We start from the raw sequence: 144,179 nt of genomic DNA, 5'->3' as shown, positions 1-144,179 counted from the left end.
AACTAAGCTCTGATATCCAATGAACTTCAATATTTTATTCGAAACAATTTATTTGCCCGCGGTCTAGACATCAGGTCTGCACTATCTAAGCAAGGGAATTTCATTTGTAGCCGAAATTTTCCCCTGCAGTCTATACACCGGGTGCATACTATAGTCCGGAAATGACGGTAACTTCGCGGACGCACTCAAAAGCATGGTCAATGACTAACACAGCCATATTTGAACGGTATGTCTAAAAATTAGTGCAGAAAATGCAATTTTCGAGAGCATCGGAAGGAAATATTTTTACCATGTACAGCTTGGCGCTAGAAGTAGTTAGCTAATAGATCTACTTAGGAGATGTAGGGACCATAATCCGTGTTATCACAATGAAATAATTACAAAATTAAGACTGGGGTGCAGCGTATTTTTCAGAGACTCGTTAAATCACGAGTGGCATTTTGAAATACGCCTCAAGAGGCAAATATACCAGCGGTATCGTATTGCTGCTAACCTATATGACAGAAATGGTTTGGTTTGGTTTATGGGGTTTAACGTCCCAAAGCGACTAAGGCTATGAGAGACGCCGTAGTGGAGGGCTCCGGAAATTTCGACCACTGTTCTCTAACGTGCACTGACATCGCACAGTACACGGGCCTCTAGAATTTCGCCTCCATCGAAATTCGGCCGCCGCGGCCGGGATCGAACCCGCGTCTTTCGGGTCAGCAGCCGAGCACCATAACCACTGAGCCACCGCGGCGGCTCAGAAATGAGAAGGCTAATAAACAGGGTTCAACAGATACTGAGGACAAGGCAGCGATATGCAGAATAGCGGCAAACTGTAATGTTAAGAGACTACAAGAGAGCAGAGTGCGGCAGGGAACAAGCGAGGGTTGATTTCTTAGTCGCAACCAGGAAGAAGAAATAGGATTAGGATCGAAATGTAATGCCAATGCAAGACAACAAATGGTCGCTAAAGGTAACACACTATACAGAGCGAAGGCAAGCGTAGCAGGGACAGGTGGTCATTACATGAGCAGATTAGATTAGGAAATTTGCGGGATTTAAGTGGTCACTTCCGGTAAAGGACCGTACTTACACAGTCGGCTTAGACAGAGAGCTGCTGATGATGACGAGTTCTACGGGAGATTTTCTGATGGTCACGGGGGAGAGAGAGCGAAGGGCGGTGAAGAATTTGAGAACGGCCCCCACACAGAGTTACCAAGGTTGTGTGCTGACTGGGAGGAGATCAGAAAGAGCAGGTAAATATCGTCTGATGCACGCAAGACAGAAAGTGAGAGACATGTATGTCCGGTGGCTAGTCTGCAGCTAAAGTTCTTTGTTCTCCTCGACAGCGGGCCCAAGGCACAATCATTTCCTGGAGATGTTCTATTGATGCGGTCTGCAGTGTAGATGTTCCCGTGATTGGTATGGCTTTGCGTTTCTGGGTCGGAGAAATCATGCGATATATTTCCTCAAGTTTCAAGCCGTCTTGGCCAGAATAGGGCGCTCGAAAAACAGTGCCTCGAATCAAGAAATTTCTACTGGTGATCCGGCATTCCTGCATCATTACCTTATGACCTGCCCGAATACAGTCGTGCCGACTATGAGCGGATAAATCATCTGCAGATGAGATGCCTTTAGAACGTTGATCACATTTCTTTAGTCTGAGCCACGGGACCATTTTGCTCGGCTTCATTCCAATTTAATCATGTACTCTAATTCGTAGTATCCGCAGAAAACTTTTTTTTAATGTGGCACACGCCAAATTGCTCTACATCGCATGCCAAGCTTTCCCGTCAGTAAACGTTAACTTTATCTCATCTTCCGAAAAAATTTTGCGCAGGCGAAATGTATCCCCTCAGAATATTGTGTCTAATGCCGGGTGAAATAAATCTGAGTTGCATACAATAGCGTCTTAAGCTAGAAACGAAACGTTGGTGAAAGCCTCGAAAAAGTTGTTTCTTCGATATTTCTGTAGCAAGGTGTCAAAAAAAATTAAAGCTGCAAACAGCAATGCCTCGGGTTGTGACTGTGAGGTATGTTTTCAGGATAGTTTGCAGGATATACCGCTAAGAACCCTCCAAGAACTCTATAAAGGCTGTTATGAGAAAACACTCATATGCTACTGCTCAAAAAAGCTCTACGTAGCAATATTGTTCACTCACAATCCCTTGTTCGCGTCTTTTCGCACTAGTTTATTATTCGTAGTCTGATAGACTGAAACTGAGGCCCTGAGCTGTGTTGTCTGCTATAGAAATGCCCTTTGCACCATAGTTGTGCATAACCAGGGCAAACAATTAAGAGAGCAAGCATGAGATAAAGATTTTCAAAAAGGGGTACGAAATGCAACTTTGGCAGGAAGAATAAAATAATATGTATGCAAATATCTCGCAATACAAGCTACAAGGACGCGGTGCATGAATAGTGGCTAATATGACTGCAGTACGGGGACACTGACGGAAAATGGAGAGCAAATATTGTTTTCCTTACACTGAAGCTCGGCCTCTGGACGTCAATGTCTCTTAAAATGCCTAGCAATGTTGTTCAAAAGGCCAGCAGATTTGTCATACTTGGCATAAAAACAAGCGAATATGAGCGCAATTGTCTGTGGTCGACCGTGCATTAAGTGTCTTCTTTTTCACAGACAAGTGTAAACATCACGACAGCAGTAAAAAATGCGTATGCAACCGCGCGCACACATCCGTGACGCATGAGGCGGCTTCTACAACATCAATATTTTTTCTATATTCACGTTTCTGGCCAACGATATATAAGAGGAGTTCCACACTTAGGACTGCCAGCAGTTTTTTAAAATAGGCTTTTAGAATTAGAAGAACCCTCATTTGGTTATAGCAGTGTGAGCGCTATATTGGACAATACAGTGAAAGCGCACGACCAGAATTGCTACACACGCCTACGAGCACCAGTCATACAAAAGCGCGCTTTTCACATGTTTAGTCCGCAGCGCCGGAAAGGGGGCGCTCCCATTCGAAAGCTGGACTCATGAGCTTGCGGCCAGCTAGCACTTGACAAACACACCGATATATGAAGAGCCCTCGTAGGTGTGGCAAGCGCTCGTACTGGTATCGCAGTCTTGGTTTCGGAACTGGGAAGAGCCAAAATTGCTCGCGCTGCCTTGGTGATGGGAATGCAAATTTCGAAGATTTAATGACTGACGTGGTAACAGTAGTTACTCAGGCAATTATTCAGTAAAGTAAACAAGTCTGCGAGTTCGAAAAAAGCGCTCGTCTAACCAAAAAGAGCTTCTATCAACCTTAGGTTAAACATCCTCCATATGGTAGTAGAACGATTTTCTTAATACGATGCAGATATTCGGTGACGACTGCAATTGAGAGAGGTTAGAGTCAAGTGTGATTTGGACTTTTTTACACTGTATGGTGATAGGACGAGAACGGGAAAAATGTCAGGTATTTCACGTCGTTACACCGAGTGGGACGTGAGAAAGCACTTGAGGCAGCACATTTTCGAAGGCAACGGCATGCAGGATATTGTAGTCAGCCGCTATAGGCAGCGGCGCGCACGGAGGGGGTAGGGGGCTGCCGGTTCGCCGCTTCGGCCTCCGCTTGTTGAGGATCTTTTCAAAACAGCGTATTGTGACCCTGAAGACATCTCGCATATCATCAAGATTAAACGACTGCAAACACATTTCTCTTAACCCGGAAATCATGCGTGTATGAATTCTTTATGAAAGTTTTGTTTAAAAGCTGAGTCGTCACCTTTTAAAAGGGACACCTGAGCTAAGGGTAGATTTTTGAAAAACAGCCCGCATATGCTCTACCGCGAGAGCAGAAGAACATTGTTGAAAAAGGCATCGAAATGGCAAATCGGGGAAAGGGTGTTCCGAACGCAAAAGTAAATGTCTACATTCCACTTTTATGAAGGAAGTCCTTAACCCTCCACGGATGCTCAGTAGTTGAAAAATTCCCTGTAGAGAGCCAGAGAAATTTACCAAATTTTCAGTATTTAGTAATAATGGGTCATGTGCTCGCTACATGATGCCGCTGTTCTTTTCGCTTTGTTTACTTCTTTTTCATCCGGCTAGCACGTAGAGGCATCAATACATGCCTGAGATCCTTTAGCCATTGCTTCAAGATGAAAGGCATCGCCGCCTGCTCTTACTATCCTGCGACCACAGGCTAGGGCATATGCGTCCTCGAATACCTGGAAGCATTCTGACCTTCAAAGGTGCAGCCATAGAGGCTCCTAGCACCCCTGCTATAGGCGCCGCTGGTGGCTCTTGCACGTTAGAGCCGCTGCAAATATTTGAAAGTACTGAATTCTTAACTCTACCAGCCATTGCATTTGTAAAGAATACGGCTGCGTTTCCAAACGTTCCCAGCAGAACTAGCAGAAATAGACCTACCTTAGCAACGTCATTATTACCAGCAATGACATATGCCTCTGCCCTGTTTAGCAGCCGTGCATGTAGCTTCTACTCCCGGCGGCATGAGCAGGGATGCGGCATTGTAAAATTGTTCCCGATGAGGCTGTTCGCAGCCAGTAGTTCCAGCTGGCTTCCTTTCGGTCCGCGGGTTAGCCATCGGGAGCAGTGAGTCGCACCATGGTCTGCTTGAGAGACTCATACATTGGTAGTCTAGCTACAAGTCGTCCGCGGGCATTTTGTATAGTTTCATGGCTGCCTATAACTCATCTTGTAACGTCGCACAGTGAAAGGCCATATTTTCGTGCGAGATCATTATTTCTTGCAAACGCAAACCCCGTAGGCGCTTTCAATTTATGCAAAAGGGGTGCAATCAAACTGGGCTTGAGAGATACTTCATCTTGGGAGCCACGCTGAACGAATGCGCTCGAAATGAATCGCTGTAAACTACTTGAGCGGAAGCGTTACCTGGTAAGTGCAAGAGTTTGTGCAGAACATGAATATATTCTGAATGTACAAAACCAAAATCTTCTCTTAGGTTAAAGCAAAGCAATATGGGACTTCACTTGAATTCAAGATTATTTCCTGCATGAATACAAAGCAATTACAAACCGCTGCTTGGACCCACAGCCGGTGGCCAGTTGGTGGTCCAAAAATTAAAAGTGCATTGTTACTGGCAGTGGTCATGAGAATTATTAAAAACGCAAAGTTATTTTAATAAAATATAGGTATAATATATGGATACAGAGCACTGATTACACAAGGTGGAATTGCCTGCAGAATTAGCAGTGAAGTAAAACGTTGCGGTTTTTCACAGATGGCACATCGTAACACTCAGTGTTGGGGATCCAAAGTTTAAGCACAGCCAGTACAAAGGACAATCTTAGGCATTTAATAAGAGAATGTTTTTTCTTTTATTTTTCACAAATATTTTGATAAAGTCTCAGATCACCAAAAATTGTATTTAAAACTATCGCACCAACATATCCAATAAGCCGTTCACTATATACCTTTTACTTAAGGGGAAAACTGGAATTTTTGGTGGTGAATTTTCTTTGTATCGCAATACTATTAAATACGAAGACAGGAAATGAATGATCTTCTGATTTTCCTCTTTGTGCAACGCGCCGTTTCTGCTTCTTGCATGTGATGAAAGCTTAATAAATTACGCTGGTGTAACAGAGGCTTGCTGTATTCATTGTGTTTTGCCTGTTTTATTATTCAAATCCCAAGCTTCTGCAGCCGTCTGATAGGATTAAGATAAGTGCTGTAAGTCCCGCCCCACAATTCTAAACAATACGACTTGTCGTTACTGGTGATAAATGCAAAATATATGATGCGTAAAATGTTAGTGCCAAAGCAATCGCGAGCTTGTAAACCGGCGTAACAACCGGATGATAGCTTAGAGCTGACAGCAGTAGTTTGTTTCTTGCAATGTAAGTTGTAAAATGTGATACTTAGCTATGTGAAGGACTTAGTATGCAAAAGTGCATTATCGTAGTAACCGCTGTAATTACAGCGTAGTCCAGGGCTTTTTTTGGTGGCTGAAATGCCATGTATTTAGTTTTCTTAGTATTAATAATGAATTTGTTTATATGTGATGATAATATGCTATTTTAGCTAATTCCATGTCCAATACATATTGCAATTACATCTCTTTTTCAGCACTGAATATAATGGCAGATGGCAGCGTCGCAGCGCAAATCAGCATTTGAGGACTAAACACCTCACGAAAGTCGTTAACATAAACAATAACGTGAAAAGCAAGGGCCTAACCACTGACCCCTGTCGCAAACCTGTTAGTGCGCTTTGTAGGGGAGAGGTTCTGTTGCTAATGGATACTATTTGCTGGCGCCTAGCCCAGTGTCCTTCAGGACCCCTACTATGGGAAATAAAGTTTTACCACCACCACCATCGGTAAAGAAACTATGGAATAAATGAAAGGTTTGCCCCGCAAGTCTTATTTATATAGTTTATTAAACATAATATCATTGCCAAATCTATCAAAGCCTTTCTGTGGGTCCAAGAATACCGCTGCAATAAGTTTATTATTATGCAAGACGGTATACAATAATTTGGCGCAAATCTGCGAACTTAGATATCCGAAGTTGAACGTCACGACCTGGTGCGTTACATGATATTAGCAAGAACTGCATGGTGCACTGATGAAAGGACATCTTGAGTGCGTGAGTGACGCCACTGTGCGGTGATGGATATTGAACTTGCCATTCGGTGACGAGAAAAACGTTGTGACTGCAGTCAACACAGCCTACGACGAGCCCAGGGATTCAGCGTGTTGTTCAAGGTGGCAAACAAAGATGGAACCCTAAGGTTGTCTACGTACGGACGGCTCAACAAACTCTCCAAAAAACGACGTTTATCCTGTGCCACTGGTTGCTGATTTTCTGGAGCGGCAGCGCCTTCGCCTGAATTACACAGCGGCTATTGGTAAATCGAGGTGGACGAACGCGACCAGGGGAAGACTGAGTTTTTTAAGCTCGTGCGATCTTTTAGAGGATGATAGACTTCGTGCTCGTGTACCTCCTGCCTCGTGCATCTGGATTATTTTTCATTTTCTCCGACAGATTCGAAAAGCACCTGAGAGCACCTCGTTCAGCCGGTCGTTCCGTGAAGCCGAAAAGTGTCACTTCACTTTGCAACAGTTGAAACTTGCGGTCCAAATGATGACCGCTCAGTGGGTTAGCTAGGACCCCGATGAGACAGCCGCCATCGCTGTTTTTCCCATCCCACCCCTTCAGCTAAGTGCGCGCTGCTGTCTGTGACTGCACCTATTACGGAATTTTATGAAGAGCTTCTTCCCGATATTCAGCTCCTAAACAGCCTCGCGAAAGATGCAGCAGAGTTCTTGAGGGGCTAGGAGGAACAATAGACCTTCTACGATCTCCGACCTCGTCTCAAGAGTACACCCATATTTGAACGTTTCGAAGAGTCAGCCTACACAAGCAATGCCGTGCTCGGTGCAGTCCTTGGGGAGTGGTAGGACTGTCTGGAACGCCGAATCGCATGTGCAAGTCGCACCTTGTCACGATCCGAGACCCTCCGCCACTTAATGCCTAGCCATTGTGGGGGCAGTTAAGAAATTTTAGCAGCATTTGTATAGCCGCCGTTTCCAAGCCATCAGCTGCTACACCTCGTTATATTGGCTGGCGAACATCAAAATTTCTCAGGGTGGCTTGCGTGCTGGAGCTTTCGACTGCAAGAAATCGATGTCTCCTTCGTGTAGAAGTCAGTGAACCATCAGGAATGCCGAATGTATGTCTCGTGCTGCTATCCTGAACAACCGAGCTGTGTCCGAAGGCTAATATGTTTTCTTGGCGCTATCTGTAAGTCTATTCTCACTCAACAACAAAGAGACGACAGTGTACTCCGCCCCCTACGAGAGTATCTTGAAGGGAGCTTTTAGTCTGCCCTCCGAGTCTTCTTGCACGCAGTCTCGTTATGTTTACAATACGGCGTCCAGTAGAACTACGGCCTGACGGAAGCTGTCTATCTGCTCGACGTACCTACACCCTTTCGCGAATATGACCTGCAGGCGTCCCATGACGACCCATCTTCTGCTCACCTCTGTTTTTTACCGAACATTGGTACAGATATGCAAAAAATTACTACTGGCACAATCTAGCAGCAGTAGTCAAGCGTTACGTCCGAACTTGCCGCGAGCGCCAACGTCTCAAAGCGCCGCCTACTAAGCCAACAGAATTACTGCATGGACTCGGCCCATTTCTGTAATCCTCGCTGGTTAGCCATTAACTGTCCTTGCCACTCACTGGCTTAGCCGATGCTATGAGACCAAAGCTCATAGACCAAGGCTCAAGGTGCCGCTGCTGAAATTGCGAGCATCGTAATTCAAAATATTGTGCTTCGTCACGGTGTACCCACGATTGTTTCAACTGACAAGGGAACAGGGTTCACCTCGCCAACTGCAAAGGAGGTTATGCCACTAAGCGGCAGATATCACAGCAAAAAACCGCTTACAACTCTCAAACGGACTCACCCAACTGCTCAACAAGATGACTGCCGATAGGATTTCGATGTATGTCGACGCGGGCCATCAGAACAGAGGCGCAGTAATACCATAGGCCACCTTCGCGTGTCACACTGAGTTCCAAGAAAGGACGCGCTTCATTCTATTTCGTCAAGTGCATGATCGCGAAGCCAGCACCATGCTGGACGCAATTCTGCTTCAAGATAGCGCTAGCTCCCCTGTTGCGGGTGCTCGCCGAGGTTGCCCGCTAATTTGCCCGTCAGCGAATCCGCCTCCAGTGAGCAAACGATGCTCACAGCTATAACCACCGCCACAGGGAAGTAAGTTACCAGCGTAAGGAACAAATCTGAGTGTATAGCCCAATCTTCATGCGAGAGTGCTTTGAAAGGCTTCATAGCCGGTACTTTGCCAATACGGGATGCTCCTCCAACTCAGTGAGGTAAACTGCGAAGTTCTCCCCCAAGGAACTGTTCGCTCCTGTATACAGCCTACCTCAGAAGTTGTCTACGTCATCAGGGAGACGCCGTTGGCACCCGTTAGCCCCTCAAGCGTGTCTACACCAGACGGCAGAAACTTACGACATCCTTTCTCGTTCTGTTTAACATTTCTCTGACTCTAATCGCGCCACCGAGTCAGTGCCCTTCTTAGGAAGAGATGCCACACTACTATCCATCTTGGGGCGTCGTAAAGCGGCCTAACACTATAATATCCACTTGGCAAGCTATGGGCAAGCTAGCGGGCCAGCAAGTTGTCGTCTTCCCTGTTCGAGCTCCCTGCTGCGTGGCGTGTCGAGCACGTCTAAGTAAACCTTCTCTGCGTACTTCCACCGTTCGGCGATTACATTATGCGACGCATTCGTGCATCACCTGATTGATATGGTGCATACGGTCAGTGGTCAAGTAGCCTCTAAGGGGAGACGCGCCAAATAAAATGGCCAGAAGAGATTTCTCGATTCCTGCATATGTATTTATTCTTCAACCCTATGGCCTTCACCTATCTCGTGAAAAAAAGGTATAGCAAAATATGCATAACAAAGGTAGAAAATGACTATTTTTAATCAAGGTTACAGCGATCATCATCATCCTGGCCCCGCACCCTTTGCTCTGCGAATGTGGCCTTAGAACGCTGAATTCTGGCAAGCATTGAACACATAGAGAATGTGAGCACCTCCCACCCTTGGCTTCTCTGCAGGCAAGGCGTCGCCGCGCCCGCGCCCGTCGTCAAGTGCAGTAATTGTAGCCTCGCGGCCCATCGCGAAATGCACGGATTTCTGATGACGGAGTAGCGCCATCTTACTATGGCAATGATGAGGACAGGTCACAAGATAAGAACATTTGCTTGTTTCTATGTAGCATCCTCTGAACAAAGGCATGCGAAGCGATAAACTGGGCAAACGATGAAATAAAATTTACAGTTTATTTTCACAGGCTTTCCTTTTTTCACGATTGCTATCACTCAACCTCAGGCGTTTCGTAACAAATGGCAGTAGAATGAGTACAACGATGCATGTTTTCGTGTTTTCTCATTTTTTTTCTAGGAATTAATTCATGGTGAATAAATCTGACGCTGTCATGATGTTTGTTGCAAGAGACATGCGTTAGTGAACTTTTCTTGACTTTGAAATGACGACTACATGGCGGTCAGTGACATTGCAAAGAGCATTTGCTTTCGTTCTGCGTGCACTTTACGGAACGAATGCATTTACTACTCCCTCCCCCCCTTTTTTTTTTGCAAAGACGTCACTGCTTCATCTCCCACCTATGAACTTTATAATACTGAACGTCATATGCAGTCTTATCAAAAGGTTGTCGTGTATGTGTTGGCAGAACAGCCTAGAAAACATTTTTTCCATGCACACCCAGTCGCGTGTCAGTTTAAAGTTATGGGACACATCTAGTTAGCTGTTTCAGGGCTAAAACTAGAGAGAGACCGTAAAAGAAAAAAGCGCACTGAAAATTCAGCACGTTACAGTAGCGCTCCTTTCACGCCAGCGATCCATTATTCCACTATGCATGCTAGGGAACACTGCCTGCTCTTCATATTTCCCGACCACGAGGCGCTAAACTACCGAGGGCAGTAAGTGAGACAGATGTAGGCATTTGTCCTGCAGCTGCCTTAGGGATACAGCTGATTATAAGTTACGACAGATTTTCTGATGGTAACGGGGGAGGGGAAGTCAACCGAAGTAAAGTATTTAACTGCCTCACATATAGTTACCAATGTTGACCGCTGACACGGGGTCGATAAAGCCGTTGAATCTCATCTGTTGCAGGCAAGACAGAGAGTGGGAAATAAATGTGTGTGGTGGCCGGTGGGCAACTAATGATCTGTGCTCTCGACGAGTGGCGCAAGGTACAGATAATTTCTTGCGATGTTCTTATGATGTGTTCTGCTCTGTAGAAGTTCTGGTTATGGATGTGGCTATACATTTCTTGTTTTGAGGAGTCACATGATATATCCCCTCGTGTTTTAAGTTGGCTCGGCTAGAATAGGGCGAGCGGTATTGGTGAGCCGCAACAAGAAATTTACTCTCGTGTTCTGGCATAGCTGCATGATTACATTTTGATCTGAGTGAATGAAGTTATGCACATTATGATGCATAGATAAATCATCTGCGGATAAAGTGCCCTTGTAGTCTTGATCACATTTCTTTTCTCTCAGCCACGGCTTCGTATTCCTTTAGATTTAATCATGTCCTCCTGTTCGTACTGTCCAAAGACTTCTTTTAATGTGACACACCTCATGCTTTTCCGCAGCACTTACCACGTGTTCCTTTCAGTAAATGTCAACCTTTCCTGCCTCCTAAAAGTTTTCCAATAGTCTTAATGCTCCCATCAGGGTAATATATATTTCAATGACGGTTGAAATAAATGTGAGTCCTAAAAAATAACCTTAAGCCAGGAATGACACGTTGCTGAATACCTCGAGAAAGTATGTTGTTGGAGAGTGCAGTTTCGACGCGTCAGAAAGCATTTCGAGCTGCAAAAATTAATGCCTCGGGTCGCGATTGACGCATGTGTGAATACTTTGGTAAATACTGGTCTAAGGATAGTTCACATGCGGCACCGCTAAGAACCAGGAATTTTTTAAAGAATACTCTTAGAAAAACTTGATACGCTGCTGCTCTGTAGAAAAATGCTGCACTTCAGAAAAAAAAATTTCTAAAAGGCAGAAACTGGAGAGAGGTCAGTGCATGGAGTGTAGATAGCAAGGTTCTTCTTCTCTCTCTCCTGTTTTTACAAACGAAAGTCCTTAACATAACACGGATATTCAAAGGTGAAGTATTCTGTGAACATTCCCAAAGAAGCTCTGCGTAGGCATAGTGTTTTTCAATATTTGTCGTTGAACTCACTTAACCTACACGGTTATTTCATTATGCGTTATCCAGCTAGCACATTCAGACTGGAAAAAAGGGCTCAGATTCCTTTTTGCTTGAACCTGAAGTGCAACGGCACATGACATGGCTGTCCAGCTACATCCATCTGCGTCACTGCGCGCTTGCTAGCACGCTGATCTTAACAGCCCCCAGAGAGGCTGTTAGAAAAACTTTTACAGTTGCCACCACTGACTCTGGCGGATGCGCTCCTCTGGGGTGCAGTCAAAAGTTGAGGCTTCACACATCCCTCGGGTTTTTTAGCTTTGCTAGCGAAATAGTGTTTTCGCATTAAAAATGGAAAGGGAAACTCACCGGTAACAAGCAGACGAGATCAAGCTGAAGACATGCGATGTTAAAAATTGGCTGTGGTTTAGCTCTGGTTGAACCTGGAGGATTTCGAAAGCAACATCTGCCCGTAACCATATATCGTTGTGTGAGCCACATTGCCCACAGCAAAATACCCGAATGCGCTTCGTGACAGCCTGAATGCTTGTGGTTACGCTCCATGAACCTAGTCAAATCTTTTCAATTAGACGGAGTTTTGTAAGAAGACATTTCAATCTACATCGTACTCCTACTTAGCACTGGCCTACTTTAGCACTGGTCCTTTAAAGCGTAGGCTCAAAGAAATTGTAATTTATCCAAATCCTAGGCTTCCGGTTCTACAGGAGGCTTTCCCATGCAGGTTTCTTGCCGCGGCATGTTTTTCCATATTCTTCATTCCACTACCGCAAAGAATTTTGCCTATTGAAATTTTGAGCACCTTCAGCAGATAGAACTCAGGGGCAGCTAACAAAGAAATTAGAACCTATTGTGCGCGCTCCACTTCGTCCGACACTACGTTTTTAATTGGGACTCAGCTTTCAGATGGCAGGAAATATGAAAAAATCGGCTCTTCTATAATTCGAAGCGTCTGCTTGTCTTAATAGACGATATGCGAAATGCGCAGCGCCATCTCTCGGCGCTCCGAGAACTAAGTCCTCCATGTTGGTTCGGTACAGAAAACCAAACCACGGCCCAGCGTTTTGTTAAAACGGCTGCGCTTCGTTTGAAACGGGAACGCCGATGCACTCTTGCGCTACGCTGCCCACTATGCAAAGACACTACGGTGAGTGCCAGAACCAGGTGCGTTCCAACTTTTCATTTTTCTATTTTTTTTTTTACTCTGTCCCAACATTCGCCAAATGCCATGCGATTGAGGTGTCATGTATCAGCACGCCGATCAGTGCACAGGTGTCGCTTTCTGCGCTGATATTTCAGAACGCTTTCTGGGTGATTTGCGTTTTGAATTCAGATAGGGACCACCGCCATTGTTGTCTCTGATCAAAATTAGAAAAGCCGATTTCGTGCATTTATGAACTCTCTCATAGCGCATAGTCGGTCGGACGAGAATTATGCAAAGTTTTAGCGGCCTCCGCCTGTGTTCCTCGAGCCTGTGTTCCATTCGCGAGAAAGCGCATTCATTAATGTGCAGGCAAATCGTGGCCATGGGCACTCAGTGCGCTCCATCTACATTCCTCGATAGTTTGTGCCGTGGCGAACTAAGTGCACTCGAAGAACCACACGCCGATTACTGCTTAGCTTGCAACGTGTTCAGTTACCTTTTCCCCTGTTCAGTTAGTTATAGAGGGCTAGCAACCTCTCTGGATAATGCAGTTGTTGCAGGATCCCACACACTCTTTTCTTATAATGTTGTGCGATCGCGCCCGCATGTATCTTATGCGCGTTTATTCATCTTTGTGCAGCAATACACCCTACCCCCACGTATAAAAACTCAGGTGCAAGTACTTTACTTTTTGAGGATCCCTACATTCGATATCTGCGGCGATGAAAGTCTGTGAAAAAAAAAAGGGATAATGTTGCTACTTTATTGTGAAGGAGGGACGCCTTTCCAAACTAGCAAGTACGCGCGACAGTGTTCTAAAAACGCTTCCCGCCGTCTTATTTTATTATCGTTGTGTCAAGCTCCAGTAGCTTGCTCCGCAAGAAAGCCATATGTCCAGGTTTGGGAGCAAGCAAATTAAGTGTCAGAACCAACCGAACATGCAAATTTCACCCCTGCACACACAGCTTGACCAGCGTATCGAGTCCGTGCATGCACCTATACAGCTATATCATCGTTCTCTAATAAAGCCGCCCCGGTGCATCAGTGGCTATGGCGCTCGGCTGCTGGCCCGAAAGACGCGGGTTCGATCCCGGCCGCGGCGGCAGCATTTCAATGGGGGTGAGATTGTAGAGGCCCGTGTGCTGTGGGATGTCAGTGCACGTTGAAGAACTGGTCGAAATTTCCGGAGCCCTTTAATATGGCTCCCTTATAGTCTCAGTCGCTTTGGCACATTAAACCCATAAACCAAACCATATAATCAAGCGCGCATTTCATAGCAGCGGGCAATAAAGATCCGTGCTACCGTCAGTGCTGTTATTTAAACAGGGTGCAAGATTGCGATTTCCTCTTTGCGCAACTTTTTTCCTGGCTTTTCTCGCAACGTATTGATGCAAAATATGGATATCGTTCGATTCAATATCTCAAGTACGAAATCTAAAAAAAGACTGCTTCTTTCATAACAATATTTTATTTTATTTATTTGTACCTCCGAGGCCCTGAAGAGCACTGGGTGAGGGGGGCATATCGAAAAAGGAATATGCGGAAATAATAAGACATAATAACTGTACAACGGACGCGGTACAAGGCAAATACACAATAGGAACACGAAGTTGGTAGAAAACGGAGTTAAAATATAACCGTGCCTACTTTCCTTTTCTTAATATCGACTGATAACATCGCAATACTCGCGCCAACTGCGTCTTAAGCAAGACGCGGTTTCAACGAATTGTGGCGAAAATCAACCGGCGCCGGGTTCTGAAACGGTGACGTTGAAACCCGCGGATGTGCATTACACATTGTAGCAAAGAAATGGCATTACACAGCTGGTCGAGGGTCTTGTGTGATTATACTGCAATGCACGAAGCTCCTGTCATCGGCGCGAACGAAAATTAGTACTGTCACAGTATGTCAACACATGTCCGCACTCAGCGCAAAATAACCGCCCGCTACCCTACCAGATGAATTCGTGTCCAGCTGAAAATAAAATAGCCACGATAATGCGCGTTGCTTGAACCGGTACTTTAATGCGCGCATTGAAACGACTACGGCACAGGGTTCGACTGTCGAACGCACTTTCGAGTGCCGATTATTGCGATCATCAGCGCCAGACTTCAAGCGAAGCGCAGGACGCGGCAGGAGTAAGCTGGCGCCTACTGAAAACACCTACATTTGGTAAAAGATGAGCAGTGCAAGCAGCGCAGCAGCTGAAGCTCGCCTTTTGAAATTTCACTCGCAAGATTCATGACAGCTATACCGGTGTCAGGAAAGTACGCACAGAAAACGATGCACCAGCTCGACGAGCGTGACCGGACCAAAATGGAAACCAGAAGCTGTGGGCACGGTGTTGCCAGACCACCAAGCAATTTCGCATATCGTCGATTGTTTTCCTTTTTATGCGAAGCATACTACTTTAGCTACCACTTCAGCCCTTCACCGTGGTTATGCGCCTCCAAATCACGTGATACATGACGTCACACCACGTGATACGATGACGTCACGACAGTAGAGAAACGGGGGCCCACCTCGCGCCGTCGCTGTTGTTGTGCGCCTCCAAATCACGTGATACATGACGTCACACCACGTGACACGATGATGTCACGACAGTGGAGAAACGGGGGCCCACCACGCGCCGTCGCTGTGGTTGTGCGCCTCCAAATCACGTGACACGATGATGCCACACCACGTGACACGATGACGTCACGACAGTGGAGAAACGGGGGCCCACCACGCGCGGTCGCTGTGGTTGTGCGCCTCCAAATCACGTGACACGATGATGCCACACCACGTGACACGATGACGTCACAGCAGTGGAGAAACGGGGGCCCACCTCGCGCCGTCGCTGTGGTATTGCGCCTCCAAATTACGCGACACGATGATGCTTCGCATTCTCCAGGCTTAACCAAGTTAAGCCTCAGCCATTTTTTTTTAGTTAATGAAATCTACCATTAGGAAACGTACCGGGCGGCGTAATTTTTACCTAAGTGGAAAGCTTGTTTCTTCGTCATCAGAAATGGAGCCTCATTTTGGTTCCACACGCAGAGGTAACCACAACTCAAAGTGCTTCTTAAGCTGTTGACACAGTCGATGTTGTCAAGCTGAACTAAATGTCACTAACACAATAGCGCGCATGGCCGGCGTAAGATTTCCTTTTCCATTCTAGCAGTATGTGGGTGTCACCTCACTACCATCGGTTCTGATGGATGCGCGGTATCAACATTTTCTCATCTCTATCTTTCTGAGAATTGACGTCATCAGGCGAGTGGTCGTTGCTCCAAAGGAATAGCAAGGCATAACTCAGGCGCAGCTGTCACTTAGCGGCCTTCGCCACAAGCACTGCAGCTGTCGTCGACTTGCACTTTGGCATTACGCCTGAACTACCAGCAGTTGTCGCATTAAAGAAGTTCGGAACGCAAGAGGTCTACACGGTATACTACTGTCAAAATTTTTCGTCCAAAATGTGCGGAACATCTAGCAATAGTTGTTATAACTGAACCCGCCACAAAACACATACCTTCAACGTCCACTCGGCTGCTGAACCAAAATACACGGGTTCAATCCCGGCCGCGCCGGTCGAATTTCTATGGAGGTTAAATTCTAGAAGCCCTTGTTCTGTGCGATCTCAGTGCACGATAAAGAACCACAGGTGGTCGAAATTTCTGGAGCCCTTCACTACGGCGTTTCTTATAGTCTAACTCGTTTTGGAACTTAGATGCCATAAACCATAAACCATACCCTTCGGTTCAGTGCGGTTCAGTGAACGTACCCCAGTTCACGCATCTTGCAGTTACTCCTACACTTACTCGGGCAGAGGGTGGATCCACTGCACATGTATAATGCCTTTACAGCATGAGAACCGTAATCCCTTGCCATATAATTACAGTGAAAATCACGCTGCATTCGCACAAAATTGCTTCGTCGAATAACTAAGTGCCAGTTGTAAAGTGGTACTGTACCTGAAGATCACAACGTATAGCACTGCACACCACGCATTTGATGAGAACCCCTGTAATGGCACATCAACCTGCGTATGTTTCTAGCTTGGAGGCACACATGAATGAAGCAGCAGTAATATAAACACTCTTTATCACCACCAGAGCAATGCGTTGTCCTATGCAGTAAATTGCTTTAGGGAATATGTGGAGCAAAGTACGGGCATCAAGTTAGCGTAAGCTGCACCGTTTGTTTTATATCTGCCCTTATGAATCTAAAGAGATTCGGAAAAGCTGATCGTTGCCATTTGGTGCATGCAGCTCAATCATTGCAATTTGGTTGGAACATATTGAATGGGGGCGTTTAAACGCCGGTGCTGCAATCTGGTCTATTAATAGCACTGTAGTGGAGGGCTCCGAGTTAATATTTCCGCGTCCTGCGTTTCATGCACTGGGAAGTAAGCGCAGATTTCAAAAGTGCTTCAATTCACTTGAACCAGTATGCAGCGTCCGGTCTGAGCTAAACTAATGAGCCCCAGAACGCCATCGTCTCAAGTGCGTGAGAAGAGACCTATAAAAAATGGGCAAAATTTTTGCGCTACTAGTTGGCATTCTAAACCCGACTATTCTTGCGCTCTTCGTTGCAATGTTTTCTGCTACCAACTTTCACATACTTAGAGCATTCTTCACACACTCTTAAACGAGTATCATGACTGCACCAAATTGGTTAAAAAACACAACCATGGCAGAACTTTTGCTTCAGCAGGTATCCAACTGAAGCCCATAAAGTTTGAAAGTTACCAAAATCGCGGGGACAGTCTCTGAGCAGCTATCATCGTTATGGTCAAGACGGCCATTATTTCGTCCTTGAATAAGAGGCCATAGGCTTAAGAATAAGAATAGCATTGCAGGCATTGGGAAGGGTTAACATAATATTGAACTTCTAGTAGTTAAGGCGCACCTACGCTTAAAAACGTTTTTGGGACTAGAAACATCAGAAACGTTGTGACGTAATTAAACACTATGCAATACACCGCACGCTCTTTATTCTACTTGCTTTACTAAGAAATATTATTTTCTGCTGAGGCATATTGCGGATTTATAGCTCGCCAGCTGCAGGACCCATTCGAAATTACATATTAAGTTCTGCTCCGTAGCGGCAACTCCTGGCAACAGCATGAAATATAGTTTCCTTGTAAATGATCTCCTAGATAAGATGCGTTTTAGAGAGGACTTTAACGGGGTTGCGGGGCTCTTCTCAGTGACTTTAGTACTGGTATCAGTGACGTTAAACCTCGCATGTAAAGCGCTCCCCAATGATGCTCCCGTCGCTGCTTTCAGCTGTGAACACGGACGCTTCTGGTAGGCGCGGCTTGAGAGAAGGCCCAAACTATGAACGATAGGTCCCCGGATAGGTACCGGGGTCGGAAATCAAAGTTAAACTGAGCCACTCATTGTCGCAAGCAAATCAACGCAGGTTTTTACCCTCTCACATCTTCTCGTGGGTCACAGTAAAAACAGTATATGCACGCTCAGTTTATCGCGATACAAGGAATAAGAACGCAGTCGCTGGCTCTTGCGGAGTTCCGTGATTCGTGCGGACGATAGGATTTCTCTGACGATGACATTTTCCGAGTACTCTGAAGAAGACAGAGTAGCATCGCCTAAAGAAAATATCAGACCTATGCGTTGCTCCTTCGCACTGCGGGGCCCCAGAATGAAACCATTCTCGTTGATGAACAAGCGTGACAGCACACGAAGCAACCACGAAGAAAGGGCATAATGTGGCACTGAATTACAACTTATTCTTTATTGTAATTGCAAGACGCTGCTCTGTCTTCAATATTCTGGCATGTACATGTGTACACGTCTGCGTCTCCCAACAAAACCGGAAAAAATCATAGAAAGACAACGGAAACTTGACCATGAGGGGCACATAGGCACAGAAAATCGACCAAAAAGCATAGCTATTAAGACGTAGCTAGGTCATTCAAAATTGGGACAGACAGAAGCACTAATGAAATTCATTTTTGCGAGTGCGGCCCACCGATAATTAGTCTTTTGAGCTTCTTTTCATCTTTGTATATATATTTCCAATTTTAGAACACGGATAGCATGGGCTAGGGAAACGTTCATAAGAACTTGTCTACCCTTTATTAAAATAAGCAAACTACATGATCGGAGAAAATGGCAAGCGAAAAAAGCACGTGAGGATGGTATGCAATCTTAGTAGTGGCGGTCTCCCGTAAGATCTGGCTACTGTTCTCACTAAATGCTTCGATAACACAATTCTCTCTGTAAGCATGCGCACATTTGCTATCTGCGCCTTCTTCGGTGCTCGCAAAAAGTTGTTGCGTCCAGCAAGCGAATATTGCCATCTGCCCTCGCTAGCTCTATAGCTACCAAAAGTAAATTCAGCTACCAGGTCGCGTGCACAATATTTCTTGAAATGGATGTCCTTCAACATGGTACTTAATCGAACGGCTTAACGATACCCAGCAGCACTTACTAATCGTTCGGTAGGTAAAGCACTTCTAAGCAAGCAAGTTTTTATTACATAATTTGCCTGTAACTACATGCGCGAAAAGTGCCAGTTTCGTGTGAGCCGGCTTGTGGATGTATTTCAGAGGTCCAGTACTGTAACTATCAGCAGCGTTTCAAACCATGCAGTAAACCGAATATTAACAAGGAACAGCACTTGGGCTATTTCCAATCTGTATATTGTGGTTTTCAGCATGTATGCTGGGAGGAACATGATGAAAGGGACAAGAGTGGGCATGGGAACAACGCTACAATGCAGCCGACCATTTGTTCCGCTTCTGCCTGTTCCAGATCGTGACCATCTCCAGCACAAGCACCGACGCGACGCCTTATCGGTGTTGCGATGGTTTTCTGCCACACGTGCTGCAGCAAGACAAGCCAGCGCGAAGTGACGTGTGTTCCGCCAATCTTCTGGATACCACGCCAGCGCCAGTTACCGCGGCTCTTCCTGGACTGTTGACCGAAACTGCATCGACATCATCAAGCCCGCTCTACTTAAGCAACAGGCGACGCCCGCAACAGTTTAGTGGGCATGGGAACAACGCTACAATGCAGCCGACCAATTTGTTCCGCTTCTGCCTGTTCCAGATCGTGACCATCTCCAGCACAAGCACCGACGCGACGCCTTATCGGTGTTGCGATGGTTTTCTGCCACACGTGCTGCAGCAAGACAAGCCAGCGCGAAGTGACGTGTGTTCCGCCCATCTTCTGGATACCACGCCGGCGCCAGTTACCGCGGCTCTTCCTGGACTGTTGACCGCAACTGCATCGACATCATCAAGCCCGCTCTACTTAAGCAACAGGCGACACCCGCAACAGTTTAGTGGGCATGGGAACAACGCTACAATGCAGCCGACCAATTTGTTCCGCTTCTGCCTGTTCCAGGTTAGTTACACATCTTCTAAGCGCTCCAGTAATGCATTCCTTGTTGTGTTCCCGTGCCCACAACTGCTTTTGAATCATGTGCATGAGTGTTTCTGCGTAATGAAATTGCTGCTGTGTGGGGATGTCGAGCTGAATCCTGGGCCGAACAAAACTGGTGCCGCGAGGAATGCCCAGTCGGTTCAAGACGCTCCGGACAGCGGAAGCGAAGCGGTTTTAGCATTGCTTCATGACCTTAGGGACCGTTCTGCTAAAATTGAGGAAGGACAGGAGCGTATATTCAGTTCCTTGCAAGACCTCACAGCCAATCAGAAAGAATTGAGCGGACAGATTGCAGACCTTTCGATACGCCTTAATTCGGTTGAAGATAAACTGGAGCTTCTAGATGAAGTTCGTGAAGATTTGGCGACGGTGAAAGAAAATGCTGAAAGGGCACTGGACGAAAATGAGAACCTTAAAATCCGTTTAAACGATTTAGAGGATAGGTCTCGAAGGGAAAATCTGGTGTTTTTCAATGTTCCAGACGTATCGACTGAATCATGGGCTGAATCTGAGAAAAAGGTACGGGAAATTATTGAAGACGAAATGACTGTAACCTTAGCTGAAATGGACATTGAGCGTGCCCATAGAATTGTTACGGCTGGACCAGAGAAAACTCGACCAATACTGGTCAAATTTTCGCATCACAAAATCAGGGAGAGAGTTTTCGGTGCAAAGACAAAATTGAAGGATTCAGCCGTCTCGATTAGCGAAGATTTTTCTAAGGCCACCAGGCATGCGCGGAAGAAACTTGTTCAATTCGCAAAGCAAACTGAGCCCGAAGAATCATTTAGCCTCCGCTACAACAAGCTTATTCTTAAGAAAAGATGTTACGTGTACTGCCCTATAACTGATAGTGTCCGGGAAAACAATTCAACACGTGTTGTAACCAACTCAAGCCCTTCAAGCCATTCTTCTCCAAGATAACTAGATAAGGATCAGCATCGACCTGCGCAAACACTTAGAAACATTTCTATCCTTTTCACTAATATACGCAGTGTTTTTTGTCATCGTGACAGCTTATCCTGCACCGCCGATACCATGGGGGCTGATATTATCGTACTAACAGAGACTTGTCTCAATGAATCCGTGCGCAATAGCGAAGTATTTTCCTCACAAAAGTGTTACCATATATTTCGTTGTGACCGCCCTTCTGGCCGCGGCGGCGGCACTTTAATCGCTGTATCTGAGGATATAGAATGCTTTGAAGTTAACCTTGATACTACTCTGGAGTTCATTTGTGTCCAGATCAAAATTAACAACAAAGCTCTCCTCTTTTGTGCATGTTACCGTCCACCATCTACTGCCGTTGGCTTCTGTAATGACCTCCATGACATTCTTAACAGAATTCAAACAAGGTTTCCTAATCGGCCTATTTTTCTTTTTGGTGACTTTAACTTTCCTGCCATTAATTGGTCAGACACTCATTTAGGCAACGATGGATCATCAGAATCAACAAGTTTTTCAGCACTTTGCTCCACCTTTTCATTAACACAGGTAGTCACACAACCTACAAGGGTGACATCTACAAGCTCAAGCATATTAGACCTTTTGCTAACTAGTTCTCCAGACCTTGTTTCCGACGTAAGCTACTTGCCAGGTTTAAGCGATCATTGCCTACTCCTTATCGAATTAATCTTGCCGTCTAACAAATCGCGAAATAAAACAAACCATTTACGACTATGCTAAGGCAAATTTTACGTCAATTAATGATGGCCTGAAGCTATTTTTTGATGACTTTCTCATAAAGTCTGACCAAAGGTCTGTTAATGAAAATTGGTGTTTATTTAAGAACAAACTACATGAGCTAACTGAATTGCATGTTCCTCGAAGAATCATCACTACTAATGGCAGGTCACCATGGTTCCCCCGGTCATTAAAACGCCTTGGTAACAAAAAAAGACGGTTATATTCCAAGGCAAAGTCATCGGGAAAACCTCAACATTGGACAGCACTCAGAGGTGTGGTTGAGGAGTACAAAAATGCGTTAAAAATAGCCAAGGAGCGATATTTTAACGTTACTCTGCCATCACTTTTACTAACTGATCCAAAAAAGTTCTGAAACGCTGTCAACGGTTCAGATCAGCCATCAGTATCTCTTCTCGATGCACAATCAAATCCCATCCCTATTAGCGACAGTGCTAATGTACTTAATGAAACTTTTGCTAAGGCATTTTATCTCTCCTCAAGCACATCACTACCGGATTATAATGGTCACATCACATTCCCAATGGAACCCATTCATTTTGATTTTGAAGGCATCATAACTATCATAGATCACATGAAACTATCCTCTTCTTGCGGTCCAGATAATATCAGCAGTAAAATTCTGAAAAACACTAAAGTATATTCTGCTATAATACTGTCAAAAATTATTTCAGCAATCCCTACAAGACGGTGAACTCCCAGATGACTGGAAATTGGGTAAGGTGGTTCCACTCCACAAATCAGGCGACAAACACCTTTCACTCAACTATCGACCAATATCATTAACCAGCATTCCTTGCAAGATAATGGAGCATGTCATCCTGTCTCACCTAGCTAACTTTCTTGAGTCATCTTCGTTCTTCAACTGTGCACTACATGGTTTTAGAAAATACTTCTCTTGCGAAACACAATTAATAAGTCTTACGAGCAATATTAACTTCATACTTGATCATGGCAATGAGGCTGACTGTATTTATTTAGACTTTCGCAAAGCATTTGACACAGTGTCGCACAACTTACTTCTTTACAAACTAAGTAAACTTAATATTGACCATAATGTACTAAGGTGGATTGAGTGCTTTTTGTCTAACCGATTGCAGTATGTACACGCTAATGGCTTTAACTCGTCATCCATTCCTGTGACCTCCGGCGTCCCACAAGGTTCTGTCATAGGTCCTTTGCTGTTCCTTGTATATATTAATGACCTGCCTAACAATGTAACATCTTCAGTAGGACTCTTTGCGGACGATTGTGTCGTTTACCGCGAAATAAAAAATACGAATGACGTTGAATTACTTCAGGCAGACCTAACCACTATCTCTAACTGGTGTTCACAATGGCAAATGACTCTTAATACGACTAAATGCAAAGTAATGCGCTTTTCCCGTCGCGAAAATTCAAGTCCCGTTGCCTACACTATTTCTTCTTCCTTGCTAACACCCGTGGAATCTTATAAATATCTCGGCGTCATTCTAACATCAGATCTAACTTGGAAAGCACACGTCAGCTCTATCATAGCTTCCGCTAACCGCATGCTTGGATACCTTAAGCGCAATTTTTACTTAGCACCAAGCCCTGTCAAGCTTCTTCTGTATAAGTCACTTGTGCGCTCAAAATTAGAATACGCTAACTCTGTATGGGACCCTTTCAGTAACACACTCATCGACGCCCTAGAAGCTGTGCAGAATAGAGCAGCGCGTTTCATTGTGCGCAACTATGATCGTGCTTCCAGTGTCACAGAAATAAAAAATAGTTTATTGCTAACCCCTCTTGCTCTGCGCAGAAAAGTGTCCCGTCTGTGTCTGTTTTTTAAAATTTACAGCATGAACTCTACTCTGAAAGAAGCATTGATCACATTACCAACATATGTTTCATCCCGCATCGATCACTCACGGAAAGTTGGCGTTCCTCGTTGCCGGACAACATCCTGCATAAATTCCTTTATCCCAAAAACATCGTCGGAGTGGAACCACCTACCACCACATATTGTAGCTGCAAAGGACCTTGATGAGTTTAGGGCACTGTTGTCATTACAATATGGTTTACCATAGCCTCAGTTGGTTCACTTCGTTTTGTATATTGTGTATTTAGCCCTGTTCCTTTTTTTTCGCATGCACTTTGTTCTCTTAAAAGCCTTCTGCCATCGTACCCGTTCAATGTTTCTACGAAGGGTGATGTTCTAGTTCATATCTTTGTGTTTCCATGAAATGTTTTTTGACTTTTTGTGAATTTATTCGTTTTGGTGTTGGTATTCCTAATCATTGTATTGTTTCGCTTTTTTGAATCATGTATTTTCTTGCAGCTAGTTTTTTATTTTTGCAATCATGCATATCATTTTTTCTAGGCATGCCTATGTATGCGTTAACCCCTTTTTGTAACAGTTTCATTTTATATCTATGTACCACTCCCCTCAATAATGCCCTGTGGGTCATGAGGGTATCAGAAATAAATAAATAAATAAATAAATAAATAAACGGAAGCACACATAGATTTTTATTAGCACCCAAGAACCACCCTGCTGAAAAAATTGTATGATGCAATAAACTCATACAGTTTATCATAAAAATATGATAGACGTATAATACAAATCATACAAAATTACCATAAAATGTCATACATTTCTGTAAAATCATACAGTCATCATCGAGATGTCATAGAATATCATACAAATTGTATGATATATCATTCAGATTGTATGATGTTCTATGATGAAGCCTCTATGAGGCTATTGCATCATATAGCTTTTTTCAGCAGGGCAATTTGTAGACATTACTCCGACTGCTTCTTTCTTGTTAGTGTAACTGGGAAGAATTATTTTGTCGCTTCTTTCACGGATGGATTGAATGTACATAGGGAAGCAATGAAGCAAGACTTAATTGCCAGTCAATTATTTTCTGCTCTCTTTCAATACCACTGAGTAACAGAACATTCTAAAATACCCTTCAATAGAGAACTACTGCAGTGCCAAATACATCTTGTTTTTCGAGTTGAGCACCAGATATTTTGTGCTGTTTGCTTTTACTTGAGATGAGACATCAGGCTGCAATTTTAGAGCATACAATCTAGCACAAGATCACGATAAAAAGTCTTTCTGCACTGTCGACAAAGCAGGACCGGTGACGTTAACAGAAGCGATGTTCACCATGTGTATGCATTGTATAGCATTAGGTAGGCGTTTACGACACTGCTTTTAAAATTCGCAGGTCATTGTTCTAATCTAGAAATAAAAACCCTGCATTGGTTCAGACAAAGCGCTCCCGCTATTCCGGCGAGGAGCTAGAGAAAATTTTCTAAAATGAAATTAGCCTGAAACACTGGTTTTATTGTTTCCTTCGGCATGCAAGAAAAATGTTCAGAGATTCATTTATTTATTTTTAAAGCAAGAAGCTATAGATTCTCGAAAATACCGAAGACAGAAGCGAGACTTGGATGCGAATGCCTATTTCCAAAGCTTCTGCCCAGTTCATCAATGCATTGGGCAGTATGCCTTGAAGCTGGAAAACTACAGTTCATTTTGCGTTTATTTTGTCGTTCTTATACACTGCGGCGAATCTGAGCCGCTTCTACGAACAGTGCTGCATAGAAGCTAGTTGGCAAAAGCCGTCGCTGCCCCCGTGACATGCTAGCTGAAATGAGGCACATATTTTGTTTGGGTGGGGTCCACGGTTGATTTTTGTCGACATTGTGGGTTGCAGTGACTCTCAAACTGCTGTCTTATCATCTGGACATATTTCAGAGAACGAATAATTCCCGAGCAACCAGCCCAGAACATTGTTAGCAGAGTCTCGGTCAGTCTCGTTGGAAGGTGTTAGTCGACTAAGCGGTCGTTTAGCGAAATGGCATTGCGGTTGCCCACACCGTCGCATATAGAAAGTGTTGACATCATTTTCGCAGGATGTGATACCACACGCACATCGAAAGATTCGCTGGGCCGTTTCGCTTACTGAGACGCCCAACTACAGGATCGAATATTCTTTTGATAACAGAAAAAGAAGCTGCAGAAGGCATAACTTTGATTCATTTAGGTGTAATTGCCATACACCAGGAATACGCTTTAGCTACTCTAAAATTTCTATTTTTTTTCTTTTGCAGGAAGCATATCATTTTAAGTTTTGCACAAATATTCTCTGAAAAAGCTTATTTTCTGAACTTCTCGGAGGTGGAGTGACTATGGCAATAACTGTACTGGAACTGAAGCGCATTGTTAAATTAAGCGCCCGATTTCATGTTCAGTGCAAGCGAGTGTGCATAATGCGGGTTGAGAGGGTCCCTCGACCATATAATCTGATAATGCTCCAATTCTCCTTGGAAGGCTCTAAATAGCGATTCTAAATTATCCTGGGTGACCCTGCTGTGTAGTTCGAACCCTGGGCTTCAGCTCCGCCACGTCCGACTGGCTGAAGAGGCCACCGCAACACAATACTTGCCGGCCAGCATTTAAAGCGGTGCCTCCCCGGCCCCCAGTGCCGAGGGGGGGGGGGGGGGTGGAAGAAGGGGGGGAAGTGGAATGCCGTTTATTTTGCAATATAAAAGTTCCTTCCCCCTCCTGCTCTTTTCTTAGATACGGCCGTCGATAACACGTTCAATGTGCGCTGAAATAAGTGTTCAGTTCCTTACTTACGGGCCACCCGGCCAAGTCCAGTTTTATTGTTTTTCTTCCAGGTCTCGGGAAAAGATAGGGAAAAACTGTTGTTTTCCGAAATTTCAGTTCTTTTATTGCGAGAGCAGTACTACTTTCACTTTCAGCTCCTCGCGTGGTGAGGCTGCGGTAGCTACCATTGACCTTTAGCTTGACCTCTGCTACGACGTCATACCATCTGCCGCAAGAACTAGGGGCCCAACTTGTGCCGTCGAGAGGCCAGGCCGTGCTTGGTAGCTGCTGCCTAACTCCTGCGCCCGCGGCGCGTGGCGCGCCTAGCGGTGTGACGTCACAGCCGCAAGAGCAGGGCTCCAACTTGTGCCGTCGGGAGGCGAGGCCGCGCGTGGTTGCTGTTGCCTAATTCCTGCGCCCGCCGCGCGCGGCGCGCCTAGCGGTGTGGGTGGATTGGATTGGAATGGATTGGATTGAATTGCATTGGATTCGATTGGATTGGATTGGATTGGATTGGATTGCATTGCATTGCATTGCATTGGATTGTATAACCGATGCATCATCACAAGTCTAACCACAAGCACCACCACCAGCTACACTACCAGCTGAACCATGGCGTAGCTACGGATATTGCTTTCGCAATTACCGGGCTTAACCAAGCTGAGCCACAGCCATTTTTTTTCGAGCCCTCCCATGACTGTCATACTCTTGTTCTTGTGAACACTACACTTGATGGAGGCGATACTACTGTTGACGCAGTAAAGTTGCATTGTACACTACTGCAGTGCCGAGGCATGACGCGCCCAGATCTCTGTACTCGCTTCTACACATTCACAAGAATAAAGAGCAAAGCCCAATCACATGCCGCTCCTGTGTACACAGATCGGAGCTAATAATGAAATAAGCAAGCAGAAAACAAAGTAGCTGCTACTTTCTTGATACGCACTAGCCATGCTATATATCAGCTTCACTCTAGACGTTCCCGCACTGGCTAGGCCTCACTTACCGCAGTCTCTTGATGAGGTGGCGGGTTCAGACAGCTATATTTGCGTTGCTTGTGCATCAATTTCATCAATATCAATATCAATATCAATTTCGGCTTCAAGAAGCACCTTACGAAGCCTCCGATTCCGGGCCGGAGCATTCACTTAATTCACAGTGGTTCTTGCGGACGCTAACTTTGGAAGACAGGAAAGAAACAGTCCCCGTTTCTTGCGCTGGCGCGGCCCATTACAGAATGACGCAATTTCGTTCGTTTTCCTCGAGTCAAGCAGGCAGCATCCGATGTCGCGGACCCGCACAGCATTTCACACACACTACACTGAGTCAACAGAAGAAATTGAGTATCACTGCGTGCCGATGCCAGTGCGTCATATCAATGTCAATGGCGGGCGCCTTCTTGGCTTGCCCCAACGCAACCACTAGCACCAGGGCATGGCCATTCGCGGCAGCGCACAATACTCTCTCAGTGTTGTGCTCAAGCTTCATGACCAGAACGCTTTTGAGGGGTTCTGGCATTGCTAAGAAATCGTGTCGCTTAGTAAAGACGGGTTTTCTATATCATCCTCCAGGGAATGAAGAGAGATGGCCGGCTGCGTGCGCACTTAGCTTTGTCAGCTTCCATCCACACCGAGAAAGAGTAGTCTTTGTCAAAAGTAACCAGGCTCTATGGTTTGCTTCTAATTCGTATAACAGACCACGCACATCTTCCCTAGATATCAAAAAGGTCTTTGAAGGTGAGAAGAGGGCTTCTTCTTACCATACAGAGATTTAGAGCTTGAGGGCTGGCATAATAGCTTTAAAATACGACTGAGAAGAAAAACGTGCAGCCTGGTTACTTTTGACAAAGACTGTACATATAAAGTGAAGAGTGCCAGACCTTCGTAAGAGCGAAGGAAATGACAACCCATTAAGCGGTTTCAGGCGGCCTTGAGGTGTCGACTCTTATACAGGAGGTGGGTGTTTCTTAGGACTAGAACAGGGCCGAAATTTATTTTGGGCGCGGTCAGTGAGATCCGCTTCTTAGGTGATTTCCTACGGGAGCTTCTGGTGAGCGCTAAAACACCCTTTTGGAATACTAATGACTCGCGTGTTACAGCTTAGCGCCTTGCCTTGCTCTCAGTGGCGCTCCTGCAACTGCATCCACGGAACGATGTGCCTACCATTACGCAGGGTGCCCTCAGACATGTTGGTTGGAGGGCACATAGCTAGCTGCCGCAACTTATGGCGGTGCTGCTTAACGAAGCTGTGGAGCTAGACAGTGCGCTCCGCTTTGGTAGCTTTGGTAGTAGCGAAAAAAATGCGTATACCTTTGCTACTTTCTTTCACTAGTGAATGAGTTCTGCTCTTTACATTGAAACCACTTTTATATTTTTTTCACACTTAGGCCCCGATTGCATTACAGAGGAGAATGGGTAACATTGCATAAGAAGTCACGAACAACAAAACTATATTAATGTATTTATAAATGAGGCTCACGAACATTAGAGTAGGTAAAGTCAACAGGGAAAAAGAACTAAACAGTAAAAGCTGCAAAGCAATACAAAGTAATAAACGAGGTAAATATCATAACTAACAAAGCATTGAAACTAAATTGGCAAACAGCTCAAAAAAGGAAACTGAAAGCAATTAAGGCTCAAAAAAGAAGCACAGTGCTCTACCCATACAGCAGGAAGAAGAGGAAAAAAATCCAAAAAATTTGCTTCCAACACCAAACGAACATCGAAAATAAAACATTAGCCGCATGTAAAGTACCAATACTTTAGGTGTTTTATGAAGTAGCCTCTGAATATGGAGCTTTGAACATGAAACAATTTCAAGCAAGTTGCCAGCCATAAACAGTCAGCTGGCTCCAATAGGAAGACTGCCAGTTTTTTCTTCTTTCTCTATCACCTAAGAATATGGGCCGTTTATTTTCAATACAAAACTGTTCAATAAATTTCCCGCTACGAAGCCCTTTTTATAATTTGGCTAACGTCACTATTCGCTCAAAAATTCAAATCTCTTTAAGCTTATGTGGTGATGCTTCAGTGAGTTACTCTAATCTGTACTCAACGATCACAACTTGGAAAAAGACTATGAAAAATCGACCTTCGTTACCATGTAAGGGCATCTGCTCTGAAGTAAGGAGTTTTAGTAAATATTTATTCATCTCGCAACATCACTACCAGTAATGCCACTGCCGCTAGCCGCCCATCAATACCTCTTCCGCGGCACTTCGGTGATTCGCTTTCTTACGTCCCCGATGATGTCAAGGCATAATTTTTGAGCGCCTAAAGCCATTCGTTACGTTGTGGCAGTGATGAGAACAAGAAGCCGTTTCCCCAAATTCCTAGAAATGATGCAAGAACCGACATTGATACAATGTAAATATTATTACTTGGGGTAGCCAAACTAGTGTGAGCTAAAAAAAGCGCATTTTACTGTGCGCGCAGTTGCACACATGACGCCTGCAACTGTCTCCACATGAAGCCTACAAGACACGTACTAAAGCCGCTCATTGCCTCTTCTCAAATCGGAGCGACTTAATAAGTGCGCTGCGACTGAGCAACATAAGACAAACAACACGCTGCTCGTTGCTTTACTGGCGCCCCTTCTTCGCACTGTTTCGTTGTGACGTTGAAACAGGCAACAAAGTCTGGAAACGAATTCGAGAGCTACGACTTACGCTTTCCGATGTTTCTATTCTTCCTCTCTGAGGAGTCTCAGAGTTATCACACTAAGTTCATTTTTAATAGATGTTTATTTTTTCTATGCCTATGTACTACAACTTTCCCTGCAGGACCTGGCATACAGATAAGCCTTCATAATTAGTTGCGCGATTGACAACGACTAACGCTTGTAATATACACCTTATTCAAGTTAAAAATGTGTCACGAAGGACATAAAAAAGGCAGTATTACTCTGATCGACAAAGGAGGAAGCGGAGGCATTATGAAGAAAAGTTCAAAGCTCCTGTGCTGTAGCTACAGAGTACATTTGACGATGAGGGCGAATACTTTCAGCCGTTTTACTACCGTTTTCATTACACACAGCTGCCACAGAGCAGAAGCACTAGGATCTCTTCGCAGATGCAGCTCCTGGACCTTGCGAGCTGCTGGTTCTCTTTCGTGAAGTGGACGGCTGGCTGGCTGTTAGGTCCTCGAGAAGTTTTCGCGAAGCTTCTTTTAACTCTGCAGGCAACATGTTCTTGTCAAAATCTGCAATTTGTGCCAATAATGAAAGGCAGTCTCCCTCCAAGTCAATAATTTTTTTGCTTTTTTGAGTGTTTGGCGCCTCCGAGCGGTGCTCTACGTAAGCGATGTACTTATTCTTTAATACGTTGAAGCGCCCATTGCACTGACTTGCTGTTTTCTTCACGCCCAATTTTCTTCCGAGCTCCGAAGCAATTCCTTCAAACATTTTTGTTTTGGATGAATAATCTCCGGTAGGACCAACTTGCGGTAAATGTTCACAGATAGCTTTGAGTAGCTCAACAGTCTCAGCCTGCGCCCAGTGCTGTTTACCCGTGTCACTCGACATTTTCTCCACGTCCGTTTTTCCACCTGCATGGAATACATAACAATAAGTATCCAAAATTTTCCACCTCGATTTCTACAGGTAACAAGCAAGACGTCAACAGCCCCACAAGGGTAACGAACGAATAGACACAAGCTTCGAATTTAAGTGCCGATATATACATATGAAAAACAATTTGTTTTACAATCCAGTGCTGTTGCTCACTAGTAGTTTCGACGCCGGCGACAACGGCAGCATTCAAATATAGCATAATGCACAAGTACAAGTCAGATTGCTAGGTGAACGATGTTCCTCTGGCACCTACAACTAGGGCGTCTGTAATGGCCCGTTAACTGCTTCGTGACGTTGAAAGTGCATGAGCATACATTGCAGGAACGTTGAACATGATTTGATCTAAATATAAGCCTGCTGTCAAACAGAAGGATTTGCATAGAAACGCTATGGCACCAACCATTTATGGTATTATTTACCGCATTAACAGCAATTAACTGATCATAACAGGAATAAGTTAAATATCTGTTCAAAGCACTTCATGAACCATACAAGAAATGTGTAACTAATGCCCATGATCAACGAACAATTTATTCCAAAGAACACCGAACTTGTGCCGAGTGCTCAGAAATTCCCGCAAGAAAACAAAACTGCACTGCTCCTTCTTGAGAAAATTCTAGGAGCACGGAAACCGAATGTGGGAAAAAATATATGTGATCCTTTCATGCCCTTGCTTTGTGATTGATGCGTTCTGATAGGGACATTAACTGGGGTCTCGTGGATGTATTTTAATTCATTTAACTATTCGTATATGGCGGGGTAAAACGCCGATGGCTTTAAACTTAGTTACTAAAGAAGCGCTATTCTTTTCTTGAAAAAATCTGACATGAGAACTGTCGGAATACAACTCTTTTTACTTTATGGCAAAGTTGAGCCATTCGATGTTTTCTGTTTTAAAAAAAACTGTTATTGAATCTGGATCTTGTTGTGGTGTTGTTTGAACAGAAAAAACCTTTTTTTTTTAATGCGAAAGCACATTATGGCTCGTCAGCAACGCAACCCGGCGTCGGTGTTGAAAACAGCTGTGGTCCCAAAAATCCCCCAGGATGTCACTGTGGTATCAAAGACAAAAAAAAACTGCGAGGACACTTTGGCTACTAAAGTGTTGAGAGGCGAAAGCCGAGGACACTATGCCGCGACGACTTCCGATGGATGTGACGTCACACCGCTCCCATGGCTGTATTGATACCCAAATTATACATCTTTCGGGGATCTTAAGTGTTAATTACGCTTAATTAAACATTTTACTATCTAATTTCACACAAATCAGACGTTTTTCCGACCATTTTGTAATAATTTTCACTATGCCGTCAGGACTTCCGGTGGATGCTACGTCACACTGTTCCCGTGGCTATATCGACGTCCGCACTATTTCGACACAATTTCGACATTTTTGACTATAATTAATAACGTAATTAATCTTCAGTCATCGAACTTGGGTTTTAAATTTATTATTCCTCTTCTATCTAAAGCAACCATTAGGTTTCTTCTTTCTTTTTTAGTTCCTGAGTGCAACGAGTGCAACACGCTTTGTTAACGGATGACAGAATGAGCCATTAAAGGTTTTTGCCTTAATAACCCAGGAATGAGCCAAAACCATGATTTGCTGGCTCCAGCAGCTTCTGCTAGGCGTTGCTACTGATAGCCTGAATTTTTCCACATTTGTCAGATATTTATAGTTAATTTGGTTTTGGATTCAGTACCCTCCTTAGACTCCTTTCTTAATCATGACCGTTTTAATGAAACACTGATGAAACGTGCACAAAATTTCAGTTCAGCGTTCAGATTGCGTTAGCTGAAATCTCCATAAAATAACCTTATTCCCAAAATTGCGCATAGTTTTCGCGCAAATCACACAAAAGGTTTAAAATAGAAGCGACCATACGGTATTAATGGCAGCTAGGGAACCGGAAATAAGAATGAAAACCTCTCTCCTCATCATTACCATAATCTCTTTATTTGAACCGACATTCATTATTATCTAGTCACGAGAAATTTGGCATACGCCTTGTTCTGAATGCAGATGTGCCTTTCACTTGGGTTTATCTTCTTACATAAGTAAAAAATTATGGAATTGCGAACGACATGCTTGTAAGAGATCTTTGATGCGGGTCTATCGCTGGAAAAAGTCCGAGAAGGCTACCCGGAGAGACCAAACCTATAATGCTCCCTAGCCGCTAACCTAGCTAAACTATTCGCTCGTAATCCTCTAAAATAGAATATTCACTTCTCCCTCGTGCGCAGTTCTCGTCGGAAATATTTTAATGATTTTAAAGGTCGTCTCTAACGCAGGAATAAGTGACAGAGAACCGAAACCTGTTGACGAAATAAAAAAAAAACACCGACTTTTACAGTGAACTGCAGTATACATACAAAGGCAGACATAGGTAACCTGTAAAGGCGTAGCTATTGCTTCAAGACTCAATTGCGCAGCCTTCCTGAAGATAAAAACTATAACTTGCAAGGAAAATCAATCAATTGGACTCTAAACTTCTCATTCGGCCCCTGACGCTGCAACTCATAACAGCATTGCATCGAATTCCTGCAATAAATAAAATCTCCAAGGCAGTCGTGTCAACTTAAATGAATTATTGTCGTGTAGCAGCTAGATACAAGAGACGCTCATTTCATTGCAGTATAAGTACATGCCCATATGTATGCGTTCTGTATTCACCAAACAATCGAAGATTTTACCAGCGAAAGGACTGTTTACTTATTGGGCTTGATAATTGTAATTGTCAGGTAGAATTTTGGCGTTTCTCATTTCAAGTCGCTTGAAGCAGCGATACTTAGAAAAGAAAGAAATTCTCCACAATATAGAAAACAAGGTATTTATAACAAATATTAACCTCGAATCAAAAAGCGGCAGTCACGCACAGTCACGCAAGCACACAGCCGAACCCTGATGTCCTAGTTTTTTTTTAAATACCAAGGGGATATGAATGAATCTTCAAAGCACTACGTTAAAAGTGATTGAAACTATGGTGGTTAAAATCATGGCCGTGACGTCAAAACATAAGATCACGATTAAAATTGATCTGCTGTAAGAAAGGATAGAGATTGTAGTTAAAATAAATGAGGAATTTCTATGTAGCAGCCAGATGTTTGATTAGGTAGAAATATTTACACAAAAATTTGTCGAGATTTGTGGCGCCTGCCACCACTACGTCTTATAGGAGACCCTCCTGACATCCATCCGGCCTTGAGGCGCGAATTAGAGTAATCGTTTAGTGAGCTTTGTCCTCGCAAATGACAAAGGTACAACAGTGTTACAACAGCGTTACTGCAAATCGTGGCAAAGACACTTACCAGAACAATTAAGATTCCCTTTGTACCATTTGACAAGTTCTTTGCCCTCTGCTGGGTATGCTTTCAAGACAGTGTACTCGCACGTCCTCAGCCTTTTTTCTGAAAAAAAAAACAAGGGCAATAATGAACTTTCGCGAATGAGCCAACACGTCGTGCCATTTAGTCTGATACCTCTTTTAGCAGCTTCGTCCTCAGGGCCTTGCGAGTATTTCGTAGGCGAGGACGTGGTACAGTTAGCTTTGCCGCCCTTGCTCACAGAAAAAAGGTTTATTTCCTTTGATTCGGAATCTAGAAAACATGGTGCCTAACCTTCACTGCGTGTTGAACGAACGTTCTTAGCACCCACCGTTCTTCCGGCTCCTTTTCTGCGGCTTGTCTGTGCATTATTTCTCACCGTGCTGGTTTCAAGCCATTTAGTAAACTTTCTAGTCGAGTGAAGCTTATGATATTGTACGGTCCCGTGCAGCCCTCGATAACTGGCATGAGACAATTATAGACCGAAGTATTAGGCAATATCACTGTCGCCTTAAGGAACCCTTAGGTAGAACGCGAGAAGGAAATAAAATAGCAAATATGAAAAGCATATCAAGCACCTCTGCTAACGCGCTTACGAAGGAAATCTACCACCTTATCCTGTAGCTTCAATGTTTGCTTTCTTAGGCTAATTCTTGAATGAACCTTGTTGACACACCCTGGCAGGTTGTCTACAGGGATTACATTTGTTTCAGATCCGAGTTTACGCTTTTCTTTCGTCGTCATCACATGTTTTTCACTTTGATCGTTTTGGTTAACTGCGGCTGTTACACCTTCCTACACAACATCTGCAGCTTTTTACCTCTTGTTTGTTTGTTTTTTTGCACCTCTTAGACACAACTTTACAGGACCTCATACCCACTTCGCCTCTCGCAAGCATTTTCTGACCTAGCATGTCTACTGGTAGACAGGCTGTTTGAGCAAAGGTGGAGCAGAATTTTTTAAAGGTAAGGTTTTTTATGTATAATTATGGCCTATAAGAAATTGCGTTACGAGTGTATTCAGAAATAAAAAAATAGGTGTAACGTACGCAGGCTATACCGGAATGCTAGTACGCAACTTTTTACCTTTTAGAGGTGGGCGCAAAGATTAGGTAAAAGATTTGTGCAGGAAGTTTGGTTAGTTAATGATTTACCACATTTCAGAGTTTCTAGAAAGTATTACACTCATAGCTGTGGCTCAAAAAGTTTTGGTCTTCATGTGCATGTTGGAAACAAAATCAATTTCTTCCCACTAGCTAAAACACTGGCAGTTCACGTCACTCTGCAGCGCACGTGTAACTTTCGTTGTTTGAAAAAACCTGAATATATTTATTTCGGTTGTGCTTAGAAAGAAATTCCTTTTCTGTTCGTAATGCATGATCCGTCATTATGTCCCATCTTTGTATTGCCCTCAGCGCGCTCAGTTTAACCTCCTGAAGCGGCACCTGCGCTATGAGGAAGTGCGTTTTATTCTTTGTTCAGCCAGTAATATTTTTATGTCAGCTGTTAGCAGCACGCACAAGCAGACAGAAATCAACCACAAACGGTTCTCATCCCTGTCTAACTTCTTTTTTTTTTACGCTCAAGGGTAGCGAAAAGGAAGCCTTATTTTTGTTTATGCACAAGAGTTCCTTACAATCGCTTAATCCTGCAATGGTTACTCATCGATTATACACTGCAGGATTCAAGGGTAACGCACAAGAGTACTAGCGTTCAAATTAAAGTAGAACTCGTAATGCATGTTTGGCTGCTCGATGTGAAATCGCTCGGAAATTTTATTTGTTTATTTAACAATACCAGTGCATTCGCCCAAGCAGGATCAATATAGCAAGTGGACTTAAAATTAAACTGGCTATACAAAAATCGGGCATAGATCGAGACCACAATATCAACTCTAGACAGCTCAGCAAAAAAAGCACACGTACACAGAAAAATAAAAATCAAACCACCTTTACTTAAAAAAAAAAGAACAGTTGTGTATTAACTCCTTCGATTCAAAAACAATCGCTTGTATATCACTCCATTCTTTCACTGTTTTAGGAAAACAAAATTGGAGGCGGCAATTAAGCTCCGCCTTAAGTGCATGAGGCGATGGCGCAGTGGGTTAGGCTTTCCATTCTGATCAGTTTGACACGTTTGAAAGCAGTTTTCATTTTTAATTATTTGAATTATAATTGATCACTTACACCCTATAAATTCTCTTAATTAGCATCACCAATCATTGGTTTTTCATTCTGAGAATTTTGACACGTTTGAAACCCCTTTTTACAATTTTTCATTTCTTTGATTAATCAGTTACAATGACTTCATTAACTCGTCAGCCCCTACCACCCAACACTCAATCATCAATGACTAGAACCACAAATTAGCCTGGTACGATTTTTTTTATAGTCACCGATTATAGGCACCGATACCCACGGTGCCGACTACTACTGCGCCGAAAGCTTTTTCACCGAGCGAGCTGTTACGCTACCGTTTAAAAGCTGTTTTTACAGGAGTTTGTTTTCGAAAAACTCGGAGCCGGTGTGTGTTGTGTAGCATGCCTTGCTTGATTAGTAGCAGCTTGGAAAATGTCGTTTGGGGGTTTTTAATATTTTTCCTGAAAAAAAAAATTATGAATGAGCAGAAGTCGTCTGATTGTCCTTCGTACTTATAACGTCGAAATCTGATGTTCTTGCAACAGCAATGAATCTATTCTTCAACATTTTTCATGAGTAAACCCCAGCGCCTTTCTCTAAACCTGTTCGAGTTTTTCCAAGCCCTTCTTGGTGCAACAATCCCACAACTGCGACACACATTCCAACTGGAAGCTTAAACATGAATTATATGCTAAATGCTTACTACTTACAGGAGCATTTTAAGACTTCTATTCAGCACGCAAGAATTCTGAATAATAGGAGCACAAATATCTGAAATGTGGGTGGATGACGACAGGTTATTCGTTAGGTAAAACTTTGGTACTTATAGTTATCAACTTCTGAACTCACACTGCTGTCAAGGAAACTAGAAAAATTGTTCGGACCTTTCTCCCTTGTGATGTGTAGAGGAATGCTTTTTTCGTGTTTAGTTCTGTGCCCCGTTGTTTACAGCAGCTATCAATTTCCTGAAGAACTACCTCTTGATGAGGATGGTCCTCCGTGCCTGAGACCTTTCACAAAACTGCAGGATTACCTTCCAATATTTGCATTGAAATATCAACACGTAATATACCTTTTCAATCACTTATATCAATCAAAAATAACAAAGGCCACAGCATACTTGCCTGCGGAAGTGCAGAAGTAACAGAAATCATGCTATATGAATTTAACTCTGAACAAGTTGTCCATCTTTAAGATATGGAGAAACCAACGCCCTTTCATGTCTTAGGGAAGAGCAAAGCACTGCAACTTGAGCAATAATTTAGCACGACATACCCTTTTGAAAGGGGTTAGAAGGACCCCGAAACAAAACATCCAGCTGGCCAGACAGGTCAGTACTACTTAGCATTCATAAACTTTTTACACTAAGTCAGAGCAAAGAACTTTTCTAGAACCATGATCGTAGACCGATGGTGCTTTATGTTCAACCAAAGATTTCTGGAGGTAAGGTGATATAACACGCTCTAACAACTTACAACTGACAGGTTATAGAAGCTGGGCGATAGTAACTCATAGGCGACTCCCGCTTTTATGCACGGGTACGCAACGTGCTTTTCACCGGTGACCTGATATCTGCCATGATCTGAGTGACAAGTTAGAAATATAGGACGAAATCCAGAAAGCTTTCCAGACTAGCGCCTCAAGAATAAATTAGAAATCCCATCTTATCCGACAGTTTATCTTTACTTATATTCGAAACCATCGCCAGGCGCTTGCATACCCTCCCGTTGTATGTCAATGTTGTATCAATAACAGTCGGAGGAAATGAAGAAACGCAGTTTGGAACGACGAATATTGGCCAGCGTTCTCGCTACGCTGCGTAAAGAGCGGATCAGCGATACCTGTTACTCCTTGGCCGCGTGTAAATGGGCATGCACTCGCTATCCTTGCTACATCTTTCCCACTCACCGCTAATTCTGGTGGCGTTTCATATGTGGTTTCTTTTTGCGACGCTGTGCCTTTGGCAGTGCTTCGCACTCCTTCGCTCTGCTGTATGTGAACATTTCCGAAAGCTACAGCACTTAAGTATGTGCTATTTTAGTTATGCTGTAAAATTTCCGGGTGTGAGGTTAAAAAGCCACGAGCTACGGCAGTGCGTCCTCTCTGTTTTAGGAACTCGCAGCGAGTAGTCACTCTTCGTCGGGAGGATATTATTTATCCTGAGTGATCCACGGAAGAAATAAAAAATAATCTAAAATACACACCAGTGTCTCCGTCAGTGCAGGCGTACAGCAGTGCTAGAACGGGCCTCTTATCGCCGATGAAGTGACGTGCCTGAAATTTGAAAGCAGCGTTGTGAAGTCTGTGGTGACGAGGAATTTATACAAGAAATTTGCCTTCATCATCAGAAGTAGCGCTGCAGTCCATTCGCAGGAAAAACGCCTCTCCCGTAGGCCTGTGATGAATCCTATTTTGAGCCAGCTGAAGCAAACGTATCCCTGCAAGCATTCTGGTCTTATGCACCCCCCTGGACATTTGCGCCCCCGGCCATCGCTAGCTTTAATTTGGCATCCATTACTTTTCATCAAAAAACCTTTGGTTGCCTTACCATCATATATTAGCAGCCGTGTCCATGCCTTTTTTGTTTTATTTCGGTTAGAATGCAACTACCTTGCGCTACTTCTCTTTGACATATGAATGTAGTACTTGTCAATCACTGTACTTTATATGATTGTATATAGTGTATATGATTGTATATTTTTATGATTTACATGTGATTGTACACACCGCGTGTCTTGATTAGGTCCACAGGTTATGTCTTCCTTTGTGCTGTTCACCATGCGGCCCATCCTGGACATTTTCAGTAGCGCCGAAGAAACGACGGGTACGCCGCACTTTCCCGCCACCTTTTTCAAGCCATGGGAAAAGTGCATGTAGGGTGCAGACACAGGACGTCCCTGGGGACCATCACTGCCTAGGACGCCCATGTCCATGCCTTACCTCTTTGACAAGGCTCTCAGCAACAGACGTGAGAGTTCTGTCTCGGAAGACAGCGCTGCTCAGGCGGAGAGCCTGTCGATGAACACAGAAGTTCACCTTGTGTTCGCATGAATTCTGAAGGGCGGCTCTTGACCAGTTCAAGGCTTTTTCCCTCTTAACAATTTTTCAATGGGCCGCCGAATTATGACTTAGAATTGCCTTTGTGACCGAGAACAATATGTCCAACACTCCGAATGTCCCCAAAAGCTGATGTTTAGACCAGCGTACTGAAGGAAACCCTGGACCGGTTCCCACAAGTAAATTTCAGTCCCTTTGCACATTCTTTAAAAACACGAGAAACGGTAAGGCATAGGCGTAAGTCAGCATGCCTCAGCAGTATGGTCCCCAGGGGCGTCCTGTGTCTGTGCCCTACATACACAAACTGTCCCATCGCCTGAAAAATGTGGCTGGAAAGTGCGGCCTAGGATCCATTTTTTCGGCGTCGCTGAAAATGTCCAGGGTGTGCCGCATAGTGAAAAGCACAAAGGAAGACATAGCCCGTGGAACCGAGCACGCCACGCGGCTTGTAAACTGCATCATTGAAGTGGTCTACCTTATACCACTGTCTTGTGGCAAGTGCTATATAGGCCAGACGGGCCAGTGCCTCAAAGAAAGATTGAGGAAACACCGAATAACAGTCGCAGCTCTGATAAGAGGTGGCCACTTTGTGGCCCAATGTTGCAAGTGCAAAATAAAGAAAGATGGCGAAATTAAGGCGAACGAGTGCACCTCTCGTTTTCGCATCACTCGCATGCTTTAGTGGTTCGATAAGAAGGTGGATAGGGAAATATTAGGTGTTTTCTTTATTCCTAAAGCCGCAGAGAAATCCGTGAGCACCCCTTCAATAGCCGTCATGAGTGAACAAATTGCAAACTTGGCAAAAAACACGTGATTTAACCTATTGCGAATTTTTCTCTTTTATACTCTTTTTCGGCGATAAATGCAATTGCGTTAACCAAAGAATATCCATGTGTGTCGAGCATGCGCAGATGTGCATAGTGATTACTTCACCTGAGTGTGCAATAAATGGTAATGATCTAGTCTCTGTCCTGTGTGTTTTTGGTCGCTGCCTTTTGTGTGTTTTGTAGCGCTACTAATATGTCGAAGTCAGTGAACCAAAAGCATCCACTAGCCGGACTTGCATCTATCTTTCATCAGCGGAATCAAACGAGAAAGAATGCAGGGCAGATATACAAGGCAGTGTTTCAGACTGTAGAGGGGAACGTGAGAGGGCACCAGCATCTGCGTGTTTACGGTCGAAACGATAGAAAATGTTAACCACGTACTCTTGGAGTCGCTAAGCCCAACGCGCCAGTCGACCGGAGGGATCTTTTAAAGAGGACAGCCAGCGTGCTGCTATGCGTCAACGTCAAAATGGCTCCCGTACAAGCACGGATGAAATTTGACGTTTGTCCAAAGGATGCCTAACAGTCCTTCTCGGTTGCGAAATAGTTATCTCCAGCCTTTTTCATTGTCTGGCTGCCGTAATAAGAGACAAGTATTCTTCAAAGTCAGACTTGTGCTAAACGAGTACTGCCCCGAAGCTGACGCTGCTGGCAGCGGTATGTATTTCCGTAGAAGAACGAGGGTCGGAATGACGCAGGACTAGCGCAGTCGTCAAAAGGCAACGGAGTGTCGTAAAGGGTCCATCACAGACTGGCGACCCGGCCGAAAGGTCGTGGCTGGTGAGGAGCTTAGTCAGGGGGTCGATGATAGTGGCGAAATTGCGGACGAAGCGGGGGAAGTAGGAGCAGAGGCCAACGAAGCTGCGGTGTGCATTCACGCAAGAAAGCTTTGGAAATTCTGCCAGAGCTTCACACTTTGCCGTGTCCGGGAGAATGCCATCCTTTGCCAAGACATGTCAGAGATTAGTGAGGTGGCGAGCTCCAAATGGGCAGTTTTTAAAATTGAATTGGAGGCCAGCGTTGGCCAGGCATCGAAGGACTCTCAATGCGCTTGAAGTGAGACGAAAAATCCGGGAAAAAGATGAAAACGTCGTCGAGGTAAAAAAAGGCATGTGTGCCATTTGAGCCCTCTGAGTAGGTTGCCCATCACGTGCTTAAATGGGGCAGGTGCATTCCAGACGCCGAAGGGCATGACAGTAAATTCTCAGAGACCGTCGGGTGTGAATAATGTGGTTTTTGGGATATCGGCCTTTGCCGCCAGCACCTGCCAGTAAACGGAGCGCACATCCAATGAAGAAAAGAACTCAGTGTCATGCAGGGAGTCGAAGGCGTCGTTGATACGAGAGAGAGGGTAAACGTCATTGCGTGTAATCTTGTTCAAATGGCGGTAGTCTACGCAGAACCCGATGGAACCGTCTTTTTTCGTGACCATCCCCATCAGAGATGCCCACGGGCTATGCCACGGCTGGATCACGTGGCGGTTAAGCATGTCGGTGACCTGTTAGTCAATGATGCGGACTTTGGTGCAAAGGGCCATGGATGCCAGTGTCAACTCAGGGGGTAATGGTGGCTGCGCGACATAAGGAAGTTTGCTAGTAGCAAACTATGCTTCAAAACGGTGTAGGACGGCGACAAGTTGGGCTCGTTGTGTAGGCGGCAGGACGGCGTCCACAGATCGGTGAAGATTATCGAGAGAAGACACAGTGACGATGGGAATAGGCCTAATGGCACTCATGTTAAGGCCGGCTGTGCTATCGTCGAGGGGGTCTCTTGCGGCGAGATCGACCAAGGCAACACTAGCGAGCGATTGGGCATTGAGGAAAGTGCAAAAATTTTAAAACGAGGTCAATCTAAAAAGATCGGGGCTTCTTTCCTGTTGGAAGCTCTAAAAAATTTCCAATAAAATAGGTGCTTGGTTAGGTTGGTTTTATAGGGTTTAAAGTCCCAAAGCGACTCAGGCTATGAGAGGCACCGTAGTGGAGGGTTCCCGAAATTTCGACCAAGTGGGGTTCTTTAACGTGCACTGACATCGCACAGTACACGGGCCTCTAGAATTTCTCCTCCAAAGAAATTCAACCACCGCGGCCGGGATCGAAACCGCGTCTTTCGGGTCAGCCGCCGAGCGCCATAACCACTGAGCCACCGCGGTGGCAATAAAATAGGTGCGACACAGGACCTAATACATATATCTTTTCTGTGCAGCATAATGACATCATATATATTAGCCGTTTGTTGCAAATGATGCTCTAGTAGTAGTAGTAGTAGTAGTAGTAGTAGTAGTAGTAGTAGTATAGTAGTAGTAGTAGTAGTAGAAGAAGAAGAAGAAGGAGAAGACCTTTATTCGACCATGATTTACAGGTCGAGCATGTCGACGGCCTGGGCGACCAGAAGTCGCAGTTCTTCCTCCCCTTCAGCGCCAAGCCAGTCGAAGCAGGTGATGATTGATAGAGAAGGCGGGAGGTAGGAACCCGACTATTGAGCAGCCGGGCAATAGAAGAGGCCAAGGGTCATGTCCGCATATATACAGGGGCAGTTGTGATAGGAAGGGTCCAATCAATAGCGAGAGAGACAGAGGTCGGACGGGGTAATCACTGCATTCAGTAGGAAGGGCCGAAGAAGGCGAGCCTCCGGCACCGTGAGGGCTGGATGAAGGGGAAGGTAAAGGCGTTTGTCGAGGCGGAGCTCGAGGCAGACTTCTTTTATGGTGCGGCGAAGGGTGAGTCTCCCACCGTCCTGCGAGGGCTTGGGCCGGGGGATTAACGGTGCCCTGAAAAAGGTGTCGCGGGGAGCTGATAGGCCAGCTCATTGCCGTCAATCCCCGAATGCCCAGGGACCCAGCGGAGGAAAGCGGTGGAAGGCTGCAGTGCGGAGACCGCTCGTTCGACCTCCTGTTGGAAACAAGGGGCTGAGGAGCGGTTCTGCATTAAGTGTATAGCGGCTTGTGAGTCTGAATAGACTGCGTACTTTTGGAGAGAGGGAAGGAGGGCAAATGACAGGAGGGCATTCGCAATGGCGAGGACCCAGAGGGACAAATTCGTCCGGAGGGCGTAGATACAGCTCGCTGGTGTTGGTTTCAGGAGCGGGGAGGTGTGGATGGTACAGGGCGTAGCCGCAGGAACCTCGAGAAGCCACAAAGGAGGCATCCATGTAGGCTACACCCTGGGTATCAAAGAGATGGGAATGGTGCTGCGCAGCCGCATGACGACGGCCGACGTGCAGGTCGGGGGACATGTTGGTCGAGAGGGGGAGGATACGAATATTGGGAGCCGGGGGGCAAATAGGAGAGGCAAACGGGGAGATTGGAATGGGCGAGATACCCGCTTGAGTCAATAACCACTGGCCCTGACGGGTAAGGGAAAGCCGGGCAAGCTGTGAGTCACGATGGAGAGTGAGAAGAGAACGGAAAGGATGAAAGAGGTCTGCGGCGATGAGCTTAGCGATAGAGGTAGTGATATGGAGTTTGAGAGCTGCCTTGTAGAGGCCCACAAGGGCAGTCTTGAGAGCGATAAGTTGAGTCTGAATGAAGGAAGCGTAGCGTGCAAAGTACAAGAACTTGTTGATGGCCCACGCGTGGGCAAATCAGCAGGCATGAGCCTCGTGGAGAGCTGAGCACCGAGTGACTACGCGCCGCAGGTGGTGGTTTACCGAGTGGCAGGTGGTGACAGCGTGGTGGAGGGCTTGCACATTCTTGACCGCATGCAAAGGTAAGCCAAGAGCTTTGCACTGCGTGACGATAGGGAAGGGAGAGCCAGATAGGTGCATAGAACGAAACAGTTGTGGGAGCGCAGGTATTAGGATTGACAAGGAAGAAATTCCGATTTATCAGGAGCAGGAGGCCAGCGGTGGTGAGGAAGGAGTCGATGAGGTCTAGGCCACGTTGCAGAGTGTCCTGTACTTGACCGGGAGAGCCAGACGAACACCAGAGAGTGATTTCATCGGCGTTAAATATATGATGCAGGTCGGGAATTTAACTATCTGGGAGGCGAAAGGGACCATAGCGAGATTGAAAAGGGTAGGAGAGAGAACAGCACCTTGAGGAGTGCCACGGGTGAGGTGGTGTGGGTCGGGCAGATGGTTGTGTGCTCGAAAGCGAGCCCAAAAGAGAAAGAGAGGAATGAGTGGATATAAGAGTACATGCGGAAGCAGTCCAAGAAGACGAGGTGTGAAAGGATGTGGTCATGGCTAACACCAACGAAGGCCCCTGCAAACATCGACGATCACAAGTGCGTGAATTTGAGTGGGGTAGGAGACAGGAAGGTGTGTTGGAGAATCAAACACATGTCCTGTGTATAGAAGCGGCGTCGGAAGCCGATGAGAGAAGAGGGAAAAAACTCTCGCCTCGAGAAAATTAGAGAGGCGAGTCAGGGCTTTCGCTCAAGGGTCTTACCAACGCACGACGCCAAGGAGATTGGGCGGAGGTTAACGAAAGAGGAGGGTTTGCCCGTATTTGGAATCATAAAAATGAGGGAGGAGGCCCAGAAGCTCGGCAGGCAGCCGCTGTCCCAGGCCTCACGGTAGGCTTGAAGGAGGAATTCTTTGGTGCAGTCAGGAAGGCTACGAAGTGTGGTGTATGTAATGGCATCTTCACCAGTGGCATCTTCACCAGGAGCCCTCTGGCACCCTCGGGTAGGAGGGTGCCAGAGGGGGCGGGTGGTAGCGAGAGGCGAGCTGATCAAAAGAATCGGCGGGAGTCTCCTGAGTGAGGGCTTTAGCTAGAGTGGGAGCAAGGGCAGGCTTAGCGCCAAGGAGGGATCTAAAAAGAGATCATGCGGATCGCGAGTGCAATGCAGAGCGAAGGCCATTACAAAGAGCACTCCAACGAGAGTGCTCGAGGGAGGCTCAGTGGGCGACGATCTCGACCCACAGAGCAGTGATCGGGAAGGAAAGTTAGCCACTGTGGCGTTGGGAGCGAAAGGAGCGTTGAAGATGTTTACTGCGACGCCATAAAAGGAGAAGGTGACGATCACCCAATCCCAGACCCATGTCCTGAATTCTTAAAAACACATCAAGAAATAAGATTTGATTTTTCGGTGGACATAGAAGATTTGTTTTATTCCGTGCCGAATGCTGCTCTGCCGGGATCGGTACAGGTGCCGAATGCTGCTCTGCCGGGATCGGTACAGGTGCCGAATGCTGCTCTGCCGGGATCGGTACAGAAGAAATGAAGAAATTACAGGAAAAACAGGCTTCCAGAATGTCGCCGGTACATCTTTGGGAAACTTTTTGAAGGTATTGGAGCAGCATCTCAAGGTCACTTTTATTGTTTTTAAGCAACAACATTATCTCCAGAGAAAATGTACATGTATTGGATCCTGCGAGTAAGGCTTAGCGCTAGTGGTGCCGAGCCAAAGGAACAGGGGGTAGGTCGGCTCATCTAAATCAGCTTGGTGAGATGCATCTAAACTCTGTCGTCAAGACATGTGCTTAGCACGTGCGCAGAGGACAAATGGCGATCTGCTCTCAATTGGTGGTGTCGCGCCTCGATGAAAGGCGCAGCGCACTGCCATATGGGACGCCGCCTTTGCACACTTGAAATCACTGAGTTTGTGTAGAGCTTTACTCCCTCGTTTCAGGTAGAATGAAAACTTGCAGTCAATAAGCTTACGTAACATTACTGAGCCCGAAGGCTGAGTTTGCACACTCTTCTCGGGCTCATGAAAAAATACTCCCGACAACTTTCAAGATGTGAGTTGGAGCCGACAGGACCAATTTCGCACTTGTTGCTGTTTAAAATGAACGCGCTTTGTGGGTGCTTTGTTAGCGATGTAGTTGGGGTACAGAAACTCAATTCTTGCCCTTTACACTGTCCATTCCTGGCCACGATACACTGGTGGGACATCGCATTGCTCCGAATTAAAATCAGAAGGATGGGAGGACATCGGCACGCAACGCTATACTGTGGTGATTGGCGTATGTCGTAAAGGCTTCTCTTGTGTGGGCAAAAACAGAATGAAGAAACACCACTTACCCCTAAGTATGGAAAAAGCAGGGACAACGGAATATGGCACCTCCGAATAAATTCATTGCAGACGAATGCAACTGTTCTTTTTTTGAAAACCATGGTGTCATAAAGAGTTTATAGCTTAACTTACCTTGAACATTTACTGCCTTCTGCGGGAGAGTGCACATACAGCCGTACTGATCGAGAGTCATTGCTTTCAGAATCATCATCGTCGACAGTTATCATAAAGGCGGAATTTCCTCTCTCCTGCAGGTCTGGCTGTTAAAATTCCACCGTTAAAATCTTCAGTCACAATTCGTGCTGAAAGCTTTTCAGCAGTGAATATAAATTCCGAAATCTACTACCGCAAATCACGGATAGGGGCGTGCCAGTGAACAACATTACTCGCATCATGTTCAAGGTGAGGGATAAGGCACGCTCAACCGCAGACTGCGTGACTTGAGAAGCGGCACGGGTTACGATTCTTTCGCTTTACTAATAGGCCAAGACGAAGCAGTGGTCAACAATACCAGGTGGTGCGAAGACACACCGTACATAGATACTCTTGAGCCGCCGCGGTGGCTAAGTGGTTATGGCACTCGGCTGCTGACCCGGAAGACGCGGGCTCGATCCCGGCCGCGGCTTTCGAATTTCGATGGAGGCGAAATTCTAGAGAGCTGTGTACTGTGCGATGTCAGTGTACGTTACAGAACCCTAGGTGATCGAAATTTCCGGAGCCCTTCACTACGGCATCCCTCATAGCCTAAGTCGCTTTGGCACGTTAAACCCAATAAACATAAATAAACATAGATAATGTTTCCATTATCGAACATTACATGCGGTTCACACAGGCGGAGTGATGCTCGTGATGCAAATACGCTTAAAGCTAGCAGAATGCGCCTTCCTATCACATTCCACAAAAGTCTGGGTGGGAAAGATGCTTTGAGTAAACAATAGCTTTTAACAGTCTTGGCTAGGCTTATGGGATTATCCTTAGCACTTTCAGTAAGAGCTAGTGATGGACGTCGCCGCTTGCGTCGCTAGGAGTATCTCGGTGCTTAGATGGGTGCCATATTACAATTTGTGCACGCCAGGCAGAAAGACGCTACCGCATGGGACAAAGGTGTAATCTAAAAGCCGCAAAAACCAAATCGTTGTGTTTATATAACCGCATTCCACCTGAGTAAATAGAAAGCTAATCATTCATCCGGCTGCGCCGGCTACCAGTACCTCGTGCATCGAAAGCTCAAAAACTGCTCTCGCGCCGCTGTCGTCCACAAGCTCGAACTCTGTTGTCGTAGGCGTCTGCGGAACCTCAACGAGACCGATGACATCTGCAAAGAAAAGAAAAACGCTTTTGTTTCTTTTCAAGGTTTTATCTCTGCTGTAACCATCACTAGTTTCAAGGACGCGTGCAACCACAACTGGTCCAGCGCGAGCCGCCAAGCAGAGGTGGCACATCACATGTGACCGAGTGCGCCCATAGCGGCCCTGCCGCTGAATAAGCCTGTAACAAAACTAGAGTACGGCAGGAAAGGCCCAACGCTCCGCAAACCCTAGTCTGCTACGCACGCCAGCGGGCATTCGACAAAGCCCATGTGAACTCTTATTGCTGGATTTTAATCTTTTATACGGACGCGGGAATGAGAGCGTGTTACTAAAAAAAGCTCCATTCAAGCCAGGGAAAGGAAACTGCTGTTTACGCCATTGTCCAGAAAATACAGACGTCAGCGGAAATTCCTCCCATAGCGGCCAGAGCGGAGTAAAATAGAGCGTTGTATTAGTCAAATGTTTAAGACGATCCCCCAAGGTGGAGTAGATTTGTAATAATAGAGTAATTACTCATTGGCATCCACCGAAACACGGCCATACAGTAAACAGGAAAGTTATACAGCTTTCTCAGACACTTCGCAGTTAGAAAAAACTTCGTCCTGGCCCAGGGCTCGAAACTGGGACCACCGCTTCATAGCAGTCGTCCTGCCAACTGAGCTAACAGGGACGGCGAGCTTATGTTAGGGCGAGAGCAAAGTGATCAATACCTCTAAGTGGAAAGAGTGTTAGGCAACTGTTTAGAGCATCGTCATGACAACAGTCCAGCAGAAAAAAAAATCAATCCTCGAGCGAAATTCGAACCATCGCCACCGAAAAAAGAGCAGCTTCGCATCCCAGTCACCATTCGGCCACTGCCGCAGCCTTATCGCAATACGAGCGTTGGCACGAATCATATAGTTTTAAGCATCAGTTCACCTCCAGTGACCCGGTGAGCTGGAGTAGTTGACACCAAGAATAACCCGACTTTACTACCCTACTCTAAGCGACCTCACAGTGTGTGAGTGGTAGCGAGTATGTTCAGCCACGAGCCCACTGTAGAAGGGAACGTGCGCTTAATCGTACCATCTTCCTAATAAGGGATGTTTCATTCTCCCGCCGCTTCTGGGTGGTGTTATCAGTGTTGAAAAATGCACCCCCCCCCCCCCCGTTCTCAGGCTCTTAAAGCCTTCATAATCTGGAATTGCCAGGTGCTGATAGTTTAGCCTTTATGTTTTCTAAAAAGGCCGTGTAATTGGCCTCTGCAATTTTTCATCCAAGACGTCTAACGCAAGCGTTAAATTTCTCTGCGCACTCTGCTTCAGTCCGGTTGTGCGTGCACGCCCGACTGTAACTTCTTGTACTTCGCATAAGTAATTTCTACCTATTAGATTCTGAACACCTTCAAAGAGAAGCCTCCCTTGTCTGCCTCCTGAGCGATCTAATTACAGGTATAATATTACGCTAGATGAAAGCGCATGCGTGACATGTTTCTGATAGTGATGATTACAGTTAAACGTAGCATAACTGATCTTGTTGTGTGCCGCCAGTGGATCAGGGCGGGGGTTCGGCGTTCTGGGGTCAGAACGGAGTTTTTTTCTGCGGGAATGCTTGCTTTCTCCACACGTATGCGTGAAAGGCCTTGGCGCTAGGGCGTGCGTTCGAACCACGTAGCTTTCCATCGACGGCCTTAGCAAGAACCAAAAAAAGTTAGGTGCAGAAATCAAAAAGACGTTATTCCCCTTTAAACGCGCGCTGTTCAATACAGTGCCCTATTTTAGTTTTTCTTAATTACTTTCCGCTGAACATATCAGTGGTTTGAAAAACTGCAGCCTAAATTTTGTCGACTAACCTAGAGATCAGAATGGTTTTGGCAGTCGAAAAAAATTTGAATGAATCACTTGGCAAAATCAACACGGGCAGGAATCGTGTTGCATTATTAACAAAGCCTGCAATCAACATTCGTTCTAATCCTAAATTGGTCATTAATTAGACGGTTTGCGCAAAAGAGTAATAGGCTTTTACTCCGAAGCGGAAGGACGATATATTGCACTGACTAATACCCTTGGCGGCACACGAAAATGTGACGGGACTACGTCTGTTCTAACCCTCAAACACGGTAACAACCTGCCTGTCTCGTCTATTAATGTCCCGGTGAAATTCCTAGCGCATTTGGAAAGAACGTTGAACAGCGTGTCAATAAGCAAAGCCATAGTCACCAACCCTCTGAAAAGGCACGACTTGCCGAAATAGAGATTCCCTATTTTCTCACCCTCCCTCGGGTGTAAGTGAATTTAAACACTATCTCAATGCGATGTAGGGAGCAGTAAGATGCGAGGCTAAATATTTAGAAAACGGGGCTTAAGTAGTGACTACACTTTCAGAAACCGGGGAGTGCAAATGTCGCATAATGTATTTCCCTGAGTTTCTGAAATGTTTTGACAACTTTTTAATCATCTCGAGGCGCATGTTTCTCACATCATTCACAGAACTAAATCACCAGGAAAAATAAACCTTTTCACTGCCTAACAATTAGCTGTAAGGCTCCTAACGATTGGCCGCTCAGTGGTTTTGTCTGTGGTGTAAATAACAATGAGGGGGACGTGCTTAAGCTTCGCTTGAAGAGTAGATGGAAGAGCGCCTTTTCCTACTTTTTTCTCTCTATATCTCTTTTGTTTCTCAGTTCTCACCGAGTATCAATCTATAATGGCATTACTGATCACATTCATCGATTGGACTCACAATTGCCTGTCGCGTTACTAATCACCAATCAAATTATCGATTGCCCATGACCAATCACTGTCAAGTTTACACTAATCCACATACTATGCTACTAGCGCCCGCTACTAGTGACATACTAGCGCCCGTGTTCGTCTTGTCTTTCTGTCGTCCCGTCTTTTGCGCCAAAATATGCCTGTGAAGTCTCAACACCAACTATAGCTCAACATTTAACCCTTATGAAGTATATGCTACTGCATTCTCATATACACATACAACATTTGTTTCAGTATAGTGAAGCAGCACAATACCGCCTTTTCATTCCGCACAGTTTCTGATGCCTAATTAACATATTCTTAATTAATTTTATTTTTTTAGTTACTGTAACATCACTACAAATCCCCAACACACTTTGCTGTCATACACACCACACCGCTTTCGCTGCCGCGGTGGCTCAGTGGTTATGGTGCTCGGCTGCTGACCCGAAAGACGCGGGTTCGATCCCGGGCAGCGGCGGTTGAATTTCTTTGGAGGAGAAATTCTAGAGGCCCGTGTGCTGTGCGATGTCAGCGCACGTTAAAGAACCCCAGGTGGTCGAAATTTCCGGAGCCCTCCACTACGGCGTCTCTCATAGCCTTAGTCGCTTTTTGACGTTAAACCCCATAAACCAAACCAAACACCGCTTTCACATTGATGGCCCTGTAACACACATAAACCAGCGACCGTATGAAATACCATGTTTGGGAAAAAAAAACTTGTGCCATATGCATTACGTGCCCACCTGGCACGCATACGGCCTGGGCTCGAACTCCAATGCAGGAGGACTTCTTTTTCATTTGAAACCTCCGAGAATGTTGTCGTTACGTTTCTGAGTCCTTTATGTAAATCCTAGGTCACTGCGATTGCTATTCGACCGAATGAGCTGGATTCGCTATCGCGTAAATGCCATGTGGTCTTTCACGTTGCTCGCATTTCAACGAATGTCTCGGAGTCTGAGAGAAGACGAGAACATGGGATGCTCTAAGCTTGGCGGTCAACCGTAATCATATGCAAACTCAATACCTCATCGACAGCACATCTCAAATACGCTAAAAATCAAGGAATGTTCTAATAAATAACTGCTATATCTCTCATCTCCCGTTAACCGCTACCAAAAAGTAAAGATTCAATATAGTAACCCTTTCATTCCTTACAAAAACTAATAAAAATATTGGAATAATTTACCCGCATCACTCACTAGTAGGACTGGCAATGATCGTTTTAAAACGGTGATTGAATATTTGATTTCAAACTTTACCGCAACGATTTACATTTTATGTGTTATAACTGTTTGTTATCCACAGCATTTTTGTATTATCATTTTTCTTCAGGCTATCATGCAACACTTTCGAGGCAATAATTGTTTGTACGCATTATTTTGTAAGTTTGCTTTCATTGCGCTTCGAATGTTCTTGTTTTTATGTTGTATATGCTCTATTTTAGATGAATTTTGTGTCATTTCACTTTTTTGGCTCACCCCTCTCTAATGTTTGCTGAAACTTAGGGCACAACAAAAACATAAATAAATAAACAACCCCACTGCAACCTATTTTAGGAAGTATAAAAACTTGTATGAATTAACGCCTATCTCTTCGAGCAGGCCAAAGTTATAGTTTCGTTTTGTTTTAATTTCGGGTGTTCTTCAATGTAAAATTGATAGGGTTATTATTTAAAGATAGTTAATTAGAAATCTGAGAAAAAACGACCACATTCCTCCGGCAGGATCCGACCCACGACCTCACAATTTGAAGGCAAACTAACACGAAGCAAACGCGCCCGCGTTGGTTGTGTTCTTTCTTCTTCAGAAAATTTTAAAACTTCATTATGCATGGGTAACTAATAAAAGCAGGTGTAATTGATTCAAGAGCAAAAATTTATTTTCTTAGTTGAAGAGAACAAGCCTAAGTTTTTGTAAATGGTGGGGCAGTGTCAAGAAATCCACTTTGTTCACTCAATTAATACGCTCGTTTGCTGCGACGAGCTACAGAACGTGTCACCGCCATCCGCTCATACCCGGGTTTTGTTTGCCAATTTATTAGGCAAATTTCTCTGCAAACCAACACTCTTCCTCTCCTTAGTTCCACCATGAGACGAGGTATACCGGAATATGCCCATATTTTGGCACTCGTCTCCGACCGCAGACTTTCCCTTTAAATAAAACATGCTGTTTTGTGAAGCTGACTTTAAAAAAAAATTGGCAGTGGCTTAGCTGTGGTTAAGCCTGGATATACAACCGAAAAGCTGCAGTTATGCTTTGTTTGACGTCATGGCTGTCGCAGTTCGCGCACAATGCACTGGGAGCACCACGATAGCGGTGTAGATTTTGAGCCAACTCCCTCGATACCACTTCTGGGTCTTCTTTTCTTCCTTCCACGGCGAATGTCTGCGCCTCTTCTACGGCCGCCGCTCACGCGTGCGTTCTCGCAACGCCTTGCGAGAGAGCCTTCTCTTGGGACGGCGACGGAGTTCGCGCAGCAGCGGCAAGGGATAAACCGGTGCCGAGGAGGAGCAGTGGCGATGGAGCGCGCGCCGCGGCGCGCGGCCTCTTTTATGGCCACCGCCGCTGCTCGCGCGTTCTCGCAACGCCTTGCGAAAGAACCTTTCGCCTCTTGGGACGGCTAAAAACATCAAGGGGCTTTACGCGGCAGCGGCGAACGGTAAACCGGTGGCGAGGAGGAGAAGGGAGGGGCGGGGAGGAGGAGGAAGGGCGCGCTGCGGTGGCGCCCAGGGGTGGCCCACGCGAAGCGCGGTGTTGACGAGCCTAGTGAAGCTTTTCGCTTCAAAACAACAGTAATTGTTGTAATCAGTATACTACAAGTAATGAAAATATCTAAGGCGTGCAGAAGACTGATGCACTGAAAAAAAAAGAAAACGTCACTGGCAGTTTAAAAAAAGAATTCCATCGATATATTACCAAGGCTTCTACAGACGTACTCTGCACAGTAGCATTACGCGGAGGTCATCTCTAGTTAACCGCTGTTAGAAAATAAGTTTTGATAAATCACTTCAGACAGAAGCAATTGTGATGACCGTGCATGGACAATGCAAAAATATTTAGTATGGGCATTCTATCATTCCAGTCTTCTTCCGGGGCTATGCAGTCGGATATAAGTTAGTGCACTAAGTTTTGATGAGGAGATGCATTGGTCATACTTATTAAATACCAATATAAACCTTTCGGATAATTACTGGATGTTCTCAGTTTGGGATAACAAAGGTTGGAGTATGAACAGAAAAATTTGCCGTGTGCTATTATCAGTCTATTTAAAGTCTTGAATTCAAACCATTTTATTTCTGAGATGGTATGGAGTAGGATGCTCACGGGCCTTCAGCATGAAAACACTCTGAGGTCCTTCCAGCGAAGATCGAGGGTAAATTAAATGTCCCCGTTCATAACGACAATCACGAGCGAATAAAGCGTGGGTTTGCCTGGGAATTCTATTTTATATTGACAAAATGGGCCACAGCAAATGGTGGCCCCATAGTGCGTTGAAATTGCAGGGGTGTCTCGCGCCACTCGCACAAGCTACAATTAAAAAACGTTGCTCCTTCGGGATTATATATCACCGGTTCGACTTACTTGATAATATGTTTAACGCACGTTACTGCGCCGAATCTAAGCTATAATAAACGACACATATCCCGTATATATAATTTTCGCTATTTCTTTACAGCTGTTATAAACTTGTACTGAAATAAATTTGAATGTCCGCTATGTGACCATTTTTGTGCAACAATATTTGAATAATCCTTGATAGATCCTCTTTTGCTGATAAGAAGCAATATCCTTGAAATCTCAGTCACAAGTATGGTGGTCGGGATGCAAAGGGTTAATGTGTCATGTGGGAATCGGAGGGGAACGAGTGCGCTGACGCATGTGCCGCACGTGCTCGTAATGTACAAATAAAACAAGTAGATATACCTTATAAAGACTGCATGAAACTAGTAAAAAACAAACTTAGAGGGAAATGGCAGGCCTCATGGGACAATGGAGATAACAACAAGCTACATTTAGTAAAACCTGTCCTAGGTGAATGGAAGACCTGCGGGCACCACGAACGTTTTATCGAGGTAATTTTATGCCGTCTGCGCATTGGACGCACACACATTACACAAAGCTTCCTGCTTGCAAAACAAGTAAAACCAGTGTGCGAAAAATGCAGAGACGAACTTACAATTAGGTTTGGTTTGGTTTATGGGGTTTAACGACCCAAAGCGACTCAGGCTATTAGAGACGCCGTAGTGGAGGGCTCCGGAAATTTCGACCACCTGGGGTTCTTTAACGTGCACTGACATCGCACAGTACACGGGCCTCTAGAATTTCTCCTCCAAAGAAATTCTAGCCGCCGCGGCCGGGATCGAACCCGCGTCTTTCGGGTCAGCAGCCGAGCACCATAAACGCTGAGCCACCGCGGCGGCGAACTTACAATTAATCACATTTTATTCTCATGCGTGAAAATAGAAAAAATAAGAAAAACGTACTTCACCTAATTTTACAATGAACGCATTCCATTTCAGCCTGCACTGGTTTTAAGCGACAGTGCAATTGTTGACATATCGCGTGTTTTTAGCATTTTAGGACAAGCAGGTTTTCTCGACAGACTATAAATTCTGATCCAGAGCTTTGCTTCACTTTTTAGACACCTCAGCCGTCTTCTCATTCTCGAGAAGAATGCTGAGGTTTCTAGATGATTGGTTGGGAGCCTCGGGATCCTTGCCCAGCCAAGGATTGCCACTGAGGTTACTCAACCTTCTTTAAAGGTTTTAATGCTAACATCTCCAAAATTTTTATTCCAGCATTACAGTGTTGTAGCAAGTAATATTTTAGGCTCTTTACACCACCGATTTTGCCCGATTTTAAGTAAATTTCTACAGAAATCAATTTCCCTACAACCTGAGCTTGGCGCATGATAGCCTTAGATGCTTATGCGCCACTAAACCCAACACAATGCAAAGGCTTAATGTATTGATTGAGCAATAGCATATCCACATTCCGTCTTTGAGCTCTGTTTGTGTGCAGTTAATGGTTTAGCATGTAACCTCCCAAGTATCACAGATAGTCATCCCAATATTGAAACGTACTGGCAAAGGGTGGTCCCACAACTGCCAAGAGTGAAACCATCCATCTGCAATACGGGGAAGGTTACCTGTGCCGATTGGGATGACATTATGCCCCTGTCAACGATACCTTAATATCGCGCCACACTGCGCCTATTCCGAACAGATCTTTTGGTCACAGACAGGCAAAGGCGGGCGTTTACCTGCGAATTCAAGACCCCTAGGTAAAGTGAGTTCCGCTCGATGCAACGGGTTGAATACCCCGTTAATAAAGTGCATAGTGTTTCTGATGTTCAGAAATTGTTGCTTTAGGTTTTTTTGTTAATGTATAAGGCAGTTGATACGTGACACAGGCTAGTATTCTAGTTTTGGTTTCACATTCTAAATCGCCACCTTCGGTCATATCTCAAACTTTGCGAAGCTCTGAGATATTTCCTTACGAACACCTGTACGCACCAACAAGGTCCCTTTCCTTCCGCAAGTTCTTGATGTCGGTGAAATTGAATGTGACTGGCAATTCTCGCTTCTTGGTGAAATCCGTGTCTTCGTGCAAATTAAGGACGACCATGCCGGTCGACTTGTAGGCGAACTCTTTCTTCTTCTCTGCCATTAACTTGAACCCAGACACTTCATACTCCTGCATGTAGAATTCAAATGCCGAGAATCAGATGATGAGCACTGCAGGAGCCCGTTCTAGCACTCTCGTCTTGGCTACATCCGAAATCAATCAGCAAGTACACGAGCCTACTAAGAACGAGTAAAACATTTATATTTCTGTCGTTTGGAAAATTCACAGAAGAAAAACAGCCTCATCCTATTTTACGCTACATGTTTGTTTTATTCAGCATAATAGAGCCTTTGGCACGTGCGCACGAAATGCAGTGCAGGAAAAGCATCGCAAATTCTAACCCACTTACAGTCAGGGGTAGCTGCAGTCGGATACTAGCCATGGAACTTATTGGGATTTGGGTTGTTGTTTTTTGTACGAGCGTTTTGTTTGTTTGTTTTTCACTGTATTGCTGCGCTGTATTTTGTGTATTTTGTGTATTATATACTATTAACCAGCACACCAAGAACCCAACAGCTAATAATGTATAACTAGGAGCAATCATTTTTGTATTACTAATTAGTTTGCTGCACTGTACATTTTTTTTTCTCTTAAATTTTTGTAACCACTCCCCTCTATAATGCCTCTGGCCCTGAGGGTACACGAAATAAATAAATAAATAAATAAAAAAAGACAGTGAGTTCCATGCATCCCTTGGCGATTTTAAATAAAGTATTAAAAATGACAAACATACACCTGATTGTGGTTTTATTGACCCCCACTTTGTTTCAAAAAGGATACTGTTTCTATATAGAAGATATAAGCGCGCGACACACGTCCAGCAAGAGAAAGGGAACAATGCTTGCTCCGTGGTGCGAAAATCGTGAAGCTCTGCGATGGCTGCAATGCCTGCCCCCGCTATTGTTGCGTAATGAAAATATGCGCTTGCGCACTGCCGCGGAGGTTGAAATTGATTCATTTCAAATGGTTGACGACAATGTACGGCTCGAACAACCAGGTCACTCTGTCCAGCGAAATGTCTATGACAAGGCGCATCTATTGGTTTAGTAGATGGCACACCCTACCGCTACGTCTTTCCTCATCTGCACGTGGTAGGCGCCCTGCATCTCTTCGAAGGAAATGGCAACTGCAAGACAGACGCTGAAACAGTTCCAGGCTCCTCACCCATGCTACTGCACGTGCTAGGCGCAAGGTCAATTGAAGTAGATCGGGAAGGCCGGCTGGATAGTGATCTATAAAAAAATGCGAGTGGCTCAACTGGTGAGTGGAACTGAAGCGTCCAAATTGTCGATGAGGACGACACAAATCACATAAAAATTACTGCTGTAATAAAGAATGGTGGCTCGTTCAAAGAAAGACGGCCGCATTCTATTCTAAGTAGACTACTGGCGGCTGCACAAAATCACCCGGAAGGACGTCTACCGTGCGCCTTCTATCGATGACGCCCACGACTGCCTGCAGGTAGCGGAGTAATTTTTTTTTGTTGGAACTGCGCTCTGGATGCTGGCAGGTTCTCATGACCTTACCGATACCCGGATAATAACTTTTATCACGCCTCATGGGATACAAAAATTTGATGTATTGCCCTTAGTTCTGTGCAACGGTACTGCCACTTTTCAGCGAATGATGGACAACATCGTTCGCGAGCTGAAAAGCCAGACGTTTCACTGCTACCTGGATGATGTTGCTGTTGTTGTTGCCACAAAAATGATAGCACACGTTGTCATCTTCTCGGAACGAATTTCCACCCCATCATCATCACCTGGAGAGTGTTCTTCAATGTCTGAGTACAAGTCGGGTTCTGAGACTGAGTCCTCCTGGACAGTGCCAAGCTCCGTGCGCGTTACAAATTTCACAAAGTCTACATCTATGAAAGCACTCCATCCTATTATTCTTCTATCCTTTTGCTTTCGCCTGCTCATCAAGAACTTTACGGCAACTACCTCCCCCCTTGACACAACTTCCTGCCAGCAGCCACAAATGGCAGCATTGTTTTCTGCGTGCGACGAAGCTTTTCAACGAAGGACCATCTATCTCATATCCCCTTCGATCTTGCGACATTTCGACCTTGCCGCCCCTACAAAACTCCACACCGACGTCTGGGGCATTGGTCTGGGTGAAGTTCTCCCTCACCGCCAACATGGTGTCAATGAGTACTCCGTTGCTTACGTAAGCCGAAACTAAAAGGTGCCCGTGTGCTGTGCGGTGTCAGTGCACGTTAAATATCCCCAGGTGGTCTAAAATCTTCGGTGGCCCGCAACTACGTCACCTCTTTCTTTCTATCTTCTTTCACTGCCTCTTTATCCCTTCCCTTAGGGCACTCTTCGAGTGTCCACCAAGATGTGAGAAAATTACTGCGCCATTTTCTTTCCTGAAAATCTTTTTCTAACTATTGAGCCAATCAGAAAGAATGTTTCATGATTATATGGGTGAGAACAAAATTTCATCCTTATTTTTATGGGAGCCCATTCGATGTTATCGCAGACCACCATGCTCTTTGCTGGAACTCTTCCCTCAATGATTCATCCGGCCTTCTCGCTTGCTAGGTTCTCCGTTCACAAGACTACGACATTTGGGTCATTTGCCACTCCGGTCGTGAGTACAAAGATGCCGAAGCCCTCTCTCGTATTCCTGTGCCCCCTCGTCATCAGCCACTCGTCTGTATTCTGCTCTGTAGCAGCTGCTCCATAGTCGGATGGTAAAAACGTGCCGGATGGTAAAAATACGTAATTCCTCGGCTCAGTCATTCACACCAGCTATCACAACGACGTGCGGCGCAACCATGCCGTACTGCTGGAAATTTTTACCTGCCTGCGTTTTAGTCACTACTGGCGGGGCATCTACCATTTTGTTCGCCAGTGCGTCTGCTTCACTGATGACTACTTAAGTGTTCAGCTCTTGTATCGAATATCATCGCCACAAGAACCCACCATCGCGATTTCCTGCTCTTTTGTGGCCTTTACTCTGTCAAGCCAGGCCATTCAACTGTGTTAGAACTGACCTTTATGGCCTCTTCATAGCACTTCCGCACACAACCGCTGGCTGACTGTCGTCATCGGTCATCACACGCGCTATGCGGAAACTGCAGCGTTAGCAGCTGCAACGGCACATGCCATCGCTGATTTCACGCTTGCGGACATTATTCTACGTAATGGTGAATACCAGGAATTGCGCAGCTACTGACGTCGCGTCGTCTTTTCCGACGCCGTGGAGGCCTTTATCAAGGAGTGTCATACCGTTCGCCTGAGAAAGAACATGTTTTTGGGGAACCACATGTTACTTATTGAATTCTGTTACTTTCTTGGTATGTGCGTTGTGGCCGAATGAATGCCCTTTGTCTTGATTCTATTGACAGAAATATTCCATGCGTCTTTGCGTTCGCGGTGAAAAAGCCGCTATTAACACGGTGCATATACCAGTACTTTCATGTACACAGATGCTTCATATCCTTCTACATGTTGCGCATCGCTTTGATATTAGTGGATAAATCTGTAGCCCTATTTCTTGCAAATACGAAAATAAAATGCTCCCTGGAACATTTGCCTGACTGATATGACACTGAATATTACAACTGCGACTTAAGAGGGTTTTGTGCTTGTTTAGTTACGTAGATGTTACGGTGGCATGATTCGGCCCTCTAATATTATAGCTGAGAAAACAGATTGCTGTACATCGCATGTCATGGCCCTTTACAAATTTTAGTGAGCTGTATTATTTCAATTTGTGAGTTAGGCACAGAGCAGCATGTAATGAGATAATTTGTCTTATTGAAATCTTCCTTGGTAGTCTCCTGGAGTACGTGGCTGCTTGAACGATTTCTGCAGCTGCAAGGTTACTATTCGTGTTTGCTCAATTTCGAGTGGCACCCCTTGTTTCCTAGCTTTACTATAAGTTTCGTCATGTCTATGTAGGTGTTGCTTCTACTGAAGATTATGTATGTCCTGCGCATGGTTTAGGATGCAGCCGTAATTTCACTCGGGCCGCCGCGGTGGCTCAGTGCTTATGGTACTCGGCTGCTGACCCGAAGGACGCGGCTTTGATCCCGGCCATGGTGGTCAACTTTCGATGAAGGCGAAATTCTAGAGGCCCGTGTAGTGTGCGATGTCAGTGCATGTTAAACAACCCCAGGTGGTCGAAATTTCCGGAGCCCTTCACTACGGCGTCTCTCATAGCCTGAGTCGTTTTGGGACGTTAAACCCCATAAACCAGCCAACTAAACCAACCTAATTTCACGCAGAAAGTGCAATGCTATTTACGGCATTTTACGCCATGTATGCACCGCAGGCAACGTGCTTAATCCTTGCACATACAACTTTTCCGATGGGTGGGTTAAGCCATATTTTTTTGCTTCACTACTCAGGGTCTAAGTTTGTGTCGTGGTTTTAATGAATGAATGAGCATTTATAAAAAAATTTCACTGTTGTCTCCGTATCTCAGCAAACCTCCAACACAGTTCTGTCACAGCGCACAGCTCGAAACCTTGGGAGCAGAAAAAGTTTCCTAAACAGAAGCTATTAATAGACCTGAAAATGTGTCTCTTAGCCATTCTATCAAGCCATGTTGGAAGGTTAACACCTTGCAATTCAGCGTGAAACACGAGGTAAGGGCAAAGGAAAAAGAAACATCAGAACTGACTACCTAAAAACAGTGTATCTTCGCTCGCGTCCTCTCTCTTCGCACGAAACCCATTGATTGAAGCCAATATTACTTCTTGATTGAAACCCATATTACTAGAGGGTGGCTTTAAATTTATCAAATCAGTGACTTGAAATAATTGAATAATTAAGGTCAAGACAGGTGGACTTTCGGGAGCCTTATGGCTGGCAAAGAGCAACCTGAAGAACGTCGCAGTTACACCTATATAAATTTGCTGTCATTCAAGATTGGTTTCATATATAAAGTTTATCGCTCGAAAGCGACTCAAGCTACAACAGACGCCATAGTGATTGGCTCCAGGTAATTTCGACCACCTGGGGTTCTCTAAAGTGCACAGACATCGCACCATAAACGGGAATCAGCTTTTCAAGTCCATCGAAATGCGACCGCCCCCGCCGGGTTAGAACCCGCGTCTTTCGGGCCAGCAGCACAGTACTGTAACCACTGAGCCACTGCGGCGGCGGAACATTGCACTAGTACATTTTCATTTTCATAGTACATCAGAGATAGCGTTAACAGCTATCTCTGATGTCGTGATCTGCAGAGAAATATTGCGGTGAGATTTATTGCATGTTGCACAGCCGAAAAAGACTGGACGTGTGGCATTCGGAGAACTTAAAAGATCTTCCAAGTTTTAGCACGTCGGAACACTGCTCAAGGTGGCTCCTTAACAAAGTCTTGTAAACGGTCATTTTGCACCATGCAGTTATGATACCTTGTTAAAATTCTTCTTGACTTGGGGGCAGAGGCTGAAGGTTAAGGCTAAGTTAGTTTGGTTTCTCACATAGCTATTTTTCTTCCGCAACGTAAAAATTCAGGTTGACGTGCCTCTGCGTGTATCACTGCGTCAATTATTTTGCCAGATAGTTCCCTTTTGTTGGAACACTATAAAGTTCTCAGCAATTATTGCAAAACGCCGATGGTTCTAAGCGTACGCTTTTAAATTGTATGACCTCACACTTTGGAATTGTAGTTTACGATGTTTTAGAAGGCTGCTGCTAAGGTGAAGGTTATCTTGCAGCGTTTACGTTTCCTCTAAAGAGCTTCTTAGCGTGTTATTGTAAAGAGTGCGTGACATCAACAAAATATCTGAAGCGGAGTACGCGTGCCAAAGTGAGCTTAAAGGAAGAAAACTATAAATTCTACAATAAACGTGAGGAAGCCTTTGACTCATCCTTCAATCTCAATCTGGCATGTGTACTCAGCTTCAACTAATAATTTTCTCGATGTCATTGTGTCTGTGGAGAATAACGAACTAAGATCATGCCTTTAAAGGAAACCAGAGGACTGCCCACAGCGCCTTCACTTTAACCGCAGCCTTGTAAAACATTGTAAGGCATTAGCTGGAAATCTCTTATAAGAATATATTGACGCTTACAGTGTTTTCTTCCACCTTCTTGGAAACCACTTCTGCAGCTTCATCGAAAGCGAGAGCGCGGATCATTCCGGTCTTGTCACGGAAAAGGACAGACATCCACTTTGTTTCAGGACCTTGTTTCGGCTCGGTCTTCTTCAGCACGCATGCCGTTATCTTCCTTCTAGAAAGGAACAAATAAGATTCGACTCTTAACACCCTTAGGTCATCAAGAATTTTTCAAGACTTCAACTTTAGAGGAACATTGCCATGCAGTACTGATGCTCAAGTAAGCTTCAACAAAAAACGTGTTATGTGGAAGGCGGCTTCCGCGGCGAAAAATTTTGGTATTGTAAAACGCCAGAACTACGCCAAATGATCGGACGAAAATGCGGCGAATAGCGCTTAGAAACAAATGCGAAGAAAACGGACGCAACAAGAGACAAACAAGTTTGCTATCAGCGTCTTCATCTCAAAAAATCTGTTTTCGCCGTATTTTGTGGCCGGGTCCCAAGCTTTTCACTGATTTTGATCTAACCAGCTCGAAGAGACCAACTATTCAAAGATTCATAATTCGAACAGCTTTAATGTTTTGATCGCTGCAAGACGGTTTCAGTGCTAGGGTGGCATTAAGTTGTTGCGTGCTCTTCGTTGCAGCTGCTGCCGAGCACTAATGAGCCGTTGTGTTCACGACTCAGAGATTACAACTTCTCGGGGGATTTGGCTGCACACATGCTCTTAGCAACTTGTGTGCACTGTGAAATTTTCTACGCAGACACTGCAGCCATGACAAAACCGTCGGCCCAAAAAATTTACAGGGCCACTATCACAGGCTAACGCGAGATTCAGCGACACCTGCAAAGGTAGTTCCATTCTATGACATGTAAGGTAGAGATCAGGGCGACCGCACATTTGCATACTTCTAGGGCACTCTTTATAGCTTCCCGCCCATAGTCGCTTTTCTTCCAGGTCTCCTCTCCAGTCAACTACTTCAGAGGCTCAGCGCCGCCACAGACCCTCTCCTCAGGCGGAGCGTTTTGATGCAGCTGCTGCATATGAGCTCGGCTACATTCCTCTGCTCTCGCCGTACCCCGCCTCCTCATTCCATGGTAGCCATGTTCCAGGTGGTTACCGTGGTACGCATTCCAACCACCTCGCCATACCCTCTTCTGTTCGCTGTACCTTATTTCCACGGTAATCATCATCCGGTACGAGATTTATCCGCTTTTGCCACACCGTCCTCCTCCCACGGTAACCGTCCTAGTCCTTCCAGGGCAACTAACCTCCAGATGGTTTGCGTCGCAAACACAGCCCCATCACGCCTGCTTATGTTCTCGTCATACCCTCCCCCTTCCAACATCACTATCATCAGGTTGGATATGCCTTCGCTATCGCCAAGCAGTCCCCCTTCCACGGTAATCACTTTCCAGATGGTTCTCGGGGTAACCACCCTGCCGTTACGGTTTCCTACGGTTTCGCCGTAAAGCCTCCTTTCATAACTATCCTCGGCTTTCCAGGGCAATACCGTCCGGGTGGTTTCCGTGGCAACCACCGGCCGGTTGTGCGTTCTTACGCTTTCGCCACACCATCCTCGTCCCACAATAATCATCCTCCGACTGTGGATTCCTCTGCTCTCCCGACACCTTTCGTTCACGGCAACTATCTTCCTAATGGTCCCTGTGGTAAGCACCCACCGGTTACGCATTGCTCTGCCCATGTCATATCTTCCTCCTTGCACCATAACCACCTTCCGAGTGGTTCCCACTGGAATGCACCCCCCGGTCACGCCGGCGACTACGACAGACCACGACAATTAGCTACAACTACGGCGCGAAACCGAAAAATGGGGGCTTAGCAGCTATCGCTGTAAAATGATGTGTACCTCTGACGCCTACCGCCACAAATCACCGCAATCGTGTTTCGAGCATTATGCTCAAGACCTGCTTCGGCCGATCAATGGCTTTCGCGCTAGGCTGAGGGTGGCAGGTGCCGTGGTCATCGTGTTTTGCATAGTGCAGACCGAATAGCCCAGTGCGTGCATACTAGGAACGTAAACGAAAAACAGCGGTCACCGGAGATTGCCATCACTGAGGTGAGAAAATTGTTTTTCTCATCATCTTGGAGGACAAAGGCGAGTTCGTTGTTTTGGTACAAGCCTCTCTGCCTTGGTGAACACATGGCGCAATCTAAAAAAAAACTAAAGTTATAACCTCTACTATAGGGGAAAGTGAAATTATGACGCTGCCGCAATCTCGGGAAAGCGTGAAAAAGGACCCCGTGATCTCATGAGCCACAAAACGACACCGTAACAGCCACCCTAATCAAATCCATAACCTTAAGCTGGGCCTGTCTCATTTCAATTAATGCCCGAAGAAGTATCCAATTCGTATAATATGAAAACAGAACTCACCCATTCTTCTTATTTTTCAAATCGGCAATTGTGACGACTTCCTCAGGCAGCCGTGTTCTTCCTAGGTTGGAGCATAAAAAGCCAGGGTGAGCAATATCTCTCAAAGGTGGTAGCCGCACATTGCAGTGCAAGTGCTTCAGACGACCCAATATATATATATATATATATAATTGATTTCTTGGCAGCTGATTAATCAATATCAGTTAAAGTCACCAGAAATTGACAAACATAACCGGATTTAACTCATGACGTTTCCTTTGGAGGGCCAGCCTTTTCCGTGTTTACTACAGCATTCGAAACATGCAGCTTTTAAAGCACGCGAATGAAGCACAAATGCACTCCCCATTGTTTGCATTTGTGCTTCACACTATTCCTGTACCTCGCGCGTGCTTTAAAAGCTGCGTGTTTCGGATGCTGTAGTGCACTCGAAAAAGTCTGGCCCTCCATCCGAAAGGTCGGGAATTAAATCCTGTCATGTTTTACAATTTCTGGTAACTTTGTCTGATAATATATCTGCAATCTATAATAAATTAAGATAATATATATATATATATATATATATATTCATATATATATATTCGAGAAGCCAGCAGCCAGAGAAACCAAGTAACACAGGGGATTTTTGTACTTATTTTGTGGTGCTGCTCAATGAAGAACATTACGGAATATGTTATCGCTTATAGATAATTAATTAAAAAATCAATTATGTTTATCAATTATTGCCCTTTCTTCATCTCGGAGAGAAAATAAATTGACTTGAAGAAAAAAAAACCATATGCCGCCAGTGGCAACCGAACCCGCGACATTCGAATTATGCGTCCGGTGCTCTACCAAGTGAGCTACGCCGATGGCTGTCAGATCTGCTTTTGGGGGTATTTACGTTTATAAGTGACCTAACCTTAAGAGTGTTCATCAGCACCACCCTCGTTCATAAGCGTCGACGTGGTACGTAGTGAGTTACCGCTGGTGTGGCGTGGAACGTCATCGAACGGCGAGAGTGGACCTCTACGAGAACCCTCTTATGTTTCCTATGGCATCAAGGCAGATTACCTACCAGCAGTGGCAGATTTCCTATGAAATGGTATACAGCAGCGGTTCTCATACTTTTTTCGCCTCAAATAACCCTAACAATCTTCAGTAAGCTCCAAGCAACCCCCAAGCGTCATATTTTGTTGGTGTTGCTTGTGAATGTTCCCGTTTTGTTTATATTGTTTCGTTCTCTTTTGTGAGCATCTCTTCGTTTTTTGCTTTCAGTAATCAGTTTGGCAGTAAATGTTCATCTCTCATTCATGCTAATGCATCAAAACTTCAAGACAAGGTAGTTGAAGTCTAGCGACGAGAAAAAAGTTACACCACATTTTTAGACGCATGCGATCTTAATGCGAGAGCATTACGTGGCTTAACTGTTGAACTAAAATGCCACCGTCTCCAGAAAGCCACCGCTCAATGCGTGGTAGAAGCGAGGCCCACAGTTGGCATCACCACCCCTCCGGGAGGAATAGGCCATCCCAAGGCACGGGTAGATAGAGAAAGCTCATGTGTTGGATATCTACGAAAAATGCCCCAGGCTTTGTTTTGTTTCTTTTTTGCATCTTTACATTATTTTGTGTACCAGTATTTGTGATTTTGTTTTACTATTCCAGAGTATTCAGGAATAGCTAAATGTGCGGCAGCTAAGATACAATTTGTGAATTTTTCAATGATTCAAATTTCAAATTCAAATTCAAATTTTATTTTGCCACCATGGTACAGATGATGGCGGGGACCCGTAGTAAAAGCTGCCGTTTGACAGCTTGACAAGGCCACGGGCCCCCACTTTGACAGCAATGCAGTCGTTTGTTTTTTTTTCACACACACGAAAAAAAAGAAAGTACAGGAAATACAGATAACAAAGAAAAAAATACATATAGCAGAGCTGTTATCAGGTTACAGTAGTCAGCATAAAATCAACAGCATTGTCCTGGCTGGAAAGAAAACTTACAATGATGGTGAAAGAAAGAAGAATTAGGTAAACAAATCACAGAAAAAAGGTTAGGTGTAGTGTAAAAAATACTCGAACAGTTTGTGGCGTGTTGTGTTTTGGAGATCAATATCGTTTTGTGCGAGTTTGTTAAGAAGTCGTGGTAATTTATTTTCTAATGTTTGATTACCATAGAAAGTTCTGTATGTTTTTACGTTCCATTGTGCTATATTTCTTGTGTTGTATATTGCAATATCGTTTTTCTAAACCAGCTAATTTGGATAGAAAAGATATATTCTTCAACACCTCGTTTTTCACACACTTGCTCAGACGATAGTCATAAAGCTTAGTAATTGGAAGTAAGTTATACTTTAAGAAAAGTGCGGCCGTATGGTAGGTATGCGGAACATTTTAAACAATTCTTAGAAATTTTTTCTGTAACAAGTGTAGTTTCTGAAGATTGCCTGCTGTTGTTGCACCCCAGGTTAAATGGCAATAGCTGAAATGAGATTGTATCAATGAATTATATAGCATTAGCATTACATTTCGCGGCAGTATCTCACGGTTCTTGTAAAGAAGACCAATAATACGTGAACATTTATTTATTACAAAGCTAACATGATCATCCCATGACATTCTTTCATTAAATATTATACCTAATGTTTTAAATGAAGGCACAACTTCTAAGGGTACGGACTGAAGGAATATATTCTCAGTGAGACAGACCTTCTTGTTTCTACCTCTGAAAACAACGACTTTAGTCTTTGCTGTGTTAATCAGCAACGCATTTCTGCTAGTCCAGTTTTCTATTTGCTTCAGTGCATTGTTTGCAGTATCTGTGAGTTCAGCTGCATTATCTCCGGCAAGAAAAATACTGGTGTCATCAGCATAGATGATAAATTTAACGAATGGAGTTGCATGTACAATGTCATTGATGTAGAGATTAAATTGAGGTTTTCTAAAAATATTTCCTCTAATGTGGCTTCTGCTCTAAAAAGTTGCCAGTCAGACAAATGTAGCTTCCAACGCCGTCGTTTTGTGGGAACAACTTTTGGCGAGGATGAGAGACTTATAATGACAGGGAGATGATCACTTCCATATGGATTGTCTAAAACCTCCAGTTAAAATTGCTAAAAACAGACGGTGAACTAAAAGACAAATCTAAAACACTCATTTTCCCCGAGGTTGGGGAGCTGTACATGAGTTTATTAGAGTTCGGTAAACAGGCGTTATTGCATAGAATAAAATCCTCTATAAGATGGCCTCTAATGTCCGTTTTCTCGCTTCTCCAAAAACATGAATGCACATTAAAGTCTCCAACTACCTGGTTGGCCTGGTAGCTGCTCTAAAAGAACCTCTAAGTCATGAAGTGTTAAGTTAAGGTGCGGATCGATATATACAGAGCACACTGTAATGGTTTCATGTGCAAGCAGAGTGGCTGCGACAGCTTCGAGCCTTGTTTTTAGTTTAAGCTCTAGAGCCGGGACGCCGTTTTTCACTATGATGGCTACGCTTCCCGACAGCCTTCTCGCCTGCTCCCGATCATGGCAGAAAACAGTATAATTCTTAAGGAAGTTATTTTTTGGGGACATAAATTTGTTTCTTGTAGACATAAGGCGACAGCAGCGTGTGCTCGTAGTATGTCTTTTATATCACTGTAGTTGTTTAGAAGTCCTCTACAGTTCCATTGTATTATGAAAGCCATCTTAATTTTGTGTTCTTATCGAGTTAACAACTAGATCAAGGTGTTTATGGGCCCGTCACTCGGCGCCTGTCTTTTTTGACCGATCCAGAGAGCTCCACCGACCCTCCGCCGTGGACGGCACGGGGCTGCCCTGGGTCGTGTCCATCGTCTCTGCGGAGGCGCTGGACGACCGTGCAGAAGACATGTTCACTTTCGAGTTTGACCTCGACCTGTGGGAAGAGGTCTTGAGGCCAGCCGACCCGGGGTCCGCGCAGCATGATTGGGAGTTTGCGGAGTAGGGTTAGCTGTTCCACCTTGGGTCGCGGATAGCCCCGCCACAGCCTCACTGCCTGTGACCTGGACAGGCGCCGAAGCCTGGTGCGGTGCACCGCGCCCACGCACCACATCAGCGAAGTTTAGTTTTATTGTGAAAGAGAATGTGTTGGCTCTCCTCGCTTCTTTAAATGAAATGTTTCCTTTGTCATTATTGTGATTATCTCTTTTTCTTTCTTCCAGGATGGACATGCCCTGGAGTATGCTGCATGGTCTCCTTCACAGTTTGCGCAGCGCGGGGCTGCGTGATATTCATCAGAATGGTGATCCTTCGAGGCGCATTTCGCACACGTTTTGCGACCGCGGCAACTTTGAGAGCCGTGGCCGAACCTTTGACAATTGAAACATTGGCGAGGGTGGGGTATGTATGGCCTTACATTAACTATCACATATCTCACTTCGATTGTGTTGCGCAGTGTGCTGTTGTTGAATGTGAGGATCAGATGTTTTTGTCTATTTCCTTATTATCCTCCCGGATCTTGATTCGGTGAACGTCTATGACGTCTTGGTCACTCAGACCTTCCAGCATCTCCTTTTCAGTGATCCGGACGAAATGATTTTCGGATATTACACCTCGGATAGTGTTCAGAGATCTGTGTGAAGTTACAGAGACAGGAATATTCCCTACAGAAACAATGTTTACGAGTCCTGAGTGCTCGACATTGTCACGCAGTTTGAGCAGTAAGTCCCCACAGGCCATTTTTGATACCTTGTAGCCAATGCCCAAGGCTTCTGTCAAACACTTTGATACTAGGAAGGGCGATATGATTCTTGCTTGCTATCTTGTACTTCACTATGGCTGGCTATTTTTGATACCTTGCAGCAAAATGCCGAAGGCTTCTGTCAAACACTTTGATACTAGGAAGGGCGATAGAATTCTTGCTTGCTTATCTTGTACTTCACTATGGCTGGCCATTTTTGATACCTTGTATCCAATGCCCAAGGCTTCTGCCAAACACGCTGATACTAGGAAGGGCAATAGGATTCTTGCTTGCTTATCCTGTACTTCACTATGGCTGGCCATTTTGATACCTTGTAGCCAATGCCCAAGGCTTCTGTCAAAAACTTTGACACTAGAAAGGGCGATAGGATTCTAGCTTGCTTATCTTGAATTTCACTATGGCTGGCCATTTTTGATACCTTGTAGCCGATGCCCAAGGTTTTTGTCAAACACTTTGATACTAGGAACGGCGATAGGATTCTTGCTTGCCTATCTTATACTTCACTATGGATGGCATGGTATTTAGGAAAACGTACTTTTCTTTTTTGGAAAAAATCATCTGCACCGTTCCGCCCTCTCTTGGGAGAGCGATCATGTTTGGAAAGAGGGGGAGCCATAAAAAATTTTAGTTTTTCGGTCGTGGTGCCAGCCACCCACCATAAAGCCCAGCAAGGGGACGGGACAGAAACTTGCGAGCAAGTCTTGCCCGCGCCAGCTGTAGACCTCAACTATAACCAAATATGACGCAACTCAGGGTGGTTGGCCACACAGGGTTAACCGTAGCCGCCAAGAAAAAGGGAAATCCAAGAAGGAAGGAGGAGACAGGAGAGTTGTAAGAAAGCGATAGGAAAGTGAAAGATGGACGGGACGACAGGAAAAGGCGACTGCCGATTTCCCCCGGTCGGGTCAGGCCGGAGGTGCTGTCTACAGGCAGCTGAGGCCAGAGTGATGTTTGCCTCCGCCGAGGGGCCTTAAAGGTCCAAACGCTCGACATTGGCTCAACCACCGTGATTCTCTTTTCCCCGGACACGGCGATGCCGCGCACGGCTAAGCGCGGACACTCGGGTACGTGGTGACGCATTGCTCACCGTCATCACCCTGCGGGGATGTCCCTGCGTGGTGTCGCCACTCACCAAAGTCTGCATGTTGCAGACGCCCCCCTGTGGAAATTAAATTATTCCATCGTTATCGGTCATGTAGTCCTGTCATCATCGGCTTGCCGTCACGTAACATTTGGTGGAGGTGTGGGGTAATCATCGCGTGGCTGGTCCTGGAGCTTCGGCGTGCGGCGTGTGTTGTGGTCGTCAGCCTTGTGTTCCTGGTCCACGCCGCCCGGCTGTGCCGCAGCCCGCCTGATCAGAACCGACCTCACCGTTCGCCGCTGCTCCGTCCGTCGCCCCGACCACAAGACACGACAAAGTGTCCCTACTGACCGGACCCTAAGCGATCCGCCCGATCCGAGAAACGTGAGCACACAGCCCCGCTGCCCATGCGGTTGGTGCACCCATAAACCTGGGCCGTCGGCTCAAGGTGACCTCCGCGCAGAAAGCTTTGAGGACCAGTGCTCATCCGATCTCATCTCTCTCATCGTGACGGCTAGCCCTACATCTTCTACTCTTCTTTGTTCATCCATCCTGTCAGGTCTTACGTTTGATCATCACTGCTCTTCTAGTTCGCACGATATGGACGATCACACAGTGGCCCCGAGTAGTGTCAGCGGCTAGAAGACGACTAAGTTGGCAGTGGCGCGGCACGGAACGCTCGCGCTAGGCCCGCAGCCATTAAAACATTCCATCGTCATCGGTCATGTAGTCTTGTCTTCATCGGCTTGCAGTCACGTAACATTAAAGAAACCAAAATGAGCAAATGCAGAGCTTGGAACGCTGGGTGGCAAAATCAGGCAGCAAGAACTGAAATCACAGATTGAAAATAAAGAGTACTCGGGACCTGTATAGGAAATTGAAAAGGCAGTTTAGGAAGGAATCGCTATTTGATAGCTCAAGAGGCATCACCCTACTCTTCGAAGGAATATAACGGCTTGTTACAATGTCAAGCTACCGCCATAAAAACTGAACCAAGATGATGAAACATGTGCAGCGCCTACCCGCCGCAGCCCCTCCTCCCTTCGGCGTTGTGCTACTGATCCCAAGGTTTCGGCTTCGACCCCAGCCGGGGTGGTAGTATTTCGTTGAAGGCGAGGTACAAAACGCCTCTGTGCTTGCAATTGCAGTGCACGGTAAGAAAATTGCGGTGCCCTTAATTAAACTGCAGCCTTCCAGTAAGGAGTGCCTTATAGCCCATTAGCTACTTCAGGATGATGAACCCCACTATTTTAAAGTTCTTTTACATGTGCAGTGTATAGCTAATGTGCAGATTAAAATAAGCATATCTCACTACAATGTCGGAATATTCTTCGGATACTGAGGCAGGCACAGTCACTATCGCTGATTCCATAGAGTTTAAAGATAACTCAGGTGATTTCAGTTAATCTGCGGTAAGGCACAGTAAAAATTACTTGATGAATGTAAAACAAGTTCTGAGCCTAAAATTTCGACAACACAAAAGTATAGTGTTTGTATCGAAAATAAATGAGGAGTTCTCCCACACAGCCGTTAAGTTCCATCGTTAGCTAGAGATATAAAAAATAAAAAAAATACCCGGAACTGAGACGCCTGCCCGCAACTAGATTTAAGGGCGACGTCCCTGACTTCCATCCACCCGTGAGGCATCTAGCAGGCAGGGATTAAACTCGTTACATGTTCAGGCAATCATGTCCCTGATAGTTTTGGCACAGTAGCTTAATGGAAGGTGTTTTGTGGTCGCTGATTTCGTGTTCTCTTGTACTGCTCCAATTTAGCTTCTGCCACGTTAAGATTTCTTTGCGCCGCAGAGTTGTTTGCTCGATATCCAAGAAGATCCAGTAGCATGTTTTCACGTCTTTTCCTGAAACCCGAGGCTAAACAAGAAAGTCCTTTGACGAAAGAGACAGCGCATCGAAAATGCCTTCTTTGCTTTGGCAGCATATAATACTGCACTGGCCCTCGCTCAAGTTGCTTAGGGCCCCCAGGAGATAGCGCAAGATATTCGCCAGGTCCCATGCTCCGATATCCCACTGTGAATCAGCCGGCATTTTCTTGATTTTTCCTAATCCACAAGGTCGTTCCTCGCTGAATTATTAGCGGTAAACCTGACAAGGTGACTCTTTTGACGCAAATGTTCTGTAATGTCGTGTTTTGGCGAAAAATGACCTCTGAAAGGGGCTGTTCATAAAGTTGCGGTATGCCTGAGATGCTAAAAAACGCCAGTTCATAAATATCCTCCTCCAATAATTTTTTCATACGCTTGTTAGAAGCTAAGTTGTCTGTAGTCAAAACTTTAATTTCAGCGTCTTGGAGCGTTGCCGTCTCCTGCCGACAGATTTTGCACGGTCAATGGTCGGTTCTTCTCTGCTGGCCACACCCACTTCGCGCAGTTACCAGCTACGGACGCGCGCGGGGCACAGCTGCCTGACAGACGGAGCGACGTGGCCGACTGACTGCGGGCATGGTAGCGGTGGGTCATATGAAATAATATTACGAATAACCATCTCTTGAACGGTATACCAGAACGTGCTACGCGAAGGAGAGCGAGAGTTTTAAAAGGTCGCCGAAGCGCGATTGTGCGTTCTCTGCAGCGTGTAGAAGTGTATTATTCCGATCAGGAGTTCATGACGAGAAAATCTAGCGATTGATCTAATTTATGTACTCTGCTCAGAATGTTCTTGAAGGCTCCTTTGTTGTTATATTAAACAGTCGCCCTTTATTCATTAATTTCAGGTTCATACTCGTCGCGTTCTGGTTAATGGTTGTATAGATACCAACTGCACAAACATAAGCTTCGGTCGTCACTAGCAAAAGCAAAAGATTCCCTTTAACTAAAATATATAGCCAGCCGGTTGAACAGTTCATGGAAGAAACGTGTAGATATCTGAAAGATAAATTCACAAAACCACTATCTTTATGCTTACTCAAATAGCTTCTGCTGATATGCAATTAAAATGAAACTGCATTGCATTCTCAACCCATCATCTCTTACTAGGAGCACCTGTCTAAATTTTATAGCTTCCTGGTTTAAAAGGTATACACTGAGGTGCAGTCCATACACCGAAACATACCATTCGCTGCATTCACTGGTTTCGGAACAACAGATATTAGCAATGGTACACTATTATTGAGCAGCCAGTGGAGTTCTTCCTTTGATTATATGCTTGTCGTTTCAGCTACGATCAGCGGAGCAATTCGAACAGTAGTTTTTCTAAAAAAGAAGTATAGTGAACAGCATCAGAATTTTTTCTTTGCTACGGTTCTGAACGTTGCTTTGATTTCTGTACATGTGTCCAAGACATATTCAAACTCCTTTAACAGAATAATCTACTTCAAACGTAGTGCTGATAGCCTCCAGTGTCCTGCCCTGAACCTATGCTTCCAGGCGAGATCCGTTTTTCCTCTTTTCACTTAATGGTTACCTGGTATATGAAAACGAAGGCAGAATTTTTATCCATCGGTGGTATTCTGCGCGCATATACGAGGGGGTACCCAAAAGAAACCGGACTTATTTCTGTTTGAACTTAATTTTTCACATTTTAAGCAATGACCTTCAATATCCTTCAAAGTATTCCCCACTTGCAATTATATGCTTGTCGAATCTTTAATTCCATTTTTCAAAACATTGTTTAAATTCATCTTTTGTGATGCTTGACAGTGCCTCCGTCGTTTTTTTCTTCACCTCAGCAACATCAGCGAAACGCTTTCCATTCACCTATTTTTTCATGCTAGGAAACAAAGAAAGTAGCACGGGGCAAAGTCGGGAGAGTATGATGGTTGAGGAATAGGGGTCATGCCATTTTTGGTCCAAAATTGTCGCAGAGACAGGGCTGTGTGAGCAGGGGCATTGCCATGATGGAAAAACCAGTCACCCGACCGCCACAAATCTGGCCGCTTCCACCGCACACTGTTGCCCAATCTTTTCAAAACATCCAAGTAGAAAGCCTGGCTAACTGTCTGACCCTGCGGAACAAATTCTCAATGGACGACGACTCTCACGTCGAAAAAACAAATCAGCATTGTTTTGAGGTTTGGTTTCACCTGACGAGCTTTCTTGAGGCGAGGTGAATTTGAAGTTTTCCATTGGCATGATTGTTGCTTTGATTCAGGATTCGATTCAGGAACACTTGAGTTGTCCCCATAGCATTGTCGTTGTACGTCTTTCTTAATATTTCAAGAGTTTCCATTCAACTTTTTCCGAGCAAAAATCTGAATTTCACCGGCGCACGCTGTTCACGAAAATCAGCCATTGCAAAAACGACATTCACACAAAACAGTCGTCACTCTAAAATTCTGCCTAAACTAGTCTGACCTCCTTCAACGACGGCACTCGGCTTACTGACTCTGCAATGTTCGTTCTATGCGCTCCTAGTGGCAAAACGCGGTACCACAGAAGCTTTGCCGACCAAAAAATTTAGTCCGGTTTTTTTTGGGTACCCCCTCGTACTCATCGTACGCGTCAACTCAAAGCACACGAGGAAAAACATACTTCAACACCATGTAAAACGAGTGGTTTCGATAGTTTTTCAACAAAAAGCTGCCCAAGCGCATCATAATCTTTTAAATGCTGACACGTTCTTTGACCCTTTGTTGGATGAAACTGCTCGCTATGCTCACCTCGTGCCGAACTGGACCCTGCTTGCTACTTCATCCTTTCTGAGAGCGCACCGAGTGGCAGGCTGCCGCGGGCGTCACGCAGAGTATAAGTTGCGAATCCGAGAGTATAGGTGTGCAAAGAAGAGAAGCCAGGCCTACCGCTGAAGCAGTGTGTGCCGGCGAAGAGCTTTATCTTCGCTCCACTGCGCGGTTGTTGGTTCCGGTAGGCACTATCACGAACCACGCGATAACGAAGAGCCTGGACGCCATTTTCTTGCGTCACTATCTGGCACATTTCCACGTATCAGTGCCGTGGATACAAGAACCCTCAAAAGGGTGGGACAGAAGCAGTTGTAGAGAGCTGCCGATGAATTTTGGCTACCTGAGATTGTGTTATGTGCACTCGCATCGCACAGTGCACTACAGCCTTGCGGTTAGGCTCCATCAAAACGCGGCCGCCGCGTCTTCGGGCTTACATGTCGAGGGGCTCAACACTGAGTCACCAGAACCGCGCCTACAGGCCACTTTAGGCAGTTTTTGCGCGATCACTGTTCCGCTCTCACTTGCACTAGAAAAATGAGCCTTAGGTCAGTGTAATTATATCGGTTTGTCTCGTTCATGCTACGTTGTTTCCGTATGCCTTGCCTTCGTTCGTGCCCCGTTTGGTTATGTAGACACCTTTCTTTACAAAATATAAATATGACAGTGGCTGTGGCTGTGGCGATATTTTTGATTTTCTTATCTCGAAATACAATCACCTTGCTTCATTTTATATTCAGTTGTAAGACAGGCCTTAGGCTCCCGAATCCTCGGTGGCTGGCTTAAGGAAGAGCAGGATGAAGACTACGGCGCCGATGCTCGTGCGTGTGCGCTGATCGCTGCCGCTGGGACTGATCGCTGCCTATGGACTGAATCGAGACGTACCGCTAGCCGTTCGCGACGTAGCGCTTTCGAAGACTTCCTACACTACACTTGGTGGAGGTGCTGTCTGCTCTCACCATAGAGATACTCCACGATGCCCAGGCTTCCAGGCACTTGTGAGGGCTGGCCCCCTCTGGGTCAGCTCCTACCTAACCTCCTGACGTGTATCCGTACATAAATGTTTTCCACCCCCACCAAGGGCAAGTGTGTGTCTGGATCGTCGGACGCTTCAGTGAAGTCACCGGCGGAAGCGCTTTGTGTTTTGACTTTCCTTCGCATGACTTGCTTTACATGACCATAGTGTGATCAGGTACTTCAGAGTACTTCAAGCTTATAATTGTTCTAAAAGTAAAGAAATGAAAACTAAAATAGGTTTTGAGGAAAGGAAATGACGCAGTGAGTGTCTCACATATCTCGGGGGACATCCGAATCTCACCTTAAGGGAACGAATAAAGGAGGGACTGAAAGAAGGAGGATAGAAAGAGGTGCCGTAGTGGAGGTCTCCGGAATAATTTCGACCACCTGGGAATCTTTATTGTGCGCTGACATCGCAGAGCACAAGGGTGCTTGGTTTGGTTTGGTTTACGTCCCAAAGCAACTCAGGCTATGAGGGACGCCGTAGTGAAGGGCTCCGGAAATTTCGAGGGTGCATTCTTGGTTCCGCGTCCATCGAAACGCGGCCACAGCGGTCGGGTTCGAACCCGGGTACTGTCGCCAGATCAACATCTCAGCCATGAGCCATCGCGGCGGATAAAAGTAAAGGAAGATTACAAAAGTTCTGAGGGCACTTAAGTCTGCTTATCATGCGAGTGCTTATAGAATGAGCTGATTTCATGGTATGTAGAACGGACCGATGTGGCCGCTTGAGCGAGGTTGGGTGCCTCATCGTCCGGGGTCCGGGAGGAAAGTTCTCGGGCCAGCGCATGAACGCGCTCATTACCGGGGATCGAGGCGTGCCCAAACACAGTCGCATAACACTGCCAGCACCCCACTGTACCTTGTCGCCCTTATCCAGCGCCACTTGGTGACAATTACAGACGGGCTGCTTCATTTCCCCCTACCGCCTCTCATGCTTTCACCCCAGCCTTCCGCCTCCTTTTAACACCTGTGGCTGGCCGAAATCCGCACTTTTTCACTACCTGTGGCAATATCCTTCCCCACCATCAGTACCTCCAATCCCCAATTCCACTCATTCTTCCTAGGAGGCTGCTGCACGGACCGCTCAGCCCGCCGGCCAGAAATGGCTGGTGGATCGGGCTTTATGAGAAGCTCAAGCCCGTGGACTCCTGGGCCAGTAAGGGACCACCTTGGAAGATTGACCTTTTTTTAGGGGGTCATATAAAGTTGTCTCCATCCATCCAAGTCTGCTTACGTGAAGGAATGAGAAAGATTGGTTAGAAAATTAGTTTTCAGGAAAGGGAATGACGAAGTTACTGTCCCACTTATCTCGGTGGACACCCGAACAGTGTCGTAAGGGAAGAGATAAAGGCGGAAGTGAAAGAAGAAAAGAAGAAAGAAGTGCCGCAGTGGAGGTCTCCGGATGAATTTCGATCACCTGGGGATCTTCAAAGTGCACTGGAATCGCTGAGCACACGGGCGCCTTTTGTGTTTCTTCTCCATCGAAACGAGGCCGCCACAGGCTGCGAAAGCGTGCGTTTTGTGGAAAGGAAAGGTTACAGCAGGGATCAATCTCGGCATCTCAGTGGAGAGCTCAACCGCACCTTAAGAGAAAGAGTAGCCTCATAGAGCATGCAATTGAAGTGGCAAATGTCATTAGTCCGAACCCCTGTCTCAAGCAAGCCTCTAACTTGACTAAAACTTGTAAGATATATGCTAAGGGAAATGCTTTTGCACCCCACGGAATGCTGTAAGACGAGCGGTTGCTCGGTGAATATATTTAACTATATTGTCACCACATTGAGGTAAATCAGATAACATCGCTGGGATTACGCCTGACCTTGCGAAATGTGTTGCTTAAACCAGCGTTGCCGCTTCAACAGACGCGGTTTTGCGCCTCGTAGTATGTCTCTGTTTACCATTACTCCTCTCTGCTAATTGCACATAGGGGGCACTGGGAGCGCGCGAAGCGAGAGGACGCGCAGTGCATCGCCTCCGCCAACTTTTGGCTAGAGCCACGGAATTTCGACCGGAACCCCTTCAATACAGCTGCGTCTGTCTTTGTGAACCTAACAGCTACCTGAGGATACCACTCGCACCCAGGTGGGCCAACATTTAGACTTTTTAGGGCCCATCCTCACGCGTATCGTGGGAATGGTGCTAGGCCTGACGCCTACGCCGGCGCCCGGCCATGAGTGAGTCGCGCACCTGCGGCAAGATGGCCTCCGAAAATTCTGTACAGCGAGGCTCCGACCCGGACACCATGGCCTGGTCCGGGGTTCCGGCAACTCCAACGCCTGATAAATCGGATTTTGTGCCGATCGAAAACATGAAGCTTTTCAAGCTCGTCGAACGCCGCTCCCGCAAGCGGAACGCTAAAACGGACGCCACACCGGCAGGACGGTCAACACGGCAGAACGCTGCTGCGCGCGCTGCAGCGCTTCATGGCCGGCTCCAATCTAAGACCGGGCCCACCTGAACACTAAAGCCGCTTCCGGGGCTTTATCCCGAAGACACAGTCATCATCCTGAAGCCCCGGGTGGCCGTCGTTCTCAAGGATGTCTACGAACATAGCGAGCTGGGAGCAGTGTTCGCGGCCTACCTGAGCGCCAAGGCAGCAGCATCCCTCAGCCTGCTCCCCACATGGGAGCAAAACCTGATCGTCGCAGGCACCCGGCCGAGAGCCGCACGTCGCGGACAAGCTTCTCGGGAGTTCGAACTGACAACATCGAAGGGCCGGCTCTCCATGTACGGGCAGCTGAAACTCACTGGCAACGTGTGCCGCAGCATCATCACCATGGCCGAACACGAGACCAATGAGTCGCTCCAAAACAAGATCCAGTGGCGTGCTGGAGAGCTTGCCGATATCCACAAGCTTGGAAAATCAGACGTCGCGGCGCTCACCTTCGTGGGCAAAGTGGTGCCGCGATACGTTCACTATAATTCAGTAGTGACCCTTGTGCGGCCATACAAAAAAACCATCCCGGCCTGCGTGCAGTGCGGCACTGTGGACCACCGGGCAGACACATGCCCCTGCCCGGAAAAAAAGTGCGGCCTCTGTGGATAAACGGTGTCAACCGTCGGCGGGGTAAAGACGCCTCATCAATGCACTCCGTCCTGTGCAGTCTGTGGGCAAGCCAACGCTATCCACTCCCGAGACTGCGCGGGAACATTCCGGCAGCTCAAGGTGTCCGGCCCCCAGGCTAAACGCCCAGAGTTCCGAGGAAACGACCGACCTGTCAAGCCGCCAAGTCACCCAAATGCAGGTGCTAGTGGCGGAACGCCGCATGGTCATCATGGCACCGACCACAAAGTGTCGTCGGCTTCTCCATCGTCGGTTACGTCAGCGCCCTGGAAGAAGACGGCGCCTCCACCGCCCGGCGGCAGGGACACTGGCCACTTCCCGGCCCTCAAGGCAAATGGCACTAGCGGCGCCCGGGCATCAGCGCCTCAACACGGCAAACAACAGGTGAGCAGCTGGGCTGAGATCGCCTCCTCCCCCCCATCACCCTCCCCCCCCCCCAGTTACCACCTCCGCACTCGATGCGGAATGCAAAAAAACAGATAGACGTGCTCCGGGCACAAAATGAGCTTTTGCTCGACAAAATAAAAAAATTAGAGTCAAAATTGGCGTCTGCCGCGCCGAGCCCGCAGAACTCGGACGCAATGGAGAGCGACCCGGAGATCTCGCCTCCCCTCGTGAGAGCCATCTCTGCGATGGAGGAGCGCTTAACCTCTAAATTACGATATATGATCGAGACCGCCATGGACGAGATCTTGACAACGGTCAAATCTGCCGTCCCCGCGGTGGTCTCAAAACACATCTCGGGCCCATTAGGGACGTATCCCGCCCATCAAAATTCAACCGTCTGATTATGGATTCGAACAATGAGGACAGTTGCTCCGCTTCTTCCATCATCACCCCCTTGGTGGCACAAGTAGCTGACTCTGGGGCAGCTAATACCTCCTCCTCCCCCCTAAATATTTTAAATCATGGCGAGACACCTTAATTAAAGGAGTTCCGCCATCTCCAATTCGGCCGTGACAACTTCAATAACACAATGGAACTGTAGCGGCTTTAAAGACCGCACTAAGCGTGCCAATTCCCGCCTCTACCTTGAAACCTTCGAGTCCCTACCAGCCGTAGTTGCCCTCCAGGAACCATGCCTGGGCGCCACACTTTCAAACTACACGACGTTCCAACAGGATCCCGCGTCTTGTCTTCTCGTTCACAAAGCCTACGCAGCCAACTTATTGGATCTCGACCACCAGCTCGAGTATTCCTGTAGCCACGTATCATTGTAGTGTCCGTTCGTTCGCGCAAGGCCGCAGGAAAGGGGTGTTATCATTTTTGTTCGTGACGCGAGAAGCGACCGCACTAATCTCGATTGATCACAGCCATGAAGAGCTGCATCTACGTGTTTCCAGATAACTCTAGATGATCTCGACCTTTTATCTCGAAGTTTTCTTGCCGGCTTTAAATTGAACGATGCCGCGAGCAGCGGGCATTCGTAGTTCGACGACTGACGAGCACATTTGTACTTACGCCGCCGCCGAGTGATTCAGTTCTTTTGCGGACGGAAGTCAGCCCAAATAAAGAGCTTCGTTTTCAAGTCTTGTTGGTGTCTTCCTGACCGCTGAACTGCCGTCACAAGAACGTGACATCTGGTGGAGATGCTGGGTAGCTTCCCATGTTCCAGACACCCCCTACAAGTCGTGACGCCAGCCCTCTGAATCATTCACCGCAAGGCCTGACTCCAGTCCACCGCTCCAGCCGACGCCTGCTAGAGGACACACCTGAGTTCGGGATTCTGCCGGACCTTACCCGGAAGCGAAAACCAGTAGCAACGTCCACCATGAGTTTGCCCCAGACGACCACTCCAATCATTCTTCACCACCCCTGGGTATCACCAACATTCGACGATTCGCCTGCGCCGACCCCGAAGAATGGCTGGAACAGTTCGACCGTGTGGCTGTCTTCAACAACTGGGATAATGCTACGAAACATAGGTACGTCTTCTTCGCCTTGGAGGGACCAGCAAGAATCTGGTTTGAGAATGAGGAAGCTAGCCTCACGAACTGGGAAACCTTCAAGGAGCAGCTTCTGAAGATCATCACGAACATCGTGCGAAAGGAGAGAGCCCAGCAGCTGCTACAGTCTCGCATACAACATCCAAACGAGACCGTTGCAATGTACACTAAGGAGATGAAACGTCTCTTCCGGCGTGCCGACGCAAACATGAAACAAGAGGAAAAAGTAAAGATTCTTATGCGAGGAGTCAAAGAGCAACTCTTTGCGGGCCTCGTACGGAACCCACTCAAAACCATCGCGGAATTCGTCCAAGAGGCATCCACCATGGAAAAAACTCTTGATGCCAGAGCCCGCCAGTATGACCGCCTGCAGCGCTTTTTGTCAGCAAGCTGCGTGGACACCACTAACAACGATAACCTGCGGGAGGTTATACGTGAAATTGTGGCAGAAGAGCTCCGACGATTGCTGCCAACGGGAACGCCTCCGCAGATTTCATCGCTCACCGACGTCATCCAGGATGAGGTTCAACAGTCCTTGGGTGTGACGCCGACAACCGCGCAGCCTCTGCAGCCCACAGCCATGACGTACGCCGCAGCTGTGCTCCGTCCTGCACATCGACGACGGCACCCAAGCCTCAGCCAGCTCCGTTGGACCACCGCCCTCTCGCCCCAACCCGCCCGTCCTACGAGCGTCGCACACAGCCGAGGAAATGCGACGAGTGGAGAACTCCCGACCAGCGCCGCCCACTATGCTTCCAATGTGGCGAAGCCGGTCACGTCGTCCGGCACTGCCCATACAGAAGACTGGGCATCCGAGAGTTCCCTTACGACGCTCCACGACCCCGACCCGGCCACCGACCAGCCGAAATCGAGGAGGTTTTGGGATGGATGCTCATCGCCTAGCCTCCTATCACGTTCCCCGTCGCCATCTTCACCGCGCTTTGTATATCCTAGCCGAGGTTACGCGAGCGTTCAGCCCCCGAAGGTTAAACTGAATAAAGCAGCCTCTGGAGGTAAGGTTGCTTCTGAGCGCAAGATAAAAGATCCTCCATCGACGAAAGCACAAGACCGTGCCTCAACTACGACGACAACATTGACGACCACGACGACGACGCGGCCAGACTTGAAACTTATACCACCGCCCAGAGAAGTAACGTCGGAGTACGCCCACCGCAGTCTCACTGCCCGACAAAGCCGAGATCATACACCGAAGACAACGTGCAATACGAAAACACGAACAAGTGACCTTGAAGTTATGGTCGACGGTAACACTGTTACTGCCTTGGTGGACACCGGAGCTGAATACTCCGTCATGAGTGGGCCACTCGCTGTCCGACTCAGGAAAGTAACAACTTGGGATGGCCCGCTGCTCCACCCCGCAGGTGGTAGCCTGATTACGCCGTCAGGACGCTGCACCGCGGGAGTTGCTGTAAATGGGAGAACCTATGCTACAACCTTCCTGGTCCTACAGCAATGCTCGCGTGACGTGATTTTGGGAATGGACTTCCTGAACGAACATCGGGCGATCATCGACCTTCGATCTAAGTCGATCAAGCTTTCCACGGAGAACGCCATACCTGCTGCGACGAGCGCAACTCATCACGTTGCCTTAAACGTCCTCGACGAAGCATTGAGCATGCCGCCCCGATCGAGTGTCCTCGCCTGCATAGGTACTGGAGACATCGAAACTCCCGAATTCGTCATCGAGGGGAACACCCAGCTACTCCTAGATCGAGGACTGGCCGTCGCAAGGGGAGTCGCCCAAATCCGAAATGGCCAAGCCCAAGTGTTCCTAACCAACTTCACCGAAGAATACCGGCATCTAAACAAAGGTACGACGATCGCTTTCCTCGACGAGCTGGCAGACATCCGAAATATATTTGCCCTACCCGACGAACCCGTAGAACCATCTGACAAACGCCATAAACCAACGTTTGATATCAACCCAGCATTACCACGGAGCACACAAGACCAAATACGCAGTCTTCTTCAAAAGTACAGCGATTGCTTCTCATCAGCATCGAATGTGCGACGAACCCGGCTTGCCAAGCACCGCATTGTCACAGACGAACACGCCCGACCACTGCGACGTAGCCCCTGCCGCGTATCGCCACTAGAACGCCAAACTATCCGCAAGCAAGTTGAGGAAATGCTTCGTGACGACGTCATCCAGCCTTCGAGCAGCCCTTGGGCAGCACCAGTCGTCCTAGTGAAAAAGAAAGACGGCGCCCATCGCTTTTGCGTCGATTACCGCCGCCTGAACAGCATTACGAAGAAGGATGGCTACCCCCTCCTCCGCATCGACGATACATTGGACCGGCTGTGCAACGCTAAGTACTTCTCATCGATGGACCTGAAGAGCGGCTGCTGGCAAAATAAAGTCGACGAAACAGATCGCGAAAACACTGCGTTCCAGCGAGTAAACGTTCCAGCGAGTAATGAATACGGTGCTCGCAGGCTTGAAGTGGCAAATTTGTCTAGTCTACTTAGATGACGTTGTTGTCTTCTCCACAAGCTTTGAATATCACCTCAGAAGGCTTTGGATAGTGCTGGAAACAATCAAGTCTTCAGGCCTAACACTGCAACAAGAGAAGTGCCACTTCGCCTACGTGGAGCTGCTGTTCCTTCGTCACATCGTAAGAAAGGATGGAGTTCGCCCAGACCCTCAGAAGACGGCTGCGATCGCAAAGTTCCCACAGCCTAATGATAAGAAAGCTATACGCAGATTTCTTGGATTGGGCCCGTATTACCGGCGATTCGTAAAGAACTTTTCGCGCATCGCTGAGCCTTTGACCCAACTTACCAAGGCGGACGGGCCTTTTAAATGGGAAATGCCGCAAGAGGAAGCTTTCAAAGAGCTAAAGCGCCGCTTAGAGTCCGCCCCTGTGCTCAGGCACTTTGATGAAAACGCGGAAACCGAAATCCATACCGATGCAAGCAGTGTGGGCTTAAGAGCGATGCTCGTTCAGAAAAATGGTGGAGAGGAAAAAGTTATCGCGTACGCTAGCCGTTCACTGTCGAAAGCCGAAGCCAACTATTCGACGACCGAGAAAGTATGTCTCGCCATTATGTGGGCCACGTCGAAATTTCGCCCCTACCTGTACGGACGACCATTCAAGGCTGTGAGCGATCGCCATGCTCTGTGCTGGCTACCCAATTTGAAAGATCCCTCCGGCCGCCTTGCTCTTTGGAGCCTGCGTGTTCAAGAATTCGACATGACTGTAGTATACAAATCTAGCCGCAAGCATTCCGATGCAGACTGCTTATCGCGAGCCCCCGTCGACGCAGCAAGCGAAGAAGAAGACGACGATGCTTTCTTAGGACAGGTTAGCGCCAGCATTTTCGCGCAGCAGCAGCGCTCGGATCCTTAGTTGCAAAGCATAGTTGATTACCTGAAAGGCAAGACCGCATCGCCTCCTCAAGGGTTCAAGCGGCAACTGTCGTCCTTCGTCCTTCACAATAATGTCCTCCTGAACAAGAACTACGCGTCCAACAGGACAGTACATCTTCTTGTCGTGCCCAAGAATCTTAGGCAAGAAATTGTTCAGGCATGTCATGATGAGCCGACTGCGGGGCATCTCGGGATTGCTCGCACGTTGCACCGCATCCAGGAGAAGTAATATTGGCCGCGATTAGCTGCCGACGTTTCCCATTATGTGAAAACGTGCCGTGAGTGTCAGAAACGCAAAACGCCTCCGATTAGACCAGCCGGACTCCTGAACCTCATACTACCTCCAACTAAGCCCTCTCAGCAAATAGGAATGGACCTCCTCGGCCCCTTTCCGACTTCGCCATCAGGTAACAAGTGGATCACTGTGGCCACCAACTACATGACCCGATACGCCGAAGCAAAAGCGTTGCCTAATAGTACCGCAACAGAAGTCGCAAAATTTTTGTCGAACAAATTCTCCTGCGACACGGCACCCCCGAAGTGCTCATCACAGACAGATGGACGGCATTTACAGCGGAGCTGACGCAAGCCATTTTAAACTACAGCCAGACAAGCAATCGGAGGACAACTGCCTATCATCCGCAAACCAACGGCCTCACAGAGCGTCTGAACAAGACCATCGCAGACATGCTCTGCATGTACATCGACGCCGAACACAGACGTGGGACTCTATTCTACCCTACGTGATCTTCGCCTTTAATGCTACCGTCCAGGAGACAACCAGGTTTACTCCATTCCAGCTGGTATACGGCAGGAAGCCCACGACAACACTCGACGCAATGCTCCCGCACGTTTCCGACGAAGACAACCTCGACGTCGCCGCTTACCTTCATCTCGCCGAGGAGGCCCGAAGACTTGGGCGGCTTGACATTCAAGACCAGCAGCACATCGACGCCCGACGCTACATTCTGCGCCAACGAGACACGCATTACAAGCCATGTGATCGGGTTTGGATATGGACGCCAGTTCGCCGCCGTGCATTGAGCGAAAAGTTGCTGCGACGCTGCTTTGGCCCGTACAGGGTTCTCCGTCCCATCGGTGACCTCTATTATGAAGTCAGCCCCGACGGCACGACAGCATCTCAGCGACGCCGCACACGCCCGGAAGGCGTACATGTCGTACGCGTAAAGCCATATTATGAACGCTAAAGGTCTCGAAGTTTGCATTCTCCGTGTTTATTTTCATTTTAAAGCATCGAGACGATGCTTCTTTACGAGGGGGGTAATGCCACGTATCATTGTAGTGTCCGTTCGTTCGCGCAAGGCCGCAGGAAGGGGGTGTTATCATTTTGGTCGTGACGCGAGAAGCGACCGGACTGATCTCGATTGATCACAGATATGAACACCTGCATCTGCGTGTTTCCAGATAACTCTAGATGATCTGGACCTGTTTTCTCGAAGTTTCGTTGCCGGCTTTAAATTGAACGATGCCGCGAGCAGCGGGCATTCGTAGTTCGACGACTGACGAGCACGTTTGTTGCTTACGCCGCCGCCGAGTGATTCAGTTCTTTTGCGGGCGCATGTCAGCCCAAATAAAGAGCTTCGTTTTCAAATCTTGTTGGTGTCTTCCTGACCGCTGAACTGCCGTCACTACAACGTGACACTATCTAATGGTGACTATCCTACCACTCCGCCGGAGGGACCCGCCGTTGCATATATTCAACGTGCACTGCTCAACCAAACTCAAGCGAGTAACTTTTCGGACCTCTTTAGCCGCGCGCTAAGAGTAACGGGTCGCGATCCCCTGCTTAATGTGGGCGACTTTAACGCTCCCAGTCAGCTGGGGGGTATCCTAAAAGGAGTCGCGCGGGCGTAAGCTGGCGGAACTTGCGTCTAAGTTGGTCCGCACCCTCCACACACACCCCGTCCGCCCAACACGGCTAGGGAATTCCGTGACACGGGATACATGTCCGGACATAACGTTCACTAGCAACATACGACACGCAGACTGGCTCAACACCGAGGAGACCCTCGGTAGCGACCACTGCATCCTTAACACTAGACTACGCACACGCCCTCTCAAGTGTCCCAGAACACAAGCCCGTATCCCAGATTGGACGCAAGTCAGGCAAAATTTTTCTTCACTTGATAATACACCCCTTTCCGAGCAACAATACCCAACATGGTCCCAACAGCTGCTGACACAACTTTGCTCGCATGAAACTCAGATCCAGCTCTCAGAGGCAGTCACGGACGTGGATAACCACCTTCTACACCTCTGGGAAGCTAGTCGCAGCCTCGTCCGCCGTTGGCGACGCCAAAAACATAACAGAAAGCTTAAAGCTCGAATTGCCGAGCTTACCCTGAAAGCGGCAGAGTACGCGGCCCAACTCGCCGACTCCTACTGGGTTGATAGATGCAACACGGCCGCGCGACAAATGTCCAGCCCCAACACGTGGCGTCTTTTTCGAGCCCTAATCGGCCCAACCCAAACAAGACCCAAAACACAGAAACATTTGCAGCGAGGCGTGCACGCTTTCCCTGGCAACACAACTCAATTGGCACAGAAACTTCGGGACCAGTATCTGTGTACAGCCCATGACCCCCAGGATCTGGGGATCACCGAGTTCGGCAGCGGGAGCGGTCGCACGCCACGTGGGCTCTGCCAATGATCGCTGCTATTTGCGATCCTAAACTTTTTTGACAAGCAAGCTTGGAATCATCGTTTCCGGCAAGCTAGGCGGCATCCTCGGATACCATATTTGCCAAGGTGCGCTCAATTTTGTTGAATTTTCAGAGCCTTGAAGACCGCCACGCCTCTGCGGCGCTAAGCCTAACGGTGGCAAGGCCTGCACCGGCCGCGTTCGGGGATTCCCCGGCTATGGCGGTCCCAGGCCAAGTCACCGGCTACAATCCAACCTCCCTAAGGATCGTCAATATGGAAACCGTGCAACTTGAGGAGCCTCTTCCCAGCGAAGAAGAATATCTTCAAGATATGGTTCGCGTATGGCGCGGACGAAAGAAGACAAAGACCCCCAGGAACGCCAACGCGAACGCCGCCCAGCAAAGGGTGGCGGGGGGCTCTGCGCATATGCAGGGTGAGAACGCATCGCGCGCTGATGCGAAACAAGCCAAACAGCCCCGATGGGGGCCACAGCACACGCCCCACATCGGCAAAGAAGAAATTATCGTGGTGCTCAAGCCACGCGACACCATCGACCTAAAGACTACCTTAGGTCCTGGCGAAGCCGGCGCTGCCGTTCGCAGCATCCTCGGGGACGCGGCAAGTGTGGGACTTGCTGTGTGACCCGCGTGGGGCCAGAACCTTCTCGTGTACACCCTGCAATCTGTCGAAGCTGCGGAGAAGCTGCTCCGGGACATCATGCTGCCAGTAGGAGGCCGCACGATACTGTTCCGGGGCCATCCCAAGCTTTCCGGAGACATCTGCAAGGGCGTCGTTACAGTCTCCCCGGACGAGACGTCCGAAACCGTGAGGAAGAAACTGAGTGAGGACCCCATTGTGATATCTGTGCGGAAACTGGGTAAAACACAGACTGATGTGATCACATTTGTGCGGACAAGAGTGCCGCGGACCGTGCTCTATAGTTGCGAGCGTCTCCCCGTCCGCTTCTATAAGAAAACGATCCCTGCCTGCCCAGGCTGTGGCACGGTGGGGAATCGGGCCGACGCCTGCCCGCGGCCGCAGCCTGGGCGCTGTGAACGCTGCGGGGCTCAGGTTCCTGCTGCTCCTGACGGCGGCCCAACAGAACATCAGTGCTCCCCGTGCTGCCTCATATGCGGAGGCAGCCATCCCACCGGGGCGCCTGGCTGCGCGGGCAAGTACCGCAAGGTGATCAAGACGGGACCTCCGCCCACCCTAAAGCAGAAGCAGACGCCGGGACCCAAAAAAGCCTCGACGCCCAAGGCCGGATCCAAGCAGGCTCCGGCACCCAAACCCAAGTAGGCCCGGTCCGCGCCGTCCAAATCTGAAAATTCCGGGAACCTGACGAGGCCGCCGGTCTTCAAAGCCGGGGATTTTCCGCCCCTGGAACAACGTAAAACACAGGTGAGCAGTTGGACTGGGTTCGTCTCTATGGGTCCACCCCCTCTCCCTCCCCCACCGAATCCGCCCTACAGCGGCAGGTAGAGGAGCTCAGGCGTCAAAACCAAATTCTCGCCCATAAAATTCAAGAACTAGAAACTATGCAGGCCGGGCCGTCTAAGCCCATGCTGAACACTGAGCCAGAGGATAGCGATGACGGATCCTCCGTATCATCGTCGGGGCAGCTCGCGCTCCAACAGCAGAGGGCGCTCCGGATCCAGAGGGCCTAAGTCACCTCCTAGAGGCCGTTCGAGCTCCCGTGGCAGAGGGCGATCCGGATGCAGTTCCGGAGCCAGGGCGAGGTCCAGTTCGAGGTCCCGTGGCAGAGGACCATCCGGATCCAGGTCCGGAGCCAGGGCTAGTTCCAGCTCTAGGGACGCGAGGAACCCGTGGGCCCCCCGGAAGAGAAGCCCGAGCGGGGACCGTAAAATTGTAAGTTTCAGCAGCGCGGCCTCCCAGGCGAAAGATGAGAAAGATAGAGGAATAGAAAATTTGAAAAAGGAAGTCGGTGAACTTAAGAAGATCATTAAAAAACTCACTCAGGACCTTCACCGACCTCAACCACAAACATGCGCGGGGTCCCTCCCGTCTCAGCAAGCGTTTATTTCAGGACAGGTAGCTAAATCGGCTCCCCCACCTCCGGCGTTAAACGTGGTCACACCAAACGCGCCGCCCGCGACGGAGGAGGAAAAGATGGTCACTGAGCCCATTAGACCTCCCCCGCAGAAGCGGAGGGGTGGGGAGACAGATCCGCTTGTGGCATTAGAACAAAGGTTAGACGCGAAGTACCAGGCGAGATTCGAGAGGATCGAGACTGGCATGATCGAAATTATGGGTCTCCTAAATAAGATTCAGGAACAACTTACAGTTGCTGCCGGGAACGCAGCCTCTGGTGCTCTCACGGAGACTCAGCCAGTACTTCACCAATCCGAATATGGCCAGAACTCTATCAAAGAATGATTCGACTGTGTGGCAGTGGAACTGCCGAAGGTTCCCGCGTAAGCGAGCGCTCGTGCAACAGTACCTCGAGCAGGAAAATGAGAAACCTTTAGCCGTAGCGCTGCAAGAAACAGGCAAGGGCGCGGTTAAACTTACCGGATATCAAGCGTTTGCTAGCGACCGCGGGGAAAAATCTCGGGTTACTACATTCGTCAAAAGGAACGTAGTGGCAATCGCACACGAAATCAGTTCTCTTGACATTGAGGCGGTTCTCGTTGAAATTCTCACGAGTAGGAAGGTGGAGCCCAGTATTTTCCTCTTAAACATTTACAGCACCCCCAAGCAGCGTAAAGTTAGGTTCAGGGCGCTCTTTCGCAAAGCCATCAAGGCGGCAGGAACAAACCCGCTGATAATTGTAGGGGACTTTAACGCGGCCCATCAAGAGTGGGGATACAATAGGCACAACCCGAAGGGAAGGCAGCTGTGGGAAGACTTTCACGAATTGGGCCTCACACTGCAAACGGACCCGGGCTGTCCGACCAGGGTGGGAAACAGCGTGAGCGTCGACTCTACCCCAGATCTAACCTTCACCAGAAACGTTGCAGAAATTAAGTGGAGAAACACCGACATCAACTTTGGGCGCGATCACTACGTCCTCGCAGTAACCCTTAAACGGGGAGCCAAAGTTAAGGCCACTACCACGACCCTACAGGAGGAAGACGCACCGGCAAGCGCCGACAGCAAACTCTTGCACATGTGGGAAGCTAAACGAGGCATGGAAAAGCGTCTCCGCACACAGAGATGGAAGAGAAATTTGAGGCGAAGAATAGCCAGGCATAATAAGGAAATTGAGGAGTACGCAATTAAACTTTCTGAGCAAAACTGGTGTAGTAGATGTGATGAAATGGAAGGCAATATGAACCTTTCCAAGATGTGGGACCTGCTGCGACATCTCCTGGACCCTGATAGCTCAAAATCAAAATCGGGCACTAGATTGGCGAAGGCCAGGCACGCGTCCGAGGGAACGGCCGCGGAGCTCGTGGCAAAATTAGTGAAGACCTACATCGGCGGCACAGAATCCCTCCCCCTCCCGCAGTACAAGGGCCCTCCTAACGAGACTCTCGATGCGCCCATAACAGAGGCGGAGGTTAGGGCCGAAGTTTTGACTTTAAAGACGCGATCGGCCCCCGGCCCAGACGGGGTTACGATCAAATTACTAAGGAATCTGGACGAACTGTCCATAACGGCGCTCACGAAATACATGCAGGAGGTATGGAGTGGCGGCCGTCTCCCTCAGCAATGGAAAACTGCAAACGTGGTGCTAATCCCTAAGCCGAGTAAACCGCCCGGATTAGAAAATCTCAGACCCATTTCCCTAACCTCGCGCTTAGGAAAGCTTATGGAACGCGTCATCCAGGCTAGACTGACACGCTTCATGGAGCAGAACTACCTGTGGCCGCACGAGATGGTCGGGTTCCAGCCGGGCTTGTGTACGCAGGACGTGATGCTTCGCTTGCAACATGACATCATAAATTCGAGATCCAAAGACGCGAAGGTGTTTTTAGGTTTAGAGCTAACCAAAGCCTTCGACAATGTTAAGCATGCGGCCGTCCTTGCGGGGCTTCAGGACATAGGTGTCGGCGAAAGGACGTATAATTACATCAAAGATTTCCTGTCACACAGGACCATAAAACTGAAATTTCAGGACTTAGAATTCCCCACGGTTTACCTGGGAAGTAAGGGAACGCCGCGGGGATCGGTGCTCTCCCCCTTCTTTTTTAACGTGGCAATGAGGGGGCTTCCCGCCGCACTCAGGAATATAGACGGCATAAAATTTAGCTTGTACGCAGATGACATCAACATATGGTTGAACAGTGGTAGTGACGGTAGCATAGAAGAGCGGCTGCAGGCAACGGCAGACACTGTAGTGTCCTACGCGGCCGAAAGGGGCCTTGTTTGTTCGCCGCAGAAATCGGAACTTTTTGTTTACAATCCGAAAGCGCTGCGGTGCAAGCGAGACTGGAATTTTGAAATTAAGGTAGAGGGCAAAGCTGTACCGAAAGTTAATCACATCAGGATCCTCGGACTTTTTATGCAAGAGGACGGTTATAATGAAGGAACTATCAAGAAGTTCAGCAACTACGCTGCGCAAGTAACAGGGATCTTCAGGAGGGTCGCGCTGAAGGGCAGGGGTCTCAAAGAAAGTAGCCTCTTGAAACTGACGCAGGCGTATATTATTAGCCGAATATGCTATGCCACGCCATTCCTCGATATTAGGGTAAACGAGAGAGAGAAGATCGACGCAATTATTCGGCGCTGCGTCAAGAGGGCGCTGGGCGTACCTATCTCCACCTCTACAGACCGCCTGTTGGAAATGGGGGTGCATAATACTTGGATTGAACTCGCCGAGGCGGTGCGAATCGCCCAGATCGAAAGACTGAGTACAATGAATACGGGCTGGACCATCTTAGAATAGGTCGGCCGAAAAGTAGATAAGGGCATACGCGACAAGGTCGCCCTACCGCCACAATGTCGCGAGAATATCATCTTTCCCCCCCTCCCCCGCAACATGCACCCAGAACATCACAAGAAAAGACGGGAGAAGAGGGCGGAGGCGCTGGTTAAAAGGGCCGGGAATTTCAAGGCAAATGAGTTTGCCTACGTGGACGCAGCGAGTGGCAGGTCGGGGGCGGCGGTCGCCTCAGTAGTCGACGGCCGAGGTGCACCAGTCGCCGCCGCCTCCATTAGGAGTAGAAACATAGATACAACAGAGGAGGTCGCAATAGCGCTTGCTTGCGCCGGAACCAAGGCCAGTTTAATTCTTAGTGACAGCAAAACAGCAATCTGCAACTTCGGAAAGGGCAGGGTCTCGCCAGAAACTGCTCAAATTTTGTCCGCAGCCAAAATTGATCGCAAGATCACCTTAATTTGGGTCCCAGCACACACATCCGTCCCCGGTAACGAGGCGGCCCACATGTTTGCCCGAGATCTCTACTTCCGGGTAACTGTAGAGCCGCCCGACACCCAGGGGATGGACGAACGTTTGCAAACGTACGCGGAAATCACCGTGCACTACAGGTTAGGCAGGCGTCTAATGCCACCACCAGATGCAAACTTAACCAATACAGAGGCCATCGCCTGGAGACGATTACAGGCCGGAAATTTCGTTAACCTCGTCTGGTTATTTCAAACCACGTTAGACGATAAAAAAGATGACAAATGTAAGACCTGCGGAGCGAGGGGGACCCTCGACCATATCATTTGGCAATGCCCTGGATCCCCGGGTGCTGAGAACAATATTAAGAGTAGAGAATCCTGGGAGGCCCTTCTGCGAAGCCAGGTTCCCGCCGACTAGAAACGAGCTGTCCGCCTGGCGGCTGAAGCCGCGAAGAGACAATGTATCTTCGCCAGTTTTAGTCGCGGAGGTCCCGTCCCCCGTCCCCTAGGCCTGCATGCCAGGGACGGGGAGTAGGGAGCCTCCTACATCGGTGGAAATAAAAGTTGTTATCAATCAATCAATCTTGCCTCACTAGCGTCTCGCGGCGGACCGCGGACACGGTGGTCGATTCGTCTCCCGTTGACGCTGGCCGCTTCGAGGCATTGGAGTGTAGAGCCGAGCAGTTCGAGGAGCTCTTGGCAGCCCTCCTGAACCAAATCATGATTGCGGTCCGCGAGTCCTTTCAAAACATGTTCAGGTCAGCATATGCTGAAATCCTTCCAGACATTGCGGCCCAGGTGATTGACTGTGTCCTTAAGGCGGTGCAACCCTGGATCAGCTCCCAAATCAAAAATACTGTCTCCTGCGACCCCCCGCAGCTAAAACGTAAAACAGCTCCCCGGCAGTCTGTCGAAGAAAGCGGTTCACGGCCGATGGCTGCGGCGTTGATGCAGCCTCCTCCCGCTGGGGCTGCGCAGGCCCCCGGACTGAGTGGCTACCCAGCCACGTAATAATAAAAACATCAATATGGCTACCAAACCTTCTCAGAAAGCTAACAAATTAAAAGAAAGCTAACAAATTAAAAATAATTCAATGGAACTGCAGGGGCTTCAGAGCCTGGAAAAAACGATCACACCTCCAGCTCTACCTGCAGTGCCTCGGTGACATGCCGGCGCTTCTTGCTCTGCAAGAGCCCGGTAATGATGCGAAATTCTCTGGGTATAGCTCGTTTCAGGGTGGGCCCTCGACATGCATCCTGGTGCATAAAGCATACACCGCGATTCAGGTCGATCTTGACCTGGAGATCGAGCAGGAATACACAATGGTCAAGGTTCTGCCTCTCAAGCGCCGCGATCCGTCAATACATGTACTAAACGTATACTGCCCCCCGCATAAGCCGCGCGTTACTTTCAGCGAAATTTTCTATCGTGCACTCAAATTGGCTGACAAGGAACCCCTGTTGATTGTTGGGGATTTCAACGCCCCCAGTCAAAGCCAGGGGACGCAAGCTGGCGGAGCTCATCTCCACCCTTCGTCTTACGTTGCTCACGGATCCGACCTGCCCCAGACGTGTGGGCAACTCGGTGACCCGTGACACGTGTCCTGATTTATCCCTGGTTAGGAACACTAGAAACGCCACCTGGGAGAACCTGGGGGATACCCTGGGCCGCGATCACTGCCTTCTCCGCATCACGCTTTTGGCGAAGGCGGCCTGTAAAAAATGGGGACAGGCGAAAATAACCAATTGGCACCAATTTCGAACTCAGGACGTCCCTCCGGTACTATTCTCCGATGGCTATGCGGAGTGGGCAACACAGGTCACCAACATACAGAAACAACACACGCAAACACTTCACACCACCGACGAGATCCCCGCAGTGGACAATCACCACCTGCATCTGTGGGAAGCGCGCCGGAGCTTAACAAAACGATGGAAGAAGCACAAGACGAACCGCAAGCTTAGAGCCTGCATTGCACAACTTGCGGAGCAGGCTGCAGCATATGCCGCACAGCTCACAGACACCAATTGGATAGAACGCTGCAACTCGGCAGCACGTCAGATGAGCTCGAAGGGGACTTGGCGTCTCTTACGCAGCCTCATCGACCCTTCTCAAACGAAAGGGGAGACGTAAAAACAGCTCCGGCGGGCTTTGCACGGGTACCAAGGTACGACGGCGCAACTTGCGGACACTTTGTGCGACAGGTATCTCTGCCGCACAAATGACCCGGTTGGGACCGAGTACACGTACTCCGGCAAGCCAAATCAGAATTTAGACGCCCCTTCCGAGTTGCATGACCTTAAGGCGGCCCTGGCTAAAATGCGCCGAGGTGGGGCACCGGGTCGGGATCGCATAACAGTCAAACTGTTGACGAACCTCTCCGACTCTGCATACCTCCATTTGCTACAATACATATATCAGATCTGGGATGGGTGTCCGCTCCCACTCGAATGGAAAAGATCGCTTGTGACGTTCATCCCCAAAGCACGTAAAGCCGTGACTACGGACCACCTGAGACCCATCTCATTCACCTCGTGTGTGGGAAAGCTCATGGAGACGATGGTTCGGGATCACCTCTCTCCATACATGTAGGGTAAGGGCTTCTTTGCAGACACTATGTTCGGGTTCCGCCCGCACATGTCTGCACAGGATGTCCTACTCCAACTACACAGGGACATAATACAACCCACAGCCTTGCAACAAAACGACAAGGCCATTCTCGCCCTCGATCTTAAGGAGGCGTTTGACAATGTTAAACATGGTGCCATACTGTCTAACTTGAACACCACTAACTGGGGGGTGAAGGTCTTTGCTTATGTCAGAGACTTTCTCTCTGCGCGTCAGGCACTCCTCCGGGTTGAGGAAGAGGAATACGGCCCGTACTCCATGGGTACACGAGGCCCACCACAGGGGGCGATGTTATCACCGCTTCTTTTCAACATCGCCATGATGCATCTTCCCGGCCGACTGGCTCAGGTGGAGGGCATAAAGCACGCGCTCTACGCAGACGACATTACAATCTGGACCACCGAGAGGATCCTTGGGAAGATGGAGGACCGCCTGCAGCTGGCGGCCTCCATGGTCGATGCATATCCTGCCGACTGTGGTCTCCAATGTGCTCCCGCCAAATCAGAGCTTCTACACGTCAGGACAAACCACAAGCACAACACGTCTCTACACATATCTCTGTCGGGCGGTCCCATCAGAGAAGTGGCAGAGCTCCGGATCCTCGGTCTGTTCATCAATAACAAGCTTAGGCCGGACTCCACTATAGCGAAACTCAAGCGCATAGGTGAACAGGTAGGGCGCATGATCCACCGTGTTTCCAACAAGCGGGGTGGTCTGCGGGGCAGGGACGCGCTGCGGCTCGCCCATGCCTTCGTGACCAGCCGGATCCTCTATGCCGTGCCGTACCTACGCACCACCAAACAAGACGAGCGCATTGACGCCATCATCAGGAAGGCAACAAAGCGAGCACTGGACCTCCTGGTGGCTACCTCCAACGCCAAACTGAAGGCGTTGGGAGTGGTAAACTCCTATCACGAGTTGCGGGAGGCCCACCTCGTGAACCAATATACGTGGCTATCGCAGACGGTTCCTGGGCGCCGCCTGCTAAACCGCTTACACTTCCAACACACATGCATACCAGAGGGAACGGAGAACATCCCGGTGCTGTGGCGCCACATGCTCTGGGTCGCTCCGCTCCCGCGTAACATGGACATGGCTTCACATGAAGGCAGACGACAAGCGCGGGTTCGCACGCTTGAGAGGCAATATGGATCTAAAGAGGGCATCTACTACGAGGACATAACAGGGCCGTCGCCCGCGGGATTCTACACGGCTGCCGTAGTCCACCGGGGAATGAATGTCGATGGGCTATCTTTTCATGCCCCAAATTCAACACGAGCGGAAGAAGTCGCAATAGCTCTCCCTGCCGCCGATCCAAAATCGAGAACGGTTATCACAGACTCTCGCCGGGCCTGTGAACATTATCTTGCAGGGGAAATATCACCTGTTGCCTCCCAAATTCTAAGACGCGCTCCCGCCGATCCAACTCGCACAACAGTGATCTCGGCTCCTGGCCACCAGGGTCTACGAGGCAATGAGGCCGCTGATGCGGCCGCCCGAGCGCTCACACACCGGACTCCTCATCCTAGCTCTCCTGGCTCAGAAGCTCAAAAACCACTTCTGCGGTTCCGCGAAATCCTAATTCATTATTGCGACAGCCACCGCCTATACCTGGCACCTGCCAAGGGGCTGAGTTAGGCGGAGGAGCGAACTCTGCGGCGCCTGCAGACAGGAACTCTTCTCTGTCCTGCCATAGCAAAACTCTTCGACCCGAACACAGATGGGCGCTGCCCGCACTGTGGAGAGATCTGCGATATGTTTCACATGGTGTGGGCATGTACTCAGAATCCTCACCATCCCCCTTCCCCCACCCCCACCCTAGAGGCATGGGAGACTGTCCTCCTCAACTGCTCCACACTGGAGTCCCAAAGGGCTCTAGTAAAGCGGGCGCGAGACAGGGCCTCGTTGTGCGGTGTCCCGGACTAAGGATACCGACCATGTAGCGGGGTCTTCTGATCCCCAAGCTCTCTCTGAGTATTAAAAATATTTTTCCCCACCACCTGGATCTGCGTACTCTTATGCAGGCAGAGAGAACAGAGAGCTGGATCAACCTTTCCAGCTCCATGATCTGCGGGCGGCTCTCGCCAAAATCAAACGGAGCACTGCGCCAGGAAGGGATAAGGTCACCGTGAAGCTTTTGACGAACCTGCCCGACTTGGCATACCGGTCCCTCCTCGACTACATCAATGCAATTTGGCGCGGGCACACCCCCTTGCCAATGGACTGCAAAACGGCTCTGGGCACTTTTATTCCTAAAGCAGGAAACCAAACTGACACAGATAACTTCCGCCCCATCCCTCTCACCTCCTCTGAGAGCAAACTAATGGAGACGATGGTGCGGGATCGATTATCTGCATATCTTGAAAACAAACATGTCTTTGTGAGAACCATGCTCGGATTCCGCCCACACAGATCCGCACAGGATGTCCTCCTGCAACTTAATCGGGAAGTTCTAGACCCCCTCGAATGCCCCCATAATGACCGGGTAGTACTCGCCTTGGATCTTAAAGGAGCATTTGACAATGGAACACACAAGATCCTACTCACTAGCTTAATCCTGACAGACTGTGGCCTCAACACATTCCGGTACATAAACCAGTGTTTAATGGATCGTCAATCTTACATCCGAATCCAAGATAGAGAGCATGGTCCTTATCTACTCGACACGCGGGGAACCCCCCAAGGCGCGGTACTTTCCCCGCTGCTCTTCAGTCTGGCCATGATGCATCTGCCGGCCCAGCTGAGTGGTGTCGCCGTCGTGCAGCATGCCCTGTACGCTGATGACATCACTCTGTGGACCACGCAGGGCAGCACAGGGGACATTGAAACCAGCCTGCAAACAGCGGCGACGATATTGGACCGCTACGCTCGCCGCTCCGGTCTTCAATGTTCCCCTCAAAAATCTGAATTTGTGCACCTCTGACACTCACAAAAGTGCACAACTAAAATATATCTTTCTCTTGATAGTAGTCCCATACGCGAAATTGATGAGATAAGGGTACTCGGACTCTACATCTACAAACACAGACGGCCACACACTACATTGGCCAAACTCTGTAACGTGGGGGACCAGGGGGGCCGCATGGTCCACCGGGTTTCCAACAAACGTGGGGGTTTACGAAGCAAGGATGCCTTGCGGCTGGCAAACGCCTTTGTAACCAGTCGAATTCTCTACTCGAATCCTTATCTCCACCTACGGAAACAAGAGGAGGATGCGCTTGAGGTCAACGTTCGCCAAATTATTAAACGTGCCCTTGACCTCCCCGTCACTACTTCAAATAGCCGGCTTATGGCCCTTGGGGTGGTGTCGCGAATCGGGTGGACGCGTCCCCGACTGCTGAAGGTGAACGCTTTCGCGTGCAGGTTCGAGGAAAGGAACAAAGAAATCAAACAAAACAAAACGAAGCCGTGTTTATATTTTAGGTTTGGTTTGGTTGATGGGGTTTAACATCCCAAAGCGACTAAGGCTATGAGAGACGCCGTAGTGGAGGGCTCCGCAAATTTCGACCACCTGGGGTTCTTTAACGTGCACTGACATCGCACAGTACACGGGCCTCGAATTTCTCCTCCAGAGAAATTCAGCCGCCGCAGCCGGGATCGAACCCGCGTCTTTCGGGCCAGCAGCCTAGCACCATAGCCACTGAGCCAAAAGGAGCCAATAAAAGATACAAAAACATCAAGGAAAACACACACTAGAAACGCGTACAACACTAGAGACAAAAAGGAGAGAGTTCACCGGATACAAAGCGTCCCAGTTGGAGCGGGAAGGCCTTGCAGGTGACACAGACGCGGGTTGGCGAGTTGCGATGCGTCGCTGGCGTTGCGTCCAGGGAGGCGGTGGTAGAGAGCCAGGAGAGCAGGAACGGAGATGACACAGGAGACGCTGACGAACTCTTGTAAGTCGCCCCCTAGAACTGGACAGCAGCAGCAGGAAAACCGTGGCCGGGTCTTCTCGATGGCGTTCCAAAACGCCGTAGGCTTGTGCAGCCTATCTAAGGATGTCTTGACAGCAAAAAGGCAATTGCAGTAGGCCTGCGTCGTAGATTCAGTCGCAGCACAGACCCGAAGTCTGACGGCTGCCACCTCACGCTTGAATGAGGCTTAATGATCTTGAGTCGATGATTCAAGGGAAGTCATTAGCAGCTCGGATCTAACGTCCGACAGCTGCCACTTCCACGCTTGAACGACCAGACTTGTGCTGCGGTGTCTTCGTCAACACCTCGGTTTGCTGACACGCAGCTCTACGGTCCTCGTGCCTGCCTCGCGCAAACCACTGGCACGCGCACCCGCGCAACGCGGGGCTGGAACGTACGGCGCTCCCCTGTCCGACGCACCACTGCCGACACGCCGAGTTCCAAAAATGCCTTACCAGTGTGGTGGGCACATCACAGGTGGTGAATACTTTCCGGGAGCCCTTGTCGCTAACGGAGTCGGGTCGCCGGCTTCTTGCTCGACTCCATATCAAACACTCCACTCCCATGGAAGACAGGTTTCACATCCCAGAACTGTGGAGACGTGCCCTCCACGTCCGGCCTCTTCCAGCCAACATGCCACACGAAGACCATAACGGTCGGCGCCTGGCATGAGCGGAAGCGCTAGCCCGACATTATGGCAACAAAACTGGTGTATACTACGTGGACGCTTCCTGTCCTCACCATGGGAGATGTTACGCGGCCGCAGTAGTTCACAACAGCAACACAGTTAATGGCCTCACCTTCAGAGCCCTTAGTGCAACACAAGCATAAGAGGTCGCGATTGCTCTCGCGGGCTCACATTCCGAATCAAAATACATAATCACAGACTCGCGAGGGGCCTGTCGGAACGTCGAACAAGGCTGCACTCTCTTCCTAGCCTTTCGAATCTATCAAAATTGCATACGGCATACAGATCCCGCACACCGTTACCTTATATGGGCCCCTGCTCACCAGGGGTTGGCAGGAAACGAGGCAGCGGACGCGGCCGCCCGCGCGCTCTCTCACCGGGCTGTTCTCTCCTCCCCACCCGATCTCAGGAACCCGATCCTATTCCGTTCTATACCTTCAAAGATATTACAGGCTATTATCAAGACAGTCGTCGCCTTTACCCTCGCCCATGTAAAGGCCTTAAGAAGGCGGATGAGCGGCTCCTTCTCCGCCTTCTCACCGATACATTTCTGTGCCCGGCAGCACAAACATTTTGACCCCTCCTTTAACGGCAGCTGTCCGCACTGTAGTGCAGTGTCTTCTGACATCTATCACATGGTGTGGGCCTGCTCCTCCAACCCGGCTATTCCCCCATTCCCAACCCAACTCGGGAGGACTGGGAGGTGACCCTCACTGCAAAAAAATTCCGTGAATGTTACGTACAAACTCTCCATAACAGAACAAACGCTTGCTCTGTTGCATCTGAAATGGAGGGTCCATCCGTAACACATTCGTGAAGGTGGCTGGCCGTATTATGCATTTTCTGAAACGTATTACTCGCCGTAACTGTTGGCCCCCGGACTAGGCACCACATGACGTCCCATTTCCGATCTGTGTGGTTTACTCTTGTTCAACAATGTCCGCAAACTAGCATGGCGAAAATGAGATTAACCCCATGTGCAAAGTTGAAGATCCGAGGGGGGGTGATAATCAAATTAGACCCAAGTGACGGATAATGTTGCTTCAACGTTGAGGGATTGCTACAAATTGTGAGCAACATTAAATAGCAAAGGACTTACTTTGCAATAACTTTAAAAGAAGAACGTTGACTTCATAAAAAAATATTTTCACGATGTTGCTAACCACATGACAGGGTAACAATTAATAAATGCATTTAATAAATAATTTAGAAATGCAGCTTAATGAGGTCAAGAGATAAAAAAAAATTTAGACACAGACAATGGTTAGACAACTTCTCTAAATTGAACAGCTGAAAATACATTACAAACATTACATACAAACATTACAAACAAGGTGAAAGCCTAATTTCCGTCTGCCGTTTGACAAGGAAACGAACCACTGAGAAAGCCAAAAGCATGGGCAAACAAATTTGTGAATGAAGTGCAATGTAGCAGTCACATCTTTGCTACACAACCATCAATCAAAAACGCTAACTCCTTCACGGATAACAAAAGCACAGGCACAACAAAATATTGCTAATTGCAATGTTCAATTTATTAGGTACCTATAGCCGGCCATTAATGCCTGGTCTTCCTGCGGATAAATGAAACGCTGCAAAAAAGCAGTGAGCAGCCATAATTGCTGTAGTGACAAGGAGGATGTGCACCGTCGGTGCTGCTCCCTCATCCTCACTAGGAAATAATAGCTGTTTTTTTCTGCAATGTACTCTGGAAGCATGAATTTCCTATCCACCTTTATTTAGCTTGCACTGACACGACCCATCATGAACTCTGCAGCTTTGACAAACATGCGGGCCAGTCGACAGCCACAGAAGACTGTAGAAACCTGCTAACTTGCAAAAAACCAGTGCTCAGAAAGAAAAATTATAAAAAAATGAGGAGTTCCTTATACGCACTATGTTTTATATGGTACTAAGAATGCTGCTAAGACATGGCATGAATATTGATTTTTTCTGCTCAGTTACAAACTTTCTCGCCTGTGCTAACATATTACTGCAATGTAAATAATGAAACATGCCAGCATTGCACAACATGCTGTAAGACTTACAAAATACACCCCCTGCAAGGCTACCACATGCCTCTTAGATGTGGTAATGTTTATATCTACTAAACTATCTAGACTAAAATGAGACACCAAGCCTCTGACATCTGGAGATGTGTACCTCCCATGCAATTAGAGTGATTGGAGATGCTCCTCATTGATGGCATTTCAGTTGCTAGGTGTGGAAGAACCGGATATGAAGATGAACAACTAGACACCCATTTTTTAAGCAACGTCACAATGAGCAATGTGCCTTCGCTTTTCTTCCATCCAAAAAGTTTTATGTTCCATGTTTACGTAACTGCTTGCATGTGCTCATTTTGGCTTGCTGAGAGGTTCTTTTCTTTGTTAAACTAGCTTTAACTCTGACCAAAGTCTTCTGCACCTTCTTAATTTTTTGCTAGTGTTCACCTTAAGTCATGTGTAAGCTCACGCAGATCTCTACTTCTCTACGTTTCCAACTGTCACATCTTCTCTGCCTTCGTCATGTCCATCACTGCATCCGACGCCTTCAAGTATAGTATGCTGTGTATAATCACCTTAACTAATCTGCCTATTACACATGTATTTTTGTTAGCCACCCACTCCTCTATCTGGCGCTGATAGGCCCTGAGAGTAAATAAATGAATTGTAGTCTAAGCTAAGTCTCAGCAAGCATGCATTATGTTCAGTTTATTTTACCATGTTGACCAGTAAAGAGTGGACAGAAAAAAGCTGCAAAGTAGAGCTTGACATGCCTCTCGCCCCTACACTGGAAGGCAGCAGGCAAGGCATTTGCAACCACTAACGACAACGGAACATGCCAAGTGTGAAGTAAATCAGTAATGTTCCTCGCTTTTATCACAATGTATACTCTCTGCTCAGTAATTTATTACCCCCTTAGACATTCTGCAAGGAGTGCATACAATGATGTGTCACCACAATACAATGAGAATCATTAACCCTGTGCCAATACAACAGCGAAGAAATTTATGCCCAATAAATGCATTGCTTACATGCAACCAAGAGGCAAGAATGGGCCAACCTGGCACATATATGGAAAATAAGCTCAAAATTATAAAGAATGACATTTGAGCAGCCGCTCATTCCCCCACCCCCTCCCATCAAAAAAATATGAAAAAGGGTCCTCTTCACACGGGACGTTTGAAAGATGCGGCTGTAATATTTGCGAAAGTTCAACTACGTGTGAAATTCAGATATAAATAACGCCAACGCATTCGGTTGGAAACGAGGCGCCAGGGCGCGGGCATACAGTAATCGTCTTCAGGTATCGACTGGTTCCACCTCCTGAGGGCCGCTGCTCGACGAATACCACTCAAGGCCACGTTCACATCCAACAAGCTTGTAATAAACTTTAGACAGGTGTTTATCATGATGCAGCAGCAGCTCATCAGTGCTATTGGCCAGTGCTGAATTTTTTAGCTTGATAAACGCAATCATCCACCGAAACGTGTGTCGACTGTTCCTCGCCAGATTCTTGCAGTCCCACGAGGGTGAGCAGCTTTTCCGCCGGCTTCAAGTCTCCTCTTTCGTGCGGGGCCACTGGCATTGTAACGCACATTCTGCACGGTCGTTTTACTATGCATCGATGCCGCATGGGACAGCAAGCGGTTGTACACTCCAATGCGGCGTACGGGCCGCACGCATACACACACCGTAACGACAATACAGCGCGCAGGACGCACGCAGCGAACACGGAAGAACAAAAACCGTTCTAAAGCACCTGTTCACTCAACACCACACAATCCGCACATGGTTCCGACTGCGGGCTTGGCTAGCGCTTCGACTCGTCACGGCCAAGCACTGCGCTCTTGTGGTAACAATGCTCATGAAACGAAAAGAAAATTTTAATATGTAAAACCATTCAAATTGTCAGCTAAAAAAGCTACGGTAAAATTAAATACATCTGATATGTTTTCAAGGTGGTGCGCTTTTGCGGCGTCAGCGATGTAAGCATGGATGCGAATACGCGAATGACGCTATGAATTTCCCGTGCAACTCTGCTAGCCACCATAGCCTATGCCATAGCTCTGCAAATGGCATCGTGCTCGGCGTTTTGCGCGGCTGACTTGCCCGCGTAAATTTTGCTTCCTCCGTGCACACATGCTTGGTGAGGTGAACGGTGGTCGGTACGAACAGTTTGAAGTTTAATCGACTGAAAATTGCTCAAGGAAAGTCAGCGGAATTGCATTTTTATTGTTTCTGTGCATCGCGAGTGACTGGCGGCAGCCACACGGCATTGTCTCCGGTTTGGTGAAGTTGTGAGAAGGCAAGCAATTTGTTCTCAGATTTTGAAAGCGGTTTTTAAGCATGAAATGCTTTTAGCCCCCGTTGTCGGCAGTGTGGTGACGTCACGCCGAGACCGAGATCCACTCATCCGGGCATTGAAATCCACTCATCCGGGCACTGAAATCCACTCATCCGGGCACTGAAATAGAGTCATCCGGGCACTGAAATCGAGTCATCCGGGCACTGAAATCGAGTCATCCGGGCACTGAAATGGAGTCATCCGGGCACTGAAATCGAGTCATCCGGGCACTGAAATCGAGTCATCCGGGCACTGAATTCCAGTCATCCGGGCTCTGAAACGAGAACATCCGGGCACCGTACGAGACTTAACGAGATTTAACGAGACTCTCTAAGCCCTCCTACGCGACCGGCATGCAAGCAACGGTTGGTCTCCAAACCAGTCACAAAAAATAACTGCTGCCAGTGCCTTCTCAATGTTTATCAAGATATCAGTCGCGCTGTGCGTTTGATAATGCACGGAATTATAATTTCCGATTTCTAATAACACCTGCAAAAAGCACATAAATGCCACGTACACTTCGTTGTCGTACGTGATCTCTTAGGGGCTTCGCGCATCGAAGCAAAGCTGCGCAGGTGCACAGGGGCCCGGGGGAGAAGCGCTGCGTTCAAAGGGCAAGGCATCGCGCCGAACGGGTGGTGGCGTTCCTCCCTTGCTTTACGGTGCGGTTCGGGTGTCCACCGAGATGGCAGAGAATTACTGCGCCATTTCCTTTCCTCAAAAAACCAAATGGCAAGGCATCGCGCTGAACGGGTGGTGGCGTTCCTCCCTTCCTGTACGGTGCGGTTCGGGTGTCCACCGAGATGACATTAGGCCCGTAAACATTTCATGCTTACTCTACTCTCGGTTGCGGGAGAGGCAGAGATTTTTTGTTTCTATAGTAATCCTGTGTCTCGTCGCATGTTATGTTCACGGTAACATCAGCACAACGTGCATGCGCTTTCTGTCTCTATTTGAAGTAACATTGGTCGATCAGCGTAAACTTTTGGATTCAATTAAGCACAGGCTGTCCATGTTGGTAGTGCGTGTCGAATGTGCTTTGAGATCATTCTGCGCTCGAGATGGTCTTCTGATAATTTATTTATTACCAGGTATAGTCGAGATTTGGAACCGTTCATCCCACTGCAACAGTGCTGAAAAGCTGTTTTGTGTTCATGCATCTGCTGTCCTTAAACTTTTCGGTAATCATTCGCGTGGTTCCTTTGGATCTGGACAACCGGCTACTGTTGCTAGGGACGCCTCGCAGCAGAGCCCTTGGGGACGCCCAGTGGGTCAGCTGTTTGTCCAGGTGCAAAGTTACCTAAGGTACCATTCCAGACTTTTTTTTCCTGTCCATCAATCTCATATTCCTTGCAAAAATTACAGTATGTAATTAGGCACTAAAAAAATTGGTAACTTATACACATTTCAGGACAGTTGAGAGAAAAGAAATTAAAATTGGTTTTTGAGGAAAGGAAATGGGGCAGTAACTGTGTCTCGGTGGGCTCCTGAACCTAAGGCAAGGAATAAACGAGGGAGTCTAGAGAAAAATGCACATGCAGCATCAGTATTCTCTCTGTAGACTTTTCGAGACCTGGATTCATTCCTTCCAGGACAGTGTCAAGCAGTAGGTGAACTGCACACAAATTTATTTTCCTCTGGTGCAAAGTAAAGAGTGAAAATGTTCTAAGACAAGTCTCTAGTCTGTTTCATTCTCACTGCATTTGCTCAAAGCATAATATGAAATGCTGTATTTCTTATACCCTGGTTTCCTTTACTTTGAGCAGTAGGTATTGACAATGAACATCAAGGCAACTCCACTCTCATTGCTTATTGCTGCTTTTAGGTTCCCTCCATGATTTTCTGTTTGCTCAGTCCTGGCCTTAACATATTTTCTTCTGCTGCTTAGCTTCGAACTATTGGCTAGGTTACATGGTTCTACTACTTCTATGTTCACTGTGAGGTTTGAGAGCTTGTTGCTTTGTTCTTTTTTTATAAGCATCTTTGTCTTCTCGAGGCTGATTGGCAGTCCGGAACAGAGACCACATGCATTGTTTATGTTAAGATGATGACATGATAGCCTAACACATCGTATCGTTGGCATTCGAGCCTCCTGTGTACTTGCTTTGTTGCACTGGGAGCAAAAAAGTTTAGTGGAAGTCGCAATGAGGCGCACTTTTATTTAGACTAGTGCAAAGGTTTACTGTTGCTTCGCAGTATAGTGCTCCCACCTGTTGCGCACGAGCATTTAGATGGCTGTTAAATACTACTATCAAGGATTTAGCCATTGTAATGTCGCAGGTCTGTTGTGTAGGATTTCAGATCATTGTCTTGCACTGTCCCCGAAGCCTGTTGTGTGTCAGTTACGCCACTATGCTGTTGTATTTCTGTCCAGTGTAAAAAATATTTTCTGTGATTATGCTACACGCACAGGTTCATGGGGAAGTAAATATTTTGTGTCGCTTCAACCGGGTAATGCTTCAGAATGAAGACATGCAAAAACCCATGCTGTTAAAAGCCTTGGCTTGTGTAACCCAAGTGTGAGGAGAATACTATTATGGCAGGGATTCTTGCATTGCAACCTTTTAAATTCCTCTTTTGTAAAAAGAATGACGTGAGGTTTCATGAGTTACAGCTCTCTTTCATTGCTTGCTCAGAGAAAGCGTTTATTATAAGTAAGCAGTAGTCGCTTTTTTCCATTGTTCAATCAGCAGCATCAGCATGCCCCATCATTTTTGTCTTGAATGACTGAAGGTGCTTCCAGAGCATTGCCTTCTTTTTTTATTGTTGTTTATTCAGCATGCAATATTGTGTCTATAGATTGCTCTTTAGCATTATTTTGCGTTCTCCCAAGCAAATTTTAGGCGACCAAATTCAGAAGCACCTTGTATTGGCCTTACATGCTCGCTATTAATGCAGAAGTAATTATATGCCACACTAAACACCAAATCTACATCCTTCAGAGTGGGTCTAGAAGCTTGTCTCCAGACTCTTGCCTTCAAGGAGTTCTTACAGATTTCACATATCTGCTTGGTGTTGGAAGTGACAGCCTTTTCTACTTTCCAGCGAGGTATACATTTAGAAAGGGTTCATATATATGTATTAGGTAGATCTCTTAACCAGAAACAGGAATCAGGCTAGCTGCATAGTCAAGCTGAAATCACACAGGTGAAATATTTTGTCTTGTTCATAGGCGCTGTTTGCATTTCATTCCAGCCTGATTGTGCACTACTGCCATAGCAGGTAACCTATCTAAACGAGACACTATCTTGTGGCAAATCATGCGCATGTGTTTTAGACACGTGTATGAAGAAATGTGCAGCTACAAACATTGCATACTTGGTTATTCATAATGCTTTTCTTTCTCATGTGCATAGAACAATGTTCAGCTACATTGCTTGCTTTGTTGTTACTACTTCTATTTTTCCGCTAATATTAAACTACATATTAATCTCAGAGACCCGATGTTCGATTGAATGATCCTTCTGTGTCCCACTAGGAAGGCAGAAGCATCACGCCTGGGGCTCATTCACCGCCCTTCATCCCTGTTTTGGTTTCAGTCGGTCAGTTATGCTATAATTGAATGTAATCACTTTATAGCACAAGTATATATGAAAATATATTTTGGGCTAAATGAGGTTAACAAGTTATCCACTGTGCACAATGGTCTGGTTGGTCTTGTACATCTTTACTTGGGTGTTAATGTTTCTTTTGTGGGTGCTGTCTAAATAACTTTGCCTGCCTATTGTATCCTATGTCATTTTATGTTTTTTTTATGCCTGTCTTCCTTCCTACTGGCTCTCTCCCTTTTCAGTCATTCCTTTTTCCTTTAAACTGGCGATTGGTCACAAGCCTGCTGTGGGAATGGCAGCTAACACTAGGCCCCTTTTTTTTTCATTGAACCTGCACTGCTAATATTAACACTAATAGTACTGTATCAGTATTTATGTGATACTGCATTTTTTGTTATGCATAAATAGTTGGCTAAGCCAATGGTAGCAGTGTTGAATATCACAATATATCATGCATATATCTTGCATGCAATATCAGTATCAGTTTATTCACTTTGGATGAAGGTTATTCAAACAGGGTGATAAAAGCATCTGGGCCCTTAGCAAGCTGCTAGTTCGGGCCCATGCAATAAGTGCACAAATTGTGTGCCCAGGCGTCAGCATAAGAAAAAAAAGGGTACATTTTATATGAATAGAAGATGTTACACAAAACTATATCAGTATATTCACTATTATGCTAACCTCTATTTCTTTCAGCTCGGCCGTTTGGCTGTAGCTATTTTGTGCTGCTTTCCTAGTCTAGTCCACTCAAACTAAAACTTTGCTTTCTGTGTTGCAGGTAGAATCTACAATGAATGCCGCACTGTGTCTTGTAAGCAGGAGGCGGTGTTAATGGAGCCATGAACTTTTCTTGCGGATGACTGGTGTTGGCTTTATTATGCACTGAACCTCAAGTGTGAAGAGGAAAATGTCGTGTTGGATTTCTGCAGATGTGAGACATCATGGTAATTCTACCAGTGCGAAAGACGAGACAAGAGACAAGACAGTCGCTGTGTCGCGGCCATAGTTTATTGAAGTGAATAGGGAATACATGAAGAAGCCAAGCAACACCACAAACCGCACAATTACAGATAAGCATACATGACAACATAAGTCAATGGCCCTGAACATTCCCCTGATCGAGATAGTCCAGCTCATTGCGTGTTAGTGCGATAGACAACACACTTGCACATTAGTCACCGAGTCGTAACGTGTGTCTAGCCTCAATAATCTACCATTTAATCTTCTCTGAATTTACTGCCAAAATGTGTGCTGCCAAAAGGAAAGGGTAGCAGCCTTCAAATCCCTTGCAATATACAGAAAAGTTAGAACCCCTACCCTCTTGTGCTCCTGTAATCTTACATTGATACACCTTCCAGTTTGACCTATATAGACCCGACCACAAGATAGAGTGTCTGATACCATGTTCATTTTACAAGGTACATATACATTTCACACCACATGTGTACTTTTCTCTAGCCACATTCACAGAATTATTCTTAACAATTTTGCATATTTTAAACAACTTATTAGGGGCCAAGAAAATCGCTTTTCCATCATACCTTCTGGCCGCATTTTTCAATTTGTACGACAATCTAAGTGCGTACGGTAACACAACCGGTCTTTTGGCATCTCGCTGGCTGGCCCCGGCCTGATTGCGCCGGTCGCCGTGAAAAGCTTTCGGCTTCTTTAACAATTTATTGTATGCTCTTGCAATAACATGGTTAGAAAATCCTGCGTTCATTAACCTAAAATGTGCTCTTGGAAACTAGTCGCCATGCTAAGAAAGCATGACTTCATCAATTCTGAGCCCAGGCTCGACAGTCCAATGCTATATTTCACTAGCTTCTAATAGCCAACCTGTGTCCAAGTAGCAGCTTAACACTCCTGGGTGAATATCACCAGCACACATGGTGTGTGCAGATCAAGGTAAGGTCCAGAAACCACAGCTCTTTTTGTGGCGACATTTGCTCCAAGGTAAACCTAAGAATATGTTCACATCCCAAATTATCAGAACCTTTGTAAAAGACCAGAAAATCATCAACATAGCAAAAGATTTTTTCCCCCAGTCCATGCAAGTCCTTGACAATCATTCTATACACCCTACTTAAAATATCTCTTAGCACAAGGCCCATCTTCGAACCACTACATATACCAGATTTTTGAACACATACCACACTGCAGTACTCTACAGCCATGCTCTTAAAATAAATGCTATTCACTAGCATGCTCTTCAGATAAATTTCAGAAAAGGGTTCTTGCAAAATTTTGGTTATTTGCAAAAGCATTTGTCTACTTCGCATCTTGAAGATCCGTTTCTTGTACTCAATTCGCAGCGTGGTTGAGTATCTGAAGAATGGCAATCCAGCAGATTGTCTGGTGGTTAGTGTCGATGTAGAACTATTTTATTCCATCCCGTATGAGGACCTTTATGAAAAGCTTGTGAATGTGTATATCGGAGCACAATGATGAGCTTGTGTTTAGGAACAGGTGCGTAATAGTCTTTTTTTTGGACTTACCTCCTTTTATTTCAAGCGCATGTTTCTGGAGTATGGCTGTGCGGCATATGTTCAAAAGTCTAGTATATGTATCGATTGAATGCCTCTGTGCTAAGTAATATTCTCTTAAGCAGGGTGGATGGAGTGATTGCCAAGAACTTGCATGGGCTGGGGGAAAATCTTTCACTGCGTCTGATTTTCTGGTCTTTTACAAAAGGTTGCGATAGTGTGGGACCTGTGCATATTGCCAAGTTGTTTAAGGAGCAAGGCCTTTCTTTAACTTAGCATTTCCTTAGAGGAAATGTCCCATCAAAAAGAGCTGCGGTTTCTGGGCTTCACCTTGATGTTCTGCACATGCCATGTATGCTGCCGATATTCACCCAGGAGGGTCAAGCAGCTATTTGACTATTGGCCGAATCATTCTAAGCTAGTGAAAGATAGCATTGCGTCATCTAGGCTAGGCTCGGTATTGATGAAGTGATGCTTTCACAGCATGACAAGTGGTCTCCATGAGCACATTTTAAGGCTTATGAAAGCATTATTCCCCAACCATGCAGGAGTGTGTGATAAATTGTTAAAGCTGAGCATATAAGATTGATCAAGTTGGTCAGACATGCTAAAGGTAAGAATGGCATAGCATCATGTAACGAGGACAGCAGGAGAGCACACACGCATTAGTGCCAACCTTGGAGCAGATACAGAATCCAAGAGCGTGTGCTTGACATTCAGCGTTGGCAGTCAAGGATCGGGCTCATTCAATCTTGAATGTTCAAATCAGTGTTTTCTCATTTCCTTGACTGTCAGTGCTGATTGTCAAGCTCGTGCTCTTGGATTCTGTACACACTCCAAGGTTGGCACTTGTGCGTGTGCTTGTTGTCCTGCTGTCCTTATTACTTGATGCTGCGCCATTCTTCCCTTTAGCATGTTAAAGCTAAAACCCCTTCGCAGGGATTGGCAGGATACGGCCGGGGCCAGCCATCGAGATACCAAAAGATCGACTGTGTTACTGTACATACGTAGATTGTCGCACAATTTGAAAAATGTGGTCAGAAGGTATGACGCAGAAATGGTGCTCTTGGCCCCTAATAAGTTCTCTACAAACTGTAAAATTGTTAAGAATAATTTTGTGAATTTGGTCCTGGAAAAGCATATGTGCCTTGTAAAATGTATGTAGTGCATCGGATACTGTTACCTTGGGGTTGGGTTTATGTTGGTCAAACTCGAAAGTGTGTGAATGTAAGACTACGGGAGCACAAGAGATATTTGGATATTGGTAGGGGTTCTAACTTATCTGTACATCGCAAGGAATGTGAAGGCTGCTAGCCATTCCTTTTGGCAACACTCATTTTGGCGATACATTCGGAGCAGATTAACCGCAAAATTATCGAGTCTAGACACATCTTATGACTAGGTGACAAATCTGTGAGTGTGCTGTCCATCGTGTTAATATGCAACGAGTTGGACTATCTAGATGAGAGGAAAGTTAAGAGCGATCTTTTACTCATGTTGTGGTATAGCATATCTGTAACTGTGTGGTTTGTGGTGTTATTTGGCTTTTCTATGTACTCCCTGTTTACTTCAATAAACTTCAGTTGCGAGTCAGCGCCTGCTTTGTCTCCTTTCTTGTCATTGTCTCGTGCTGGTATGTTCACGTACTTGCAGAGTAGATTCACTGAATTGTATACTTGCAGAGGCTTGTGAAGAAAAACCAGAGGAATTTTCTTTCCTTTCTCTGGAATGGAAGTTAAAAATTTTTTTCGCGTAGCTAGATAGTTGCAGCATGAAATTCCATTCTGGAAGGGTAAACCCACTAAATTGTAGATTTTGTGTGCAAGGGTACTGATGCTTGCATGAAACTGAAAACATTCGCCCAGGCTATCTGGCTAGCTTCCTTCTTCCTTGTGCCCAGATTTTTTTAAACAATACTTTGTCAGATTTATTTTGACCAGAATTTCTAACATGTTAATTACACCACATTTTGTGATCATATACAACGAAATTAAAACATGATGATCACTGGTGTATGGTTTAGTCTGGGGTAGAATGATGAGAAGTACCTAGTATATAGTAAAATTTAATATTACTAGTCTAACATAAACAAAATTGCTCTTTTTTTTAGTGGAAAATTTTGCTACCAGGGAGTCGGAGCGGCATGGCATGATGAAGACTTGGACAGTGTGCATTCCAAAGTACCTGTATTCATGTCGGCACGAGAACTTGCGCACAGTGCTTCAAACAGTTGGTGAGTACCTTGGTGCTGTGCTTCTGCTTAAATAGATAGGTAAATATTTGATTTTAAATGTGCCTGAACAGCCAATTGGCCTAAACGAGTGCACACTAAGTCAATACAAACACCATGATGTGAACAGACATAATACAGAAAAATGGTCACAAATACGATGATAATAGTAAAGAAAAACAAGCATAATGAGTAAACAATGAAAACAGCAAATTAGGCAAATATTTCTGTGTCATAAAAAGTTGAATTGTGTTATTTGCAAATGAGTCATTGGTGAAATGGCATGCATGTCAGGATAAAATCTATCATAGCATTTGGTGGTTTTTCCCTGAGGCACACGAAATCGCAGTGACATCAATAACGGCTCACAGTCAATAGAGCCGAGCACAACTTTATGTAGAAAATCCATGTCATAAAGGGTAGACATACCAAGGTCTGCTAGAAGAAAGTCGTAGTCTTAGAAACCACAGCGCTCAATATATCTATCACAAAGGATGCATACAATCTTCTGCTGAACATTTTCGATTTCATCGCCAGAGGTAACAGAGGCACTATTCTAAGCTACTGATGCAAACTCAAGACGTGGCATCACGAGAGCACAGTAGCCAAATTATGTTTTTAATCTGAATAAGAGTGTGTATCTGAAAATTTGAGCAAAAATTGAGTAGCATTTAGATATTCTTGCACGAAATACCACTGTTAAAATTGGTTATAAATGATATGTCTCACATGTACGCTTGTCTGCTGAATATAGTAAGCATGGCTTGCGACCTGAGTGCCTCCGATGTATGAAAAAAATGGCCAGGTTACTGCATGACGCGTGGAGCAACCCAGTGTAGCACATTCAGGCTTCATGGAGTGGAGAATGAAGGCAGTAATAACTTTAAGAATAGAAAACACAGGACCAGGAAGCTGACAGAACACACTGACACTCGGTGCATGAAGGGCATTATGGAGTTGCCTGTCGTGTTGTGCAAGATGGAGGTCGCACAGACAGATGTTAAACATGAGTCGATGCAGATACCTTCTGTCATTACGTAGTACTCACTGCAGAACTCAACAAAAAAGAAGCAAAGGTAACAGCTGAGCATGGCCAGACTCTTGTGCTTTCCTCCGCAAGCAATCTGGAAGCGCAACTCTTCAAAGTCTTTTATGCTTTCGCTCGACATATACATCATCACTGCATGTGTCGAGGAAAAGTACATACCCTTAATGTCAAATGACATAGCACTTAGAGGACTCAGTAACAGCTTACTTAGGTGTTCTGATGCATCTACAGGGCACCTTATGAGAGATTCTTAGGCTTCAGAGCACTCAATCTACAGGGCGCCTCATGAGAAATTCTTAGGCTTCAGAACACTCAACCCTTGCAGAAATTGTTTCAAAGTTTGTTGCCACATGGACCTCTTCGTAATAATGACCCTAAAAGCGAGCCTTCCTTTAGTGTCACAAAAAAAAGGCCTAGGACATGGGTCTTTTTTGCTCCTTCATTAGAACCAAAATGTTTGCGAGCGAGATCTTTCACAGATATGGAATGATTTCACGAAATGTCAAAGAGAAGACTGAAGCTGTGCGAAGCAATACCAGCAACAGCCCTGCCGTGGTGGCTCAGTGGTTATGGCGCTCGGCTGCTGACCCGAAAGGCGCGGGTTCGATCCCGGCCGCGGCGGCCAAGTTTCGATGGAGGAGAAATTCTAGGGGCACGTTTGCTGTGCGATGTCAGTGCACGTTAAAAAACCCCAGGTGGTCGAAATTTCCGGAGCCCTTCAACACGGCGTCCCTCATAGGCTGAGTTGCTTTGGGACGTTAAACCCTAATAACCAAACCAAGCGATACCAGTTACAAACACATCAGAGCTGTTGAAGAAGCTGAAAGATTCATGCCTTCATCCTTTTTCTATATCAGACACATGACTACACTTTGTCTTTCTGGGCCATCATTTTGAAAAGGTTAACATGGCAGCGGCCTTCGGTTAAATTTCTGCAAGGAGCCCTTTGTGGAAACTTAAGCATCTGTTCCTCGTGAGGCGCCCTGCAGAGATATTTGAATACCTTAGTGAGCTGCAACCAGCACCTGTGGCTGCATTTTCACTGACATCATAGATTAGTACATTTTCGTGCAGATGCTGAGATAATGGAAACTATGACTGAAAGCATAACGTTTCGGGGAAGTATGCTTCCTGATTGCTTGTGGGCAAGTGCTGTGTAACCACCAATCCAATGGGTACAAGCTTTCTCCTCACCTGGTGCTCGTCTTCTTTAGGGTGAAATGCCTGCCAAATGGTTCATTGCCCCACCTTGAGAATAAGAAAATACCTTGTGCCATGGTGCTCTTTGTCCTCAGATTCCCTCGCGCCATCAAAAATCACAATCATCATCATGCTTGTGGACAAGTGTCTGGCCTTTTTCAGATGTTACCAATGTTCCTTGCTCACTAAGTTGTGCATTGAGTACTATGTAATGAAAGGCATCTGCATTGAATTGTATTTGGCACCCATCCTTAGCTACTTTCTATTTGCACAAAATTGTAGACAACCGTAAAGACTTTCATGCACACAGTGGTGTCCGAGTAGGCACATTTTGTCTGCTTCTTCCTGGCCCTGTGGTTTTTGCTGTTTACTGTTATGAGAAATGAATTTTATGCAATGAATCATATTGGTTTGGTTCTCAGTAAATGGCTTTTACAAGCTTCTACGAAAGCCGATTGTTCAATAGCGGATGGTTCAAATGTATTTGTGAAATTTATAATAGGTGTTGTGTGGCTGCTAAATGAAGATTTTTTATCTTTTCAGATGGATCCGACAGCAAAGTTTAGAGGTACAATGTGTGCAATTTGTCATGAAAATAAAACGTATGTACTTGTACTCAACCAAACACTTGCCACTCTTTCATTCTGCGGAGCAAGTCTCGCCGGGTGGCCGCCAGCACGCCTGCTTCTACTGTGTATGGCTGCGAGCAACTTGAGTGTGATTACTTTCGGGCCTGCCGCCATGGACCGCACGCACGGAGAGGACCCAGGTACCAGGTGACTTCAATTACGGAGTTTGCCCGGTTGGAGTGCAGGGCCAAAACGGACCGCCTTTCCGAAAGGTCTGCACATGTAGAACGCCGCCGCCGTCGCCTCGGGGAGACGAACGTTATCTTCCCCATTTGCCGTGACCGTGCGAGGGAACAAAGGGCCTCGTTTCCTGTTGCTCTATGGCGTGCCAAGCACCGCGACAAGCTGGCGGGCATCATCTCCGACCCTCGCGAACATCTCCAAGCACGAGGAACCACTTTCGGCCTTTTCGTGACCTCGCGTTCCGGCCTCGAGCGGCGGGTGTCATTTGATGACCAACAAATGTCGGTGACTCGCAGAAACCTTCGGCTGGCCGGAGGCCATCACCTACAGCAGTCGACGCTACCTCGACGACAACCTTCTTTCCCTCAGACTCCACATGTGAAGGGGACGTGACCATGAGTGCAGTGATGTGTTTGTGCGCACAAGTTTGTGCTCTAGGTCCCTCCCACCCCGGCGTGGGCTCCTCAACCTAGGGAATTTAGGGAACGAGAACCGTATAAAACTCGACAACGAATGCGGCAGAATCATCTCACTTCTAACCATCATGTTGTAAAAATGGAAAGAAACCTATTCTACTTTCGCCACCTACGAACCTCTTCGCTCAGCGGCACTCCCGTCCTGAACCCTCAACTCCAACAACTGGCTGGCAGCGCTTGGGATGGACCGGGTGACATCGCTCTGCGTGTATGGGTGAGCGCTTTGTCTTTGCTCTAAGATTCACCAGGCTTTAAACTCTGGGTTAGAAGTTTGAACTGCTGGTAATCGGGTGTCTGTAGCACAGTGGTAGTTTGCACAGAACCATTAGCGAGCAGACAGGGCCACCATTTAGGACAGCGATCATGGACCTCAAGAGGGTAGTCAAGGACGAGCTGCTGCTGTTGTGTGAAGAGTTGTGAGTGGAAGTGGAGGCAGAAATGAATAAAATAAAAATCATAAAAGCAATCAAAAATAGTGAGGCGGACGAAGAAGGTATCCAAATTGCGTGGGAAATGGTCAAAAAAGAGTTAGAAAGGCAAGAAGCAGAAAAAAAGAAATCAGAGGATAAAAAAAAAAGAAAAGACAGCCGCAGAACAGAGACAGCTGAAAATGATGGAGCTCCAAATCGAAAGCCAGCGTCTGGCAGCTCAAAATGGCGGAGCAGGCATTGTTGATAGATTAAACAGGGTGGAGCCTCACCGTACAGACAATTGGATGTATCCCTACAAAATGGGCGAAGACATCGGTCTGTACCTAGTTAACTATGAAAGGGCTTGCCAAAAGAGCAAAATCGCCGAGAACTTGTGGTCACAGCGCCTGCTAGGCCTTTTACCTTGCAAGGCGGCTAATGTGATCGCCAGGCTAAGCGAACTGGATGCGGAAAGCTATGAAAAGGTTAAATCGGCTCTACTGAAGAAATACCCCCTTTCAGAGGAGGCGTTTCGGCAGCGCTTTAGGGAAGCAACAAAAAAAGCAGTGAGGATTATGCGGAGTTTGCGTACACATTGAAAAGCTACCTAGTGGAGTGGCTTAATGGGGCAGGCGTGCACGAAAGTAAGGACAAGGTGGTCGATTGCGTCTGCCTGGAACAGTTTTTCCGCAGCATCCCGCCGTCCGTAAAACTCTGGGTGCAGGACAAGGAAAAGGTAGAGACTGTAGAGCGAGCAGCTGAACTCGCAGATGAATTCTCGATACGGAGAAAGGCGAGTGCGGATGAAGGACAGTCGGAAAAAGGAACTACCTCGAGAAAGTATTTTTCCTCAAGAAGGCCGGCTCTAAATGGAAACGCGGGGCAGGGTGCAACGCAAAAAAAAAGGTGGCCGAAAAGGTCCCAGAGAAGAGCGGTAGTCAAACGAAGGACGAAGGGGTAGAAAAAGCGCGGAAGAGGGAGTTCGAGGCCAGGCAACCGTAGCGGTGCTACAACTGCCAAGAACCAGGGCACGTAGCTGCGAGATGTAGAAACCCGCGAGTGGTGTTTTCGTACATAAACGGTAGCGATGAAAACCTAGAACTTCTTCGCCCCTACCTTCATGAGTTAGTGGTAAATGGCAAGCCTTGTAAGGTGCTCACGGATAGCGTGGCTGCGATGGATGTAGTGCACCCATCCTATGTTGAGCCTGAAGATTTCACGGGAGAAGTAAGGTGGATTAAACAGGTTTTGGAGGAGCACAGTGTTTGCTTCCCTATGGCACGGATTGAGATTTCAGGTCTGTTTGGGAAACTGGTGACGGAGGCAGCCGTCTCAAATACTCTTCCGCTGGAATATCCTTATCTGTTCTCAAATCGGTCTGACCGACTTTTGCGTGAGAGAGGACAGCTCTTTGGAGAACGAAGAGTACAGGCACTAACGCGCTCGAAAACCCGCCAGCTGGCAGCTCAGTTAACACAGGACCTGGGACAGAGCGAGGCGGAAATCGGAGCACAACCTGAAATCGAGGAGACAAGGTTAATGGCTGAACAAGTGGACGAGGTTGTCCCTAGATCGGACAACATAAGCGCAGCTGCAGCGCCAAGGGAACCGAAGGAAACAGAGTCCGCCGGGGCGTCGGTATTGTCCCCTACTTCGCGCGGCTTTGAGCGGCTGTTGGAAGTTGACAGAGAGATGCTAAAGGCAGAGCAAAAGGGCGATCCTAGTTTGGGGCGCCTGCATGCGACCGCGGAAGAGGGCGTGGCTAGGCGTAACATCACGTTACTCGAGAAAGGTGGACTGCTTTACAGGCACTACAGAGATCGCAAAGGAAGGACTTTTGATCAGCTAGTAATTCCCGAAAAATACCGGGCTGACCTTCTGAGTTTGTGGCATGGGAACAGCTGGTCGGGACACTTGAGGATCAAAAAAACGAAAGAGCGACTTTTAATGGAGTGCTACTGGCCAGGGTGCTTCAAAGACGTTGAGAAGTACGTGAAGTCGTGTGACGCATGTCAACGAGTAGGGAAACCAGGGGACAAATCGAAAGCCCCACTGAAATTGGTTCCACTGATCACTGAACCTTTTCAGCGGTTAGTAATCGACACGGTAGGGCCCCTACCCAAGACGAAATCAGGATACAAGTATATCCTTACTATGCTGTGTCCAGCAACAAAATTCCCCGATGCAGTCCCCCTCAAAGAACAAAGCTCTTCCGAAATAGTGGACGCTTTGCTCAGTACCTCTGCACGAATCGGTTTTCCCGCCGAAATTCAGGCTGACCAGGGAACCGTGTTTACCAGCGCCTTAACGACCACCTTTTTGAAGAGGTGCGATATCAAGCTCATACACAGTTCGGTATACCATCCCCAGTCGAACAGTGTCGAAAAAATGCACTCCGTGCTCTAGAGGGTTCTGCGTGCGTTGTGCTATAAACGGAAAACAGACTGGGAGAGCTGTTTGCCGGCAACGCTGTTCGCGCTCAGAACATTTCCCCATGAGGCGACCGGGTTCACACCCGCTGAACTTGTGTATGGGAGAGCCCTACGTTCTCCTCTCCGGATTTGGCGAGAATTCTGGGAGGGAGCGGGCGAAAGCCAAACAGTCGTGAGTTACGTGTTGTAATTGCTCGACCGACTTAGTTCTGCGCGTGGTCTAGTAGAAGAAAACCTGAAAGCGGCACAGCAAAGGGCAAAGGTATATTATGACCGAAACGCAAGGCAACGCACATTTCAGGCGGACGATAAAGTCATGATTTTGCGACCATCCAGGAAAAATAAGATGGAAGTGCAGTGGGATGGGCCGATGGAAGTTCAGCACAGGCTGTCGGAAACCAACTACGCCCTGAAAAAGCCCGGAAAGAGAAATGAGGTCACCATCTATCACTGTAATTTGATGAAAGCTTATGTAGGCAGGGAGGAGGTTGTAAATATGATGTTAAACATGCCCGACGAAGTACAGGCTGATCTACCGGACATAGAGAAGACAGCGATGCGAAATGTGGCGTCGAGGAGATTTTTGCGCGTTCCGCGAGGAGCAATGTGCTGAAAGAGGGACAGCTAAATGCCCTTAAGGAACTTTTAAGTGAATTGAAGGGATTTTTTAGCAGTCGGCCGGGAAAAACTCACCTGATAACTCATGAGATCTAGCTGACCTCCACTGAACCAATCAGGTCAAAACCTTATTGAATGTCACCACGTCAACGTCAGATCATGGAGGCAGAAATTAAGCGAATGCTGGAGATCCGGGTCATCGAACCAACTGAAAGTGATTACACTTCCCCCATGATCCTCGTTGAAGTACCAGGTAAAGAACCTCGTCCATGCGTGGACTGTAGAAAACTGAATGGAATCACCAGAGACCAGCTCTATCCGATTCCTAATATTGAGGAGAGAGTTGAGCGCGTAAGTGGGGCCGAGTTCATCTCTACGTTGGATCTTGTGAGGGGATATTCGCAGGTCCCTCTCTCAGATGCCTCAAGCCGCTACGCCGCCTTCATTTCGCCGATTGGGACTTTCAGACCTCTCGTTTTAAGTTTTGGCCTCAAGAACGCGCCCTATAGCTTTTCGACATTGATGGATATTGTGCTTAAAGACATGGAAAGCTATGCGGTCCCATACTTAGACGATGTAGCGATATTTTCCGACAGCTGGGAGGAGCATATCGCGCATCTGCGGAGCGTGTTGGCCAGGTTGCGGGACGCTGGCCTTACACTGAAGGCTGAGAAATGTAGCTTTTGTTGCTCCCAAGTGACCTACCTTGGACACATTGTAGGACGAGGAACGCGGCAGCCTTCAGAACAAAAAATTAAGCCCATAGCTGACTTTCCAACGCCTCGTACAAAGAAAGACATCCGCACTTTTCTGGGGCTGGTTGGGTATTATCAGAAGTACATTCCTCGCTATTCTCGACGAGCAAGCGCACTGACAGATGCACTGCCGAAGGGAGAGCCCGAAAAGGTTTCTTGGGACGAACCGAAGGAGAGTGCCTTTCAGGAGCTAAAAAATGTGCTCATTTCACGACCCGTACTACAGACGCCTGACTACACTAAAGAGTTTGTAGTTCTGTGCGACGCTAGTGATAGGGGAATGGGTGTTGTATTGAGTCAGGTCGGGAAAGACCACGAAGAGCATCCCATCCTGTACGCAAGCCGGAAACTGACGCTGCGGGAGGAAGCTTACAGCGCCTGAGAAAAGGAATGTGCATGCTTAGTCTGGGCAGCACAAAAATTGTCGTGCTACCTATACGGCTCGAAAATCGTTTTTGAGACGGATCACTACCCACTCACGTGGCTGCGGCAGATGTCTCAAAAGAACGAACGCTTGCTGCGGTGGAGCCTCACCCTTCAGGAATACAACTTCTCTGTGAGGTATAAGTGAGGAAAAATGAATGGCAATGCCGATGGGTTAAGCAGGCTATTCTGAAGTGCCAAAGTAAAAAAAGGTCCTCCCGTTTTTATAAGTATCTGGGTATTACTAGCGGACCTATGTATGTTTTATTATGTATGTTTACTCTTTCCATTTCATGCACGGCTCTGACTTGCTTTTTGCCCAAGGGCCAATGATGCTATCACTTAAGTGGCGAAATCACTTGGAATAAAAATTTGTTAGGTTACCATGTTTGTTGTGATAAGCCTGGTGGGTCATGGGCAGAGTCTGAGTGCTTGCGCGTCGTGTGGGGCTTTGTTGCTGGGGCCGGAATGGCCGCTCTTTCTCATTCTCAGAGGTTTGGGGGGTTTATTTGGTGCTCGCAGAAAAGAGCAGGACTTCCCATTCCCAAGTCAAGCCAATCTCGCCTCGGCAAGGGATTGCTACCACTGGCCGATCGAGATTTTCCTGGCCGCGGAGGAGTTATTAGGAATGACGACAGCAAGTCTCGCCGGGTGGCCGCCAGCACGCCTGCTTCTACTGTGTATGGCTGCAAGCAATTTGAGTGTGATTACTTTCGGGCCTGCCGCCATGAACCGCACGCACGGAGAGGACCCAGGTGCCAGCTGATTTCAATTATGGAGTTTGCCCGGTTGGAGTGCAGGACCAAAACGGGCCCCCTTTCCGAAAGGTCTGCACGGGTAGAACGCCGCCGCCATCGCCTCGGAAAGACGAACGTTATCTTCCCCATTTGCCGTGACCGTGCCAGGGAACAAAGGGCCTCCTTTCCTGTAGCTCTTTGGCGTGCCAAGCACCGCGACAAGCTGGCGAGCATCATCTCCGACCCTCGCGAACATCTCCAAGCACGAGGAACCACTTTCAGCCTTTTCGTGACCTCGCATTCCGGCCTCGAGCGGTGGGTGTCATTTGATGATCAACAGATGTCGCTTAATCGATCGTCAATCCTACATTCGAATTCAAGATAGAGACCATGGTCCTTACCTACTCGGCACGCGGGGAACCCCTCAAGGCGCGGTACTTTCCCCGCTGCTCTTCAATCTGGCCATGATGCACCTGCCGGCCCAGCTTAGTGGTGTCGCCGGCGTGCAGCACGCCCTGTACGCTGATGACATCACTCTGTGGGCCACGCAGGGCAGCACAGGAGACATTGAAACCAGCCTGCAAACAGCGGCGACGATAGTAGACCGCTACGCCCGCCGCTGCGGTCTTCAATGTTCCCCTCAAAAATCGGAATTTGTGCACCTCCGCCCCTCACAGAAGTGCACAATTAAAATATCTCTCTCTCTTGAGAGTGGTCCCATACGCGAAAGTGATGAGATACGGGTACTCGGACTCTACATCCACAAACACAGGCGGTCAGACACTACATTGGCCAAACTCCGTAAGGTGGGGGACCAGGTGGGCCGCATGGTCCGCCGGGTTTCCAACAAACGCGGTGGGTTACGAAGTAAAGATGCCTTGCGGCTGGCAAACGCCTTCGTAACTAGTCGAATTCTCTATTCGACTCCTTATCTCCACCTACGGAAACAAGAGGAGGACGCCCTTGAGGTCATCCTTCGCAAAATTGTTAAACGTGCCCTTGACCTCCCTATCACTACTTCAAACAGCCGGCTTATGGCTCTTGGGGTGGTGAATACTTTCCGGGAGCTCCGGGAGGCGCACCTTACAAACCAGTACACGCGCTTGTCGCTAACGGAGTCGGGTCGCCGCCTTCTTGCTCGACTCCATATCCAACACACCCCTCCAATGGAAGACAGGTTTCGCATCCCGGAACTGTGGAGACGTGCCCTCCACGTGCGGCCTCTTCCAGCAAACATGTCACATGAAGACCATAGTGGTCGGCGCCTGGCACGAGCGGAAGCGCTAGCCCGATATTATGGCAACAAAACAGGTGTATACTACGTGGAAGCCTCCGGCCCTCACCATGGGGGATGGTACACGGCCGCGGTAGTTCACAACAGCAACACAGTTAACGGCCTAACTTTTAGAGCTCGCAGTGCAACACAAGCAGAAGAGGTCGCGATTGCTCTCGCGGCCTCACATTCCAATTCAAAATACATAATCACCGACTCGCGAGGGGCCTGTCGGAACGTCGAACAAGGCTGCACTCCCTTCCTAGCCTATCGAATATATCAAAATTGCATACGGGATACGGACCCCGCACACCGTTACCTCATATGGGCCCCTGCTCATCAGGGGTTGGCAGGAAACGAGGCAGCAGACGCAGCCGCCCGCGCGCTCTCTCACCGGGCTGTTTTCTCCTCCCCATCCGATCAGGAACCCGATTTTAATCCGGTCTATACATTCAAAGATATTACAACATATTATCAAAATTGTCATCGCCTTTACCCTAGCCCATGTAAAGGCCTGAAGAAGGCGGATGAGCGGCTCCTTCTCCGCCTTCTCACCAATACTTTGCTGTGCCCGGCAGCGCTAAAACATTTTGACCCCTCCTTTAGCGGCAGCTGCCCACACTGTAGTGCAGTGTCTTCTGACACCTATCACATGGTGTGGGCCTGCCCCTCCAACCCCGCTATTCCCCCCATCCCCAACCCAACCCGGGAGGACTGGGAGGCGACCCTGCTCGGCTGCCACGACTTACAGGCCCAACAAGCCTTAGTCGGGCGCGCCCGGGCGGCGGCAACCGCCACTGGGGTCCCATACTAGGGACCTCCACCTAGTGTTTGTAAGGATCGGTCCCTTACGGGCTGATCCAAACATACCTCCAGTTCATTCGAAATAAATGTTTTCACCACCACCACCCGCAGAAACCTTCGGCTGGCCGGAGGCCATCACCTACCGCAGTCGACGCTACATCGACGACAACCTTCTTTCCCTCAGACTTCACATGTGAAGGGGGCGTGACCATGAGTGCAGTGGTGTGTTTCTGCGCCCAAGTTTGTGCTCTAGGCCCCTACCACCCCGGCGTGGGCGTCCTCAACCTAGGGAATTTAGGGAACGAGAACTGCACAAAACTCGACAACGAATCCAGCAGAATCATCTCACTTCTAACCACGATGTTGTAAAAATGGAAATAAACCTATTCTCCTTTCGCCACCTACGAACCTCTTCGCTCAGCGGCACTCCCTTCCGGAACCCTCAACTCCAACAACGCCAATGGGGTTCGGGAGTAGAGCTCCAACCGCCGCTACAATCTCCTAAACTATTTGATTAAAATATTTTTCCACCACCACCACCATCCGCCTCCTTACAACCTAGACCACGTACATTAGAATTTTCCAGAATAAACAACAGAGGACGCAAATGTAAGAGAGCATTCCTGAATAATTACTGAAGCACAAAAATAAGTGCCTCGCTCTGAAATTAAACGCGGAGCTACTGGGCGAGGTAAAAGAGCGCTATTAAAATATGCTCGCAGCAATATAGGACACTTCAGTGAGTTTCCATAAAGGCTGAACATTCCGTAAAATCGTCCGTTCACCCCCGCGTCCTGACAAACAAAAATAACGAAACAAGTATCCCTTCTCGCGTTCAGGCGGCACATTCAGCCGAAGCCTGTGAGAGTTTGGATACAAAGCCTTCGGGAAAAACGAAGCCGCCTGTAACGCGGAAGTGGTCTGAACATTTCTTCCAATCTTGTTCCCAGACTAGAACTTCGCCAGACAGCTAATTAAAAGAAATAAGCCTCGCATAGCGTGGAATTTTTTCCTTCATCGTATAGCAACATCACACTTTCTAGACTGACAGCAGTATCCCGGTGAATGATAAGAAGTGCCCACCCCAGCAACCGCTCTTGCTGCGTTATATCTCAAGACTTGAACCTTGGAAGCGAAGTGTTGAAAACGGCGGACATGGTTGTTGCGACGCGCGTCACTTCTCTGAACTCTCCTCTGTCGGCACGTGGCAGAGCTGAGTGTGCAGGCCCGTGCTTTCCATTTCATCCTTCTTTGAGTCGCAACAACAACTTGCATTACATGCGACGAAGGAGCAACGTGCCCGAACTAGCGTTTCGACGATGTACTGTGTCCGTCAAGCGGAATCTCATATTTTTTACGATATGGAAACCCGCCGCGGTGGCTCAGTGGTAAGGCGGTCGTCTACCGAGCCGGAGTACCTGGGTTTGAACCCGACGGCGGCGGCCGCGTTTCGATGGAGGCGAAATGCAAGAGGCGCCCGTGTGCTGTGCGATGTCGGTGCACGTTAAAGATCCCCAGGTGGTCGAAATTATTCCGGAGACCTCCACTACGCCACCTCTTCCTCTCTTTCTTCTTTCACTCCTACCTTCCTGCCTTCCCTTACGGCGCGGTTCAGGTGTCCGCCGATATATGTGAGACAGGTACTGTGCCATTTCCTTTCCTCAAAAAACCAATTTACAGATTTTAAAGGCGTCAGACTGCATAAGCATGCTTAACAGAGTTTTTGGTCGTCTTGCTAGGTTCAACCGTGTTGAACTTTTTCTGTAGCTATCTTATCAAGTTTCATTAAATAATTGCTCTGCTAATTCGCGATTGAATAACATCACACATTAAAGAAAAAAAACCCTATGCCCACTGCTCTCGGTGGATGTTGCCTTCCGACATATAACGCCAGAGGGATCCGAGCTGATGATCTCCGATGTAGCGTACGGTGGTATACCGACTAATATTGTCGTTGGCTCGATTATCTTCTACTTTCGAATGGATTCCTACTGTGTACAGCCTAACTTCGACAGTGCTCACTAGCGCCGCCCTCGTGCTCAGGGGTTCCAGTAATAACTGAGGAAAAAAAATACAAACAATCACCTGCGCTTTCTTTTTTGACATTTACCATTTATTTAAAAATTGGAAATTGCTTTGGAGGAAATAAACGACGCCGTAAATGTCTCACATAATTCAGTGAACATCCGAACCGCACCGTAAGGGAAGGTATAAACGAGGGAGCGAAAGAAGAAGGGAAGAGAATGGTGCCGCAGTGGAGGTTTTCGGCATAATTTCGACCACCTAGGGATCTTTAACATGGACTCACATCGCACAGCACACGAGTGCGTTTTGCGTTTCGCTTCCATCAGAACGCGGCCGCCACAGTCGGGTTCGAACCCCGGTACCCCGACTCAGTAAACGAGCACCTTAACCACTGAGCCACCGCGGCGGGCAGCATTTACTTCCACAGGTAACGAATTCCAGGGCACTTGTATGAGCCCATGCATCATGCCTTAGAAACAATGGTAGTCTGTTTAAAAAAAAATAAAAATGTCTGCTACTCTCTTAAGATAAAATGTATTTATGGAGGTTTTGTGAGATAATTTAATGCTATGCTGTCCCTTGTCCCTCTGGCTTTACTCTCCGACCGTTGTGCAGAGATTAAAAGCCCGTCACCTTTGGTAAAGAAAAAACAAGTAGGTGTCAGGGAATTGGAACATTAGAAGAAGCCGCACTTTTTTTCGGCTCTCCTGATAAGCAAAATTGCGTGGTTTCTGCAATGCACATCGCCTATCGAATGATGTAATTTGATCACAACAGCTTTAGGACAGATAAAACGTTTCTGTGATCAAAACGCGCCAAGGTTAACCTCTTTTCGGCGACGAATACTGTTGCGTTAGCCGAGGCCACAGGCGGGTCTCAATGCATTAGTCAACTATATTAGGTGTTAATCTTAGATTTCTACACGACTTGAACGGCTTGTTGTACGGACTTTCCTTGCTTCCATTTGATTTTTGCGTTTCATGCATGCGTATCAATCGAGGGTCCACTAAGTGTCCTCTCTGCATTGGCTGCGTAGAGTCTACAATGGCTCTTCTTCAGGCTGCTTCGGTAAATCCAACGACCCTACGCACACCCTATTCGCTCGCTTTGACTTTCAAGTGTCTTACTTTGCGCTCGTCAAATCTCATACTCGTGGCCAAGGTCACGTCGGGTATAACGCTGTCTTCCACGAATAACGCGGCAACTAATCAGGATAAGAGAAAACGAATGGTACCATCAGACAGAGGGGACGAAAAAAAAAAAACCCGGACGCCAAGTTTGATGACTGTAGAGAGAGATGAAATAATTAATAATAGCCAATTATAGCGAAAAAAACGTCACACCTCAGGTCGTCATGGTAACGGCGCTCACGCTGGTGGCGCCACTGGCGCGCGCGCACCTCTCTTGTGTGAGACGCCTCGTGGCTGTCGAGCGATTCGGTTGCGCACAACCTCTCTCCTAGTGTGTCGCCGTACAAATTGAGTCTCGTGGTGCGGGCAAACGTAAGCGTGCTGCTAATTATGGTGCGGCAAGGTCGAACCCAATGTGAGAGCCACTGGTATGGAAACCTACGAAGCTAGAATCGCAGTCGGCAAGACCAAAGGCTTTCACCTGGCCGCACTTCAGATTCGCCGAGTGCTCCCATAATTTTCTTCCCTTCGTTTGTGGTATTCTCCTTGGTGATATGCCTTGGCCTCAGCCTCTGTGCCAAACTGTTTAGACGACCTTAACGACGGCTATTTCTTGTCAGTCATATTTTCATTTTCTTCATTCTTTTGTACGTGGCTTAGAAACTCTCCGATGGCAACGGATTTCGGGATTAAAATCCAAAATAAAACGAAATGAACGCAAGGTATCAATTTTGGGCAATATCATTTTATGCGGAAAAGAAAAGCCCAAGAAATTAGTAATGCAGGTAGACACAATTTCTAATTTTAATAAATTCGTTGTCCCGAGGCATCGCAATCTTATTAGTGGTATTCACATAGAAACAGCACAAACAATACTGTGAAGTTAGCTGAACTTTATGATGCATCATTCAGCCTCCAGCACAGAGTGCACGGAGCGAGACTTTGAAATCTGCACCTGTCCCTGGTCGAAGGGTTACCGAATTCATGGAACCGCGGACGCACGACAGAAATGCAGTGGCCGCTGTATTGTTGCTGGCGGCATCGTAGCCAGAACGCTCGTTCTGTCTCCGTCTTGCCTCCCCACCACAGATACTTTCTAGCGCACAGCGTTCTACAGTGCAGTGTTTAAATGCCTGTATTCGTCGTGTTTCTGGCCAGTGGATGTTTTTTTTTAACCTTCTCGCGACCATGCGGATTACTATGAGGACGCAGGTGTACGCTGGACGATCGGTACGCGGTGCGGCACCGATGTGTATATGAGCGTCCGATATTCAGAAGAGGCCCATATTTAAGCTCTAGTTGCCACTGGACGCTGGACCCCTCAGCGACAGCTTTCCGTTATTTTTATAAGGAACCTTCAGTGATGGTTCCTGTGGCATACGTGTGTACCGTAAGCACGTGCGCGGAAAGGGAAACGGAGAGGAAGGCAGAGGTTCTGAACGCAACAAGTTCAATTCTGTTGTATGCGTGCTCGGAACCTCTCTTTTCCGAAGTATTTGATTAGCTAACATCCTTTCCCCAGTCTTTGATTGCCTCACGGAAACTTTATTTCCCTTTCCCAAAGCATCGATTGGGGAGAAGTGTCGCATGTTTTATTATTGGTTGCTGTCCCCGCCAAGCGCGGAGACAAGGCTTAAAACGGAATGCTGTGGGTTAAGTGGGGCTGATTTCGTGTAAGCAACGGCTCAGTCATGTTGTAAATACTTTTCTCCTTGCTTGTATCTTCTTGTTTATTTATGTGTTAATCAATAGTTAACCTTCTTGTGGTGGTGGTGGTGGTGAAAACATTTATTAAGAATGAACAAGAGGTATGTTTGGTTTAGCCCTTAAGCGACCGATCCTTACAAACACTAGGTGGAGGTCCCTAGTATGGGACCCCAGAGGCGGTGGCCGCCGCCCGGGCGCGCCGAGCAGAGTCGCCGAGCAGTGTGGCAGCCGAGCAGGGTCACCTCCCAGTCCTCCCGGGTTGGGTCGGGGATGGGGGGAATAGCCGGGTTGGAGGGGCAGGCCCACATCATGTTAAAGGTGTCACAAGACACTGCACTACAGTGTGGGCAGCTGCCGCTAAAGGACGGGTCAAAATGTTTTAGCGCTGCCGGGCACAGGAATGTATTGATGAGAAGGCGGAGAAGGAGCCGCTCATCCGCCTTCTTCAGTCCTTTACATGGGCTAGGATAAAGGCGATGACAATTTTGACAATATGTTGTAATATCTTTGAATGTATAGACCGGATTAAAATCGGGTTCCTGATCGGATGGGTAGTAGAAAACAGCCCGGTGAGAGAGCGCGCGGGCGGCTGCGTCTGCTGCCTCGTTTCCTGCCAACCCCTGATGACCAGGGGCCCTTATGAGGTAACGGTGTGCGGGGTCCGTATCCCGTATGAAATTTTGGTAGATTCGATAGGCTAGGAAGGCAGTGCAGCCTTGTTCGACGTTCCGACAGGCCCCTCGCGAGTCGGTGTTAATGTATTTTGAATCGGAATGTGAGACCGCGAGAGCAATCGCGACCTCTTCTGCTTGTGTTACACTGCTAGCTCGGAAGGTGAGGCCGTTAACTATGTTGCTGTTGCGAACCACCGAGACCGTGTACCATCCCCCGTGGTGAGGACCGGAGGCGTCGCCGCAGTATACACCTGTTTTATTGCCATAATGTCGGGCTAGCGCTTCCGCTCGTGCCAGGCGCCGACCATTATGGTCTTCATGTGACATGTTTGCTGGAACAGGGCACACGTGGAAGGCACGTCTCCACTGTTATGGGATGCGAAACCTGTCTTCCATTGGAGGGGTGTGTTGGATATGGAGTCGAGCAAGAAGGCGGCGACCCGGCTCCGTTAGCGACAAGCGCGAGTACTGGTTTGTAAGGTGCGCCTCCCGCAGCTCCCGGAAAGTATTCACCACCCCTAGAGCCATAAGCCGGCTGTTTGAAGTAGTGATGGGGAGGTCAAGGGCACGCTTAACAATTTTGCGAAGGATGACCTCAAGTGCATCCTCCTCTTGTTTCCGTAGGTGGAGATAAGGAGTCGAATAGAGAATTCGACTGGTTACAAAGCTGTTTGCCAGCCGCAAGGCATCCTTACTTCGTAACCCCCCGCGTTTGTTGGAAACCCGGCGGATCATGCGGCCCACCTGGTCCCCCACCTTACGGAGTTTGGCCGATGTAGTGTCTGGCCGCCTGCGTTTGTGAATGTAGAGTCCTAGTACCTGTATCTAGTCACTTTCGCGTATGGGACCACTCTCAAGAGAAAGAGATTTTAGTTGTGCACTTCTGTGAGGGGCGGAAGTGCACAAATTCCGATTTTTGAGGGGAACATTCAAGACCGCAGCGACGGGCGTAGCGGTCTACTATCGTCGCCGCTGTCTGCAGGCTGGTTTCAATGTCCCCTGTGCTACCCTGCGTGGCCCACAGGATGATGTCATCGGCGTACAGGGCGCGCTGCACGCCGGAAAAACCCTCCAGCTGTGCCGGCAGGTGCATCATAGCCAGATTGAAGAGCAGCGGGGAACGTAACGCCCCTTGGGGGGTTCCCCGCTTGTCGAGCTGTCTGTATCTTGTATTCGGATGTAGGTAGACGATCCATTAAAAATTGGCTTATGTGTCGGAATGTGTTGAGACCACAGTCGGTCTGGTTTAGGTTAGTGAGTATGATCTCGTGTGTTACATTGTCAAATGCCCCTGTAAGAGCCAAGGCGAGTACTACCCGGCCATTATGGGGGCATTCGAAGGGGTCAAGGATTTCCCGATTAAGTTGCAGGAGGACATCCTGTGCGGATCTCTGTGGGCGGAATCCGAACATGGTGCTCGCAAAAACATGTTTGTGTTCAAGATATATAGATAACCTATCCCGCAACATCGCCTCCATTAGTTTGCCCACACAAGAGGTGAGAGAGATGGGGCGAAGGTTATCTGTGTGAATTGGTTTGCCTGCTTTAGGAATAAGTGTGATCAGAGCCGTTTTCCAGTCAATTGGCAGGGGGGTGTCCCCGCACCAAAATGCATTGATGTAGTCGAGGAGGGACTGGTATGCCAAGTCGGGCAGGTTCGTCAAAAGCTTGATGGTGACCTTATCCCTTCCTGGCGCAGTGCCCCGTTTCATTTTGGCAAGAGCCGCCCGCAGATCATAGAGCTGGAAAGGTTGATCCAGCTCCGTGTTGTCATTGCCTGCATAAGAGTACGCAGATCCACGGGGGTCTTGGGCTGTACACTGATACTGGTCCCGAAGTTTCTGTGCCAGTTGAGTTGTGTTGCCAGGGAAAGCGTGCATGGCTCGCTTCAAATGTTTTTGTGTTTCGGTTCGTGTCTGGGTTGGGTCGAGTAGGCCTCGAAAGAGACGCCACGTGTTGCGGCTGGACATTTGTCGCGCGGCCGTGTTACATCTATCCACCCAGTTCGAGTCGGCGAGTTGGGCCGCCTACTCTGTCGCTTTCTGGGTAAGCTCGGCAATTCGAGCTTTAAGCTTTCTGTTATGTTTTTGGCGTCGCCAACGGCGGACGAGGCTGCGACGGGCTTCCCAGAGGTGTGGAAGGTGGTTATCCACGTCCGTGACCGCCTCTGAGAGCTGGATCTGAGTTTCATGCGAGAAAAGGTGCGTCAGCAGCTGTTTTGACCATGCTGCTTAGCCTTGCTCGGAAATGGGTGTGTTATCAAGTGAGTAAAAAATTTGCCTGAATTTCGTCCAATCTAGGATACGGGCTTCTGTTCTGAGACGCTTTAGGGGGCGTGTGCTCAGTGTAGTGTTATGGATGCAGTGGTCGCTACCGAGGGTCTCCTAGTTGTTGACCCAGTCTGCATGGCGTATGTTGCGAGTAAAGGTTAAGTCCGGACACGTATCCCATGTCACGGAATTTCCTAGCTGGGTTGGGTGGACAGGGTCCTTGTGGAGGGTGAGGCCCAACGTGGACGCAAGCTCAACCAGCTTACGCCCGCGCGACTCCTCCTTGCGATACCCCCACAGCTGACTCAGAGCGTTAAAGCCGCCCACAATCAGCAGGGGATCGCGGCCCGCTACTCTTAGCGCGCGGCTAAAGAGGTCCGCAAAAGTCACTCGCTTTAGTTTGGGAGAGCAGTACACGTTGAGTATATGCAACAGTGGGTCACTGCGGCGGACTGGTAGGAGGGTCACCATTACATAAGAATACTCTAGGAGGTCGAGATCCACTAAGTTGGCTCTGTAGTCTTTGTGAACGAGAAGACAAGACGCGGGATCCTGTTCGAACATCGTGTAATTTGAAATTGTGGCGCCCAGGCCTGGCTCTTGGAGGGCAGCCACGGCTGGTAAGTGCTTGAAAGTTTCAAGGTAGAGGCGGAAATTGGCCCGCTTAGTGCGGTCCTTAAAGCATCTACAGTTCCACTGTGTTATTGAAGTTGACATGGCCGAATTGGAGATGGCGGAACTCCTTTGATTAAGGGGTCTCGCCATGATTTAAAATTCTTGGGGGGGGGGGGGGGAGGAGGAGGGATTGGCTGCCCCAGAGCCAGCTACTTGCGCCATCAAGGGGGTGATGACGGAAGGAGCGGGCCAGCTGTCTTCATTGTCCGAAGCAATGATCAGACGGTTGAAGTCCCTAATGGGCCCCGTCCGAAGGAGCAGGCGGGGGTTGTCCGAGATGTGTTTTGAGACCACCGCGGGGACGGCAGATTAGACCTTTGTCAAAACCTGGTCAATGGCGGTCTCGATCATATATCGCAGTTTAGACGTTAAGCGCTCCTCCATCGCAGAGATGGCTGTCACGAGTGCAGGCGAGGCTCTCCATTGCGCCCGAGTTCTGCGGGCTCGGTGCGGCGGACGCCAATTTTGACTCTAAATTTTGAATTTTCTTGAGCATAAGCTCATTCTGTGCCCGGAGCACGTTATCTGTTTTTTGTATTCTGCGTCGAGTGCGGAGGCGGTTACCGGCGAGGGTTAGGGATGGGAGGAAGAGGAGGCGATGTCAGCCCAGTGCTCACCTGTTTGTCGTGTTGAGGCGCTGATGCCCGGGCGTCGGCAGCGCCAATTGTCTTGAGGGCCGGGAAGTGCCCAGTGTCTCTTCCGCTGGGCGGTGGAGGCGCCGTTTACTTCCCGGGCGCTGGCTTCACCGACGGTGAAGAAGGTGACGATGTCTTCTGGTCGGTGCCGTGAGCACACGCGGCGTTCCGCCACCGGCACCTGATTTGGAATTACATGGCTGCTTGCGAGATCGCTGGTTTTTTGGCAGCTCTGGGCGTTTAGCCTTGGGGCCATGCACCTTGAGCTGCGGGAATTCTCCCGTGCAGTCGCGGGAGTTGGTAGCGCGGGCTTGCCCACAGACTGCACAGGACAGAGTACATTCATGCGGCGCCTTGACTCCGTCGACGGTCGGCGCCGTTTGGCCACACAGGCCACACTTTTCATCCCGCCAGGGGCAGGTGTCTGCTCGATGGCCCACAGTGCCGCACCGCACGCAGGCCGGCATGGTTTTCTTGTACGCACGCACAAGGGTCACCTCGGAGTTATATGCACATATCGCGGCAGCACTTTTCCCACGACGGTGAGCACCGCGACGTCGGATTTGCCAAGCTTGCGGATATAGGCAAGCTCTCCAGCACGCCACTGGATCTTGTCTTGGAGGGACTCACTGGTCTCGTTCTTAGCCACGGTGATGCCGCCGCGGCACATGTCTCCAGTGAGTTTCAACTGGCCGTACATGGAGAGCTGGCCCTTCGGTGATGTTAGTTGAAAATCCCGCAGAAGCTTGTCCGCGACGTGCGGCTCTCTGGTGCCTGCGACGATCAGGTTTTGCTCCCTTGTGGGGAGCAGGCTGAGGGATGCTGCGGCCTTGGCGCCCAGGTAGGCCGCGAACGCTGCTCCCAGCTCGCCATGTTGGTATACATCCCTGAGAGCGACTGTCACCGGGGCTTCAGGATGATGACGATGTCTTCTGAATGAAGACGCGGAGGTGGCTTTGGTTTCCAAGATGGTCCGGTCTTAGACTCGGCCCCTCCGTGAAACGCTGCAGCGCGCGCAGCATTGTTGTGCCGTGTTGAGCGGCCTGCCGACATGGCGTCCGCTTTCTTGGGGGCATTTTCCGCTTACGGGAGCGGTGTTCCACTAGTTTGAAGAGCCTCGGGTTCTCGATGGGCGCAGAATCCGGGCTCTCAGGCGTTGGAGTTGAAGGAACCTCGGACCAGGCCATGGCGTCCGGGTCGTAGCCGCGTTGTACATTTTGGGCAGCCATCTTGACACAGGCGGGCGAATCCCTCACGGCCGAGCGTCCGCGTAGGCGTTAGGCCTAGCGCCGTCGCCACGAAACGCAAGTAAGGATCGGCCCTAAAATGCGTAAGTGTTGCCCCACCTGTGTGTGAGCTGTGTCCACGGGTAATTATCGACTTCGTGAAGACATACGCGGCTGTGTTGACGGGGTTCCGGCCGAGGAACTGTGGCTACAGCCAAAAGTTGGCGGAGACGATGTGCTGTACGTCCACTCGCTCCGCGCTCTCTCAGCGACCCCCCTTCTGGTCCAGCCGTCGAGTGATGTGATTGTTTGCGAGTCCGAACCATCAATCCATCAAGAAATCTGATTTAATCATCACCAAATGTTTCCTCACTTCACCACGTGAAAGGGAAACTCAACTAATGCCTTTGGCTGTCACTTGGATACTAGTTCACCATTCACCCAGAAAAATTATCCACGGTTGATAAAATTTGCGGAAGAAAGACATGGAACCGCAACAGTGGTATCACATAATGTCTACCTTTGTTTCTTCCAAATGTGTGCTGTTTTTAACCTGCATTTAAACCCCAGTTGAAAAGGTTTTAGTGTTCGATGAGGTCTTAGGGCTTACTGTGTCAAACTTGCTCGCAAAGCATTCTAAGTCGATTTGGGCTGGCATTTTAAATTTTGTCGTAATCGTAGATTTAAACTGCCGCAGCTTTCAGAGATCTCTGAAGTGTAGACCAGTGTGGGGAGGGGGGGGGGGGGGGGTCACAAGATGACGTGATCAGTGGGAGCGGTGAAAATTCCAAAGCTGAAACCCCCGCGTACAGGGAGAAAATGAAACCAACTGAAGGCAAAGTCTGCGGAGCCATCTTTAGAGACACCCGATGACCAACTGCAGGGTGTGGGTTAACGCTGAGCAAATGTCAACACCCGTCGTTCCGTACAGAATTATCGACTTTCTTTACAGCGTGCCAGAGTTTTGCGACGAAGCCTTGGCTTTAATCCGTGATTACGTCAATTTTCTTATTTACTCTTTGTAAAGAATGGAATTGTATAAATACGGTGCACTGCCTGTTCAAGAAGCGCTAAATATTTTCAGTCGATGGTTCTTTTATGACACGTACAATTTACACTTGCACACGTCGAGACTTGAAAACTCCACGCGCAGGAACTTACCCGTGCCCATTTACTACATTCGGCTGTGAAAACAGATTGTGGTAATGCTAATGAAATTTCACGCAATGGTGACTGCAGTCCGGAGAGCAGGAAGACAGATAAAATATGTGCTATGCAAAAATCTTTGTTCGGGCTGACTTGCACCTAATATCGACTGAATCACTCAGCGGCGGCATACCAACAAGCGTCCTCGGCGGTCGTCGAACAGAATGCACGCTGCTCACTGCCGTCCTCAATTTAAAGCGCATAGCCAACTTTCGAGATACGCTGTACAGATTTACTACAATATTCTGGAACAACGTATACTGGGCTCCGCTTGGGTGCGAACAATCGAGATAAATCTGGCCGCGTCTCTCATCAAACACAATGCGATGAAGTGGCGTGTCGGCAGCTTTGGAAAATAAACAAATAAACATTACAAAGATTATCTTGCTTTGATTACGTGCTCTTTTCCTTCAGAGATAATCAGCATAAAAACCTAGGCGGATATTTTTCTGTAGAGGATCATGTAAATGATGAACAATTTTTCCTGGCAATAGGGTAAACATCACCGCATTACAATTTCAAATCGATGCGCTCAAAGCTCGAAATAAATGCAGTGAATTCATCCTTTCAGATAATTTGAAAGCGCGACAGCCCGTGCAAATCAGAACAGCGCGTAAACAAAACTGCTAGCTACTTTTTAAAGCCAACCAGTCTAAGTGTACCACATGTTTCTAAGTGCTTTAACGTCTTGTTAACCTCCGGTGGACGATTTGTGTCCTAGTGCTCACCTTGGCTGCAACAGGACCGGGTCTGTGGTTCCATTCTGTCTCAGGGCAGCGAGTGAAAGGCTGGCGTGTGCGCAGCATGCAATTCCAGCAGAGAAACGGAAACGTAGGCTGCCGTCTATACCGGCGGAAACGCGGAGCGAGTGACAGGCGCGCCGTGTTTCCGGACTTGCTTTATCTCCCCTCCACAGCAGCAGTCTTGCTTCGCACAGATGACGTTCGAGTGCTATGTCACAGCCAATGTTTTGTCTGGATCACTGCCGTTTCCTCATCTGTGATGACGACATAACGGAAAGAAGTGCCCCTCAAATTATCAGTAGCTGCAGCCGCTTTAGAAAAAGCCGAACGTCTAGTAGGGGCATGAAAGCTCTACTGTTTCATGTAGCGTAAGGAAGAAATATTTCGTTGAAAACGGTAACATGATCCTGGAAGTTAAAGCCTCAGGCCACTTTGCAAGTTTTGGAAGTATGTTTTCAAGTTCTGTTTCATCCAACGACCCAGTTATTTCGGGATAAACTGCAACAAAAGGAGCGTTTCTAATTAACGTTGTACCAAAGAGAGAACCTAAGTTCTGAACCCTTGCGTATCGGGAGACCGACATTTGAAGGTTTACGTCGAAATAATTGCCCCTATTCTGCAGCAGCAGCTTTTTAGAGGTTTTTAGAGGTTGCACGCCAATGCGATGAAAGCAATTATGGCTGTCCTGTCCAAATGAAGTAAAGCCTGCACGGAAAAAAAGCCAAAAAAAGCTTTTATATTAATCAGGCTCCTCAGAGTGGCTACATGAGATCGTTTAGTCGTTATCCTACTACTAAACGATCTCATGTAGCCACTCTACTACTCGTTCATCCCTGCCTTTCCCTCTCTCTCTCTCTCTCTCTACTACTCGTCGAAATGTATGTTGCAAAACAGCAGACAGATGCGCAAGCTTACCAGTCCACTTGCCAATAGACTGTGTCCCCGGGCCAGGGAGGAGGTGGGCGGGAAGACCGTAAAAAAATATCAGTCGGTTTGGGTAATTACGCTAAATGCGGATATGTGCGCAAGCTTGACGTCTATTGTTGGTTGGCGGTACCACCAGGCCACCACCTAATTGTTGTGGATGCCTTAGTGACATGGCTCATAACCACGACGGGGATAGGCGACGGTTCAATGAATTTTCTACCGCAATTTCGTCCATTTAGGTACTGTGCAAGCATCCTTCTAATCCCGTTCTCCTCCTAACCGCTTCTGTTTATTCCGCATGGCTCGGTGCGCTTAGGCGCGGTGCGTCCTAATTAGCGCCCCAGACTCTCGCCTGGTTATCGCCGGCTACACCTTCGCAAGTAAGCTAACCCTTGGGCAGGTGAGCAGTGGCGCAGTGACACAAAGCAGGTGCTACGGACGCTGTTGCCATCGCTAGGACTTGGGTTGCTTGCGTTGTGTTGCGGCCCATGTTGCTCTTCTCGAGCAGTCTCTGGATTGCCGCCTGACACGGTGGGGAGGTTACCCACCACCCAGTGGGCAGGTCAACAGCCTGCCACAAAACTGGCTTCTGACAAACAGAGAAATAGACCACGCATAAATGCAGGGAATGACCACTATGAGTGCTAGCGCACTGAAAGGTCCTGGCTGGGTTAGCTCCTGGGCCGGCCATCAATGGAGACGTTCACTACAACCTGGGACCTGCTCCAGCATCGGACCCCTCGATGAGGAGGTCGAGCCCTCTGAGACCCTGCAAGACTAACCTCTTCGGCGCTACCTCCTCAAGCCCGCGTATACCTGTTACTGTTTGGTTCTTACGTTTTTATTAAATTTTAAGACATTTAACTTTCTGATTTACTCATTTTCTTTTAATGCATCTGCAATAGATTGTATTTGAATACACATCTCATGGAAACGGCAGCCAATATTAAAGATTGGTCACAAATAGACTTCACAGTGCACCGTAAAGATTGCAAACTGAGGAACCATAAATGGGATTGCTAAGGACTAACTGGACGCATAAGTGGAACAGCCAGGACGTAAGCTTGGGGGGGGGGGGGGGGAGAAATATGCGCTATAGCCAGTGAACGTGGCTGGATGCCTGTGTCAAAAAGCCAGTGGGTAAGTTTGTTCGGTAAATAATGTGTATCCAGTGAGTTTGGCTGGATGCCTGTGATTAACAACCAGTTAATGAGCATGGACGGGAAGTATTGGATAGCCGGTGAGCAGAGTAATTTGCCTGCAATGGAAAAGCCAATAAGGAACTTTGGATGGCATATATTGTCATAGCGAAGGAATGCCAGTGAAGCCAGTCAGTAAGCTTGTATGCCTTTAGTGGCTGCTGATTGGAAAGCCAGTGTAGTGATTTGGCTCAAAAATTGGATCGGGTAGTATTCCCGTCAGACGCTAATATAGTACCTTTATCGGTGCCGTGTTGCTGCAGGGTTCCACCAGTGCCAGGCCATTCTTGGCGTGCTGCTTTAGTCTGCGATGAACTAAACGAGAATTAAAACGGCTGGCTTCGGATGTATGCTTATTCTATTAAGTTCTAATAAGAATGTAACGTTTCTATAATATGTTCTACCCTTTTAATAAGGTAAAATAGTACGGTTGCTATTTGCATCTGCTGTTAAAGATTCATTGCCCAAAAAGTGGCCTCATACCATAGTGGAGAAGAGCAGAATGGTGGGCTTGTTGGTATGGCATGTCAAGGGAGAAAACCAGCCAAAAAGGACACAAACACAAGAAGAGAACGACACAGGGCAACGGCTGGACTAACAACTGAATTTTTCAATGAGTACAGACCGCCAGGTAATCACCACGCATGCGCCAAGGCAAACACTCAGACATCATCACTCAAATAATCAAATTCTTTTGTGTGCTGGGTGTACTCACCAAGAAAAAAAAAAGGGCTTCTACCCTTTGACTCTAACCACTCTAAACTAGTCAAGCGAGGTATTGCTAATGCTTTTTTCTATAACGCCGTGAAAAAAAGTTGCTGCCACACCGTGTCAACCAGTGTCACAACGCAAGCACAACGTCTGTCTGATGCAGGCTTCCCAGCAGAAATGTTGAGAGCGGTTGCTGAATCCGTATTATAGAAAATGAACGGCATGGCCAAGAAGGGAAACAATGATGCCACGGACAAAAAGAAACAAGTAGAAGTCATGCCTTATTTGCACAAAGTGTTAAGAATGTTAAGAAAGTCGCCGAGCGCCAAGAGGTCAATTTGGTTTTTTCTGCGCCAGTTAAGCTTTCAGGTCTTTCGATTGATAAATCGATTGATATTTCCTTAAAAAGCTATGACGACAAAATGGGCCGTACCGCACAGAGAGCCTGAGTGCAAATGGTATTTTAAATCTAGGCTGACCCGCATCCGTCTTATCTGTGTAGTGAAATGAGCCAAATTCACGCATTAGAACATTCATTGTCAGCTTAAGCCTCATAGCTAGTGTCTTTCGAGAGTGGTTTCATTTATTCGTTGTCTAGTCCTACTTTACGATCGACTGCGTAAGATATGAAAAAATCGGCGGAAGATCTGAATCCAGGAGATGATAACGAAGGGAAAATGATCCTCCTCGATAAGCAACCAAGGGTAGGCCTTTGCTACCTTTAATATTAAAGAGTTTGGTTGGGATTGTTCGTACTGGCTTCCTAACTTCATTGGCATGAGCAAATGGAAAGCGGATGCATAAAACGACCTGACTAGCGGTTGTTCCGTCGTTTTGTGTCCTGTCGGTGTCTGCTATTTCACTATTGATTATAAATATATAAGGCGGCAGTTCAAAAGAAAAAAATTTGCGATCCCTACTTGAGAGCTAGATTTCGCGATGCTGAATTGAGTACATAGGAATGGAAGGCCTCCACGTCAGCGCTTGCGTAAAACGCCTGCTATTCACATTTACTTGCTTCTGGTGGTGAAGCAACGGAATGTCCCTGATTGCATAATGACCGTCGTAATTGTCTTTTCTGCTCAATTCTCTGCAAAAACTTTTCTAAGCGTCATTCCCATAAAAGAGCTAGAATAAAACTTCACGAAAAAATTTATTCCAACAGAACTGAGTTAAACTCAGTTTCTCATCAAAACAGTCAGATCCAGTTTTTACATCCACTTATCGACCATGTCAATTACATAATTTTTCAATGCATATTTGTATGGAGTTGCTTTAACTAACATGTACACATATGAAATAACGGTTCGACAGTGCATCGATTTATGCAGGTAAGAAAATATGTCGCTCTTTAGAGCTGCAAGGTGGATTTTTTTTATTTAAAAAAAATCAGACGGAAAACAGCTCCTTTTGACGCACCTTGAAGAAGCTTTTGCAATCAGTGGATATCAGTGCATATCGGTGAGGTCTAAGGACGGAAACACCTTTGTTCAATAGACAGCCAACGCACACACCATGAAAACGAAGAATGAAAATGATATCGCCAATGTCTGCTGAATCACCTTTCAGCACTAACTGGCCTTTAAAACAGGAATATAAAGACTTTGCATTTCCACAATCAACTCGCCTCAAACCACCATTCCAGAATTTTGTCCTCTATATGAATGCCCGCTATGTTTTAAACAACGATAATAATAATATGAAAATTTTAGGGACACTTTTACTAGTTGACCACCATTACGCTAAGAGAGGCCTGCTACTATGAAAATGTTATCATATTCCATGTGGACGCTCACAAAATCTCTATTTTTTTACCCACTCTTAGTAAGGGTCGCATATGACACCAAGAGACTTTAACGGCTCAACCGGTGGCGTTAAGCCACACTGATACACTAATGAAACGGGAAAAATTGGGACTCCAGAGGAAACCAAGAAGAGCATTTTTCTTGTTAAGATTTAAAGTTTTTCTTGTCCAGCCAGATTTACAAGGAATGCATGTGCACCTACAAAAACTTGTACAATGGATGAGAATATGTTTATAGAATGCAAGATGGCATTGTAGCTCGCGAGCTCATAGACTTATACGGTCAGTGTATTTAGTAGTAATAGGGATGGGACCGATCCCTGCACCGCGTATCTAGACTGGTGCGACGTTTAATAACATCCGCCAGGTTGGACAGATTCGTAGAAAGGCAGTACTTACTCTTTACCACCCATCTAAGCGCAGCCTTGCGGCTGCGAAGGAGTGCCATATAGCTCTCAAAGAAACGGAGTTCTCTAGTCTCTGCCGGACCTTTACAGCATTTATTCCAGCCATACGGTAGCGCATGGGTGGATGTTTACCGTTAATTACTCCTAATTAGCTGTGTACTGGGAATACGTGACGGATGCAAGCTATCCTTTTGAAGTGAATGGATACGTACACCTAATGAATTGCCGTACCAAAACAAAGATAACAAGGGTGGTTTGAAGTTTCTCGGGTTTCTTCACAATAACGTTCAGTTCGACACAAATGGTTTTGCAGTGTACTACGTGACTTAAACGTAGGTCTGTTTCTTCTACATAACAATCATATTTCGCCTTTACAAGTCTACATGCGCACGCCAAATGCAACAACCCCGAAGGAAACAATTCTGGGCATCACCGAAGGCTTTAAATACCACAACATATTTTGTGAGGTGGCTTTGCACAATCCGTTCTTAAAGCTTGGCCAAAATTTACTCCAGAGTAATCGGCACAATATTAAATAGATAAAACTTCATAGAACCTTTAGAAGGACGACACTGAACCATTCTTCAAAAAACAATGAATAATATGAGAAACAAATCAGCCATGGTTGTTCATGCCCCATTAAAATGCTATCCAGATACCTTTGCACAACAATATCTGGCGGGAAACAGTTATAACTTGCGCCACACAAATTACACAAAAGGGGCAATCTGTACTAACTATGACGCACAAAAACGGCCCTACGAGATAGCAGGCCTTTCTAATCACCTTCCTGCACCCATACCTATTATAAATGAAACCAGATCTCTAGAAATGTTCAAGAACTTTCTTGGTTAATATGTATTATTCCTTGATGACTCAGTATTCTCAGCCCTTAGCGCTAGTAATTGACTTTTTTAAATATATATAGTTATTGTGAGTTTGTTCACTGTATATAAAACGAATGTGTTCGTGCATAAGCTCCATGAACATTTTATGATTTCTTTTTCTGTTCTTTTTTTTGCCATGTTCTGTATGATATGTCCCATGTTACAAGAGGTTGACCCTTAGTAAGGCATGAGCGTCATCATCAGTCAGACTACCTTACTTCAGATCAAAGGCCTCCGCCATGTCTCTCCAATGTACCAGGACATTTGGCAGCTGCGACCATCGTATTTCTTAATCTGATACCCCCGCCTAACTTTTTGCCGCCTCCTGTAGCAGTTGCCTTCTCTTGGAATCCACTCCATTACCCTTAAGGAATAGTGGTTTTCTAGACTTCGCATACATGCCCTGCCCAAGCCCATTTCTTTCTCTTGATTGCGACTGGGTCGTCATTAACCCGCGTTTACCCCGTCACCCACTCTGCCCGCTTCTGATTTCTTAACGTCACACATGTCATTTTTCTTTCCATATCTCGCTGAGTTGTCCTTAACTTAGGCTGAACCCTTATCATTGGCCTCCACGTTTGTGCCCAATAAATGAGTGTGTGTGTGTGTCTCAGTGTCTGTCTTCGGGGTTCGTCCCTTGATTGCGCAAACTACACCTTTACAACATCATGTACCAACTAGGCCCAACCCAAGTTTTATTGGAGTACCGGTAAGATAAGCTGTTGTATACTTTTCTCTTGAGGGATTCTGGTGAACTGCTGTTCATGGCCTGAGAAAGCCTGCCACATGCGCACCACCGCATTCTTAGTCTTCAAGTTATTTCTCTCTCATGGTCTGGATCTGCGGTCAGTACGTGCCCTAAGTAGACGTATTCCTTTACGCCCTCCAACACCTCACTACCACTGTTTAGCAGCTGTTTTAGACCCAACGTTCGGCTCTGCCTGCCTAATTCACTGATCTTGCTTTGAATTTCATCTCCGGAGTGACTTATTAAGGCATTGTCATCAGCGAATCGCAGATTACCTAGGTTTTGTTCATTTACCCTTATCCCAACTGTTACCAGTGCAGTCCTCGGGAACACTCCATCTATCCCCCCCAACCCCTAAAGACCCAAAAGGTCTTGGTTCACCGGACGCGGGCGGCGTTGCTTGCCAATGAAGCGCCGGAAGAGGGGCTGCACCTAGTATTGTGAGGAGAAAGGGCCAAGAGGGCCTACCCCACTCATCTCTCTGTAAAAATTCAATACACGATAAATGTTTTTCACCTCCACCACCTCCTGTAAACAGGCGGTGAATAGCATTGGCAAGATCGTGTCTCCCTGCCAGACACCCTGCGTTATTGGTATTTTATTGTCGGTTTTATGGAAGACTATGGTTGCTGTGCAGTTCTCATAGCTATCTCCAGTATTTTTATACAGGACCCTTCTACACCCTGATTCACCAATATCTATATGACTGCTGAGGTTTTCACTGAATCAAGTGTTTCCTCAATCAATGAAGACTATATAAAGGGGTTGGCTATATTCTGAGCATTTCGCTATTGTTGATAGATTGAATGTGGTCTATTGTAGAGTGTCCCTTACGAAAGCCTGCCTCACCAAGCAGGCTTTCGTTATTAGTCATACATATTATTGCCTCTCCGTCAACCTCCTTGACAACTGTGCTGTTGAAAAATAAACCCAACTTCAACTTCAACTTCAACTTCAACTTCAAGATAATGTTTGCAACTTCCATTCGGGTGGAAGCCATGTAGTCTCCATGAAAGAATTGATAACGTGCAGAATGTAAGGGGCATACTTTTTTGCTAGTGTTTTCACCGTAGGAACTATGATATCATCAGCGCTAACAGCTTTAGATTTGAGTCGAAGAACTGTGGCATGAGCCGAACTCGATGTAGTCGGAGCGCGCAATACGTAGGTTTGACGGAAATACAATCCCTACATGAAAGCGCAGAACACTTCATGTGTATGCGTTCAAGGTTATCTTCTGCTTCCTCGGGAGGCAACATAACCGAAGGTGTTTCGTGACAGCCTGAATGCTTGTGGTTCTGCTCCATGAACCTAATCAAAGCTTTCAGATTAGATGAAGTTTTATAAGTAGACGTTTCAATTTAGATCGTACTCCTACTTGGCAATGGTTGTAGTCCATTTAGGCGTAGCCTCATAGAAATTGTAATCTATCCATATCCTAGGCTTCCGGTTATGCAGGAGGCATTTCCGTGCGGGTTTCTTGCCGCGGTATGCTGTTCCATATTCTTCATTCCACTACCGGAAAAAATTTTGGCTATTGAAATTTTGAGCACCTTCAACACCTAGAACTCAGGGGCAGCTAACAAAGAAATTAGAAACCCATTGTGCGCGCTTCACTTCGTCCGAGGACACTGCAGAAGAGGTGCAGTACACTACGTTTTTAATGGGGACTAAGCTTTCAGATCACAGGAAATATGAAAAAATCTGCTCTTCTATAATTCCAAGTATCTGCTTGTCTTAATTGTTTCTTTTTTTTAAGTTAGTTACTAAATACACCCAGAAGAAATGTACTGGGCGGCCTAATTTTTACCTAAGTGAAAAACTTGTTTCTTCGTCATCAGAAATGGAGTCTCAGCTCAGTTCCATACGCAGAAGTAACCACAACTCAAAAGTGCTTCTTAAGCTATTGACACAGTCGACGTTGTCAAGCTGAACTAAATGTCACTGACACAATAGCGCGCAGGGCCGGCGTAAGATTGTCTATTCCGTTCTAGCAGAATGTGGGCGTCACATCATGACCATCGGTTCTGA

General features: G+C 47.2%; 2 protein-coding genes and 3 pseudogenes across 3 annotated transcripts; 4 read left to right on the top strand and 1 right to left on the bottom strand.

Moving 5' to 3' along the window:
- The first annotated feature begins 17,542 nt into the window (after positions 1 to 17,542).
- LOC149333101 (uncharacterized) lies at positions 17,543 to 21,278 on the top strand. The gene is made up of 3 exons (XM_089557640.1): positions 17,543 to 17,566; positions 19,633 to 20,226; positions 21,261 to 21,278. The coding sequence occupies exons 1-3, from the start codon at positions 17,543 to 17,545 to the stop codon at positions 21,276 to 21,278; spliced, it is 636 nt and encodes a 211-aa protein (XP_089413766.1).
- Positions 21,064 to 22,253, top strand: LOC149333100 (uncharacterized; annotated as a pseudogene).
- An 8,302-nt stretch (positions 22,254 to 30,555) lies between these two features.
- LOC149333097 (uncharacterized) lies at positions 30,556 to 135,552 on the bottom strand. Of its 2 annotated transcripts, none has more exons than XM_089558557.1 (8): positions 135,451 to 135,552; positions 64,527 to 64,587; positions 62,141 to 62,300; positions 55,995 to 56,175; positions 47,646 to 47,749; positions 38,795 to 38,864; positions 34,439 to 34,537; positions 30,556 to 31,104 (listed from the first exon to the last, which is right to left on the bottom strand). In XM_089558557.1, exons 1-8 carry the CDS (start codon positions 135,482 to 135,484, stop codon positions 30,614 to 30,616), a joined length of 1,200 nt encoding a protein of 399 aa, XP_089414683.1. In that variant the 5' UTR covers positions 135,485 to 135,552; the 3' UTR covers positions 30,556 to 30,613. The 2 variants fall into 2 exon arrangements, with proteins under 2 accessions (XP_089414683.1, XP_089414684.1); XM_089558558.1 differs by lacking the exon at positions 135,451 to 135,552 and adding an exon at positions 74,924 to 75,114.
- Positions 87,116 to 93,350, top strand: LOC149333099 (uncharacterized; annotated as a pseudogene).
- LOC149333098 (uncharacterized) lies at positions 94,875 to 96,893 on the top strand (annotated as a pseudogene).
- Positions 135,553 to 144,179: the final 8,627 nt, after the last annotated feature.

The sequence above is a fragment of the Amblyomma mixtum genome, chromosome 8 (assembly GCF_055824585.1).
Source record: "Amblyomma mixtum isolate Tamu chromosome 8, ASM5582458v1, whole genome shotgun sequence".
NCBI lineage: Eukaryota > Metazoa > Arthropoda > Arachnida > Ixodida > Ixodidae > Amblyomma > Amblyomma mixtum.
This window is presented reverse-complemented; position numbering and strand designations above follow the sequence as displayed.

Bases quoted from the DNA above. Each gene is read 5' to 3' on its own strand.
- LOC149333101 (XM_089557640.1), top strand. From the start codon at position 17,543: ATGGCAGAACTTTTGCTTCAGCAG. The intron at 17,567-19,632 runs GTATCCAACTGA...TGCCTGTTCCAG, and splicing joins CAGAACTTTTGCTTCAGCAG to ATCGTGACCATCTCCAGCAC.
- LOC149333097 (XM_089558557.1), bottom strand. From the start codon at position 135,484: ATGGAACCACAGACCCGGTCCTGTTGCAGCCAAG. The intron at 47,750-55,994 runs GTGCGTACAGGT...TTTTCTTTGCAG, and splicing joins GAAGGAAAGGGACCTTGTTG to ATGTCATCGGTCTCGTTGAG. The intron at 31,105-34,438 runs GTAAGTGTCTTT...TATTCCATGCAG, and splicing joins AGGGAATCTTAATTGTTCTG to GTGGAAAAACGGACGTGGAG.